At 41.6% G+C, this 144,179-nt stretch overlaps 4 protein-coding genes across 9 annotated transcripts; 1 reads left to right on the top strand and 3 right to left on the bottom strand.

Moving 5' to 3' along the window:
- Nucleotides 1–17,819: 17,819 nt before the first annotated feature.
- LOC127525870 (B-cell differentiation antigen CD72-like) lies at nt 17,820–27,381 on the bottom strand. Its single transcript, XM_051918936.1, has 4 exons — nt 27,202–27,381; nt 22,165–22,269; nt 18,092–18,352; nt 17,820–17,998 (listed from the first exon to the last, which is right to left on the bottom strand). The coding sequence occupies exons 1-4, from the start codon at nt 27,293–27,295 to the stop codon at nt 17,820–17,822; spliced, it is 639 nt and encodes a 212-aa protein (XP_051774896.1). The 5' UTR covers nt 27,296–27,381.
- Nucleotides 27,382–41,154: 13,773 nt separating this feature from the next.
- On the bottom strand, nt 41,155–80,494 carry acox1 (acyl-CoA oxidase 1, palmitoyl). 3 transcript variants are annotated; one of them, XM_028818964.2, is made up of 14 exons: nt 80,287–80,494; nt 63,782–63,941; nt 61,839–61,999; nt 58,478–58,585; nt 58,257–58,376; nt 58,067–58,182; nt 57,705–57,874; nt 51,877–52,039; nt 51,565–51,755; nt 51,234–51,413; nt 51,044–51,149; nt 41,973–42,116; nt 41,660–41,866; nt 41,155–41,529 (listed from the first exon to the last, which is right to left on the bottom strand). In XM_028818964.2, the coding sequence occupies exons 1-14, from the start codon at nt 80,393–80,395 to the stop codon at nt 41,479–41,481; spliced, it is 1,986 nt and encodes a 661-aa protein (XP_028674797.1). In that variant the 5' UTR covers nt 80,396–80,494; the 3' UTR covers nt 41,155–41,478. The 3 variants fall into 3 exon arrangements, with proteins under 3 accessions (XP_028674797.1, XP_028674798.1, XP_028674800.1); XM_028818965.2 differs by lacking the exon at nt 61,839–61,999 and adding an exon at nt 60,642–60,802; XM_028818967.2 differs by lacking the exon at nt 61,839–61,999 and having other exon boundaries at nt 80,287–80,454.
- A 350-nt stretch (nt 80,495–80,844) lies between these two features.
- Nucleotides 80,845–108,631, top strand: ten1 (TEN1 subunit of CST complex). Of its 4 annotated transcripts, none has more exons than XM_028818973.2 (5): nt 80,845–80,990; nt 90,169–90,267; nt 94,290–94,381; nt 95,916–96,073; nt 108,319–108,631. In XM_028818973.2, the coding sequence occupies exons 3-5, from the start codon at nt 94,293–94,295 to the stop codon at nt 108,468–108,470; spliced, it is 399 nt and encodes a 132-aa protein (XP_028674806.1). In that variant the 5' UTR covers nt 80,845–80,990; nt 90,169–90,267; nt 94,290–94,292; the 3' UTR covers nt 108,471–108,631. The 4 variants fall into 4 exon arrangements, with proteins under 4 accessions (XP_028674806.1, XP_028674801.1, XP_028674804.1 ...); XM_028818968.2 differs by having other exon boundaries at nt 108,316–108,631; XM_028818971.2 differs by lacking the exon at nt 80,845–80,990 and adding an exon at nt 87,869–87,884 and having other exon boundaries at nt 108,316–108,631.
- A 432-nt stretch (nt 108,632–109,063) lies between these two features.
- evpla (envoplakin a) lies at nt 109,064–130,726 on the bottom strand. The gene is made up of 22 exons (XM_028818517.2): nt 130,563–130,726; nt 128,313–128,412; nt 128,071–128,225; nt 127,544–127,670; nt 127,298–127,429; nt 127,134–127,175; nt 126,814–126,975; nt 118,158–118,265; nt 117,895–117,990; nt 117,682–117,792; nt 117,450–117,596; nt 117,134–117,288; nt 116,719–116,816; nt 116,416–116,588; nt 116,102–116,280; nt 115,076–115,214; nt 114,532–114,725; nt 114,303–114,453; nt 114,132–114,215; nt 113,942–114,052; nt 113,748–113,840; nt 109,064–112,708 (listed from the first exon to the last, which is right to left on the bottom strand). The coding sequence occupies exons 1-22, from the start codon at nt 130,604–130,606 to the stop codon at nt 109,256–109,258; spliced, it is 6,054 nt and encodes a 2,017-aa protein (XP_028674350.2). The 5' UTR covers nt 130,607–130,726; the 3' UTR covers nt 109,064–109,255.
- Nucleotides 130,727–144,179: the final 13,453 nt, after the last annotated feature.

The raw sequence follows: 144,179 nt of genomic DNA, 5'->3' as shown, positions 1-144,179 counted from the left end.
TGAACTCAAAAAAGCATTTTTTTGGTTTGATTCGAACCCCGGCCTCACCCAGTGTCCGCAATACCACTCATACAGTACCTGCAGTGAGTGTTCCTTCCATGTACTGGAATAGATGGTTACGTCATCTAGGTAGGGAGCACTGTATGAGTTTTGAAGGTGGAGCACTTTATCCACCAGACGCTGGAAAGTCGCTGGAGCCCCATGTACCCATATAACCCATGTGGAATGAGATGATACTGCCAGTGTCCACTAGGTGTGCTAAGCATGGTCTTGACTTTAGCAGAGTCCATTAAAGGAACCTTCCGGTACCCCTTTGTCATGTCAAGTGTGTTCAAATAATTTGCCTGTCCTAGCCTCTTGAGGAGGTTGTCCACTCGAGGCTTTGGATAAGCATTGAACTGGGAGACTTGATTAAGCCAACGGAAGTCATTGCAAAACCTCCATTTTCCATCAGGCTTACTAACCAAGACTATTGGACTGGACCAGGGACTATGACTTTACTCAGTTATTCCTAGCTCTAGCATGCACTTGATTTAATGCTCCACTTCTGCTCTTTTTGCTTTGGGAAGACAATGGGGGCTCTCTCGAACTATAACCCTGGGTTCTGTCATAATATCATTTGTAATCTGAGAGGTCCTTGCTAGTTTTTCACTCACTACCTCCAGGATGGACAGAATAACTGCTTCAAGCTTCCGCCTCTGTCTTGAATTTAATTCTGTACCAAAGTTAAGGATGTTTTTATGAGCAAAGAATGAGCCGGACTGAGTGGAGGAGGGATCGGGATCTCTGTCTTTAAACAGCTTCAGCAAATTCACTTGATATATCCACTCACTTGGCCTAAGATTGGGCTGTTTCACCAAATACTGTAGTTGATGATTCCTTTCCGCTCCTTAATTTTGTAAGGACCTTGCCAATGGGCTAGCAATTTAGAATACGAGGTGGGAACTAGAACCATGACACAGTCTCCCGGCTGGAATTCTCGAAGGGCTGTTACAAAATCATAACAGTGGACCTGTGCTGCTTGTGCCTCTTCCATGTGACTTTTAAGTATGGGCCGAATTTTTCCAAATTTATCACGTATTTGCACAATATATTCCAATATATTTGTCAAGAGAACAGCCTCTCCTTCCCATTCTTCTTTCAAAATATCCAATATGCCCTGGGGTTGTCGTCCATATAATAATTCAAAAGGCGAGAACCCCGTAGAGGTTTGAGGGACTTCCTGACAAACAAAAAGAATGAGGAGGAGGAGCTGATCCCAGTTCCTCCCATCCCTGCTGACCACCTTGCGAAGCATTTGTTTGAGAGTCTGATTGAACCTCTCTACTAGACCTTTGGTTTGAGGATGATACACTGCGGTCTTTAAGTTCTTTATTTTAAGTAACTTGGCCATTTCCCTGAACGTCTCCAAGGTAAAAGGTGTCCCTTGATCCATAAGGCCTTCCTTAGGGATGCCATCTCACACAAAGACCCCTACCAATTCCCGAACAATAGCTTTAGAAGTAGCTCAGTGCAATGGAACAGTTTCGTGATATCGGGTAGCTTAATCCACGAGGACTAATATATATTTATTTCCTTGGGCTGAGGGTTCTAGGGGTCCTACTATATCGACCAAAATTCTTTCAAAGGGAACATCAGTCAGGGGAAGGGGAACAAGTGAAGCTCGGCCCCTCCTAGGAGTTTGCCATAATTGACACTCTGGACAAGATGTGTAAAAAGAATGAACCTCTTCATTAATTCCCGGCCAATAAAATTGGAGCTTAATACGCTCTAAAGCCTTCTCGGTGCTCAAATGTACTCCTAGGAGGTTGGCATGTGCTAATTCACAGACCTGCCGTCGGTAGGTTTGTGGGATTAACAACAGCTTTCTCACCGCCCCCTCATGCTCTGCTACCCAATACAACAGGTCATTTTCTAACACAAAGCGTGGACCCTGTGGCGTAGGCTGATAAGTGCATTGGCCTTTGACTAGTGCTACTGAATTTTTTGTAAATTTCAGGGAGTCATTGTTCCATTGCCCCCTTTTGAAAGAAGCCAGTGTTTCTCTAAATTGAAATTGTAACTTGGAGAGAGGGTTCAGTCTGACCTCAAGGAATGGGGTTTCGCCATGCCCCATCGAGGAACTAGTTGATGATGTTTCTGCCTGCGATGGACCAGGATCTTCCCCGTCCTCTTCATGGTCCTCCATATCTCTCTCCACCATTTATAATCACCACTCCCATATGGGGAATCGTCAGGGGATTTGTAAGTGCACGTAACCCTCCTCTCTCTGTCTCCATCTGCACTCATCCTCATTCCCAAGTAAGTAGCACACCTGCAGATCTGGGGACTTTGGCACAGGCTCCAGATTGTAAGGGAGAGGCAAACATTTTGGGACATAATCCTTCTGGTGTCTGTCAGTCAGTCAGTCAGTTAGTCAGTCTGTCTACCTGCCTGCCTCTATCTATCTATCTATCTATCTATCTATCTATCTATCTATCTATCTATCTATCTATCTATCTATCTATCTATCTATCTATCTATCTATCTAAAGAGCCGTTCTGCCCTCCCAGATTGTGAGGCTGTCCTGGTTGTTTCAAGGAGCTCAATGAGCTTGATTATATTTTTAAATTTTGCCCAGACTGGCTGGTTGAAATTTTCTAGCAAGCTATTTAATAGTAAGAAGCAGGTCACCTGCTCTACGAACTGCAAGGTAATGTTTTGTAACGGCATTGGCCATTGAGTTACCTTTCCCCACAGCAGACAGAGCCATTTTCTTAGTTCCTTCACCTGCTGGTCTGGGGTTACCCCACAATTAACTGAAGCCTTGGCCTTAGTGGGGGGAGCAGCTCTTTTGCTTTCCCCATATGGACCATCCCAATCCTATATGCCCCTCCCATACACTCTCTGTGTTTCTTTGTTTGCCCGGTTATGTGTAGTGGGAACAGAACCTGTACCTGGTCTTTTCGAAATATGAGACAAACTTCCCACCCGGAAACTCAGCCACGGTACTTTCCCACCTGGTTAAAGTTCAAGTCATGTCCCGTTTTTTTCTGGGATTCTTCCATCCTGTCGACTATACCACTTCACAAGAACGAACTGGAGAGATCAAAAAGGTTTGGGGCAGCCACCCGTATAGTATGCCTTGTTTGCAAATGGGTAAATTTGTTGTGAGTTGTTCACCGGTCAGAATCCAAAACAGAACTGATTTAAGGCTGTAAAAATGGCGGCTTAAAAGGCTTGAGACTAGAAGTGACATCATCAGGACTGGAAGTGACGTCATCGGGACTGGAGGTGACATCTTCGTGGGTGCTGGAACCATGTGGGATTTCCCGTGACTGGTCTGCAGAAGATCGAGAGAGAAAGTCAGTGCACCATGCCAACCCTGGGTCTGGAGTGGAACTATCTTTATTCAGGCCCATTAGCTGCCTCCCACACACATGTGTGTGATAGAAGTTACATGATGTTACATGATGTGATGTATAACATAAGATAATAGTTGTTCTAACTGATTGCTCACTCCAAGGACTGAGACATTTGTGCCTACTCTGTGCAAATAAAGATACTGTAGATTCTGAATTCTTATCTGAGCAGAGGAACTTTCTTTTAAACAACATAATTTGGTGACCGCCAACATGATTAGGAAGAGGCTGAGTGCTCTATAAGACAAGATGAGAACCTGGGAAACTGCAAATTCAGTGTCACTCTCACAAATGTAAGTGATTTTTTGCTATTACATTGTTAGAGTCAGCTTCACAGGGATTTCACCCTGCCAAAGGAGACACGTTAAGAAGCTTCTCTAATAGAACTAACTTGAAAGAACAGTGAGAGTACAGAACTGAAAGATCAAATTGAGGGATTATTTTAAATAAGTTTATAAATAACTAAATCCTATAGAGTACTTATAGGCACCTATGACACTGCCCCACTATAGTGAAAGTATATTCTGAGACTAAGTGGGTAGGTGAAGGCCTTGAGTAACACTTCACTGTGAGTTTATTCTTCCAATAAAACCAGTGATGGGCAGGCAGAAGACAAAAAATAATGCTTAATACTCCTTCAGTGGTTACCTGGTTCATCAGTTCATAGTTGTAAGGTGATATTGAGACGATCACTTTGGAATAGATCCGTATCTGGTCGAGGCAGAAGGCTATCTCAGTGAATTATGCTAGGTAACTCCATTGGAGAGCAGTGGGTAGTAGATGAAAATCCTATTGAATACCACTCTGACGCTAAGATCTGGGGTCTTTAAGTCATTTTGGTAAACGGCTATTGTAATAATAGATTATCTATGAAGGACTTTGATTAGCGGATATTGGCCTGGGTTTGAACACTTTACTACAGAAGAGTAGTAGGAGGCTCCAGGAGGAGTTCCGAATGGCTTTATCAGAAAGCCACTTTGATGGAAATGCCAAGGAAGCATTCAATTAGGGACGGGTGACAAAAACATTTGCCTATGGTTACAGTCAACGAATGAAAATTCTTGCACTATGTAAAAAGCAAAATATTAGTGGTTATGTTGGTGTACGTCCATGAGAAGAAAGGACAATGAAACAATTCCCAAGGGATGCAGAGTTCCTGTTGAAAGTTGTGTGAGTCCCAATGCTACCCATGCTGGAAAGTGTGTGTTAATTGAGCAGCCTAGGACATCATCTTTACCTGGAGGAGTTTTTGTAGACAGTTGCCTTGTTAACTTGCCTACTCAGCATCCTTATAAATTAACAGTGTGGGTACGAAATGAAACTGATCCTGATGTAGTCATTTCCAAGACCTGTGTTATTGCTCAATTGACTGTACCACATGCTATACTTTCCAGTTCTTCCTCAGACTGTAACCAGCTTGGCAGAGTAGAGTGTGGCTGCTTATCCCCTCAGTTACAGAATGCAGCTGAAAACTTGTGTTTAGGTTTTGACTTTGGTGAGTCCTCACTGTCAGAAGAATGGAAACTCTGGATCACTAAGAGGCTGTTATCAGTTTTCAGATGTTTTTGCATGTAATGACCAGGATTATGGTCATGCAACTAAGGTCAGGCATCACATCAAACTTAAGGATGAAACACCCTTTAAACAAAAGTCAAGGCCCATACAACCTAACGATTATGAAGCTGTATGACAGCATCTCAAAACTCTCTTGGAAGCTGGAATAATATGTGAATCAGAGTCTCCATACTCCTCCCTCATTGTCGTTGTTTGGAAGAAGAATGGTGATGTCAGACTGAGTGTGAATTACCGCAAACTAAACTCTGTGACCATTAAAGATGCTTATGCACTTCCCAATCTGGAGGATATGTTCTCCGCACTTTCAGGCGCACAGTGGTTTTCAGTCATGGATTTGAAATCTGGATATTATCAAAGTGAAATGGAAGAATCAGACAAGCCCAAGACTGCCTTTGTATGCCCCACGGGCTTCTGGGAATTCAACCGTATGCCACAGGGAATAACTAAAGCCCCAAATACTTTTCAAAGACTAATAGAGAAAAGCATGGGAGACATTAACTTAAAAGAAGTGTTGGTGTTCCTTGATGATTTAATTGTGTTCTCTAGCAGTTTAGAAGAACATGAAGTATGACGTTTACGTGTGCTAAGCCACCTTAAAGAAAATTATCTTAAATTGTCTCCAGACAAATGTAGTGAAAAGTCAAGCAAAATGAAACCTTTTATTGGCTAACTTAAAAGATTACAATATGCAAACTTTCGAGGCAACTCAGGTGAGATGTAACATTTGTAGCAATTGATTCCATCTCACCTGAAGAAGGGGCCTGAGTTGCCTCAAAAGCTTGCATATTGTAATCTTTTTAGTTAGCCAATAAAAGGTGTCATTTTGCTTGACTTTTCACTACATTTATAATGGCTAACATGGTACAACACCCTAGTAATCCAGACAAATGCAAATTCTTCAGTTTGCTATCTGGGACATGTAATATCAAGGGTGGGAGTTCACATTGACCCTGACCAAATTAGTGCTGTAACCACCTGGCTTGTACCTAAGAACCTTAAAGAACTTCAGTCCTGTTTGGGATTTTCTGGTTATTATTGTTGTCTTATTCAGGACTATTCTAAAATTGTTAAACCTCTAAATGACCGTACAGCTGGCTACCTTCCTTCGAAGAATTTGGAGATCGTTGGACATCTTCATGTCAAATTGCTTTTGACTAATCATTAACAAGTTAACAACCACACCAGTCCTGGGCTTTGCCAATCCCAAATTAGCTTCTGTGCTTCACCCTGACGCTAGCACTACAGGACTGGGAGCAGCTCTGTACCAACAGCAAGATGGGCAAACACGTGTCATAGCAAAAGCTAGTAGATGATTGTCGCCTTCATTCCAAGACTACCTGTATGGCAATCATTTCACTGAGATCACAAACAACAATCCTTTAACTTATATGCTTACCTCTGCAAAGTTGGATGTGGCCATCTATTGTAGGTTGGCTGCACTGTCAACATTTAATTTTGACATCAAATAGCATGCAGGGAAGCAAAATCAAGATGCAGATGGTCTCTCGAGATGGCCACAAAGCCCAGTTGCTCATGATCCAGTGTCACAGGAAGAAAGGAATCAAATAAACCATTTTACATTCCATCATTTATCATCTTCTGCAGAGCAGTCACTTCTTCCTATTGATGCAGTTGTGGCCATCTGTGACAAACATCTTCTTAGTGTCTGTAGTGATGACTTGCTTCCAATCTCATTAGTAGAATCACTTGCACTCCATCCTCATGCCATACCTGATGTTCTTGAAGATGACTGTGGAACTGTAACAAAGCCTGTCTTTAGCTAGAATTAACTTATTAGACATCAGAATGTCTGTGAGACTGAAGTGGAAAGAGGTTCTGAGGGATCAGAAAGAGAAAAATTTGTGATTGACAAGAACTTTAGTTCTGCTATGATTGAGGTAAAAGACACTGAACCTGAAAGACAGGAGCCACAGGAAGAGAACTTTATAGGAGAACTGTCATTTAGTCCTAATGATTGTAGTGTCAGCAAAGGAAGAACAGGCGTTACAGATGGGCTTTCATCTGAAGATACTAATGAGGCAATTGGAGATGTAGATAGAAAAGGTAATGGAATAAGTGGAGATGTGAGAAGAGATTATATGGAATATTCTTAGAATGTTAATGGAGATGTTCCTCCAAGAATATTTGAAAGGATACACAGACCCCCAGAACGATTCCAGTATCCCCAGTTAGGGAACCCTCTTATTTCCTTTGCATACACTGTACTAGAAGGATTTAACAGAGTATTAGCCTTCATCAATGAGCCAGAGAGTTATGTACTCATGACAGTGTAAACTTCAACAGATATTGACACACACAAAGGGACTCACAATTATTCAAAGGGGGAGGGCGTAACACACTGTAAAGTTGCTTAATAAAATATATAATACTGTATGTGTTATATATACAGTATATATGTATATATATATATAGAGTGAAATGAATAGCCTTGACACACAAAAAATATTTGGGGCAGCCATCCATATATTTAAATCTAGGCTGCAAAAATGCAAATGTTAAGTACAGATGTGTAGAGAGTTGAGTCCAGAACAGACCTGAGTAAAAGCAGGATGTGGTCAGGTTTTTATGGCTGGTTGGTGGAAGTGACATCAGACAGAATTTCCCATGTTTGGTCTGTAAGGATATCAGAGAAAAGTTTAGCGCACCTTGCCACCCTGTGGCCTGGCGTGGAATTGCCTTCCTTTGATGCAAGTGTAGGGGGTTTCTGTATCTATCATCAAAAGGACGCTTTTCCCTTCAGTTTCATCGTTCATTATTAGTTCTTTATCTGAGGACCCTATTAACATGGGGTGCTGTCCTTCCCAAGTAGGAATCTCTGGGCAGTTCTGAATTTCTTGATTGAAACCAAATCATGGGTTGGTTGCTTGCTGCTAGTACTGATTTTGCTGCTTCCAGTTTTGGGATGAGTGTCTCCTGTTCCTACCTAACTGATTAGAACCATGTGGTGATGGCTTTTTTGAATGTCCTGGCTGTCCACATCCCCAACACACACCAGGTGCATCTCTTAGCATTACTTTGTTTTAACCTTTGGCTGTCTCTTACCCCCTTCTGGTTGCTGGACATATACATTAACAGGAGCCGGTGGCACAGCAGGACTTCTGGCAGGTGCCAGACGTGGAGCATCGACTGGAGAAACCACTGGTGCCCTTTTTTTGTTTTCGTCTTCTAAGTATCTTGTAGTGTAATTGATTAACATGAGTATACACTGAAAGCCACTTTAACACTTGGGAAGTGGGCCAACAATATCTACTCCCACCCTTAGGGGTGCCCTGGCTGGTCTGTGAGTGGAAACTATTTAACAGTCGGGACAGGCCTTACAGAATTGCTTCATATCCCAGCCCATATTCACCCAATAAAAGCTTTTCAAAATGCGTTCTCTCATCTTTTCCGTGTCGAGGTGGCCCCCCAAAACTTGACTGTGAGCAATTTCTAAAACCTTCTCCCTATGCCCACTTGATATGACCAGCTGCTTGATATGCCAATAACCCAAGCAATCAGAAACCACACGGTACAGGAAACCATCCTTAATTAAGAAATGTGGTGTTTTAAAGTTCAGGTCCTCTCACTCCAGATAGTAAGAGTCATTTATGATGTGGGCTTGTTTGAGTGTGAAATCCAAGGTGTTATCGCCTCATGGCAGGCGAGCAAACTCCCTCTGAATGGCAGCTGATGCTTCTTCCATGTTCGATACAGCATTGCACTCATCTCCACTACTACTTCATTTTCGTCCAGGTCCATATTGAGAGTCCGGTCTGGGGAAGCTGTTGGTGCAAGTGATGTTGTGGAAAAGTCTGCCGCCTGTCCTCATTGAGGATTCACCCCCCAACTTGTTAGACAACTCCGGTTCAATTTCAAACCCAGCTTCTTAGTTGACAGTGTCTGCAGCAAGCCCCTCTCTATCCATTCCAGGGGGAGATGTTCCTCAGGTGGCCAAGACCCATGGAAAGAGGGTATTCCTTTTTAGTATTAAGAGTGGCCAGGGTGAGGCACCTGAAATGGCAGCCCAAACCTTAAAGTTCTTCATTTTAAATTTCATCATCCATTGGTATTTCTCCTTTAAATTCCATCCTTCCTTCAGTTGGTGGATACTCATGTGCCTCGTATGCAGGTGCTACAGAGGGTTTCAATAATTTCAACACGTCTATCTCTACGCGCCTTGTATTTTTCTTCTTTTGGCTTATGGTTCTTATTTAACGCTTCCATCTCCTCACACAATGCTGCATCAAATGAACCTTCCTTTGACCAATTTGTGTTACCTTTTTTAGTTCTTTAATGCCATTTTTTAGACACTGCTTGAATCCTTTTCCTACACGCAGGAAACGTATTTCCTAATATTTCTATGGGGATTTCTTTATCTGTTATCGCTTAACATTTTTTTTTCTTGGCGGCACGGTGGCGCAGTGGGTAGCGCTGCTGCCTCGCAGTTAGGACCTGGGTTCGCTTCCCTGCATGTTCTCCAAGTGTCTGCGTGGGTTTCCTCCGGGCGCTTCGGTTTCCTCCCACAGTCCAAAGACATGCTGGTTAGGTGGATTGGCGATTCTAAATTGGCCCTAGTGTGTGCTTGGTATGTGGGTGTGTTTGTGTGTGTCCTGTGGTGGGTTGGCACCCTGCCCAGGATTGGTTCCCTGCCTTGTGCCCTGTGTTGGCTGGGATTGGCTCCAGCAGACCCCCATGACCCTGTGTTCGGATTCAGCAGGTTGGAAAATGGATGGATGGATTTTTTTTCTTTTTTAATGCAGATGCCTACCCAGGTTCAGTTCTATCTAAGGAGAGTGTTGTCTTTTATATCAACTGGTCCTATTTGGCACTGCGCAGAGAAAGTGGAGGCCTGACACAGTGAGACAAAATTGGCTGACATCACCTGAGAAATGCTCAGCTCAGAATGCTCAAGACAGGCTCTGCACAGTCGACCAAACAAGTTCTCGGTTTACAATTAATTTTTACCTCTAGCTTTTTACTTGTATTCTTTACTCCTCTGATATTGTTTTATCTGCTGGTCTCTCTGCACTGTCTATTTCCTTAATGCTCGTTCTATGTCATAAATCTCTTGAGCCTGACTTTCCCACAATTTGTCATCTCCCAGCCACACCTGTACTGGCTGATCTAGTGTATCTATCGTTTATCAAGTTACTATTATTAACTATTTTTAACTTCTTAAATGAGCATCTACAAAATATTAGTGCCCACAAAGTGTATGTTCTCATTCACACTTCTGTGTGCTTGACATTGTTATGTCTCTCAACATCCACTTTTTGGTTCTGGAGCTTAATCTCACACTTGTCTCCTAGTCAATGGCTTATGCTACACTGTCGTAAGACCCCAGAGCTCATATACATTCATCCAGTGTTTCCTCAACACCCGGGTGCTTTTTACGACCTGTTGCTTTGGAACTCATAAAAGACCTCTTTTCTATATGGTGGATACCAACTAAATTCCCATTTAAGAGATGGTTCAGGAAAAGTATGGCGGCGTATGTGTTTTCATACGGATGGTCCAAACCACACTCAGATTCTCAAACCACCATTCATTCATTCATTCATTCATTCAGAGGCAGGACATTAGAAATGTGTATTTACAGTCCTACTCAAGTGCTAGTGATTTACTGATTTTATTGGTTTACTATATACTGTAATATATACAAAATTACACTAATGACACTCCCAAAAATGATGCTAAAACTCCACTCCTCCTTTGAAGAGCCTATTAATTCAGCCGTTCCCTAACTGAATGCTTACTTGAAGTTTCCACCAAAGTGGCTTTCTGATAAGGCCATTCAGCACTCCTCCTGGAGCCTACTAGGGATAACCCACCAAGGTGATCTGGTTCTTCTGTAGGAAAGCATTCAAACCCAGGCTGGTATCCACTAATCCATTTACTACCCACTGTCTCTGATGGAGCTATCTAGTATAATTCACTGAGGTGGCCTTCCGCCTCGGCCAGGTGTGGATCTATTCCAAAGTGATCGTCTCAATATCACCTTACAACTATGAACAGATGAGCCAGGTAACCACTGAAGGAGTATTAAGCATTATTTTTGTGTTCTGTCTGCCCTTCACTGGTTTTATTGGATGAATAAACGCACAGTGAAGCGTTACCCAAGGCCTTAACCTACCCGCTTAGTATCGGAATATACTTTCACTATAGCGGGGCAGTGTCGTAGGTACCTATAAGTACTCTATTGGATTTCCAGTTATTTATAAACTTATTTAAAATAGTCCCTCAATTTGATCTTCAGTTCTGTACTTTACTTTCCATACTCTTAGTTCTATTAGAGAAGCTTCTTACTGCATCTCCTTTCACTTACCTTTGTTAGGGCGCCACTGAATGTGCAGTTTCCCAGGTTCTCATCCTGTCTTCTGGAGAACTCGGCCTCTTCCTAATCACATTGGGGGTCACCAAATTATGTTGTGGAAAAGAACTTTCCTCTGTTTTCAAAGAAGGCAGTTGTGGAGCTCAGATGAGAATACAGAACATATCTTTATTTGCACAGTGTGGGCACAAATGTCTCAGTCCATGGACTGAGCAGTTAGAACAACTATTACCTTATGTGATACATCACACCATCTAACCTTTAATATGCAGAACTTCATCATCTTAACCAATCAACTACAGCCACAAGTAACTTTGTAAACATGTCGATTGTCCCATTATTCTGAACACTGCCTCTTTAATACGAGAGTTCTGCAGATTCTCCTATCGATGTTATCACTACTTCACACGAGACGTGTTCGGCTTCCCAATTTGTTTATCTTCACTTTCTAAGTGGTGTTCATTACTCATTTAGCTCATTTTAACCTACTTTGGTGGCTCCCATAAGATGAGACAAAAACCTCACCTAACCAAGCAATACTTGGTTAACCCTTTAGTTACATTCAATCCTTATCTTTATGTTTAATAATTCATTGTTACAACTTCATATAAGTTTATACTTGTATTAGATTGTAAAGACTATTATATATTGATTAAAAGTTCTATACAAGCTTCGATAGCTAACATTACAGAGACTGCATACACAACACAGAGAAAGACGCATTGGACATCTCCGCTCGAGTTTACCAGAAGGCACATGGGAGACTCTGACATCAACTGGAAGAAGGTTTTATGGCTTGATGAGGCAACAATTGAGCATTTAGGCCATCAGACTAAACCCCAGGTTTGGCATAAGCCAGGCACTGAAGCACACCATTGCCATCATGAAGCATGTAGTGGGCAGCATCAGACTCAGGGGAAATTTCTCTGCAGCAGACTCAAGTGGCCATGTCAGAGTCCAGATCTCAAGTCACTTGACAACTTGTGGCTGGACTTGAAAAAGACTGATCACTCCTAATCTCCATGACTCCTGATAAAGTCTGAGTAGTTTTGTGAAAATGAATGGAGAGAAAATGTTCAAAAATGATAGAGACAGGGAGACATGTGCACACAGACCTAACACTGTCATGGTGGCCAAGGGGGCACCTACTAAATACTGACTTGAAGGGCATGAAAACTGATGCCATCACTGATTCTGTGTTTTAGATTTGTCGTGAATTTAGATCACCTTGCAGAGATCTGTTTTCACTTTGACTTGAAAGAGTATTTGCTGTTGATCAGTGTCCATAAAGCCAATTTTAATTGTATTTTCTTTAAAATGTAAAAAACTTCCAAGGTATTGAAGTCACAGAAAATATACCTGAAACACCACATCACTTCATCCAAGAGTTGGAGGACTGTGGAAAAATAATTTTGGGTAACATAGCTTTCATTTTAAAGAAATAGCATTAAGGGTTAATGAATGTCAGAAACCTTTGCAGGCCTGTCAGGAGGCCAGATAGGGGTCAAGTGAACAACAAAATGTGCTGAAAGATGACTAAGAAATCAGAAGATGTCCCTGAAACAATCAGAATGGACAATTGTTATATGCACAGAAAGTTCAAGGATGGTAGCTCAACTCAAAAGGTACAAGAAGAACCAGAATATTATTATAATATTATAGTCTGAATAGTATAGTAATATTATAGTATTATAATTATTATAGTCTATAATAAACAGACTTTTGTTTGGGTGTAAACCATTCAGAGTAAAATGTATGCATTGATTGACACTGTATGTAAATACGATAGTTTATAAAATGAACTTCTATTCTTTGTTTCCCTGATCATTCTGACCAGGCTGTAACCGACTGCTTTTGAAGAATGTTCCCTCTAAGGCATTTTGCTGAGGAGTAATTAAAAGACACCATGTCTCCTGCCTGATTACTGATTTGTCCTGTTAGAGGATGTTTCTTTCTTTAATATTAAAGACGTTACATTTCTACCACAGGAAAGAATGGAAAATTTGGCAGTGCAGGAGGCAATGTGAAATAAACAGGGAGAGGGGCTTGGATCACCAAACTAACTCTGAGTGGACAGAAAGATCACAAATTTCAAAAATGCAAAGTTAATTTAGCAAATAAAATATGTAAAGCGTGACATATCTCCTAGGATACAGAAGTACATTCTCTCAAAGTCAAAATACAAAAGAAGGGCACAGGTAAAGGAAGTCAAACAGACATTATTAAGCAATTCATATTTATTCGGCACAAACCGTATCATAGAGCACAGCATCTGAAGCTAAGAATACAATGAAAATCAACACAACAAAACAGGGCAATACAAGATCATTTGTGAGATGGGCCCCTAGAACAAATCTACAAAAATATTTGTATATACTGAACGAGAAAATAAAAACTACTGAAGATCAAAATATAACAAGTATTAAAATTACAGAGTTCAGCATGTGAGACATCAATATGAATAGAATTAAAAATATAAAGTGACAGAGTGGAAGGAGAACTGTCACTGCTTAAAAAGTCAAATCATCAGTAGCTGGCTTATGAGAGTCCATAAGTGATAAAACTTGTCTTAAGATTCTGACATTAATAATACAGAATAGACATCATGTCACGTGGTGGTAAATGTTTAAGACTTGGACGTTAATAATACAGAATAGACGTCATGTCACGCGGTGGTAAATGCTCTTCACAATGGCAGCTCTGATTCAGATAAATGCACGGTGATGTTCAAGGGTTTGCTCCCTTCCAGATGTTCTCCATTTTTGTAAATTTGTCACAATGAATGGCTTCAGATCTTAAAATAAAATGTAATATTAGAGAACATGAATCAGAGTAAATGTGTAGCACCGTTTATAAGTTGCTGCCTAAGATATTGAAGTAATAAAGTTACCCAACAGCTGTATTGCTGTGTGCCTGGTGAATTGTCTCTTTAGTGACTCCTGCAATGAGCTGAGCAAAGATGACTGATAACAAGACACAGTCAGCCTTACTGAATCTAAACTTCACCATATGTTGTCACTTATCATGACAGTGACATTGTCACCCTAAGGTTTCTAGAAGATCACTGAGTCTTGATCAAAGGAAATCTCAGAAGACATGTAAAAAACGTAAGTGACTCCACTACACCACAGTGACAGCCATCATCTCCAAAAGTAAAAGCATTCAGAAAAGAGCAACATCTTCATAGGAGAAGCTGGCCTGCCACATGTCCCTGAAGGGCACAGCAATGCCTGAGTCAAGAAGTCACAGAGAATTCCAGAAGAAACATCCAAAGACCCTCAGGCCTGTCTACCCTCCTCTAAGGTCAAAGTTCATGACTCTATGGTATGAGAGATGAAGAGTAAAAGCAGGACTCATGGGAGAGCAGTAAGACAAAACAACTCTGCTATCCAAGAACAGCTTTGGTGCTCATCTCATAACTGCACAGAGTCACCTCGATCATCTTCACGTCTCTTGTAATAAAGACAGACAAGGACTTTGTGGATGGCGCAGGTCCTACTAGGTCTGGTGCAAAACTAACACAGCAATCAATGATAAGAACTTCATACCTACAAATAAACATAGGAGTGGTAGTGTGATGAAGAGGGGGGCTTTGCTGCTCAGTGTGTGACGACTTGCCATTTTGAACATTCATTAGGAGAAAAGCCAGTCCGCTGTCCATGACCTGAAGCCAAGGTGTAGCCGGATGACACAGCAGGTCAATGCTCCACCACCAAAAAGAAAACCTACAGCTGAATGGCTCAGAGGACACAGAGAGTTTCAGAGCCTCGTCAAACTGCTAACTTGTACCTCACAGAAGTGCTGAAATGAAGAGTTTATACTCACAATACTCTTAATGCATCTGAATGAAAGGAAAGACCAGCGGGATATCACTCCTCAACAGTAACGTGAAAGTCTGATCTCAAATTATAAATTATAGTGTGTTTAGTTCTTATTTCTGGTGCTAAACTTGCAGCAAACAAATTGAAACTCTGGGGGTAATGACACCTTCACATCAGTCACAGAGGTGTTGGATAAGAACTTTGATCATTAAATAAAGAAAGCAGTGATTTAAAAACTGCATTATGTGTTTCCTCGGGTTTCCTTTTTCTAATATTGCATTTTTGTGAATGTTGGAGGCCATGCTTTGTGTAAAACACGCAGAAACAGAAAATACTAGAAAGGGGGGTAAATACTTTTTCACATCACTTAAGACAAACACTTGTTGGTAACGTATCTTCATTTGACTAAATGCTAAAATTACTTACATGTGTTGCTTGTTAAACAAATACAAAATCGTTTTATAAAAATCAGGAACTGTGCATTTTCTTCTCATATGTAACTGAAGCTTTATCATTTCATCTGTTATCTATGACCACCGTGTGCAGTTCAGGGTCCGGGGGTCTATTCAGTCAGAACTGGGAAGAAGCCACAGACTAACACTGAGATTACAAGAGGATGACAGCTTTCATTTCCTCCCAGTCCTGTATGTCACGTATGTTGTCACTCACTACCTCTGTCACCTACAGTAGCTGTAACTCTTGATAGCAGTTTAAATATGAAGTGGAAACGCATTAGACTCACAGATCCATCGATCACAAATTTCACACCTTACTCTAGAATCCTGGTTTGACTCCAGCCGTATCACCAAACAGTTTTTTTTGTAGTCGTCACTGGCTCTGAAACACAAGAGGAGCTGTCAGGCTTTCTCCTGAGCTGACTGACCTTGTAGGCTCACATACATCACCTGAGTTCAGACACGTCACTGATGAAAGACCACCAGGCTGTGCAGCAAAGAGGATTGTCAGTCAGTCATGTGGCTCATAAACTGAACTTTCCATACTTACTGGACACGGGCAGTCTGGGGCAGGACTTAGCCATGGTGGATGAGTTAAACAAAATTGTTAAGAACACTCCTAATAGAAACCACACACCTCAGCCGGGTGTTTAAGATCAGAAATGACCTTCTCACTTATTTACTTGTGCTTTGGTTTTCTGCACTGTAAAGCGTTTGTCATTTGTAACATATTTCATTATTGTGTTCAGAGCTCTGTGACACAACATTCATGACTACATGTGTAAGGCCAGCATTACTGGCAGGATTAGGGAAAGGAGTCGGTAAATGTGAAGTCAGCAGTCACCAGTCATATTTATGTGATATTTATACAAAAATGCTTTGTTATTCAATAATGTCAGAAAGGCACAAATTATTTTGACGTCAGTTCATCTGTTTTATGCTATTAAATAAGATTGCAAACAGCTTGTTATTCTCCTCTAATGACAGTAAAGTGCCATCTGTAGGTAAGCCCCCTTCTGCTCCTGCCTAATTCAGTTTCGTAGCTCATTCAGGCAAAGTGAGACGTCTCAGACTGAAAGGAGTCTTCTTACCTTTTGGAGTTTACTGGCTCACCGTTCATCCTGGTGGTTTTCTCTTCTTTACTGATGTCATATCGGCCGATCCAATAATGTCTCTCTCCAGCTCCGATAATAAAAGCTTTTCTTTTTAAAAATTCCTGATAAGAAAATATGAAATTAGGAAGCTGAGTGACACATGTGTCTGTGTTATATTGTATTATCTTCTCTTAGTCACAATCAATCAAAAGGTTCAAATAAAACACATCTTATCTCCTTTTTTGCTTTAACATATACTGACCTGAGTCTCCCCATATAAATGCAACGAACAGACAAAACTCTCATTGTGTCACCTGCTTTGATAATAAACAGAGCTATGGTGTCACCTCTTGTGTCACATGAGCAGATGGCAGTGATGTCCGACACAAAAAATGTGTCAGTGTGCTAACAGAGATACTGGATGCTAAATATGACATCCCCGGGGGAAATCTCACAAAAACCCCAGCCTCCCAAAGGATATCAACCAATGACAGAATCTGCAGACATTTGTACTGATTTGGGTATTAACAGGGGCCTATCACCTCAGAAGTTGAGTTCAGTGTCATTCTGTGTTTGATTTGGAGTGATGTAATGGTCACATGGTGATTTTTCATGGAAAAATGATGAGCAAATCTTAAATTGTGTTATATTCTGATTGTCTAGCACATCACCAATGACTCTTTTGTCCAATATGTATATCCCAGATATCCAAGCAAAAACCAGAAATGCATGTAAATGTAATGTAGAAATGGTAACTCTAAGAGCTCCTGCAGGCAAGAAAGAAGAAACAGCAATCTAGGATTCACAGCACGTCTGATGACGTCAGTTATAATGAATGATGAAAGACGGAAAGAGTCCTCTGACAGAATCTTTACTTTTTCACATACATAGTCGGCACAAAACAAAAGGTCATTGAGACTTTACATTAAACGACAGTCGCCTGGCCTGGGCCTTTGAAATGCATTGACAGACTCTCCAGATCAATTGGAGGAATCTCCTAAAGAAAGACATACCTGCTTTAATGACATACTGACCTGACTCAACTTCAGCTTAGGTTATCTGGGATTGTTCTTCTAATGCACTTTCATAGCTTTTTTCCTGAAAGTTTAACTTACAGTATGTAGTTTTTCAAGACAGTCATCTTAAGTCCACCTGCATAAATGACATACCCACTCCTCTAAGCTTTCTATATTCACTAGTTGTCCACCCTTTGTCAGGCACCAATCACGGCTCTCATTCCAGGTCAGTGTTGTAATGGAGATGAAGTAACACTTGGAACCGAAGGGGATCCAGCCCACTTTACATAGCCGGCAAGTGTTTTCTGTGTAAAATGAAACAAAAAGAGCAAATGACAAATGAGGGATTAGATGACCAAGGAGCCCACCATCTACTCATCCTGTAGCAAAGGACTCACCGTGAGATGTGTTTGTACCATCACAGTAGTATTCCTGCAGTTTACTGAACTCTTTGGCCAGTTCTTCATGTTTCTTATTCAGAGCTGTGTACTGAGACTGCAGGGTATCTCGACTTTCCTGTAGATAACTGTTGTTTCTTTCATATTGGGACTGCAGGATAGCATGAGCCACCGACAGAGCACTGTTGTTACTGGTCAAGTTGTAATTTGCAATTTTTAACTCTTCCAGTTCTTGCTCCTTGCGATTTGATGTTACGCCATCTGAGGAAAACAACTCATTTCATACAATCAGTAATCCAAAATAATATATCTTTTATGCTTGAGTTAAGAAATGCAATCAGTTTTGCAAAGAATTACTTGCCATGTTTTCTGTTCATCTTACTTCATCACTTTGTAACAACGGATCAAAGATTGTGCCTTACTAGTTTTTGCTCAGATATACTTTTTGCTTTTTTTGTTAACTTGTGTCAAGTCTCAACATCCGGGCCTCTCACCTGACTTCAGACAGTCCACATGACCTCCTAGTAGATCGTCACAGCATTTTCAGCGACTAAGCAATGTGCAGCAGCAATTATAAAGACAAATAACTGTTGAAGTGAAGTCAGTGGACAGTAGGCTCAAACTAAATAATTCACTAGTGAGACCACATCTGGAGTGTTGTGTGCAGTTCTGGTCACCGCAGTACAAGAAAGACATAGCAGCACATGAAGCTGTGCAGAGGAGAGCAACCAGGTGCATCATGGGACTTAAGGACATGTCATACTGTGACAGATTCAGAGAGTTAAACCTGTTTAGTCTGAGCAGAGGACATCATGTAGGGACCTCATCTGGGTATGTAAAATCCTCCATGGCATTAATAAAGTAAATCCAACAGAATTCAGAAGAGTGAATCACATACTCGAGGACATCGGGGAAAATTAAGGGGAAGTGCACTTAAAACTGAAGCCAGGAAGTTCTTCTTTACAGAAAGGGTTGTAGGACTCTGAAACAAACTACAGAGACATGAAATTGGAGCAGAAACCTCGACAACCTTTAAGAAAAATATGGATGATATGTTGGAACAGCTTAGAAATTTAATGCCAGACCAAGGCATAGCATCACAGAAATATAAAGTATACACAGACATAAAAGTATCTATCTATCTATCTATCTATCTATCTATCTATCTATCTATCTATCTATCTATCTATCTATCTATCTATCTATCTATCTATCTATCTATCTATCTATCTATCTATCTATCTATCTATCTATCTATCTATCTATCTATCTATCTATCTGTCTACTGTATCAGCATTGTAGCTCTTAGCTAATTCCCCTTAAGATGGAGGGGCTGGATGCCTGACTGACAGTGACCTGACACACAGAGACTTAGGCTCTTCATTCCACAAGTTTCAGGAAGGTCTGCACTTCATCCATCAAGGCTGGGAAGATTCCAGAATACAGAGGACCACATAAACATGAGTCCCAGGCAGAAGATGAGGATGACTTTTGGTGGATTGCAAGAAGAGAGCATGTCAGTATGGAGGTCAGTCAGTGATCCTAGCTGTGCTACACGATGGGGATGGCACAAGAGGAGCGGCTCGTAAGAGTGGGAATTTGCAGTTATAAATGTTAGGCTTCCTGAGATATGGAGGGAGATTTGTCATCATTACATTAACAAACCTGTTTTTGGGCTTAACTGCTGATTATGATGTGTGTTAGCCTGTACATCTTAGTATTTATAATGGCATATTTAACATGAGAGTTGTTTTAAATATTAGCTGGTCACACGCACATGCTGTATAACTAGTTTATGAAGGTTTATCCATCCATCCATTACGCTGAATACGAACACAGGGTCACGGGGGTCTGCTGGAGCCAATCCCAGCCAACAAGGCAGGAACCAATCCTGGGCAGGGTGCCAACCCACCGCAGGACACACACAAACACACCCAGCACACACTAGGGACAATTTAGAATCGCCAATCCACCTAACCTGCATGTCTTTGGGAGGAAATCGGAGCGCCCGGAGGAAACCCATGCAGACACGGGGAGAACATGCAAACTCCACGCAGGGAGGACCTGGGAAGCAAACCCAGGTCCCCAGGTCTCCCAACTGCAAGGCAGCAGCGCTACCCAATGCGCCACCATGCCGCCAGGAAGGTTTATGCTATGGTTAAAATGTAGAAATGGTAAAATATCTTTGCTATTAATGTCATTCCCAGGTTAATTTATGATATTAGGTGTCACATATGCTTGTCAGAGGATCACCTTCCAGGTTTATCAGAGGTAAGCGATACAACTGCAGGGCAAGAGGGGGTGCAGTCGCTAACATTGTTGTCTGTCACCCACTGAAGTAAGAAGACGCCCCCTGAGGGCAATTGATGCTGCCCCCTAATGGCCAGAGGACTATAAAAGAGTGGACACCGCAGAGAATGGCGTCTCATATCGGATCAGAACTGTGAGCAGCACGGAGCTCCTAAAGATGACCCACACTGCTGAGCTGATTTTCCTTATAGATGTCAAAAAGACTTGACTTTCTTTTGTTTGTATTATCTGTATATGTCAATGAATGTTCATGTTGTTTAAGATTATTTACATTTGGATTTAAAGGGGTAACCGAGCTGGCACCTCAACACTTCCATGACATTTTGAGTGCCCTTCCAATCGTTGATATATAGTAAAAAACAGCTGCACTTATTTATTATTTATTATTATTTATTTATATCTGATTTACATGAACACATCATTTTATCCATAACACCGGTGTTTTTGTCCTGTGGACCCATTGAATGGCATATTTTCAAATTAGCTGTATGCCAGCACACCGGGTTTGTACCTCTAGCCTCAGGCCCCTGAATGACATCACAGGGTCCTCTGACGTGAGCAGCCAGAGAGAGACCTGCCACTGGAGGTTCTTGCCAGGTGTTGCTCAATCTTATCCTTAATAACTCTTTCCATTAATTTTCCTGTGATACATGTTAAGCTTACTGGCCTATAGTTGCTTGGATCTGCCCTGTCACCCTTTTCATATGATGGGATAATATTTGCCATTTTCCAGTACTTTGGAATCTTTCCAGTGTGCAGTGACTTCCTAAAATTATATTTGTACTCGCTAGCCTCCTTAAGATCTCAAGAGAAAATATTATCTGGTCCTGGTGATTTGTTTGATTTCAGCTTATTTAATCTGAGCAGCACTTCTCTTTCAACAATTTCCAAATCCCTCAGTACCTCCTTAGTAGTCCCTGTTACCTCTGGGAGGTTATCCACTTGCTCACTTCTAAACACCTCAGAAAAATGTAAGTTTAGGCCATCCGCTATTTCACTGTCTGTATCTTTTAATTCCCCTTTATTATTTCTCCTCATTGACTGTTCTTTCACTAGTAAAGGTTTTGTAGTAAATTTTGACAAAATCTTTTTGGTAAGTGTACTTATAACAAAAAATGGATTCAATAAATCTCACTGTTGTGTTTAAGTGAGCTCGTTCAATTTTCAATTCCCCTTGATCTTTGCATAAGGTCACAATTGCTATTGTCATGCATGTCAGAGGCTCACCCTCCAAGTTCATCCCAGGTATGTGATGCCACCCCGGGTCATGAGGGGCCACTGTGGCTAACTGTCTTGTCCTTTTCTTTCACCAAAGTACAGAGAAAACACCCACTGAGGGCAACTTCCCCTTCTGGTCCCTGACCTCTAAGAACTTGACATCCCTGAAGGAAGTGACATGTCTATCCAGAGCGACCAGAGCTAAGGAGCTCTGTGACCTGCAGACGGCAGACTAGAAAGTCTGATTAATACAAAGCCACTTCATTACTATGGCAATAGTTTTGCTTCCTTTTACACCATCGAGAGTTTGTAGACGTAAACAGCAATGGCTGGGTTAACACCCCAGAAATTCATCTTCCTTTCAGCTTGTTATTCCTTAAGATGACCCCACTATGTACATTGAATTACAGCCACGTGATTAGCTGTTTTGAGGTAATGAGCAAGTCCTCCTAATTAAGGGGCCAATGACTGCATATATAAGAAATACACAAAGCACTCACATTTCTTTCACTTTTCAATGCCTTATCAGTATGGATGATACTTACAGTAAATAGAAAAGAATATGGGGGCGGCCACTAGGAGAACACAGAAGATCAACAGCACCATTTGCAGGATGACTTTCAATTCTGATCTAACTTCAGGCACTGAAGCTGCAAGAAAAGCAAGGTGGTGTAAAATCAGAGAATGAAGAGCACATGAACTACCTGATGTAAGACAAAGTGGGCATTGCCCATTCCTCTAGGCATTAGTGGCACACAAGGCTGGTTAAGGTGGCAGATTTAATAGACATCCAGCTGTGCCATCTCCCCTTGCATCACAAAATAAGTGACTGAACTCCACCAGAATCTGCCTGTAGTTCATCTGATGATGAAAGTGGAAATCAGACATATTTCCAGAGGCCACTCTGCAAACGTCTTGAGTCACAAGGCATGAAATGGACTCAAGCAACAGCAAAGAGCTGTAATTCAAGGAATGAGAGGTCAGACAAACAGAATAACTTGACTATGAGTAGGTCCTGATTTTGTAACTAGAGGTGACTTTAAACCAATCATGAGATGTTAGAATTCCTTTTTAAAAATGAGCTGCACCCACGCATTCTGTCATAGATGCACAAACACTCACTGATCTCCAAGGGTTATTCTGAGGGGACCCAGGACACCCACTCTCCAAAATCTCTACAGTGTCTCACTTAAAGTTAAAATCTGGGAACTGACAGCCACTTTCTCTTTGTGGATCTGAAACCACACCGCCTGGTCCTTCAGAAGAGGTCACCCAGCTGAAACTAAGCATCTTCAGGCCTGGCCAGTACTTGGAATGGGAAACCATCTAGGAAGAGCTTGCTACTGAAAGAGGTGTTGGTGAAGCCAGCAGGGGGCACTGACCCTGTGGTCTGTGTGTGGATCCCAATACACCAGAGCAGCGATGCGGACAATGTTCTGTAAAAATGGTGCCATCCTTCAGATGAGACGTAAAAACCAAGGTCCTAATTCTCTGGGGTCATCAAAGACCCTGAGAATCCTGTGTAAAGAGTGGGGTGTATCCTCATGTCCAGGCTAAATTACCCTCTATGGCCTAGTCATTCAGGCCCCCCAATCATTCCATGTCTCTAATTGGCTCTCTGTCCCTCACCTCTTCACCTCCTAACGGCTAATGTGTGGTAAGTGCAGTGGTTCAAAAATGGCTGCCATTGCATCATCTAAGTGGATGCTGCACATTAGTGGGGGTGTAAGTAGCTCCCCACTCACTATGTAAAGCACTTTGAGTAGTGAGAAAAGTACTATATAAATGTAAAAAAAAATTATTATTATTATTATTATTAATGTCTCAGCCAAGCCAAACTGTTGGCCAGTGGACTAAAAACGTTAGAAAGTCGCCATCACTTCAAGATGGGAATTTCAGTATCTAAACTCTTGTGCCACAAACAGTAACGCTCTTCACTATGAAGCTGCACACGACACACCAAAGGGCCTAACAGCAGAAAGGATGATGAGAAAGCAGCACCACAGAACACCACAAATGAAGGACCCTGAGCAAAAAAGAAAGAGTGGACGGCAATGCAAAAAGAATCCCCCACGTGAACCCGGGGAAACAACAAAACAACAGCTTCACACAACATCAGACATCATCCATGAAGACTTGGCATCATTAAACTATAAGTATAATTCTAATCGCTGACAATGCATACTCGTCACTCATAGTCACAGATGCTGTTTTTTTGCTGCTCTCCACTGTAGGTGCCAACATGGATGGACTGGCATTATCTTAAGGCCTACCTGGACAGGAAGCCATAAAGGAAGGATTTGGATGGACAGGCATCCCGGCCACTTTGGTTGCAGCTACCTTTGCAATGGAAGGATAGTGCAAGACTGTTCCTAGAGACTATCTATTCCACAGGTACGCCAGGTAGCAGCATCCGTTAGGTTGCGCTCTCATCTGTACACCCGCAGGGCACCTTGGGAATTGTAGTCCTGATGGTCAGCCCTGTCATTGCCGCCAGAGAGGGAGCTGAGGGGAGAGGATTCACACTCTGTAAGGAGGATCCACTTGACCCAGAAGTGCTTCCAGGATGTAATTGTGTGGCATCAGAAGAAGACTCCGGGGTCTGGCATTAAAGAAGCCAGTAGACCTCATCCAGGAAAGTTGGACAAGGCTGGGGGAGAGTAGAGGAGAATTATTATTGAAATCGTGGTTGTCAGCACTTGTTTGGGAGAAAGAACTTGAAAAGGTGTAATAAAATTCACTTTATCTGAACCCTGGACTGTGTTATGTGCACCTGTGTCTGGAGTGTGGGGCGCCTCCTGTTGGTCACACCACACACCTCTTTCATTCTCTCACACTGCTTGCTGTTCTTGTGTGGTGTCTATTCAAGGTTAGGTGCCTCCTAAGCTTTGACATTATATATTAGTTTCTCTGTGGACTGCAGGTATGCATTTCAAGATGAGGTAACAAGGTGCTTGCTGATGAAAGGCTATTGATGCTGACTAAGATTATGGAAAAAAACATAGGGTATATAGAAAATATAGCAATTATATAATGATCACTTTCAAAAATATATGCTGGCTTGGACAACGAATAAAGAGAAGGAAGAAAGAAACTGGGAATCTTACAGAAATAGCTCATTGTGAGAAAGCGAAGCAGACGATTCATTCATTAAAATCAGTCCACCGATTCGTCTTCCTTGCACTTCATAAATTTTTAAAACACTGTAACACACCATAATACATAACAGTGCTACTATGCCTGTGTATTTTTTAGTTACTTAGATTAAGTTGATAGAAGTATTTTCTTGTTATGTTAAATTTTACCCTATAAATTAGTGTATATTATATGGGAGGTTTTTATGAATTGAAATGGAATATTCTAATTATTTCTCGTCCCTCTGACTACAGATTAGTGATCTGCCTTGTCGTAGGTCAGGCATGGAGGGCACACAGTTTCAAAGTGATGAATCTAATTGTGAAAACATAAGTACAGCTATTGAAAGAGAATTTGTGGTATTACAGGCACAATATACATATAAATTTAAATTTATATGGCAGAAGAGGCTGAACACCCCAGCGTTCTTCACAAGAATTCACAGGCTGCCTGCCCCCTTTACTTTGTAAAGACATCGATAAAGAAACACATCACTGGACAGACCTGTGAATAAACTGTGCCTGCGCCAAGAAACAGTAATGAATTGAAATGGTTCATCTTAAATTCTGTATGCGTAAATTGAGTTGGTGTTTGTACATTTCTGTTTAAGTTTAGATTGAAGTTTTTATACAAATATCCTTGAATAGTTAAGACTCTTACTAAGTAATGTTGAACTAATTGATTTGGCCCTTAGCATAAGCAATTAGGGGCCAGATGTGCTACTCACTTAGCGTATGTTAAGTCGATAGAAGTACTTTCTTAGTTATTTGAAATGTTTGCCTATATATTAGTGTATAGTACATGGGACATTCTATTATAACTCCTACAAGCGTAATTGAAATAGAATATTCAGTTCTACAAATTAGTCACAGTTAGTGATCTGCCTCGCTGTAAGTAAGGCATGGAGGGCACAGAGTTTCAAACTGCGCCCTGCTGTGTGTAACGTAACGTGTTCTACTGAATGTACAGCGCCGCACGTAGAGAACGCACTAACAGTATTAAGTAAAGCATAGAGAAATAACTCAACTTTAAGTATTGAAATGAAGAATTAAGTTGGTTCAGAATTAAATTACAACCACTACACTCATCTGGTCAGAGATGGATGAAGATGTCCAAATCTATTTATTAATTTCTTCCAAAGTTACACAAATGTGAAGGTATGGTCTAAATAAAATAATAAACATAAATTTGCTATCCCAGTTTCTTTCTCTTGAATGTCTCAATGGTAACTTCCGGTATTAACAGGGCACTTTATTAATCCACTAGATGGCATACTACACTCACGATAACATTGAAATCAGGAATTTGCTAGAACATTAAAACTATAAAGTATTTACTCAGCTTAAATAAGTAAATTATTCTTAACATATATACATATTATACAGGAGGAAACTGTAATACAGTAATTCTATAACAAGCCACATGTGTGAAACTCCAAATAGTTTCTGTTCAACTATGCTTTAGCTTCCTCACAACATCTATATTTTAGAAACTGTACTAAAATATTATATATATTGTAGCAGATAAGGCTTTTGTCCACCTCTTGAACCCTCAGGTACCACTCCAAACACCAGGTAATAGTACAACAACTATTTATTTTGTACTCACGTGCACAAAGCACCCTCCACTCCACACTACTCATATAAACTAATCACAAATACAATTCTCTCTCCTCCTCGCCCAGACACTTTGCCACCATACCTCCCAGCTCAGCTCAATGTCTGGGCTTTCCCACAGTCCTTTTATACACCCTGATCCGGAGGAGTCCCTGCCCAACAGTCCACAGTTTCTTATTCCTTCCGGGTCAGGGTAAACAGTCCTTTTCTTCAACCCGGGAGCTCGTCGTTTCTTCCTGTCATGTGACCATGACGTACTCCCGGGTTATAGGGCACATAAGAGCCCATAAGCCCCCCTACAGCAACTCCCGGTGGCCCCCAAGGTATCCAGCAGGGCTGTGTGTAGAAACTTCAAAGTCCATCAGGCCCTGCTGGAACTCGGGGCACGTTCCTGCTGTCTGGAGAGCTCCTCCTGGTGGCCTGAGAAGCCGGCAATCCACCACAATATATATATATATATATATATATATATATATATATATATATAATATATATATATACAAATTACAAATTTAAACACATTAACAATATATTTTAAGGACAAACAATTACATTCCACTTACTTTATATATAATTACACAAATTTTCACATTTAACAAATGAAGCTCCTACTCAGCTGTTAAGACGCCACCAAACTAATCAATAAGGTTCAAAGTGAAGCCCTGTGACTGGCCAAGTTCTAACTCAACTTCATTAAAGGGAGACAACACATAAATACTATATTCACTTTTCAACAAGTATAAAAAACAACTGACGTTTAACAGGAAAACATAAACAGCTATAGCCTGCCTTTAAGAAACTAATAATTTGAAGTTTATAAATGATGCCTACCTGTCTGGTTTTCTGCTCCATTCGCATGTGATGATTGTCGTATCTCACAAACTTCTTCCTTGCGTAAATAATAAACTCTATAGAGGCAAGCCATGTTGGTACAATGAAGACAGTTCCTGTTTTCCAATCCACTAATAAGATTTTCTGTTACATTGTTTCATAAACATCTGGCTTTGCCAGAAAAGGGGAGCATGTGACTTTTTCGTTAGCAAATCAGTGAAGTGTTACCAAGGTAACCCATTTTTTTAGCAAATAAGGTGTCTTTTGTCTTGACTTTCCCCTATTGTATTATTATTATGTAGCCTTTGTCAAATGCCTCAAATCTCACAGACCACTGTTTATAAGGTATTGTACCATATAACTTCTCCCCACCTTCATGTCTACATTTATAACCTCAGGCAATTAAGTGTAGTAAAAGACAAGCAGGAGTTAAGTTACACTTTAAATAATGGATTATTGATAATATTCATAAATAATAACAATAAGCAAAGTACAAGTGAACACTGGCAACCATACAACCTGATAAATGGTGCTGTGTAGTTTCAGGTGGCACACAGACTTGTTAGTTACTTTAAGTGTCTCGAGTTAAGTCATCATTTTGTGGTCAGCTTTCTTCAGAACAGGCCGCATGCCTGTCTCAATATGGCTGCCGAGCTGTGCTCTTCATTGTGTTGACCTTTTCAGTTCATGGTGTGTGAGATGCTCTTTCATCAGATGTTTGTAAGGGAGATAGAGAGATAAAGCAAGCAAATTTATAGATTTTCTGTCCACACCCTACAGCCAATAGGGTGTCATGGTACTTAAAGACTTCTGATACACACCAATTCCAAACAGCCACACTTCAGACCAATGGGGCACAAAATACCTTCACACCTGCCACCCCCCAAAACCATCTGTTCAGCTGATGTTTGCCAGCTAGGCAGTCTGGCTTTCCTGTGGGGCTGACTGAGAGGGTCCTGCAGAGAATCATTGGCCAAACTGGCTGGAGGAATTTCCCTCAACCCTGTCGTTAAATTCACTATCCTGAATTAGTCCTGGGTGGGTAAACATGAATGCTTTCCACTAATAAAATACTAATATTACATAGCTTTGCCTAAGTTACAAATAAAGATATACAACACAAATTTCACACACCACAACAAGGTGAACCAGGGTACCTCTCAGTCCTAGGCAGGAAAACTGTAAATCTATTTCATCACTTTTTTAATTAGTTTTTCAACTACTGCTAAATTCCAAATGTAACTGCGCCTGACTTGAAATCCTGTCAAATATATTTGCTAATGAATTAAATGAAGTCTAGTAATAATGTAGTGCCTTATCTATTTATCTGCCTATCTTTCTATTATATAGTGCTTTTCACCTTTATCTATTATATAGCGCCTTTCACATCTTTCTTTCTATTATAGAGTGCTTTTCACCTCTTTCTTTTTATTATATAGCGCCTTTCATCTTTCTATTATATAGTTCCTTTCACATCTTTCTTTCTATTATATAGTGTTTTTCACCTCTTTCTTTTTATTATATAGCACCTTTCATCTCTTTCTTTCTATTATATAGTTCCTTTCACCTCTTTCTTTCCTATTATATAGTGCCTTTCACATCTATCTTTCTAATATATAGTGCCTTTCACACCTATCTATCTATCTATCTATCTATCTATCTATCTACAGTGTATGTAGAAAACAACACTTATTTGAAGGATTCCACCATATTGCCTACAGAATCATTAGTTTCCTGCGGGAGAGGCCATAACTGCTGTTTACAAAGGTTGATTCATTTTGCAATATCTCCGACATCTACAGATAATAAATATTATTTTGTATTGATACAACCAACATCTTGAAACAACTGAATATCTAGATTTATGAGTGGCTTGGATTTTTGTTTTCAATAAATACTTAGAACAGACATCCTTGTTTTCTGAACTGTTCTTACCGGGCAGCCTGTGCCCCAAATTCAATAAAGCACCTCAGCTAAAGTTTCATTGAGCTGCTCACAAGTTTGGACAAAGTCATCCCACACAAATCCACCTCTCTATGGCCTTCTGCCCATTATCTTTCTTACTACTCGTAGTCTCTTTAACAGCGCCACCTACTGTCCAACATGAATAAATCAGCACTACACCCTTAAATCCTAAAAGACGTTTTAAGGTGCTGTGCAGTAAATGACATTCGTCCAGTTCAGGGTGACAGGAATTCAGTGACCATCCCAGAAGCATTGAGTGTAAGGCTCGGAGCACAGCGCAAACAAACCGAAACAAAAGAGAGTCTTAGCAAGGGTGCTGCAGGCACTCTGGAAACAGAGATGTGGCATTAAAGTCTTTGCTTTAACCTGCCATTGACTACTGATGATCTGGTGGTGCAGTGGCTAGCGTTTCCACCCTTAATTCCAGGCCTTGTCTCAGTCAGGCTGTCTGTGTGGCTTGATGGCTGTGCGTCAAAGTGTTTACGTTCGCTGAATTACAGGGACACCTTGTCTGGCCGATTTGGTTCTAAGGCCCAATGCTACAGTCATAAGTTCTGCATATTTCCCAAAAGACTTTTGGAAGACAAACTTTCTTGCGTGGGTGAAAGCTACTTGAGGAAACATACAATAATAACTCGAGCACAAATGTAGCAGTAAAGCACAGACCACCCTGCAGGGACAGAAGCTTAAGCTGCTTATGGAATAAATGATGTGACGCCGGCCTGCTTATACAAATGCCCCATCTACAGTAGATAGGATGACATTTAAAATATTTCTGTTATAAACAAAGTTCAGATTCCAAAGTTTGAAAAAAGAAATAAAAGCATTTCCTAAGAAAAAATTAGTTTTGAAAATTAAAGGATAGATGACATAAATCAGCATCACCAAAATAATAAGAATAAATACAAAATATATATATTAAGTGTGTGCTATATGAGCATAAAATTCTTTTTGATATAATTTCTCCCCTGTTCCAGGCTCAGGTTGAAGATGCGCTGTAGAGGACCCCCCAGCTCCAATGCACAGACCTTCAGCAGTCGTGGCGATATTCCATCTGGACCCGCTGCTTTGCTGGCACGAAGTCTCCTCAGCTCTCTGCTCACTTGCGCTGTTGTAATTATGGGTGGGGATGTCTCTCCTATGCTGGTATCAGCAGAAGGATGTGTGGAGGGTGCAGTACTCCGAGGTGAGAGTGAGAGTGGATTAGGGTGGTCAAACCTGTTAAAGAAGTTGTTCATTTGGTTTGCTCTCTTCACGTCTCTCTCGATGGTGGTACCCCGCTTCGAGCTGCAGCCAGTGATGATCTTCATCCCATCCCACACTTCCTTCATGCTGTTATTCTGCAACTTCTGCTCCAGCTTTCTCCTGTACTGCTCCTTCGCCGTCCTGAGCTGGACTCGGAGTTCCTTCTGCACGCGCTTGAGCTCATGCTGATCACCGTCTTTAAAAGCCCTTTTCTTCTGGTTCAAAAGGCCCTTGATGTCACTTGTAATCCATGGCTTGTTGTTAGCATAGCAGTGTACTGTTCTTACTGGAACTACAATGTCCATACAGAAGTTGATGTAGTCGGTAGTGCAGTCAACAACCTCCTCAATGTTCTCACTATAAGATCCCTGCAGGATATCCCAGTCTGTAGTTCCAAAGCAGTCTCTCAGAGCCTTCTCTGCCTCCGGGGACCACTTCCTGAATGAGCGTGTAGTTGTAGGTAGGACCCTCACTCTATAGTAGCAGGCAGACCACTCCAAAGCTTCAGGGTTCCCACCGTTATTTTATTAATCATTAGAATCATAAGCAGGTCGGCATCTTGAGATCTTAAAAGTGTGCTCAGGTTTGTAAGTAATGATGTGTTCAGATAAGTAAGCAGACACCTGCCCCCGATGCCCTTCCATTGTTATAGTTTTGGTGGGAGCTTCATGCATTGCACTCTGAACTTTATTCTTGTCAAAAATGTCCACAGAATTAATTCAATGCAAGATTTCACCTCTTTATTCTTACTTGCTACAGGTTTCCATAGACCAGCCTTGGAGTTCATCAGAAAGAATTTGGACAAACGTTTGTCATGCAGCTTTACCGAGACCTGCCGCTCACTTTTTCAAACAGACGTCTACAGCAGATTCAGGCCGTATTAACAGCCCTTCAGCCTTTTGGCTCTGGCACTCCAGACTACTGTACTACTTATACAAGTTATTTTTGTGTAGCGTTCTTCACTGAGTGTAGGCACAGAGTGCTGTGATTGTGACCGAGTGTTTCCTGTTTGCTTTCATTCTCTTTGAGAAGTGTCCAGAACCTGATTACAGTCCAGCTGTGCCAAATCGACTGGACATTATTTATAAAGGCACATATGTACATACCTGTGTATAAAAGGTCCACAATTCACACTGCATGTCAGGCCAAAACCAAACCAGGAACTCAAGAATCTCTCTGTAGACCTCCATGATCAAATTGTGTTGAGGCACAGATCAGGGCAAGGGGAGAAAACCATTCGGAAAGCTTTGAGTCTCCCCAGGTCTCAGGATTTGTGAAATGGAAGAAGTCTGGAACCACTAGGACTCTTCTGAGAGATGGCCATCTGTCAAACGCAGTAACTAGGAAAGAAGGGCCTTAGGCAGGAATAAACCCAATGCTTACACTGGCAGAGATTCAGAAGTCCTCTGAGGAGATGGGAGAAGCTGTCAGAAGGGCTTCACTCCATCACTCAGGTGTTTATAGTAGTGAGGCTAGATGGAAGCCACTCTTCAATAAAAGAAATATGATAGCTTTAGGGACTTTGAGAGCAGGAGGAAAAAGATAATGATGTGATGAGACTTCAAGCACTATGTCTGGCGACAACCAGGCACTGCTCATCATCTAATACCAACCCTATGGTAAAGTATGGTAGTAGCAGCATCATGCAATGGAGCAGTGCTTGAAGGGGAGCAAGTTATTGACAGGTCTCTTTTTATGATGATACGGTGACATTCAAATGATGGGATACATCGACACTCCATCAAAGGGGTGGCAGGGTCCCCCTTGAAGATTATCATTGGGATTCCAGTGCTCATCAGTACTCTAAAAACAGGCACCAGTATGGTGAAACACTGATTGACCATCATGAGGCAATGAAGACTGATCAAAGGCAGACTCACCAGTAAGTTATGGAAAGGTTCTGCTCCTCAGTATCGAAACTGGAAGAGATGCTGGTACTGACCCACTTCAAGCACGTCTATGGGGACAGGGAGACTGGTCAGAATTGAGGGAATGGAGAATGCAATGAAATACAAGGAGGTCCTGGAAGAAAACCTGCTCCAGAGTGCATGCCACTTCAAACAGTGTGACAACGACCCAAACTACACAGCCAGGACAATGCTGGAGTGGTGTCAGGACAAGTCTCTGAGTGTCCTTGAGTGGCCCCAGCAAAGCGCAGACTTAATCCCCATAAATAATAATAATACTAAATTTAAGGATCTAAATACTTCTAATAATGGGGGCTGTCAGCTTTTAAATTTTAAACTTGTAGATCTTTCTGAAGACATTCTCACTTTGTCATTAGGGGTCATTCAGTTTTGATTAATGGGCAGAAATGGCAAATGTATCAATTTCAAACATAATCTACAACACAAAGTGTGCAGAAAGTGAAGGGGGTCATTGTTGTGATGTGAGATTTTACATATAACTTGATAAATGTTTTGCATGTCTTTATTTCTAATTTAGGCAAAGTAATGTAATTTAGTGTTTACCCCCAGCCCCCAGGAATGGGTCTGTTTGAATTTTACGACAGGATTTGGGGGATATGTGTTTTAAACCAGTTTGGCAAGTGTTTCTTTGCTAAAGTCATTTCTACCCCTGCAAATGGGCTAAGGTGTACTTTAACATATGGTTTGGGGGCAGGTGTTAAGATGTTCTATTTCCCCATTGGTCTGAGGTATGGCTGTTTGGAATTGGCTTGTCTCAGAGGCCTTTAAGTACCATGATGTCCTATTGGCTCTCGGGGTTGGACAGAACATCTATAAATGTATGTGTTTAACCTCAGTATCTCTCTCTTACCAACCAACATATGATGAAGAAGCATCTCTCTTGCTAACCTGTGATGATGAAGAGAACACAATGAACAGCACAGCTCAGCAGCCATTTTGAACAGACATGTGGCTGAAAGCTGAGCACCAATGATGCCTTAACTAGAGACATTTAAGTAACCAGAAGACTGTGTGCCACCTGAACTACATATCATCATTTAATCAGGTTGTATGGTTGCCAATATTCAAATGTACTTTGCATTTTGTTATTATTTATGAATATTATCAATAATACATTGTTTAAACTGTAACTTAACTTCTGCTTGCCTTTTTACTACATCTAATTGCCTGAGGTTATAGATATAGAAGGGAAGGTGGAGATAAGTTATATACAATAATACCTTATAAACAGTGGTAAGTCTGTGAGATTAGGCGTTCTAAGGCTACATATTAATAATACAATAGGGGAAAGTAGAGCAATATATATATTACTCTATGAAGACAAAACAGTCATAAAACATTCCAGATCCAGTCTAAGTTCACCTGGTGGCTTTGTGTCCTTGTTGGGCCCAATTTTGGATAATGCGGACGATGCACAGAAATGCACTTGTCCTATGAAGATTTACGGCCTTGATCCTCCTTCTTTAACAAAGTGTCTCATTATGTAACCTTCCTCCTTGGCTTCTGGTAAGTTCTGAGCCATTACAGAATGCACAGATAAGTGGATGAATAAAGTCTTTGTCTTGCTGTGATCTAAGCAGTGACCTGGCTTGACTTTGTTCCTCCAGCACCTCATTTGATGAACCAAGCTGCTGCATGTTTGCCGTGTTGCAGTACCTCACTGCACATAAGGACTGAATATTTTTTTAGACACTACATATACACTATATGGCCACAAGAAAGAAGACCCCCCATCCCCTCCAAATGATTGAGTTCAGGTGTTTCATTGTTCACAAGTGCATCAAATCAAGAACCCAGCCATGCAATCTCCATTGACAGTAGGAGGAGTTGTACAGAGGAGCTCAGTGACTTTAAACATGGCACTGTCATAGGATGCCACCTTTCCCATAAATCAGTGTATGACTGTAGTGTTATTACGGTGATGTGGAAACACTGAGGATCAACAACAGCTCATCCACAAAGCGGTGGACCACATAAACTCACAGAGAAGGAAGCACTGAGAGCTGAAGCACAAAAAATGGCCAATCCATTGGCTTCTGGATGGACTATGCATCCAGAACTTAAAAAACAGATTTCTGTAGCCGAGCCTAAGATCATTATGGGCAATGCCAAGCATTGGTTGAAGTGATGTGAAGCCAATGGACTCTGGAGCAGTGGAGCCATGGAGTGATGAATCACACTTCACTATCTTGCAGTCTGATGGACCAGCCTTGGTTTGGTGGATGCCAGGAGAACGCTACCTTCTGGATGGCATGTTACGGTGAAGGAGAAATAATAGCAGGGCTTTGGCTTGGCTCCTTGGTTTCCATGAAATGTCCTGTTAATGCTACAGTTTTTAGTTTGTGGAAGACACTTTTTTGTGACAGTATGGTAGTGCTTCTGTGCACAAAGTCAGTTTTATGAGGACATCGAGGAACTTAAGTGGCCCACACAGATTCTTGTCCTTAGCCCTACTGAACACTTTTGGCATTAATTGGAATGCTAATGGCCAGCCAAGTCTTCTCATTCTACATCAGTATCTGACCTCACAAACGTACACAAATTCTTACAGACTCCAAAATCTTGTGGAAAGAAGATTGGAGGCTGTTATGGAGTGGCCAACTCCATTTTCATGCTCATGGGTTAGGTTAGGTTAGGTTAAGGGAATTAAAACCTTTCAGCTGAGCACTGGCACTCTAATCCCATATTTTAAAAGACAAATTTAAATTAGTTTAAAAATTATTCTAAATATGTAGAAGAATCAATTAAAAAGAAAGGACTGAATATTCTTAAACAGCAGTCATTAAATAAACAAATACCCTACTAAAATCATCCTCTGTCATTTCAGTTGTTCACAGCAAACGTATCCAATGTTTAGACCAATGACTCGAGTCGCTCTTTCTTTGTCCAAAATTGCTGTGACTGCAGACCCAACACGACTGGTTTGGGATTGTGTTGTTTATTTCTCTTATTTGTCCTGTATCCTTGTTTTTATGTTTCTGCTGGTGCATGCATGTGAATTTTCTTATGGGATTATCTAATCCAGGGCGGCATGGTGGCGCAGTGGGTAGCACTGCTGCCTCGCAGTTGGGAGACCTGGGGACCTGGGTTCGCTTCCCGGGTCCTCCCTGCGTGGAGTTTGCATGTTCTCCCCGTGTCTGCGTGGGTTTCCTCCGGGCGCGCCGGTTTCCTCCCACAGTCCAAAGACATGCAGGTTAGGTGGATTGGCGATTCTAAATTGGCCCTAATGTGTGCTTGGTGTGTTTGCATGTGTCCTGCGGTAGGTTAGCACCCTGCCCAGGATTGGTTCCTGCCTTGTGCCCTGGGATTGGCTCCAGCAGACCCCCGTGACCCTGTGTTCGGATTCAGCGGGTTGGAAAATGGATGGATGGCTGGATTATCTAATCCAATGTGTGGAGTACAAGTCCATGGCAGTTATGCCCATCTTTTTATATAATACGCTACCATGGCTGTCGGTCTGTTCAGGATTTTAAATCACCTGTAGCTTGCAAATCGTTTGACCTATTGCCCTGAAATTTGGTACACATCTACTATGTGACGTCTACTATCCGCTTTCAGGGTGATGATTGACCTCCAAGATTATTCCTTTTTATATTTTACTGTAGAATCAACTCTCAGCAGTGGCCAGCGGGGCGGTCGTGTGGCACCTGCATACGGGCGCTGTTCTCATCCCTAACACCTTTGCCGTCACTTCCCCTACCTTTTCATATCTTAAATCATTCTTGAGGAAATTTGAAGACTTCAAGTGGCAGCTTAAGTGAAAAATTAAGAAAAACACACTAAGTAATTGCAACACAAACACTGACAATCGGTTTTAACGTGAAAAGATGTCGACGAAAGAAGAGAAGCAGCAGACCACTAGGGCAGAGAAAAGAAGAAGAGCTGCTCAGGAAGCAGCAAGCACATCAACCGCTGAGAAACGAATGCTAAACGTACAGAGAGAGGATGAAAATTATGAATGCTCCAGTCAAGTGTATTCACTGCACGTTATGCAGTGGGACAGTACTGGTATTGTATAATGCACTAGCGAGGCCTCACTCAGACTACTGTATTCAGTTTCAGTCCCTGTAATACAAAAAAAAAAATAAAATAAAAGACACAGCAGCAGAAGATACATTTCAGGGAAGAGCGACTCGGCTGATGCAGGACAAAGAGTTACAAGTGATCAGTAGAGACTGAAGGAGCTGAACCTTTCAGTTTTGAGCTAAGAGTTTAAGATGTAACATGATTGACATTTTTCAAATTATTGAAGGGAATTGTGAAGTGGATCCCAGTGACCAGTTTTAAAGGAGTACAACAAGAAAAAAGGGACACAGGTGGAGACTTGTCAAGGGTCAATTTCATTGTTATGTTGTTCTTCACACAGAGAAGCATCAACATGTCGAATAAACTAACCAAGCAGTGTGGTAGAGAGTAGGACTTCAGAGACAATCTAAGTGAATGGGACTCATCAAAAAAATTTCAGAAGTTCCAATAAATCAACTTTTAGGAATCTAAACTTCTTAAATTACACTTATTCTGCCATGCCTGAGCAAACTTGAACACAAATGCTATTTCTTAAATATCTCCATTTCTATTCTTGAAGTTGGTTAGACAGATCCTCAAGAGCTTTAACATCCATCCATCCATTATCTAACCCACTATATCCTAACTACAGGGTCACAGGGGTCTGCTGGAGCCAATCCCAGCTAACACAGGGCGTAAGGCAGGAAACAAACCCTGGGCAGGGTGCCAGCCCACCACAGGGCACACACACACCAAGCACACACTAGGGACAGTTTAGGATCACCAATGTACCTAACCTGCATGTCTTTGGACTGTGGGAGGAAACCCACGCAGACATGGGGAGAACATGCAAACACCACTGAGTCACTGTGCCACCGAGCTTTAACATGCTGCTGTGAATTAAACAGAGTTTCGGTATTCTGCTGACATGGCCAGATTTCTTGGAATGATTTCAGAATGCAAGTGAAAGGTGAGACAAATTCACCAGAAGAACTCTCCGATTGTCATTGGCAATGGTAATACACACAATTAAAATGACCAAATACATGCAGTGGCATGCAAAAGTGATCAGTTCATCTTCTGCTCACTTACCCATTCACAGTAACAGACATTTTAAACATGGGTGCCCACACTTGGGCATGCTACTGTATGTGTGCATAATGCAGGAGGTATTACTGTCACATGTAGAGGTCAATTCTTACTTGCATGTGGAACCATCTTGTAATACTTGGTGATCAAGGTGATGCCTTGCAATTTAAACACCAACCGAGTAATGCTCACCATACAGGGTGAAAGGAGAATCAAACTAAACACCTTCTGAAAAGTGCCACCAGAAACACTGCCAGCCATGAGAGAGAGAGGAGCCTGTGCAAACTCCACATTCACACAACTCTCTCACTGGTGGGTCGTCCAGCTTTTGAATATACTTGAAGCGTGTAGTCATGTCTTCTGTCACCCTGGCTGGCTAATAGCTTTTATGTGCAGTAGGGCTTACATCTTTATTTTCCACTAGAGATACTTCATACGTTTGGCCAAACTATGCCTGGTATAAGATCAGCCTTTAGCTTTGTCACACATGCGCATCAGAGGACTTCCTCACAGGCTCACATAAGGTACATGTTAGTTGGCCGCAGGGGGAGGGGGCAATGTCACTGACCTTCTCTCCCTGCAGCTCCGAGAAACCACCCATTGTGGGCACTTCACTCCGCCCCTTCCAAGGTCCATCAAGATGATAAGACCATCTGCCCAAAGAGGAGTCGGCATTTGTCCTGAGATGCCTTATATGGCACCAGGCCAGCGAATCTTTATGTTAATGATTACAAACATTTTTTTATTGTTTGTATGTTTAAGCTGTTACTAAATGAGAAGAGCCAGGTGCCATCTCAACTCTTTGTTCCCTGTCTGTCCTGCCTTTCCCGGCCACAGCTCTTCTCCTTCCCAGCTGTGACCATTTCCAACAGGGCACTGAATGCTGTGGTTGTGGTAGCTCAACTGTGTTTGCTTCCACAATCTAAGCCCAATTGAGAAAACCAAATCAGTTTAAAAACAGAACAACAAACAACAACAGGGTGCCTCAAGACGAGCTGTGGTATTGTATGAGGAAGTCGGGAGTGGCACAGAAGTACACAAGAATTGTACAGGATATGTACGAGGGAAGTGTGACAGTGGTGAGGTCTGCGGTAGGAGTGACAGACGCATTCAATGTGGAGGTGGGATTACATCAGGGATCGGCTCTGAGCCCTTTCTTATTTGCAATGGTAATGGACAGGTTGACAGACGAGATTAGACAGGAGTCCCTGTGGACTATTATGTTTGCTGATGACATTGTGATCTGTAACGATAGTAGGGAGCAGGTTGAGGAGACACTGGAGAGGTGGAGATATGCTCTAGAGAGGAGAGGAATGAAGGGCAGTAGGAACAAGACAGAATACATGTGTGTGAATGAGAGGGAGGTCATTGGAATGGTGAGGATGCAGGGAGTAGAGTTGATGAAGATGGATTAGTTTAAATACTTGGGATCAACAGTACAGAGTAATGGGGATTGTGGAAGAGAAGTGAAAAAGAGAGTGCAGGCAGGGTGGAGTGAGTGAAGAAGAGTGTCAGGAGTAATTTGTGACAGACGGGTATCAGCAAGAATGAAAGGGAAGGTCTACAGGATGGTAGTGAGACCAGCTATGTTATATGGGTTGGACACGGTGCCACTGACCAGAAAACAGGAGACAGAGCTGGAGTGGCAGAGTTAACACTAGAATTACCAGAGCCTACGAAAAAACTCGTATATCCGGCCCACCTTAAATCGCTTCTTAAATCCGTTCACACCTCTCCGCCAGCATCCTTTGTCCTCTAAATGTGCTGATAAAAGACAAGCTGCCAGCAGCCGGCTATTCCATCCCCCCACTGACTTAGAACGTGAGCGAAGTTTTCCCAGCTCACGCCTTGATTGATTATGTGGGAGTGAAGTGGAGTTTTACAGTGGAAATAAGAGATCATTATTCTAAAGTAATCTGTGTAAACACATTGTTAAAACAGAAACTTTGTCATATTTTAGTAATAAATGTTACAAAATGTAGTAGGCATAAACTATAGAATGTGTAAAGCCCGAGTTCCAAAGATCAAATAAACACTTTCACAAAAGCTTATGTCCGTTTGAGGTTAAAAAGAAAAAAAAAAAAAAGCAACATTTTATCCCTAGCGGGGAATCGAACTCAGGTCTGAGAGGTGGCAGAGCTGTTGTGCTCTAAGAGGCAAATCTTAACGCGCTACGCCATGGAGGCTGTTGTATTGTTCTTGAAGCTTTTGTGAAAGTGTTTATTTGATCTTTGGAACTCGGGCTTTACACATTCTATAGTTTATGCCTACTACATTTTGTAACATTTATTACTAAAATATGACAAAGTTTCTGTTTTAACAATGTGTTTACACAGATTACTTTAGAATAATGATCTCTTATTTCCACTGTAAAACTCCACTTCACTCCCACATAATCAATCAAGGCGTGAGCTGGGAAAACTTCGCTCACGTTCTAAGTCGGTGGGGGGATGGAATAGCCGGCTGCTGGCAGCTTGTCTTTTATCAGCACATTTAGAGGACAAAGGATGCTGGTGGAGAGGTGTGAACGGATTTAAGAAGCGATTTAAGGTGGGCCGGATATACGAGTTTTTTCGTAGGCTCTGGTAATTCTAGTGTTAAAGATGCTAAGATTTGCATTGGGTGTGATGAGGATGGATAGGATTAGAAATGAGTACATTAGAGGGTCAGCTCAAGTTGGACGGTTGAAAGACAAAGTCAGAGAGGCGAGATTGTGTTGGTTTGGACATGTGCAGAGGAGAGATGCTGGGTATATTGGGAGAAGGATGCTAAGGATAGAGCTGCCAGGCAAGAGGAAAAGAGGAAGGCCTAAGAGAAGATTTATGGATGTGGTGAGAGAGGACATGCAGGTAATGGGTTTAACAGAGCAAGATGCAGAGGACAGAAAGATATGGAAGAAGATGATCCGCTGTGGCAACCCCTAACGGGAGCAGCCGAAAGAAGAAAAAGAAACAACACATCACTCTTTGTGCCACTGAGTGTTTCATGCCAGGCTGGAATATAACATTCTGAGCATTAGAAGAGGCCCATTTGTGCAGTGTGCTGTAGGTGACCATTTTGGGACTCCATTCTATGATCAGGACATTGACTGGAGATTGGTGAGCTCCACATGACACTGTGGTGGTAGATTTTTATATGGCGACTTTTCTGGAAAACTATTGAGGATTTTTTTTTAACATTAATAATCCTGCTCAAGCACACCCACTAAACTTCTGCTCATTTTGCAATACACCTTTAAGCAGTCTGGGTGACCACATGCTTAATGCTACAGTGATCACTTTGAGAATGAAACTCTTGAGGAGGCCAAAGGAACACAACTGTTCTCTGCAGAACTTTTAACAACATCTTCACACAAGTGTTCAAACCAGAACAGTTTGGCCATCCAGTCACTAGCACTTTCTACTGCAGCAGACCAAGTGTTAGAAGTATCTTCAACCAGTGTAAACCAAAAGGACCAATATCATTAAATAAATTCCACAATTCTGAATCTACTGCACTTTGTTTTAGGTAGTGTTCACCCCCATGGACTGTAAGCAGATTCTCCTCTCAAAACAAAAGAATTCAGGGCACAGAGTGTAGTTGTTGCTCTAATTTCTGGCAGTCTAATTAAGAGCACAACATTCTGGGTTTACCGAACAATATGGGATGATGCCGTTAAAAGTAAGCTCCTTATGAGGTCCACCCCCAATTCTAGCTCAGATTAATAGATGACATTAGACACAAGTTCTAGAATAGTTGCTCATTTGACAGATAAGAAAACTTAAAAGCCATGAAAAATTCCATCCAACTGGAAGGATAGAAACTAAAGATGAAGGGCAGAGAATATCACAGGCATCAGATAAACCAATACTATATGATTATTCTGCCAATAAGAACAAAGGAAAGAAGAAATCACATCAATCAATGGAATTCCAATCTCTTAAAGGTTAGTCTGATCAGTGTTCATCTTTAGTTGTCACTGCCTATAAGTAGTTGTTTAAACTGATGGCTTCTAGGATGAAGAGACATTAAGCATCAGAGTCTGGTCACTGGTTCTGCTGACCATTCACAGTTTCGACTGCAATGGCTTCAAGTATTTGTAAAAGGAATTATGGACCTGTGAAGAACAAGAAAAAGTGATGACTAAGCAGACACATTAACACTAGATTTGACCACTTGTGCCACTGTTCAACTTATTTAAACCTAACACAGAGCCAACCACAACCACGTCTAGCTGAATATCTTACCTCAGTCTGGTTCAGCGGCGATTTCCGTGCCCACTCAAACATGTTGTCATAGACATTGCCATCATAACGGCCAAGAACAGAGTTGAGCATTTCATCACGGTAGTCAAAGGCATCGACCAGTGCTACAGAATTGGGGCGTATCTGAGAGAGAAGCTCTTTCAGCTGTTGGGTTACTTGTGTCAGCTGTGGGACAGTAAGAAGTCCTGCCTGCAAGGAGCATCAGCGGAAAACAGATTATACATGGAAGAAGACAATGCTTTTTCATTATACGAAAAAAAGATGAGTGAATTATGGCAAACTTTATCTGTATTACCTGCAGAAAGTCACCAGTGTTTTGGTAGACCCCATGAAGAGCATAAAGATGTGCCAGGGAATAGAGGGCAGAGTGGACAGCTGTGTCCTCCACCTCTGCAAGTTTGGAGCAGAAAAGCTTCACTATGACAAAGTGGCAGTGAGCCTGAAAAAAAGAAAGGTCAAAAACGTTATTTAGAAGATACAATATGGGTCAGCGTTTGTCAACGAGTGGACATTCATCATTTTTGAGCCTGCAGGCACTGCATTTAAAAGCAAGCAGCAATCCACTTCATTACGTTTTTTGCTCAGATAAACTTTGATAACTTGCAAGTGAACGTTCTGGAACTGTCTTACACAGAGAAGTGCTGCAATATCCTGTGAACAACAACAAAGTGAGACAAAGTTTTGTTTCTGTTCTATATATTTTGTTTATTTAAGGCCCACAGCTTACATTTTAGATTGGAGTAAAGGGAACTGGAGAGGTAACAGACAACGCACCCTAAACAAGACTAAGTGTTTTACGCATACTTTTATGATCAAAGTTTTTAGGTAGCTGTTCATCACCAGAGTAGCATGCTCTTTATCTGTATGTAACAAACCCGTATGAACGTTTGACACAGAGAACAAACCAGCCATGACAAAGCAGAGACATCAGAGAGAGACTCCACTCCATAAGACTCTGGACACTGAAGACCCCATATCCATGTGTGACTGCTAACTCTAAAAGCTGCCCACCAGAACAGCAACTCTTCTGACCCACATTTGATAAGGTGCCTCATGAAATGTTGGGCATTAAATTAAAAGAAGTGGGAGTTCAGGGTGATGTTTGTGGATGGCATGGACACAGGAAGCAGAGGGTTATGACATGCAGGTTAGGTGCATTGGCGATCCTAAATTGTCCCTAGTGTGTGCGTGTGTGTGTGTGCGTGCCCTGCCCGGGATTTGTTCCTGCCTTGTGCCCTGTGCTGGCTGAGATTGGCTCCAGCAGACCCCTGTGACCCTGTGTTAGGGTACAGAGGGTTGGACAATGACTGACTGACTGTTCCACAGGGGCCCCTGCTATTTTTAACATATACAGGTGCTGGTCATAAAATTAGAATATCATGACAAAATTGATTTATTTCAGTAACTCCATTCAAAAAGTGAAACTTGTATATTAGATTCATTCATTACACACAGACTGATGTATTTCAAATGTTTATTTCTTTTAATTTTGATGATTATAACTGACAACTAATGAAAGTCCCAAATTCAGTATCTCGGAAAATTAGAATATTGTGAAAAGGTTCAATATTGAAGACACCTGGTGCCACACTCTAATCAGCTAATTAACTCAAAACACCTGCAAAAGCCTTTAAATGGTCTCTCAGTCTAGTTCTGTAGGCTACACAATCATGGGGAAGACTGCTGACTTGACAGTTGTCCAAAAGACAACGATTGACACCTTGCACAAGGAGGGCAAGACACAAAAGGTCATTGCTAAAGAGGCTGGCTGTTCACACAGCTCTGTGTCCAAGCACATTAATAGAGAGGCGAAGGGAAGGACAAGATGTGGTAGAAAAAAGTGTACAAGCAATAGGGATAACCGCACCCTGGAGAGGATTGTGAAACAAAACCCATTCAAAAATGTGGGGGAGATTCACAAAGATTGGACTGCAGCTGGAGTCAGTGCTTCAAGAAGCACCACACACAGACGTATGCAAGACATGGATTTCAGCTGTCGCATTCCTTGTGTCAAGCCACTCTTGAACAAGAGACCGCGTCAGAAGCGTCTCGCCTTTGGACTGCTGCTGAGTGGTCCAAAGTTATGTTCTCTGATGAAAGTAAATTTTGCATTTCCTTTGGAAATCAAGGTCCCAGAGTCTGGAGGAATACAGGAGAGGCACAGAATCCACGTTGCGTAAGGTCCAGTGTAAAGTTTCCACAGTCAGTGATGGTTTGGGGTGCCATGTCATCTGCTGGTGTTGGTCCATTGTGTTTTCTGAGGTCCAAGGTCAACGCAGCCGTCTACCAGGAAGTTTTAGAGCACTTCATGCTGCTGACGAACTTTATGGAGATGCAGATTTCATTTTCCAACAGGACCTGCCACCTGCACACACTGCCAAAGCTACCAGTACCTGGTTTAAGGACCATGGTATCCCTATTCTTGATTGGCCAGCAAACCCGCCTGACCTTAATCCCATAGAATATCTATGGGGTATTGTGAAGAGGAAGATGCAATACGCCAGACCCAACAATTCAGAAGAGCTGAAAGCCACTATCAGAGCAACATGGGCTCTCATAACACCTGAGCAGTGCCACAGACTGATCGACTCCATGCCACGCCGCATTGCTGCAGTAATCCAGGCCAAAGGAGCCCCAACTAAATATTGAGTGCTGTACATGCACATTTTTTTAATGTTCATACCTTTCAGTTGGCCAACATTTCTAAAAATCCTTTTTTTGCATTGGTCTTAATTGATATTCTAATTTTCTGAGATACTGAATTTGGGACTTTCATTAGTTGTCAGATATAATCATCAACATTAAAAGAAATAAACATTTGAAATTATAATAATAATAATAATAATACATTTTATTTATATAGCACCTTTCCCATGCTCAAGGCACTTACAGAATATAATAAAGAACGGCAGAATATACAGTATATAGCATTGTACAAACCAGATAAATAAATAAAGAAGATTAAGACAGTAAATTCTGAAAAAAAACAGACAACATAATTGATGGTCTCGCACACACATACAGGTTACATTGGCATCTTGACAGAGATGTAAACTGAGAGAAAGGTAATAAAGTCAAGTAGAGCTAAAAGCCTTCCTGAAACAGATGAGTTTTGAGTTGTTTTTTAAAGGAATTCATGGAGTCAGCTGACCTGATTAATTTTTGGTAGGTCATTCCAGAGTCTGGGCGCTATACAGCTGAAGGCCCCTGTCACCCATGGAGTGTAGATTAGTGAGGGGCACAACAAGATTACCAGAATCAGAGGACCTTAGTGGGCGGGCAGGCACATAGTGATGGAGGAGGTCACTGATGTAGTTTGGTGCGAGGTTATTTAAAGCTTTGTAGGTTATTAGTAGGATTTTTATATTCGATTCTGTAGGACACAGGGAGCCAGTGAAGACGGAGCAGGATGGGTGTGATGTGCTCGCTGCTGCTGGTACGAGTAAGGACTCTTGCAGCCGAGTTTTGAATAAGCTGGAGCTGTGATATAAGATTAGAAGGGGCACCTGCCAGTAGGGAATTACAATAATCGATGCGGGATGTGATAAAAGCATGGACAAGTTCTCAGCATTAGAGAAGGAGAGGGAAGGAGCGAACACGGGATATGTTACGGAGGTGAAAGTAAGAAAAGTTTCTTAATGTGATTTATGTGGGCGGAATAAGTGAGGGAGGAATCAAAATGACACCAAGATTTTTTACAGTAGAGGCAGGTCTGATGAGATCACTGCCAAGATGGACTGGGAAGGAGCTCATTTTATTAAGTTGCATCAGTCTGTGTGTAATGAATGCATCTAATATACAAGTTTCACTTTTTGAATGGAATTACTGAAATAATATCAACTTTGTCATGATATTCTAATTTTATGACCAGCACCTGTATAAATGATTAGGATAGAAATATAAGTAACAAGCTGGCTAACTCTGCAGATGATGCCAAGATAGGTGGATTGGCAGATTATCTTGAATCCACTGAATCATAACAGAGGGACTTGGACAGCATATATGCTTGGGCAGATTTGTGGCAGATGAAGTTTAACTTAATGTAGGAAGTAAAAATGTTAGCTCTGAATACAAAATGGAGGTCTGAAAATGGGAAGGACTTAGGAGTCATAGTAGACTAAACGCTATCAAAACTGCAAGACAGTGTTGAAAAGCCATTAAGAAGGCTAACAGAATGTGAGGTTACATAGCACCTTGATGTTTAGAGTACAAAGTCTAAGGAGGTTCTGCTCAAGCTTTATAACACACTGGTGAGGCCCCATTTGGAGTACTGTGTGCAGTTTTGGCCTCCAGGCTCTGAAGCTAGGGATCTGCACTGGCAATCGGAAGGTTGCCGGTTTGAATCCCATAAATGCCAATAGGGATTCTGCTCTGTTGGGCCCTTGAGTAAGGCCCTTAACCTGCAATTGCTGAGCGCTTTGAGTAGTGAGAAAAGCACTATATACATGCAAAGAAATATTATTAATTATTATTATTAAAAAGGACATAGAAGCCTTAGAAAACGACCACAGAAGAGCAACTACGCTGATTGCAGGACTATAGGGGATGAATTATGTGGAAAGATTAAAAGAGTTGAGCCTTTTCATTCAGTGTAAGCAAAAGTAGATTAGAAGGAGAAATGATTGAAGTGTTTAAAATTATGAGAGAATTAGTCCAATGAATACAGACCTATTTTAAAATGAGTGCATCAAGAATGTGGGGAGACTGTTGAAAACTTCTTCAGGGTAAATTTTGCACAAATATTAGGAAGTTTTTGTTTACACAGAGAAGCATAGACACATGAAATAAGTGAAGTGTAATAGACAGAAGGACTTTAGGGACTTTCAAAACTCCACCTGATGTTATTTTGAAAGAATTAAGTGGATAGGACTAGTAAGCTTTGTTAGGCTGAATGGCCTGTTCTCATCTAGATAGTTCTAATGTTCTAGATGCTGCCTTTACTTTAACAGAAAGAACTGTTTAAACTTTTTGATTTTTGAAGCAAGCACGCATTTTTATTAAGAGCTTTAGATTCAGATTTTACTATGCATTTATATTTTCTATTATTTACATTTTTCTGTTGCTATTATTCTATTGTTAATTAACACTGATATGCTTTTAAATTTATACTAGCTGACACCCACCGTAACATACGGCGGTGTAAGAATAGGAACGGAAAACAGTGAGAAAAGAATTCAGAAATCAAGAAGAAATAAATACTTCTTGAAAGACGCAGTGTGCATGTAGAATTTCTGGCCAAGCAGGATTACATGTGAAAGTGATAAATAAATCAGGCTTTCTGAATTTACGTACTATGGCCATGGCATCCTGATAGTTTTGTTGCATGTATCTTGGACTTCCTGGAAATGTGGACGGTAATATGATCATTTTGCCAACACGTACGTTGCTATTTTCAGCGTTTGCTTGCAGTGCGTCTGAAAGTCCTTTGTATTGTTCCACGCGCAGATCTTGTTGATGTAATCTGAGATAGTGGAGACGCGCGTCCTCTGTTTTAACATACGCATCTACGATGTACTGTTGGAATAGTTTGCAGCTGGAGTGCAAAATACTATATGTATTTCTCATTGCTAATCTGTACACGTAAAATTGGCATTGAGTAAGCCTTATTCGCTTTGCGGTTCTTTTATCTGGAACATGTAAATCTTTGTGCCAGACAATGTCTCTGTAAGGGAATAAAAGCGGGTAAACCATAGGATTGCAATTCATATTGAGTGTGGAAATCTGTTTACAGGAGTTGCCTATGGGATGGATGCAAAATGTCCCTTTCAGAAGGCTGTTCGCCATCTTCTCCAACAAAAATCTCTGCAACATCGGTGTGACATGTCGGGGCATTGTATCGTTGTAAATCCTGCTTAGGGTTTTCCTTGAAAACCATTCGTACAGATGCTGTTGGATTAGACTGAGCGATTTCATGCATGTGTTTGTATGATTTAGCGAAGGGGTTGATGGTTCTGAGCATGGAATCTAGCTGGAGAAGTACATTTTTGCTGCATACAGAGTTTGCTTTATTTTGTGAGCGTACTTCAGTAGCTTGTGCTGTGTCAAAAACATACAACTGTCCATATCATGGAGAGGTAGAAGTGTTAGCGTATAGTGGAGAGATTTAGTGATAAATTGGCCGTGTATTTTAAAACAGTATGGTCCGTGGCCAGGAGGTTGAGTTATCTGTGCACCCATGGAAGCAAACACTAGAGAAGAGTTGTATTCTCGAATGTGTTCATGATCATTTTTAGCTTCTGATGTTTGCTGTGTAAGAAGCTGTTGTAAAGACACAGGTGGCTCCCGCAAAGGTGGTAAAGCTACTTTACTGTCGTGGCAGCACCTCGAGTACTTGTTGGATGTATTACGCACAGCAGGCCAGTATAGTGCATGACATGGAAGAGGACGAATAGGAATCGAGAAATACCGTGTTGGCTGCGTGTGGGCGGGACTGGTTTTGAAGTGGAAGCAAGACGAACCAGAAGAGAAATATATATAAGAGATACTCTGTCTATATATCCTCAGTCCAACTTTATACGAGCCAGACAGTCGACAGTTGCTAAGTGTTGAAAACGTGCAACTTAGTAACTGTTGACTGTCTGGCCCGTAGAAAGTTGGTCAGTACTGAAAACGCGCGACTTGGCAACAGCGGCCCACCTGGCCAGTATAAATGAAGGTATGGAAGACTACAGGAAAAGAAAGATGAAACCAAAAGAAAACAAGCACACATTATGACAGGAAAAGTTCTCAAAGAAGATAGGGCAGAGTTCCAGACAGTATGACATGGAGTTAAAACAAAACAAGATAGATGCAGTGGATTCAAAAAATATTTAGACCGCTTCACTTTCCGCACACTTTATAATGTTGTAGATTTAATTTGAAATTGCACTAGCTCTGCTTGTTTGTATCACTATTAATTAAACTGCAAAACCTTACTAATAAATAAGTCACTTGTTTCTGATCCCAATGCGGCAGCAATACATGAAATAGACTTAATCTCCTTAGCGTTATAGTCACTTGGGCTGTAAAAACAGCGCTAAAAGCGTTAGTCCCAAGCATCGCTTGGGCAACTATATAGACACATCTCATGTAAGTGTTAGACCCAAGGATTACTCAGTGTATAAAACTGCCAACAGCGTTAGTGCCGAGCGTTGTTTGAGAAATGATATAGGCATGTCTTATGTAAGCAACAGGCCCCAGTGTTACCCAGGTACAGACAGACACGTCTTCTCCTAGCCTCATAATGGTGTCTCATAAGAAACGTTTTTAAGCAATCCAGGTGTTGCAAGCTCTTCACAGAGATACAAACAGTGATGACAAGTTGAATCTGTCTTCAGGTAGTGAAATCAAAAGTGATTCTGATGAATCCGAAAGTGACACTCATGTCAATCACACAAGTGCAGTGTGCTGTCCGAAAGCTGATCAGTCTGGAAAGAAAATCCACAAGAAATCACCCTACCATTGTCCTGACTGTGACACTGGATTTCGTATTTCACCGTGCTTCAAGACATACCACACAAATTGCACATTTTAATAGCATATACAGTATTAGCATTGTTTTTGTTATTTTTATTATTATTTGTATCATTATTATACTTTCTACACTTCTCACTTTGTACTTTTAGTGTTTTGCATGTTTTACAGTATATTAGTATATATATCTTTCTATTATATAAAAAAAATCCTGCGATGAGACAAGACTTTTTGGAAGATTTTGTCAAGTCCCGTGAGATGAGACTTTGGCCATGAGATTTTTTCAAGTCATGCCCTCCTCTCCACCATATTGAACCACACACACGGTAATCTCACCACTCATTCGTGTGAATACTTTTGTCAGACACAGTTCCTGCGCTCTCAGCTCTTATAAATTTTAATGTTTTCCTCACTTTAGGTTCCCAATTAAAGAAGATGTATTATGTCCAAATCTTATTGAAGAATTTCATCACGAAGGGTTATCAACAGAAAAAAATGAGTAAACAGGCAATCCTAGCACCGAGAAACAATTAAGTCAAATGAATTAAAGCCAAAAATGTTGATCGGTTACACGGCAAATTGGTTAAATGCATATCAACAGACTATGCTGAAACAGTTGTTGGTGATGGTGTGAAAGATGAAGAAATCAACTTACAATATCCCAAAGAATATCTACAACCGTTAACACCATCAGGTCTTCCACCACACAAATTACTGTAGAAAGAAGGATGTATCCAAGAAAGGTAATGTAGTATATCTTCCGCAGATAATAGCTTTTGCTATGACAATTAACAAATCTCAGAGCCAAACATTCAAAAAAGTTGTTTTATTTAATAGAGTGAAAGAAACGAAATTCAATCACAGGCAGTTGTACGTCGCGTTAATGCAAATGTAACACTTCAAATGAAAATTAAAATGTTTAAATTGTACATCCGCATCTCCATAAATATCGACAGAAATTTAATTAAAAAATTTTTTACTTAAGTTTTACAGTAAAAGTGTAAGTTTAAAAAGTATTTACGTATTAATTTCAAAGCCAAACAGAACAAAATCGTATTATGCAACAAATAACTCAATGCAATATGAAGCATAATTTACTTTCAAACTCTTTTTTAGTATGGTTAATTACTTATGTAATGTAAAATAGTTCTATTATGCATATGTAACAATCCCCATGAAAATAAAAATCTGTTTAAATTGTACATCCGTATCCCTATACACGAGCGACAGAACTGCAAAGAGGCTAGCGTGTAGCGCAGGCCCGGGGTTTGGCGAGCGAAGCGAGCAGGGGGGCAAAGCCCCCTAGTACGTATGTATGTGTATTTATCTATATATCTATCTATATCTATATCTATGAGAGATTTAATAAATATGTAATTTTTCAAAGCAAAAAAAAAGGAACTTTTTTTCAGGAAAAAATGTAACGCTAAAGAGGCTACAATTTACAGACCCCTCTGGATCACTACGCCACAAGGCAGTTTCAGCTGTTGCCGTTCAGCGGGACTGCTGGAGAAAGAAGATGAGGAGCTGGATTTAAAAAGAAGCCGTTTGGGATTTGTAAATGTCTTTTGTGTTATTTTATCATTCTCACTGCTGCAGCAAACCATTTCGAATTACAATTACCCACTTTTCTTAAATATGTGTACTGTGTAACCCAATGCTAGGTGTATGGTAGAACTGGAGGAAAAAATACCAGGTAATTAAACAATAAGATTAAGCTGAAGTAAAATTACCATCTGACTGTGAAACTGGTTGGAACTAAAATCTGCATCCCATACCAGTACAACTTGACAGTGGAAATGGTCATTCAAAACTGCTACAAGTCAAGTGACCTAGACCCATGATGTGATGGTGTTATCATGTAATGACATTTTGAGATGAATACTAACTGATGCTTCACAGACCACTACTTACATCAGAGGCTCTAACCAGATCAATCGAGCAGTGGTTCCATGCATCCTCCTTCGTCTTCATGAGCTGAAGTTCTGTCTGAAGGCTCTTAGCTGCCAGTTCAACCAACCTGAATAAAGAGCAGACCTCTATTCACTAGGGTGGGGTCCAAAGGTTTAGCCTGATTTTATCAGTGAAAAAAAGCTTCACTCACTTGGAAGCCCTGATCTTGTAAGCTTCAACTAGACTTGACAGATCTTTGAGGTTCACTGAAGTGCTTCGGGCAGACACCTGTTGAGGCTGTAGCCGCTGTTGGGACATCTCATTCAAGTATGATACCATGCCACTGACCTTTTGGCCAGCACTGGCTTGCGTATAGCTCTTCAGTAAATACCTATTAACAGCAGAACATAGACAGACTGGTGTGGGATGTCTAAGGTCAGAGAGAACATAATAAACAAGCATCTGATGCAAGACCAAAACTGAAAAAAAAACAAAAACAAAATGTACGAACGACCATCTTGAAAGCAATCTCTGTATGTTACCTAGCAGTCTGCAGCATCATAACCGTATTTTCACCCTCGTAGGTGCAAGTTGGAGTAAAATTCACGTAAATACCAGGAAGGCTGCTGCAATGTGAGTAACCATGGCCACCACAGGACATGCGGCAAACCTCAATGCCAGCACTAGCCACCCAAGTGGTGAAAGCTTTAAGCCCAGCAGACAGTGCATGCAGCTGTGGAAGAAGAATGAGAAACACATTCAGGCAGAGGGTAACATTCCTTTAATCAGAGTAGTGGCTTGTCTAGAAATCTTCCTGAACCAACATGGTTAAAAGTGAACCGTAACACTCTTACCTCTGGAAGCTCACTGAAATCTCCCAAATTGATATCCCCAGTAATGCGAAGGTAGGTCTGTCTCATGTACTGACCCACAAAGTGGAAAGCATACGCAGTAGCCAAAAGAGGTAACAGTTTGAACTGCTGGGTCTGGTAGTCAAGGATCTGTGGCTCAGGCTCCCTGCAAAACACAAGGACTGTTCAAATTTTGAAGCCAATTTACACCATAAAACCCAGTCTACAGAGCAGGCCTCAAACTCCCCAGGAGGAATGAGTCTCCTACATACAGGAAAACATATACTGTACTGAAACCTATTTTGACCCTTAAACGTGTATCACGAACACGTGTGGTTAACCTACAGGGGCCAAACACTGATTTATAAGAGCTTTTCACAAAGAGGTCAGACTGATAGCAATTCAACCCTGACTACTGGCACACTGACCACTGCAATAGCATTATACATACAGTAGAACCTCTTGTCAGGAACGTTTCTGAACACGTACAAATCGGGTTACGATCAAAAAGTTTGCCAAAATTTTGCATCTGTTCACGACCACATGCTCTGGTGGCGAACAAAAACACTGGCGGCCAGTTTCCCTACGCGCGTTTGTACGCGCCAATGATTTCCCATTCTCCTTTTCCCATTTTCTTTTGTTTGCGTATACAGGGTCTAACAAAGCTAGCTGATGTTGCAAAAGGAGTTATGTTAACCACGCAGAGGCCTCAAGTGCTGGAAAAGGTGGACAAACTGTTGCTAGTATGGTTGAACGAAAAGCAACTTGCAGGGGATAGCGTAAGTGAGCCGATCATATGTGCGAAAGCCAGGAAGATTCATGGCAATTTGTTGAAAAAAAATCCTTCTTCGAGTGGTGCAGGTGAGGAATTTAAAGCCAGTAGAGGATGGTGTGAAAAGTTTCACAAAAGAAGTGGCATTTAATTTTTTTCCCTGTGCTTAAAACTCGTTTGCAGCAAGTGGTTCGTAAGGGTCTAGCGCGAACTCTTACAATGTTGGTTTTCTCGGTGTTATTCAATGTTTTTACATTTAGTTTACTATTACACTGTGCATTCTATGGTATAATTAACTAGTTTTGTGCTTAAAAAATATATATATTTACATACAGTTCATACGGCCTGGAATGGATTAATTGTATTTACATACAATCTTATGGGGAAATTACAATCGGGTCGCGACCAAATCGGGTCGCGTCCAGAGTTTTGGAACGAATTACAGTTGTGACCAGAGGTACCACTGTAGAGGACGATTTTACATTGTTTTTAATATTTAATTTTTTTAAAGAAGATGCTTTCCATTTATGTTCAGTGTATGGGGACTAGAATTTTGATCAGGAGGGAAGTGAATTGAGGACTGCACAAAATGTATATTAAAACCTACCACTAATGATAACTGCCTTTAAACAGTGAGTTTTACTGTTTGTTTAAAAGAAGAACAAAAATCAAATATACTGGTACAGACAATAACCACAGATGTCACAGGGATAAAAATGCCAGTTCATAAGAGAAAAAAAAAACAATAAGTTAATAAATGCACTAAAATTACATCCTCACAAACCCATCTCTAAATATGCCCTGTATAAGAGGTGAGAGCACCTCAGGGATGGGCAATTAGCTGAATAAGACCAAGCCAATCGTACTGCGCCAAAAGCTGCCATGGATAAGGATGAAGACACTTTCCGTAAGTTTTATAAGGTCAGTCGATGACCCAATCAGGGTCTTGATTACACTCTCAATGTAGAAGCAACGCAAGACCACAGTCGCCTGGAAGAATGAACATCTAAAATACCAGGATGTATGGTATGCACTGCCACAACTTGATTTGCTTTCACTTTTTCATATATGATTATAACCACACTACATTCATGTAATGTGTAAATATTGTCTATATGACGCTCTTTATTTGTATGTGTATGCCAGGGCAGTCTCTTTGAACAGTACTGCCACTCAACATGGAGTAGTAATGAGAGATTTCTGTGTAGACAGGAAATTGTTCCATACTGGCCAAGTTTAAAGAATACATGGAGAATAACAAAGAATAGTGAAAAACAAACACACAGGGTAGCCAGTGAAAGCTAGTGTGTGAATGAAAGAAATGCATGTTTAAAGAATTAAAACTATAGTTTCATTTGGAGAATTTCATACTAAAGTAGCCTTTGATGATGACAAGGATGCCCAATGCCAACTAAAGGGTAGAAGAGCACTTCTGATAGGCAGAGAAGTCTATTCTAATATGCGCCTCCTCGGCAAGGGACTGGGTAATCTATTTTAAAGGCCATTTATCTTGATCCTGCAAAGTACTGGAAAGTACAATAAAAGTGTTACTGGGGACTGATGTCATACGTACACATACTTAACGCATCATGCAAACCCATTGATGGATTGTTGTTTATCAAATGCTTGTAGTATTTTGGAATGTGTATTTATAATATGACATCAGGTTAAACTTTCTAGCATTAAACTCGTTTGTCATTGCTATTTTTACTGAGCTAGTGTGTGTGGTCTAGACACTTGAGGGATATATATTTAGTCTTGGGCCTTAAAAAATTTTAGGAACAAAATTACAACTTGGCTTCTTGGACAGTGCCGTCTTAAATTGTGTCTCTGGTTGAGCTGCACAATTCTCTGGATAACGTTCATTGCTGTAGCTGGTACTAAAGGGGTGATTCACCTTCACACTGGATGGGACTGATTGATTACATAGCAAGTTTGATTAGTTAACTCATTACATACTAAAATTTTCTACAGGTGTTGAAGCTACAAAGAGCCTCTTTTGTGCATGTATACTGTGATGTGTGGGTCACAAACTTGCACAAGAGACATGGCGTCCAGGTTTCCAAGAAAATCGGCTTTATTGTTGTGAAGATAGGAACAGTTTAAAGCATTTTTATTCAAATGGGAGCTGTCACTTCAGCACTCAAAACACACAGCAAGCAAGCAGTGATGCAGGCAATCTTTTCTGTTTTAGCTCCCTTCTTTAGATTAAAAGAACAAATAGCCTCCACTACCGAACAGGTTCAGTGGCTACAAGTCAGCATTCGGGAGGAGAGATGACAGAAAGTGAGCACACAGCCAGGTCAGCGGCTGGTTTTAAGCGTTTCCCACCTCAAGCATTTTGTGACAGACACATTAAGTGGTGAGCCTGCGGGCTTGCAATTGAACTGGCGCGCATATACAGTTAGGTCCATAAATATTTGAACAGAGACAACTTTTTTCTAATTTTGGTTCAGTACATTACTACAATGAATTTTAAATGAAACAACTCAGATGCAGTTGAAGTGCAGACTTTCAGCTTTAATTCAGTGGGGTGAACAAAACGATTGCATAAAAATGTGAGGCAACTAAAGCATTTTTTTTAACACAATCCCTTCATTTCAGGGGCTCAAAAGTAATTGGACAATTGACTCAAAGGCTATTTCATGGGCAGGTGTGGGCAAGTCTGTCGTTATGTCATTATCAATTAAGCAGATAAAAAGCCTGGAGTTGATTTGAGGTGTGGTGCTTGCATGTGGAAGATTTTGCTGTGAACAGACAACATGCGGTCAAAGGAGCTCTCCATGCAGGTGAAAGAAGCCATCCCTAAGCTGTGAAAACAGAAAAAACCCATCCGAGAAATTGCTACAATATTACGAGTGGCAAAATCTACAGTTTGGTACATCCTGAGAAAAAAGGAAGCACTGGTGAACTCAGCAATGCAAAAAAAGACCTGGATGTCCACGGAAGACAACAGTGGTGGATGATCGCAGAATCATTTCCATGGTGAAGAGAAACCCCTTCACAACAGCCAACCAAGTGAACAACACTCTCCAGGAGGTAGGCATGTCGATATCCAAGTCTACCATAAAGAGAAGACTGCATGAAAGTAAATACAGAGGGTGGACTGCAAGGTGCTAGCCACTCATAAGCCTCAAGAATAGAAAGGCTAGATTGGACTTTGCTAAAGAACATCTAAAAAAGTCAGCACAGTTCTGGAAAAACATTCTTTGGAACAGATGAAACCAAGATCAACCTCTACCAGAATGATGGCAAGAAAAAAGTATGGAGAAGGCATTGAACAGCTCATTATCCAAAGCATACCACATCATCTGTAAAACACGGTGGAGGCAGTGTGATGGCTTGGGCGTGCATGGCTGCCAGTGGCACTGGGACACTAGTGGTTATTGATGATGTGACACAGGACAGAAGCAGCCGAATGAATTCTGAGGTGTTCAGAGACATACAGTCTGCTCAAATCCAGCTAAATGCAGTCAAATTGATTGGGCGGCGTTTCATGATACAGATGGACAATGACCCAAAACATATAGCCAAAGCAACCCAGGAGGTTATTAAAGTAAAGAAGTGGAAAATTCTTGAATGGCCAAGTCAGTCACCTGATCTTAACCCAATTGAGCAGGCATTTCACTTGTTGAAGACTAAACTTCAGACAGAAAGGCCCACAAACAAACAGCAACTGAAAGCCGCTGCAGTAAAGGCCTGGCAGAGCATTAAAAAGGAAGAAACCCAGCATCTGGTGATGTCCATGAGTTCAAGACTTCAGGCTGTCATTGCCAGCAAAGGGTTTTCAACCAAGTATTAGAAATGAATATTTTATTTCCAGTTATTTAATTTGTCCAATCACTTTTGAGCCCCTGAAATGAAGGGATTGTGTTAAAAAAATGCTTTAGTTGCCTCACATTTTTATGCAATTGTTTTGTTCACCCCACTGAATTAAAGCTGAAAGTCTGCACTTCAATTGCATCGGAGTTGTTTCATTTAAAATTCATTGTGGTAATGTACAGAACCAAAATTAGAAAAAAGTTGTCTCTGTCCAAATATTTACGGACCTTACTATATTATATTAATACCAGTAACGGTGCACTGCAATACACTTGACTTGAGCATTCATACTTTTCAGACTCTTTCTCTGTACGTTTAGCATTCGTTTGCTCAGAGGTTGATGCGCTTGCTCCTTTCTGAGCAGCTCTTCTTTTCTCCACCCTAGCAGCCCACTTCTCTTCTTTTGTTGGCATCTTTTCGCATTAAAACTGATTAAGTCAGTGTTTGTCTTGCAATTACTTAGTGCATTTTCCTTAATTTTTCACTTAAGCTGCCACTTAAGTCTTCAATCTGCCTCAAGAATGATTTAAGATATGAAGAGGTAGGGGAAGTGACGGCAAAGATGGTATGGAATGAGAACGGTGCCCGTACACATGTGCCACACGTGGCTGCACTGCTGGCCACTGCAGAGAGTTGATTCTACAATAAAATAAAATAAAAATAAAAAGAGGATAACCTTGGAGGTCAATCATCACCTCGAAAGCAGACAGTAGATGTCACGTAGTATATGTGTACCAAATTTCAGGTCAAACGGTTTATGAGCTACAAGTGATTTAAAATCCTGGACAAATGGACAGCAATGGTAGCGTATTATATCTATATCTATATCTATCATATAAAAAAATTTTGGGTCGAGACTTGACCATCTCGGGGAGACACTTTGAAGTCCCGCGAGACTACTTGCATGTCATGCCCTACTTACAAACAATTTCTCAGAGACACTTTAACGTCCCGGGAGTCAAGGAAGTGAGACAAAAGGACAGCTGCTGTACAGGCTTTTAAATGATCATTGTGCAGCAGCTGATTCGTCCGCATCTCCTCAGTGTGCGTTCAGCCCCATCTCACAACAAGAGAGGCAGAGATGCGAAGTGGCGAGCGTAAAGTGTGCCCCCGGAGAGAGGGGTTGGGGGGATGGGCGAGCAAAGCAAGTAGGGTGCAAAGCCCCCTAGTGTATGTATATATATATATATATATATATATATATATATATATATAACATTATATGACATTAGCTTACCCAGGGCGTAACTCAGATTGACGACGGACAGTACTGTAACGGATGGCAATGGTGCATGCTTTCGATATCGCCTTTGCAGACTCCCCAACAACCATAGAACGGATGAACACCATGGTACCATATGTCAGCTTATCACTTGGAGGCTTTATGTATCTTCCATCTGGCTCCACCTAGATAGCAAGAAAAGAATCACAATATTAAGACACTAGGAACTTTGCATCCAAAGCAAGCCTGGACGATTTCAAAGGTCTCCTCAAATCTCACTGTTACCACTTAGCTGTTTGCCAACTGGATCCTGGTTTGGACTTGACTGGAATTCATTTGCCAACAGAAGTGCCTTCCCACTTGTCCCACCCATTTACCTTGGCATACTTCATCAGCATATTTTCTCTTGGGATGCGGACATTCTCCAGCTTCAGAAACCCATTGTCAATCTCGTCAAAACCAAACTTAGGTCCAATGTCTCCAACCACGACACCTAAGAAAGGCAGATTAAATGCCTTGACAATTAAATATCAGGTTAAAAGGCCAAGGATCAACAGTGACACTCACCTGGCAAAGGCTCATGGGTTCCCATTGCCCGGATGGGCACAATAAAAGCATGGAGGCCATGGCACTGGCCTTGTGTGTATAGTTGTGCCAGGACAATTGCATGGTTTGATGTCTTCCCCACTGGTGTGGAAGAAAGCAGGATGGCATAAATAAGCAGGAGCTCTACCTGTACATCATCCTGGCTACCAAAAAGGCCTGGCCTTACATGAAGGAACACTCACATCCTCCTGGCCACCACTTGATGGAGCTGACAGTTGGACTGTTGAGTACAAACTCCTGAGTTGCTGGGTCAAATGTTGCTGTAGTCTCAAGTGCCCGGATGTGTGTACCTAAAAAAAAAAAAAGACAAGTTTCATTTGTGCAGAACACAGATTTCCTAGACACAGTGTGATCAGGAAATTTAGAATTCATACCTGATGATAATCACCAAATGTGAGAAAAGAAGGAAATGGCAGTGGGCAAGGCAGAAGCTTACCTGTTCATTTTTCAATCCAAATTCAGAATTCAGTTGCCAAAACAGAACTTGAGCGATAGCTCCGGGCCAGCGCAATAGTACATCTTATAAGGTGGGATCCCCACAGCATGCATACAGTTGTGCTTGAAAGTTTATGAACCCTTTAGAATTTTCTATATTTCTGCATAAATATGACCTAAAACATCATCAGATTTTCACTCAAGAAAAGTAGATAAAGAGAAACCAGTTAAACAAATGAGACAAAACTATTATACTTGGTCATTTATTTATTGAGGAAAATGATCGAATATTACATATTTGTGAGTGGCAAAAGTATGTGAACCTCTAGGATTAGCAGTTAGTTTGAAGGTGAAATTAGAGTCAGGTGTTTTCAATTAATGGGATGACAATCAGGTGTGAGTGGGCACCCTGTGTTATTTAAAGAAAAGGGATCTATCAAAGTCTGCTCTTCACAACACAAGTTTGTGGAAGTGTATCATGGCACAAACAAAGGAGATTTCTGAGGACCTCAGAAAAAGAGTTGTTGATGCTCATCAGGCTGGAAAAGGTTACAAAACCATCTCTAAAGAGTTTGGACTCCACCATTCCACAGTCAGACACATTGTGTACAAATGGAGGAAATTCAAGACCATTGTTACCCTCCCCAGGAGTGGTCGACCAACAAAGATCACTCCAAGAGCAACGCGTGTAACAGTCGGCGAGGTCACAAAGGACCCAAGGGTAACTTCTGAGCAACTGAAGGCCTCTCTCACATTGGCTAATGTTCATGTTCATGAGTCCACCATCAGGAGAACACTGAACAACAATGGTGTGCATGGCAGGGTTGCAAGGAGAAAGCCACTGCTCTCCAAAAAAAACATTGCTGCTCGTCTGCAGTTTGCTAAAGATCATGTGGACAAACCAGAAGGATATTGGAAGAATGTTTTGTGGACAGTTGAGACCAAAATAGAACTTTTTGGTTTAAATGAAAAGTGTTATGTTTGGAGAAAGGAAAACACTGCATTCCAGCATAAGAACCTCATCTCGTCTGTGAAACATGGTGTTGGTGGTATCATGGTTTGGGCCTGTTTTGCTGCAACTGGGCCAGGACGGCTTGCCTTCATTGATGGAACAATGAATTCTGAATTATATTGGAGAATTCTAAAGGAAAATGTCAGGACATCTGTCCATGAACTGAATCACAAGAGAAGGTGGGTAATGCAGCAAGACAACGACCCTAAGCACACAAGTCGTTCTACCAAAGAATGGTTAAAGAAGAATAAAGTTAATGTTTTGGAATGGCCATGTCAAAGTCCTGACCTTAATCCAATCAAAATGTTGTGGATGGACCTGAAGCGAGCAGTTAATGTGAGGAAACCCACCAACATCCCAGAGTTGAAGCTGTTCTATACGGAGGAATGGGCTAAAATTCCTCCAAGCCGGTGTGCAGGACTGATCAACAGTTACCGGAAACGTTTAGTTGCAGTTATTGCTGCAAAGGGGGGTCACACCAGATACTAAAAGCAAAGGTTCACATACTTTTGCCACTCACAAATATGTAATATTCGATCATTTTCCTCAATAAATAAATGACCAAGTACAATATTTTTGTCTCATTTGTTTAACTGGTTTCTCTTTATCTACTTTTAGGACTTGAGTGAAAATCTGATGATGTTTTAGGTAATATTTATGCAGAACTATAGAAAATTCTAAAGGGTTCACAAACTTTCAAGCACAACTGTAGCAGCTGGGAGTACACTCTAAGAATATATCAATATGAATACTGTCCATGTGTGGAAAACATGAAATAAATGCCACATGAAAAGACAGCAGTCAAAGATGTGCCTGTATTAATTTCTCCATTAAATGCAGAATGCGTGACGCAGGCTTCCCAACACCTTTTACAAGCAGCCTGCCAATTGGTACGTTACCATGGCCAATTTCAGTCTGAGCGTAGGTGCCAATGATCTCCAGGTTCCAGGCTCGCATGAAGAAGGTATCCTGCTGCTCAGGCGAGGCCTGGTTCAGCAGTGTGGGTAGAAACATTGCCAGGTGGAGGTCCAGGGGCTCTGGGCGCCCTCGGTGTACACAGCTGCAGAGGGGTTAAAACAGGCGGCAAGGAGGTAGAGATCAACAAGTTAGTATGAGCCCCTCATGCAAATTATTACAAATCAAGAGGCAGTGCAGCACGGGAAGAATGTGATTGCTGACAGGTTGGTTTTGACATGCTCACTACTGTAGAGAACCTGCTTCCCTCTCCAGCCACGCGGCATAGTCATCTTATTATTCGTTTCCCACAGGCGTGCTCGCCTTGGGGGTCATTCAGATGTTATTCCATACAGGATCCGCCAATTACCTCACTCTTCCTACTAGGTTGCCATCCACTCTGGTCAGATTATGGATATCAATTACTGGGGCGTGTTGTTTAGTCAGACAGAGGGTGATCATCAGAAAGCAGAAGTAGAAAGCCAAAAATGCAATGTGTTCATAATTTGTTCTAGAATTTTTGAAAGCAGCTGAATTGGTCAGACATTTCTAAACATTTCTTTCCCTGATCTTTGTACCATGATTAGGAGGCATTCAAAGAGGTAAATTATGTCAAAAAATTACTGGAGACCAACCCAAATGTGGAGACAAATCCACATATACAGAAACTTGTGCAAGTAGATATTCAAATAGATATACACACAACTCAAATAGGCACACTAATGAGTGCCATCATTGGCCAACTACAGTATATCCATCCATCATCAAAACCACTTAATTCAGTTCAGGGTCCTGGGGTTAAATCCTATACCAACAGTATCAGATACAACAGAGGAAGCATCCAGTTCATCGCAGGACACACTCATGTACACTACCACATTCATTCAATTAGGGCCAATGTACATGCCATCAAATTATCTGACATAGTGCTCAAAATTACAAGCCATAGCAATATGGCGTGAATGTGTAGACACCATGCCAGCAACCACCAGACCAGGATTCAAACCCAGGACTCTTGAGCTGTGAATGTTTAACACTGTGGCACCATGGATGGTTGCTCATGTAGCCAACTAACCCACACCCTTCTCCACAACAATACTGCCCAAATATCAGCATGCCAGGCCAGGCAGTGGCACACTGACCATGCCCCATCTCTGTCTGCGCATATGTGCCAATGACTTGGAAAGACAGTGCCAGGGGAAGCCACTTGTCCATCTGAGCAGGTGTGCAGAGGCTCTTCAAGGTTGGAAGGAACATGACGAAATGGAGACCAATAGCTTCTGGGTGGCTTCCATTTGCAATGCTGGAGAGGGCAGACAGACAAACATGGCTATCAGGGACAGCCGCTTAAAAAGGACACAGATTTGAGCATATATTCTCAAAGATAAAAAACACAGCCTTACAAATTTAAGATAAATCCATTTCCTTACTCTCTTTAACTTAAAGTCAGCAATTTCAGAAGAAGCAGGAGAGAGTAGTTTTAAAAGATGGCCGTTTCTGAAGAGAACGATCACCGCACCAGAACTTAACCTGCTAGCTTTATGACTACTGGTATCAAGCTGCATTAGTCGTTCTCCTCATTCTGCTTCTTACATAATTTGTCCACTGTAATGCAGTAAATCAAGGGGCATAAACACAAGTGTCTCTAACCTTTTAACCACTTAGAAGAAAATAAATGACTGTTTGTTAAACAGACAAAAGGGCATTGTGGCAAAGAGCAGGAGGCAGGTCCCTGGGAGTGTATTTTTGATAGCCTCACGTGACTATGATAAGCCTGAAGCTCTGTGTCACCATGACATCCGCTGAATTACATGAGACTCTGCACCTCAGCTTGGCCTTGAAATTCAACTACTGATAATATGGGCACATAATGTTTGCCACTCCCACAGTCACCAAAACAGCTCAGCAGATTTATCCATAGAACACAGAAAGTCAAATATAAATAAGAACAACACACATGGAGGGACTGAAATGGAGCCAAAATAACTCCACGTTCTGTGGTAGTATCTGTATGTGAATACACAGCAGTACAGATCCTGATCGATTTGATGCCGGACATCCCCAAATCCAAAAAACCTGAGACGGTATGATGTGAAACAGGTGAGGCAATCAGGTCCTAGACTCCAGAAAAGGCCTAGTCCTTCAAGAGCAAGAATGGATCAAGGCTCACCAATTTGCCAACAGATGCTTTAGCGAATAATACAGCATTTTGAGAACAACGATCCCGAAAGACAATATGCTAGCATTTTGGGCATTTCAGCTTCTATAGTGCAGAAAATAACTAAAAGATTCATAGGAATCTGGTCACGTACAAATGAATAAAGGGCAAGAACGAAAATCATTTCTGAATGTTTGTGATATCCGATCCCTGGCATGTTACCGTCTTAAAACTATCCTTCGTCTGTAATGGATATTACGACTTGCATTTGGGAATATTTCAGTAAATCACACCATTCACCATTGCATCCACAGATGCAAGTTCAGATTTTACTATGCAAAGTTGAAGCCACACATTAACACTGTTGAGAAGTGCCACGGACGCAATGGATTTGTGTTTTGTGGATAACATTTCAAAAAAGATTTGCCAAAAACAGCCATCATGTTCTTAAGGCCAAAGCAAATAAGGACAATCTAAGATGTTATCAGCATCGGGTCCAAAAGCCAGCATCTGTCATGGTATGGGGCTGTGTCAGTGCCTATGGCATGGGCAACTTGCACATTTGTTAATGCAGAAAGATATACGTACAAAGTTTTATAGTCCAAACAGTGTTGTCCTGAAGGGTAATGCAGACAAGTAAAAGAGCAAGAAGGTGCATACTAAGCCATCAGACTTGCTCAGGGAAGATGTGGATTAGCTTTTTCTGAATTGACACTCTTTGAACCAGATCCAAAATATGCCCACAATATGTCCCAGTGTTGAAAACCAAACATTTCTGCCATTACAAACAGAGTCACACTGAATTTCCATCCACCCCAATGTTTTACATGTCTATTTCAATGGTTCCCAAATTCTAACCAGTCTATCAGCCAACCAGCCATCACACACCTTCTCCTACCACATACCCTCTTCTCCCTTTGTACGCACCACTTGTAATAGTAGATCTCGTCTGGGTCTGAGATGCCATACTCCCTCATCTTCATGATCATCAGGGCACTTTTCTTTACTGCTGCTTCATAGCGTTCACTGCGGGAGAGGAAGTTTGCGTCTTCATGGCAAAAGTCGGGGTCACCAATCACCAACGATTCTAAAAGAGCAAAGGAAAGACAGGCAGTGAAGGGATATTACAAGAACTGCTCACACAAAAACACAGAGAAAAGAATTTGGTCCTCAAGGATCTTCTTTAAAATTTCCACAACTGTGACCTAGACAAGATATTTATAAATTTATCACCTGTCAATGTGAACCATTTGTTCTAGTCACATCGCTCCAGTTGTCAGTATGAATACAGAAGCTCCTCAAGGCTGTGCTCATTTCCCCTTACTACGTACGCACGTGAACTGAAGCACAACAATGATCATTGTTCCCTTATCAAATATGCTAATGACTCCATACATATCTGTGGGGCATGAAAGCCATGACTTAAATCAAGTGGACCGTATAGGAAATTGGTGCGATAAGCACTCTCCTAATCTGAATGTCAGGAAGACTAAGGGCTCATTTATACTTCACGCTCTGAACACATATGTGCACTCATCATGGCTGCCACGCGTTCCCAGTGTTCATTTGATGTGTCCTCTGACCAGGTCCTCAGAAATTAACGTGACACGAACACGAGTTGCAGTACCAGCAAAAAGTCGGGGGCACAGTGTGATAAAAGTTGAAATGTGACGTCAGAGTCTCTGTATATGTTCTACATGTGACAGAAAGCCACTTAGAGAATCCTACAGGATCAATGTGCGCGCTTCGATGTTTGATGAATGGTTCGATGTGGGAAAGCAAAATGCTGACATACAGATGCATTTGTGGTGCTTTTATATTCAAGCGTCACATATTCCCAATCGTAATGACATGATACATTTGAAAAGTCTCACATACCATCTTTTGTGGCGTCTTTTTTTTCTTCTGTGGCTTCCTCCTGACCTGACAGCAGTGACCACCACACAGAACACATTAAATGTATGATATTCCAACTCTCTGCACATTTAGAATCCTTAGATTTATACTTGATATCACTTTCATGATGAAATGCAGTAAAGTATGTATGTTACATTTTACAGATAAATCGTTAATTTTGTTTAAATATGAATATTGTTAATAATTACACACATGGGGGTGACACGGTGGAGGAGCGGTAGCACTCACAGGGAGTCACATCGCTGGTATTCCCTGCCTGGAGTTTCCATGTTTTCCTGCTGGGTTTCCACATTGTGCTCTGGTTTCCTTCCAAAGATATGCAGATTTGGTGACACTAGAATGACGCTAGTGTGTGTATGTGTGTGCTTGTATTTACCTTGGGATGAGCTGATGCCGTCTAAGGATTGTTTCTGCCTCGTGCCCAATGCTTGCTGGAATGGACACATCCCTGGACTGATGGATTTAAGCATTAAACATCCTTTTGCGGTAAGGTGTCATCGGAGTTTAATGGGTGCTCCAGGCAATTCACAACACAGCAAAGCCAAACCTGTTCTCACCGTGATAATATCTCGTACTGCCACCTGGTGGAATATTCCAGATTTACGTAAAGTACGTAAGCAAGTATAAACAGTAAAACGCTTGTGTAGCAGGAGCGTCCGCTGGAGCATGCGTTGCGTCGCATGAAGTATAAACCTGGCTTAAGAAATCATATCTGACTTTAAAAGCTATGTCACATTAAGCGACTTTTCTAGCAATCGTATACATCATGTACATAATCTTAGTGAGTCGGAGAGAGTCGCTGGCACACCAGTGTGATTTCAGTCTCCTAATGTGACATAACCTAATGACTTGCTGTGATAAAACAAAAAAGGTTTGACTGTTTCTTTAGTTGTAGGGGCAGCTTTGTGCGCATGACAGCTGACAAACAATGAATGTTCATCTAGAAGAACAATGCTTATAATGCAAAGATGAGGAGTAGGGAACACTGGTGTTTTGAACCTCATAAACAGAAGAGAAGCTGGTCTGTCTGATGTCTGGAGTTTTATGTACTTTAAACAGAATGGAAAAAAGAAAAACAGACTGAATGGATAAAGACTGCAGTTGAACTCACCACACCTGTTAACATGTTACCTTTTCGTACAGCACAGGCTCTGAATGGCAGCACATTATTGGCTGTCACAAAAAGAGGAGAGTATGGCTGCGCTGTAAAGTTGGGACTCAGTAAAGTAGACATGGGCAGTGATTTTTAGTCATTTAAACGAACATGGGCTGACAATGAGATCAATGACTGCGGTCAGCAAATCTCATATACACCATGACTAGAGGATACAGTAATGTTACATCAGTTTAAGAGGTGGAAATCTTAATACACATCTAACATTTTTTGGGGGAATGAGGCAGAAATAGTGATTAGAAACTGCCCCAGATAATAAACTTAATTGGAATATTAATATTAAACACAAATACTCTAAACGCAATCATCATTTATTCCTCTTCCATAAACTCAGACTGTTTAAAAGGGACAAGGACCTCATGCTATCCTGCCAGTCATCACTTTCAGCTTTATTGCATGCTTTAGTGGTAAAACAAACCAACATTTTAAAAAGCTCCAGCAGATTACCAAACATGCAGCTAAAGTTATTGGGGCTGACGCAGATCAGTTTGGTAAGAGTGTGTCAGAGGGCAATGTTGAAAAAAAATTTAGAGTAACAAACAGCCACTATACAAACAATTTTACTTCAGTAAACCAGGGATAACAGTCACATTAAAGACCCACATAAACAACCCCAAAAATTTGTTTTGTTCCATCACTATACGTCTTTTTAATAAGGAATATCAGAGATAATTTGTCATCATCTAGCGCCAACCTCCAATATGCTAGGCAAAAAGAAGGGCATGTCTCCATTTCTGTCTGGCTTCCGTTGTTCTTGCCGCTATGCTGATATTTATAACTGTCTAAACTCTGATCTTATCTGTCCACCACCTTCTCGGTCTTCCACTACGTGCATCCCTGAACAATGCCTTTCTATAAACGCACTCTCTTCTTTGTCACATAACTAGAATGCTCTACTTTCAAGTTCTGTTTCTTAAGCAGCAGCATTCCTCTCTGTTGTACTTACTGTAAAACCAGGGGTCCTCAATCACGGTCCTGGAGGGCCGCAGTGACTGCAGGTTTTTGTTCCAACCCAACTGTTTAATTAGACACCAATCCTTGCCAATCTCAGACATTATTTCATTTTACGGCCTCTTGGTCTGCGATGTTAGGTTCTTAACCCTTTGCAGTCGTATTTAATTTTCAACGTCACGCTACATTAGTCGTAATTAATTATTGAAAAAACACCAATAATTACAGCAGTTATTTTTTTCAAGCACGTAGGAATAACACAGGCCACTTTTCTCGACCAGGCGACTGTGCAAATCGGTCAGAAACTTGCAGGGTCACCAGCGGTGGCCTGACGACCTATAGCACACTTTTTACTAAGGCCAGTTTTCTGGCCTAACGACCGCAAAGGGTTAAAATGCAGATCTGTATCTTTCTAACGATATCATCCAAATGTTTTGAAGCTTAAAACTGATAATTTTCAGTCTGTCACATTTTTTGCTTAAGTGTTTCATTAAGCTAAATAGTGAATGAGGAATCTATACAGGTGTAAATGGAAACAAGTTAGATGGAGAACTGCTGGCTGCTTTGTCATTTGCATCTTATTACTAACCGAGAATAAACCGGATATGGACGCAGGTACACGGCGATGGGACCATGAGACGTACTGCGCAGGCGCACGTCTCATAAACCGCAAGCGAAGTCTTATCCACCGCGAACGAAGGAGTCACGGCCCAAGAACGAAAGAGCTCAACTAACGTGAATGAGAAATGAAGCAACAACACGCCCATAGCTAACGACTAACGACACAACCACACAGAAAAGAGGATTCTGAACTGCACCCCAGAGTCAAACGTGAGAGGCTACGGAGGCCCCACAGGTCCACAAAGATAGTACGAAAGGCGAAGGCGTCACCACCATATTGTGAGTGGCACTACTGCGGAGTGAAGGCGCAGGCGTCACCACCATATTGTGAGTGGCACTACTGCGGAGTCAAGTTAGGAATAATGTGCTGCTTGGGATTGTACAAACCGCTGAACGCTTTACACCAAATTCAAACACAATACAGCTCAACGATACAAACACGAGCCCACCTGGATAAGATCAATGAACACAGGCGCCTACAACGCGCGTCTGAAACTGCAGAAGCAAAGCAGGCATGGGTTCAAAACGAAAGACCACAACTGACGGAGATACAAACACGAGACCGCCTGGATATAATCAATGAACGCAGGCGCCTACAGCGCGCGTCTGAAATGCCGCAAGCAATGCAGGCACATATCGCATACATTCATCAATGTATTTCGGGTTACGCCGACAATAATCTCTTTCAAATCTATTTCGGGTTACCCAAGACCAGGGGTTGGCAAGTGAAGCGAGCAGGGGGCAGAGCCCCCTAGTTGGTAATTAGAAGCCATTAAAAACAGGATAAGCAAATAATGGGCAGGTGGGACCTTAACAAGCCAAACCACTAAAATAAAGCCTCAAAATGCAACTTGCGCAATAAGTGCTTCATCGGAAATAATTAATCCTCATTAAGAAACTGGATTGGAACAAAAACCTGCAGCCACTGCGGCCCTCCAGGACTGTGATTGAGGACCCCTGTGTAAAACCCATCAATTTATTTTGTGTTCCATCCAAGAAACCCTCAACCACCTCGGACAGCACCAGGTCTTCATCCATCAGGTCAAGTATCCATCTATCCATCCATTATCCAACCTGCTATATCCTAACTGCAGTATTGCGGGGGTCTGCTGGAGCCAATCTCAGCCAACACAGGGCGCAAGGCAGGAAGCAGACCCCGGGCAGGGAGCCAGCCCACCGCAGATGATTATAAGTACAGTATTTAACTCACAAAATACCAATGACTAAATTTTGTATTAATCATGCTGCAGAGAACTATATGATCTTATACTTCTATATGATTTTATCTGCATTTAGGTAGGAAAGGAATTCTGTTTATGCACAGAATATGAGACTGATTTAATTCTTCTATGTGAAAGTGCTAACCTCTTGATATTAACAGAAGACCTTGTGATATTATAAATCAATGTGATTTTTCTTTAATCTTGTTTAATATTATAAGAAAACAAGTCATTTATGAATTAATAAATAAGGATTATTAATCTAATCAAACAAATATAATCTAGTGAAGATATTAAAATTATAAGAATGTAATCTCTTTATAAATAATGCAATGAACTTTAAGAAAACTGCTTAAAATGGGTTTGTGTGGGTACTGAGAAGGTTACAATCTCACAATCTCTTACCAAGAATAAAGAAATTGTTTTTATTAAAATTGGTTTTAGACTCCCGTTGTTGATTTCGACTTCAGTGCTCAGTTTCTATGATCACCATTTGTGCACAAAGATTAAAAAGGTAAAGAGAGGTAATAGAAGGCTGGCGTCCTTCAACATCTGTAATAAGATGCTGCAGATGTTCTATCAGACGGTTGTGGCGAGCGCCCTCTTCTACGTGGTGGTGAGCTGGGGAGGCAGCATTAAGAAGAAAGACACCTCACGCCTGGACAAACTGGTGAGGAAGGCAGGCTCTATTGCTGGCATGGAGCTGGACAGTTTGACATCTGTGGCAGAGCGACGGGCGCTGAGCAGGCTCCTATCAATTATGGAGAATCCACTGCATCCACTAAACAGGATCATCTCCAGACAGAGGAGCAGCTTCAGCGACAGACTGCTGTCACTGTCCTGCTCCACTGACAGACTGAGGAGATCGTTCCTCCACCACACTATGCGACTCTTCATTTCCACCCGGGGGGGTAAATGTTAACATTATACATAGTTATTGTCTGTTTTTACCTACATTATTATCAATCTTTAATTTAATATTTTTTTTTATCAGTATGCTGCTGCTGGAGAATGTGAATTTCCCCTTGGGATTAATAAAGTATATCTATCTATCTATCTATCTATACCCCAGCCTAATATCACACCTAATTCTGTTTCTCTCGCTAACAAACTGATCGCTGCATGCTGCCTTCAATATAGCTGAAAAAATGTTTTTCCTGCACATATTATTAAACTCAATCTGTAACATTACAACCCAGAGTGGATTACATGACACTGCATCTGTAGAAAACAGAAGTATAATGGAGTACTGAGTTTTCTTGCTTTCTCTGCAATTATTCTTATGTTTATTATTGTTCTTTGTCTGAATTGAAAACCTGCTAGCTCCACAGAAACTTCAACCTCCATTTATATCTTTAGGCTGCTCATAAATCACTGATAGGAGTATCTTGCTAGCATAAAAAAGTGAAATCAATCTATAACTGAAGCAGTCGGACAAATCACCTTTTTTCATAAGTGGTATAAATACCAATTGTGTCCAATCAATTGGATACTGCCCTGCTTCCCATACATTTAAGTCTGATGAAGAATGTGAATCATATGGTCTCCTCCATATTTCATATAACTCCACTGGTATGTTGTCATGCCCTGGTGCCTTCCCGCTATTTTAATTTTTTGGTCACTCATCTCATTGGTGGAGTTTCTGTTTCCACTTCCCCATCTGCATAATTTCAATCATCATCCATTTCGGCAGCACTGATGTTCCCCTGAGAGCTTGTATACATCTCCTCACTATCGGTTTTCTATCACTTCATCACTGCATCCTGCTCAGTCAGCAAAGTGCCATCTATATCTTTGATATTGGTAGTCACTTTCACCCTAGATTGTGTAAGTTTCTTCACCATTTTAAAAAATCCATTCATATTACCTTGTTGATCTTGCTTCTCAAGCTCATTGCATTGCATACTTATAAAATGTTTCTTGTCATCACAAACTGCTATTTGAACTTCTTAGTGCAGACTCTTATTTTTGTTTGTTGTTGACAAACTATTTTTTCTGCTTTACATTTGTTCAATGATGCTACTGTTGAATATATCCATACATTTTCATATTAGATTAGATATACTTTACTGATCCCTAAGGGGAAATGCAAAACTACTTACCACAGCAAAAGAAAAAATACAAAAATGTAAAATACATTCTACTTTGTGTCGACATCTGTGTAAGACAATAGAATTAAAGTATATAATAAACACATATTATGCAAAAATAACTACAGTGAATTGCAGCTTGCACTCTTCTAGCAGAAGTGAAGGACTGAACATTAGGAGAAAGCCTTGAAGTGCCTAATGGCCACAATGAGAAAATGGCCATCCTCCCGGAGGGCATAGGCAGAATCGTTCATGATGGCATCCAATTTTGACACTTTTCAACACCAGCTTCCACAGTGTCCAGAGTCTGTTATGTGATGGAGCTGACCTTACTGATAAGTTTGTTGAAGCATTTTGCATCACCTGAACTCAAGTTGCTTCCTCAGGAGACCACTAAATGGAATAGTACACCGACTGCAATGGACTAGCAAAACTTTTCCAGCAGCTTGCTGCACACATCCAAAGACCAGGGTCTCTGGGGGAAGTACAGTCTACTCTGGTCCTTCTTGCATACAGAGATGTTGTGTTCTCAGTTTAGTCTATACTGCTGTTCATATGGACCCTCAAGTGCTTGTAGCTCTGCGCCACCTCCACTTCCTCCCCCTGGATGGTGACTGGTCTCTGAGACTCCTTGACACACTAGAAATCCATAACTCTTTAGTCTTAAGGTTAATGTTGACATATAAATGTAAAATGCTCACAATTGAAAGAGGTGTTCCCCTTGTTAAGTGCTCGCGTGATTATGGTGCATGGTGGTGCACAAAAAAAAAAAAAAAATCTTTTTTGTTTTTGTAATAAAAGGAGACTGCGTGACCGGTGTACTTTGACCCTGGTCAAGAAGCTTAATAGAGTGTTGTTATTCTTCCAACCGTCTGTATATTACCCAAGCGTACGCTGTTAATAATTTTCTTGCCATCACATGGACATTTAGTCTACATGTCAACAGGTTATGGGCCCAGGACACACGTGAGTTAATTGGCAAGAAATTTCGAGTAAGACAGCATGGCGGGTACTGCAGACGCACAGGCTACTGGAATTAAAAAGAAAGAACAGGGTAACCGATGGAGTAGGTTAGTGTTCGATGGAGAAGAGAAGAACTATGAACTGTGGGAAACAAAATTTTTGGGCCATCTGCTGTTACAAGGGTTAAAAGAAACGATACTGCACGAGCCAAGTGAAGATGGAGAGAGAGAGGAAGACGCCGAAAGAAACGGTGAGGCATATGCTGAATTAATAGTTTTTAGACAATAAGAGCCAATCCCTTATTATGCGAGACGCTGTAGATGATGGTAGAAAAGCACTAAAAATCTTAAGCGACTATTACGCTAGTAAGGGCAAGCCATTAATAATTAGTTTGTACACCGAGTTGACATCATTACAGAAGGCACATGGAGAAAGCGTAACCGATTACAGTGGAACCTCAGTTCACAACAATAATTCGTTCCAAAACTCTGGTCGTTAACCGATTTGGTCGTGAACTGAAGCAATTTCCCCCATAGGATTGTATGTAAATACAATTAATCCGTTCCAGACCGTACGAACTGTATGTAAATATATATATATTTTTTTTTAAGTTTTTAAGCACAAATATAGTTAAATAAAACATAGAATGCACAGTGTAATAGTAAACTAAATGTAAAAACATTGAATAACACTGAGAAAACCTTGAACAACAGAGAAAACTAACACTGCAATAGTTTGCGCTACAGCGTTACCAACCACTCGCTAAAAACACTTAATGAGTTTTAAGCACAGGGAAAAAAATGAACATTTGAAAAAATCCGTAATTTAATAAACCACCAAGAAAAGTAACATTGCAACAATGCACGCTACGAACTGATCGCTGTAAACAGAAGTGAAAACAAAATCAAGCCCAGTGCATTCTTTAACTGCCTTCTCTACCTTATGAGTCCAGCTCTCTCTCTCCAGCTGCCTGTGTGTGTGTGTGTGTGTGTGTGTGTCGCGCACTCTTGCTCTCTCGCTCTCTCTCTCTTGCTCGCTGCACAGGAAATGCACAGGGAGAAACTGGACATGTACAAACCGAAAGGGAAACTGGCTTGTTCGTATACCGAGTGTGTGGTCGTGAACAGAGGCAAAAGTTTGGCGAACTTTTTGGTCGTAAACTGATTTGTACGTGTACCGAGACGTTCGTGAACCAAGGTTCCACTGTATATATTACGTGCAGAGAACGGCATTACAGCGCTAAGAAGTACGGGGGAAACATTAAGTGACAGTCTCCTGATAGCAATGATTTTGAAGGGCCTTCCAGAAACATTTAAGCTGTTTATTGTGTATGTGACGCATAGCGATGAGACTATGACCTTTGCAGACTTTAAAGTAAAATTGAGAAGTTACGAAGACACAGAGAAATAGTGTTTGTGCATTAGATTATCACGTGGTGAGAGTACAGATAAAAGAAAGGCCCAGCAGCACATCAGCGCAAAACTGGGCGGATATTATATGCTATAGTTGTGGTCAGAAAGGACATATAGCCAAAGCATGTCTGAAAAAGCGTTCTGGACAGACCCAGTGTTGCAGCTATTGCAAAAGTAAGACGCACAGAAATGCAACATGCCGAAGGAAACGGCAGGACAATGACAATGCAAAGCAGATGGCTGAGGAGGACACCAAATACACTTATGCTTTCAAGACAAGTGAAAACCTGAGCCAGCCTAGGCTGAAGCTAAAAGGCTTGATGGTCAACACAAGAGCAACATCCCATATCATTACAGACATCAAAAGGTTTAAGACATTTGATGACAAGTTCCAGCCAGGAAGGCACACCATGGAGCTGGCTGATGGAACCAAAACCAAAGGAATCGCACAACGGAGAGGAGATGCGGAAGTGGAGCTGATTGACAGCAGAGGATGACAGTGCACAGCGACACTCAGAGAAGCGCTGTACATTCCCTCGTACGCAGAGGACATCTTCTCAGTGAAAGCAGCGCCAGCCAGCAAAGCCAGAGTGATCTTCCAGCAAGACAGAGATTTAATTCAGCTCAAAGACAGTAATTCATTTGACATCAAAGAGTATAACAGACTGTACTTCTTAAACACGGTATGTGATATAAACAATGACAGTTGTAAAAGTTGTCAGGATGTGCAGACATGGCATGAAATTCTTGGCCATTATAATTATGATGACATATTGAAGTTACAACATGTTGTTGACGGGTTATAAATCAAGGGTAAAGGTGGTAAGACCAGTCTTACCTGTGAAGTTTGCATTCAGGGAAAATTTACCCAGAGTAGAAACAGATGTCCTGACAAAAGAGCCAAAGAAGTACAGTACTTGAATTAGTTCATACAGATTTAGCAGGTCCAATTGACCCAGTATCAAAGAGGGGATATAAATATGTGATGGTATTCACAGATGACTTTTCCAATGTAATCTATACTAATAAAAGGCAAAGCCCTCACTGACTGACTGACTGACTGACTGACTGACTCACTCACTCACTAATTCTCCAACTTCCCGTGTAGGTGGAAGGCTGAAATTTGGCAGGCTCATTCCTTACAGCTTACTTACAAAAGTTAGGCAGGTTTCATTTCGAAATTCAAAGCGTAACGGTCATAACTGGAACCTCTTTTTTGTCCATATACAGTAATGGACTGCAGCTCCCTGGCCGTGGGAGGCGGGGTTGCGGGGGTTGCATATCGCGTCATCACGCCTACCACGTAATCACGTGAACGGACTGTGAAGGAGAAAGGACGGCCTTATATGGCGTTAGTTTATAAAACAGCAGACAGGCTGTGTAAAGGAAGCCTCACAAAAAAAACAGATCCTTAACAAATTGTTATTGCTATATTTTCCCTCAATTTAAAAAGGTTTTCTTTTCTTCTTAATTAAAATTTAAAAGCAATACTTCACCGCTGCGAAGCCCCTCTAGCGCTGACGTCCGAGGTTCGATTACCATAAGCGAGTGCAGTGAGTGTATACGCCTGATGAGCCAAGAATAAGGGGGAAACACGTGTCACGTACTCTTTGCATTATTTGACAGTAAACTATTTTCAACCATTCTATGATCTGCTTCTTACAACTGAAGGCACCGTGGCTGATGTTAGCTGACTTGCTGGCCAACCATAAGCGTTACCTGGTAGGTAACCACCCACTCACTTCACTCCCTTACGGAAATCGAACCTCGGACGTCAGCGCTAGAGGCGAAGCCCCTAAAATTGCGCCACAGCGTGTGGTTCGTTTATTTGACAGCATGTAGATCGGGGTAATTACATTCACGGCATTCGTAGTCTGTGTCACAATCTGATTGTATGGGTGGTTACCTACCAGGTAGCGCTTATGGTTAGCGATCAAGTCAGCTCGAAGTGATGGCAGCTTCACAAAAAAACAGATCCTTAACAAATTGTTATTGGTATATTTTCCCTCAATTTAAAAAGGTTTTCTTTTCTTCTTAATAAAAATTTAAAAGCAGTACTTCACCGGTGCGAAGCGCGGGGATTTGAGCGACTGACGCATACAGACATATTCATGAGTGCAGGTACTTCGGAAAGAAAGCACCGTGTAAATCTAAAGTTTAAATTAAGTTCATAGACCTACAAAAGGTTGCCATTGATTTGAGGCAAGATTGCTTTTCTCCTGTACAACTATATGTTGCATTCTTAACAGTAAGCTTGAACGGCTTGGTCATATTACAACCGGAGTGCTGAACTGACAACGCGGTATACAAACAGAACTATAACAATCTTTAAAAAAAAAAAAAAAAAAAGCGAAGAACCCTTGGATTTAATAAAAAGGCTCCTTCCTTGGCGAAGCAAGGAAAAAGGAAGATCTTATATGGCGTTCGTTTATAAAACAGCAGAAAAGCTGTGTTAAGGCTGCTTCACAAAAAAACAGATCCTTAACAAATTGTTATTGGTATATTTTCCCTCAGTTTAAAAAGGTTTTCTTCTTAATAAAAATTGTCTCTGTATGTGTGTATATATATATATATATATATATATATATATATATATATATATACACTAGCAAAATACCTGCGCTTCGCAGCAGCGAAGTACTGCTTTAAAATTTTAAATAATAAACTCTGGGAAATTATACCAATAATTATTTGTTAAGGATCTCTTTGTATACCATGTTGTCAGTTCGCCCCTCCGGTTGTAATATGACCAAGTTGTGCGCGGAGCTTACTCTTGAGCATGCAATGTATAGATGGCCATGTGAAAAGCAAATCAAGAACAGCAAGATGCACCAGCTGCGGAGCTCAGCTCGGAGCGAAATGAAGTGAATGAAATGAGGTGAATGGGAGGGGAGATGATCACGTGACTCCAACGCCCACCTTAACTCTCCATCCCTCCACAAACACAGTCTCTCGGATCCCAACTCTCCTTTATATATATAGATAAATGTGTGTATGTATGTATGTATGTGTGTGTATATATATATATATATATATATATATATATATATATATATGTATGTGTATGAATGTATGTGTATATGTATTTATGTATGTGTGTGTGTATGTATGTGTGTATATGTATGTGTATATATATGTTGATATATGTATATATATGTGGATGTGTATATGTATATATATAAGTATATATGTATATATATATGTATATGTAGATATGTGTATATGTAGATATATATGTATATGTAGATATGTATATATATGTATATATATATATGTATATATATATATATATATATATATATATGTATATATATATATGTATATATATATATATATATATATATGTTTACATAACCTCTTTAACACACTACTTCTCCGCTGCGAAGTGCGGGTATTTTGCTAGTATTTATCTATTTTTTAAAGGATAAAAGTGGTACCGTGGTAGCTTTGGAGAAGTTTATTGCCGACAGTGCCCCTTATGGGAAAATCAAATGTGTGCGGTCAGATAATGGTACAGAATTTATGTCTGAAAGCTTTAAATCACTGCTGACCAAAAATGTATCAGGCATGAAACCTCTGCACCTTACCAGAATGGTACTTCTGAACGACAGTGGAGAACACTATGTGACATGGCCAGGTGCGTGCTCATTGAGAGTAACCTCCCCAAAGAGCTATGGACATATGCAGCACAAACAGCAGCAATAATCAGGAACAGGTGCTACTGCAATCGCACCAAACAGACACCATAGTTTCTGTTGACTGGGAAAAGGCCTAATGTTTCTGGGATGCATAAGTTTGGGTCAATATGTTATGCATACAAACAAGACAAAAAGAAGTTAGACAGTAGGTGTGAGAAAGGTATTTTCGTTGGCTATGACAAATATAGCCCAGCCTACATAGTCTACTATCCAGATACTGGCAGGGTCCTAAAGCACAGACCAGTGAAATTTATTGAGAAGGGTATGATAGAGCAGAGCACACAAACTGACCGGGAACAGATTGATGACAGTGATGATTATGACCTGAGAAGGGGTAATGCTAGGCAGATTAGCAGAATTATTGGTAGTTCTGACATTACTGATGAAGAGCCAGTACAGGTTCATGGAAATCAAACTGGAGCAGATAACCAAGACAATTCACAAACCAATTCAGGTACACGCTATCCCAGCAGAGAACACAGGAAGCCAGCGTACTTGGAGGATTATGTATTTGATATAGATAACAATGACCAAACAACAGTTAATATTGATTATTGTTACAATATTATAAGTAAGGTGCCACAAACATTTACAGAAGCCGTAAATTCCAAATCAATCCAGTGAGTGGAAGAATGCAATGAAGGAAGAAATGAACTCATTGAAAGAAAATAAGACTTTCACGTTAACCACCTTACCAGAGGGTAACAATGCAGTGGGGGGGTCGATGGGTGTATGCCATTAAGAACAATCCTGATGGTTCTGAGACATACAAAGCAAGGTATGTAGCTAAAGGGTACAATCAGGTGGCAGGAGTAGATTATAAAGAGACTTTTTCTCCAACTGCAAATATGACAAGCATAAGAGTTTTGATCTAAATAGTTGCACAGAATGGTATGTTGCTACATCAGATGGATGTAGACTGTGAAGTGTATATGGAACAGCCAGAAGGATTTGAGGTTGATTCTGAGAAAGGACAAAAATTTGTATGCAAATTAGAGAAATCATTGTATGGGTTAAAACAGTCAGGCAGGAATTGGTATAAAATGTTACACGATCACTTGTGTAAAAATGGATTCATACAAAATCCGGCTGACCATTGTGTGTATACCAAAGTTGACGATTTGATACTAGCTGCAATACTAGGGTGTTGTACCGTGTTAGCCATTATGAATGTAGAGAAAAGCCAAGCAAAATGACACCTTTTATTGGCTAACTAAAAAGATTACAATATGCAAGCTTTCGAGGCAACTCAGGCCCCTTCTTCAGGCAAGATGTAATCAGACTTGTAATTGATTACATCTTGCCTGAAGAAGGGGCCTGAGTTGCCTCGAAAGCTTGCATATTGTAATCTTTTTAGTTAGCCAATAAAAGGTGTCATTTTGCTTGGCTTTTCTCTACATACTAGCTGCAAGTAATGAAGAGGTAATGAAAAATGTAAAAGAAATGCTAACAGAGAAGTTTAGAATGAAAGACCTGGAAAAACTGAAACATTTCTTAGGAATAAACTTTGAGCAAGGAGGTGATTTTGTAAAAATTGACCAAGAGGGGTATATTAAGAAAATTTTGGAAAGGTTTGACTTGACAGAATGTAAAACAAGATCAACACCATGTGAGCAGAAGCTGGATTATAAGAAGTCAGTTGATCCCAAAAGGTTTAGAGAACTAGTTGGCAGTTTGATCTATTTAATGACATGTACTAGACCAGACTTAAGTTTTGTCATCAGTAGGCTATCACAGTACTTGTCCAAACCAAGTACCTAAAAGTGGGTGACAGCAAAACATGTGTTACGATATTTGAAAGGAATTGCTGACTGTGCTATATGTTATAAAAAATGTGAAGATCACTTAAAATTACAAGCCTATAGTGATGCAGATTGGGCAACTGATGCAGATGATAGACGCAGCATGACTGGATACTGTTTCAGTCTAAATAAAATGGGGGCTTTAATTTCATGGAAAACAAAGGAGCAGTCCACAGTGGCATTATCTACATGTGAAGCTGAGTATATGGCACTTACTGCCACAGTACAGGAGGGTATGTATCTCATGCAGCTCTTAAAGGGTATAGATGGTGAAATTCAGCATGAACCAGTAGAAATTTATAAGGATAACCAGGGTGCAAATGCCCTAGCAAAGAACCCAGTAAGCAGACAGAGGTGTAAACATGTGGACATTAGGTACCACTTTGTCAGAGCAATGTTAAAGGATGGAAAAATGACTCTGAAGTACTGTCCAACAGAAGAAATGGTTGCTGATATTATGACAAAACCTGTAACAAGGATGAAATTGGAAATGTTCAAAGGATTTGTATTCGGTATGTAAATTAAGAAATCTACTTTGTTTTTATGGAAGGCTGTTGTCAAAAATGCATAGCAATGTGAGAGCACGTGGGGGTGTCGACATATAAATGTAAAATGCTCTCAGTTGAAAGAGGTGTTCCCCTTGTTATGGTGTACATGTGCATGCAAAAAAAAAAAAAAAAAGATTTTAGCATGCAAAAAAAAAAAAAAAAAGATTTTATTTTGGTTTTGTAATAAAAGGAGACTGCGTGACCGGTGTACTTTGACCCTGGTCAAGAACCTTAAGAGAGTGTTGATAGTCTTCCGACGTCTGTATATTATCCAAGCGTACGCTGTTAATAATTTTCTTGCCATCGCAAAGACATTTAGTCTACATGTCAACAGTTAACCTGCAGGCTGTCCACCTTGCACCACAAAACAAAGTACTCCAACTCGTCTCCATTATTAATACAACCTATGATGGAAGAGCTGTCTGAAAACTTCTGTAGATGGCACGAACTGGTATTATACTGTAAATCCGTTGCATCTTGTATATGTATCTATCATACAACCATTTTAGGTAAAAACGTACTAGAAGAAGTTAGCAAAGAAACAATGTAAATATTTTAGAATTTGCAAAGGTTTTAACCTGTCTCCTCTCTATTATTTGTATTAAACCGTTATTCAATCCTAATGATAAGGCAAAATTCATGCTTTCTTGTGAAAATATGACTAAACAGAAACATTGAACCTTGAAGCCAGTTCCTCACACTGATGTTTCAGTCCCCCATTTGCTTGTTCCTTTACACACTAATGCCACCTGCCCGCAGTGGTCGATGCTGCTATAATTGACAGATCCACCTGACAAGGATTCTCGTACCTGCCGTAGTACAGATAGGTGCTCCAAAACAATCCTACATACGGCAACACGAGCGTGAATCTGACCAACACTATTCATACTACATTATTTAGGCAGCTCACTCAACCCCTAATCGAACAAAACCCGGGATTTGCTTTACTTTCCCGTCAGCCATTGAAAAACCTTCACTTCACTGCACTGCACTGCCCAGGCCGAAGTGGGCACAAACCCCCTACGTCAAACCTTACCGATCTCTCTCCGCCGCCGAGTCCGCTCGGAGCCTCCGTCCAAGATGTGGGTCAGGAGTTCGGTGTTGAAGGTTGCAGCCTCACGCTCTTTCCGTAGGTCCGGATTCATTGTCGCTTTTTGAAGAAGGTAAGACAGTGCACCCCGTCCGGACTCGGCGGTTCTCAGCAATACCAGGAAAGGCGGCGCTTCACATTGACACGAAATAATAAACCTTCAGAGGGGCGGGCAGTAAGAACGAGCATTCGTTTTGTGGGTGGTGTTTCACGTTGATGGACAAGCCGCGGACTATTCGCGCTCGAGCACATCTTATGATTGGCAGGTGAGGTCATGCCAGTCATGGCGATACAAGATAACTGGAGTGATTCGAGAGAAGTGCACTTTGCTCAAAGATGATGGGTGTTTATAGTGAGGACAAATTCCGCCACGACTGTTTTATCAGTTACATCCCCGTTTCTGAATCGTTCAAAAAATGTACAACATTTGCGACGTGATACTCATCGTGTTGTGCATCCCACTGGAGTTCCTGAGAATCTACACGTAGCAAATAGCGCCTTACTCAGTGCTACTCTTCACGTGATCGGGTATCACGTGACACTGTCCGATGGTGGGCCGTTTGGGCCAAAAGTGTTGTATAGAATTCTTTTAAAATAGCGGCGCTTCGGACGTGGTTTATCTCCACGCTTCATTTGGAACAGTCAGTACAGTAAGTATCGTTAAACATCTTTGATGCGTCTTCTGTCAGTAATAAAATGATAGACAAACGTGTGTGTCATGAATGCCCAAAACTTCCTTCGGTTGGCCCGGGACACTTAAGTTTTGAGGTGTCGACCTGTTTGTTGCCTTCGTGGTTTTACTAACAGGCAGGAATACAAACTCACAGTTGGGCCGCTTCACAAATCCAGTAGAAGTTCGCTGCCGGTGCACTCAGGGTACAACGCAGGAAGCGATCCGTTGATTCACTCATTAGCACACAACCACATTGTACTGGTTAGGCTGATTGACCATTTCGTCTTAAGGGATGTGGGCAAAAAGGTGACACAGACAAAGGGAGAACGTGCAAATTACAGACAGACAACAACCACATTGCGTGATGCAAACCCAGTACCACGCACCACTATGCCCCCTGCGAGTCAGGTCTGTCATATTTAAATAAATTTTCATGAATTTTGAGTATAGCTCCCAGTCCCACTTAATTTGGATTGGTGGCACCATATTTGGCTATGTAAATGCACAGTAATTTTATATTTGGGTATGTAAGTGCACAGTAATGTTACAGTTTTTAACTCTTTTTGTAAAATGTATATTACTAGGTGGTGGCTGCTTGCATTTTGCAGGCCTTAAGGTTTCTTTATCTGTTATTAAACACATCAGCATTCCTACACAGCCTCTTTTTTCACTCATCCTTTCTTGTGAATGATACCGACCCATTAACACTTGCACCAGTAGATTCCAACACAGTTTTTCCCACAGGTTGCAAGGTTGCTAAACTGTAAATAATTTACAGTATAAATAGTATTTGAAAATATGTATTATATATGTTACCGGTAACGGCGCACAGCACGATAACGTGCAGTCAATACACTTGACATGATCATTCCTAGTTTTCATCCTCTTTCTCTGTACGTTTACCATTCATTTGCTCAGAGGTTGATGTGCTTGCTGCTTCCTGAGCAGCTCTTCCTTTCTCCACCCAAGCAGCCTGCTTCTTTTCTTCATTTGTCAGGCACCTCCATCTATCCATTCATCCATTATCCAACCCGTTATATCCTAACTACAGGGTCACGGGGGTCTGCTGGAGCCAGTCCCAGCCAACACAGGGCACAAGGCAGGAAACAAACCCTGGGCAGGGCGCCAGCCCACCACAGGGCACACACACCAAGCACACAGTAGGGGCAATTTAGAATCGCCAAAGCACCTAACCTGCATGTCTTTGGACTGTGGGAGGAAACCGGAGCACCCGGAGGAAACTCACGCAGACACGGGGAGAACATGCAAACTCGTCAGGCACCGTTTCACATTAAAATTAATTAAGTCAGTGTTTGTGTTGCAATCACTTAGTATGTTTTCTTTAATTTTTCACTTAAACTGGCACTTAAGTCTTTAATCTGCCTCAAGAATGATGTAAGATATGAAGAGGTAGGGGAAGTGACGGTGAAGGTGGTAGGGAATGAGAATGGGGCCTGTACTCGTGTGCTGCACGGTCTCCCTGCTGGCCGCTGCAAAGAGAGTTGATTCTACAATAAAATAAAATAAGAATAAAAAGAGGAATAACATTGGAGGTCAATCATCACCCCGAAAGCGGGTGGATAGTAGACATCACATAGTAGATGTGTACCAAATTTTAGGTCAATATGTCAAACAGTTTGCAAGCTACAGGTGATTTAAAATCCTGGACAGACAAACAGACAGCCACAGTAGCGTATCTCTCTATTATAAAAAAAAAAATCTTGGAAGGAGATGCTACGTGACGTCCTGTGAGACAAAAGGACAGCTGCTGTACAGGCTTTTAAAATGATCGACGCGAAGTGCGACAAGCAGAACACGCAGCTCGGCAGCAGAAAGACAGCAGCTGATCCGACCAGAACTCCTTAGCGTGCATTCATACCCACACCCCCCTTGACAATGTGAGTAGCAGAGCACCCTGATGGTGGGCGAGTGAAGCGAGTAGTTATAGTTATATATAAAGATATATAATAATAATTCTTTGCATTTCTATTGCGCTTTTCTCTCTACTCAAAGCGCTCAGCAATTGCAGGCTAAGGGCCTTGCTCAAGGGCCCAACAGAGTAGAGTCCCTATTGGCATTTACGGGATTCGAACCAGCAACCTTCTGATTGCCAGTGCAGATCCCAAGCCTCAGAGCCACCACTCTGCCCAAAATCTGACTCTGTGATTGATATTAAAATAAGGTATACTGGATGGCATGTATACTTATTATTTATGTGTTTATTTTATTTGTATTGTATTTCTGCCAACTGCTTTGAGGAGACATGCAAGTAGAAGACTTAATAGTGGTTTCATTTCAATTTTTCCCCTGGGGGGGTATATTGTTAATTTTCTAGAACTGAATTCATATCGCTTGCACCTGATACTGATCAATTATGCAGCGACATGACATGTATGCTACCAGTCAAAAGTTTGTACGCACCCAGACATTTTCATGTTTCTGATAGAAATGAATACCCATTTTTAATCAGGATACTCTTAAAGTGATTAAGATTTGTGATTCCAAGATTTTTTTTAAGGAAGCGATTCCTTAAGTCCACACTAAATAGATTCAATTACAGATGTTTATTGTCGCATACGCTGCAAGAGCATATTGAAATTCTTGTGCCACTGTTGCAGTGATGTGTAAATAAATACGGTAAATAAATAAGAGGAAGAGAAGATGAGGATAAAAATAAATACAGAGGATAAATGAATCTTTTTACCTTGTATTTACTGTACTTATTTAATATACAGTACAATTTCAAATACCAGTGTTGTCTGCAGCAGACCATCGATGACTTCCACTGACAGACTGAGGAGATCGTTCCTCCCCCAATCTATGCGACTGTTCAATTCCACCTGGGGGGGGGGGGGGGGGTATAAAACGTTAACATTATACAAAGTTATTGTCTGTTTTTTGATAACCTGCATTGTTATCAGTCTTTAATTTAATATTGTTTTTTGTGTCAGAATTCTGCTGCTGGAGTATGTGAATTTCCCCTTGGGATTAATAAAATCAATCTATCTATCTATCTATCTATCTATCTATCTATCTATCTATCTATCTATCTATCTATCTATAGTGCCTTTCACATCTATCTATCTATCTATCTATCTATCTATCTATCTATGTATCTATCTATAGTACCTTTCACATCTATCTATCTATCTATCTATCTATCTATCTATCTATCTATCTATCTATCTATCGTGCCTTTCACATCTATCTATTTATCTATCTATCTATAGTGCCTTTCACATCTATCTATCTATCTATCTATCTATCTATCTATCTATCTATCTATCTATAGTACCTTTCACATCTATCTATCTATCTATCTATCTATCTATCTATCTATAGTGCCTTTCACATCTATCTATCTATCTATCTATCTATCTATCTATCTATCTATCTATCTATCTATCTATGTATCTATCTATAGTACCTTTCACATCTATCTATCTATCTATCTATCTATCTATCTATCTATCTATCTATCTATCTATAGTGCCTTTCACATCTATCTATCTATCTATCTATCTATCTATTGTGCCTTTCACATCTATCTATTTATCTATCTATCTATAGTGCCTTTCACATCTATCTATCTATCTATCTATCTATCTATCTATCTATCTATAGTACCTTTCACATCTATCTATCTATCTATCTATCTATCTATCTATCTATCTATCTATCTATCTATCTATCTATCTATCTATCTATCTATCTATCTATCTATTGTGCCTTTCACATCTATCTATTTATCTATCTATCTATAGTGCCTTTCACATCTATCTATCTATCTATCTATCTATCTATCTATAGTACCTTTCACATCTATCTATCTATCTATCTATCTATCTATAGTACCTTTCACATCTATCTATCTATCTATCTATCTATCTATCTATCTATCTATCTATCTATAGTGCCTTTCACATCTATCTATCTATCTATCTATCTATCTATCTATCTATCTATCTATCTATCTATCTATCGTGCCTTTCACATCTATCTATTTATCTATCTATCTATAGTGCCTTTCACATCTATCTATCTATCTATCTATCTATCTATCTATCTATCTATCTATCTATCTATCTATCTATCTATCTATAGTACCTTTCACATCTATCTATCTATCTATCTATCTATCTATCTATCTATCTATCTATAGTGCCTTTCACATCTATCTATCTATCTATCTATCTATCTATCTATCTATCTATCTATCTATCTATCTATCTATCTATAGTGCCTTTCACATCTATCTATCTATCTATCTATCTATCTATCTATCTATCTATCTATCTATCTATAGTACCTTTCACATCTATCTATCTATCTATCTATCTATCTATCTATCTATCTATCTATAGTGCCTTTCACATCTATCTATCTATCTATCTATCTATCTATCTATCTATCTATCTATCTATCTATGTATCTATCTATAGTACCTTTCACATCTATCTATCTATCTATCTATCTATCTATCTATCTATCTATCTATAGTGCCTTTCACATCTATCTATCTATCTATCTATCTATCTATCTATTGTGCCTTTCACATCTATCTATTTATCTATCTATCTATAGTGCCTTTCACATCTATCTATCTATCTATCTATCTATCTATCTATCTATCTATCTATCTATAGTACCTTTCACATCTATCTATCTATCTATCTATCTATCTATCTATCTATCTATCTATCTATCTATCTATCTATCTATCTATCTATCTATCTATTGTGCCTTTCACATCTATCTATTTATCTATCTATCTATAGTGCCTTTCACATCTATCTATCTATCTATCTATCTATCTATCTATAGTACCTTTCACATCTATCTATCTATCTATCTATCTATCTATAGTACCTTTCACATCTATCTATCTATCTATCTATCTATCTATCTATCTATCTATCTATCTATCTATCTATCTATCTATAGTGCCTTTCACATCTATCTATCTATCTATCTATCTATCTATCTATCTATCTATCTATCTATCTATCTATCGTGCCTTTCACATCTATCTATTTATCTATCTATCTATAGTGCCTTTCACATCTATCTATCTATCTATCTATCTATCTATCTATCTATCTATCTATCTATCTATCTATAGTACCTTTCACATCTATCTATCTATCTATCTATCTATCTATCTATCTATCTATCTATAGTGCCTTTCACATCTATCTATCTATCTATCTATCTATCTATCTATCTATCTATCTATCTATCTATAGTGCCTTTCATATCTATCTATCTATCTATCTATCTATCTATCTATCTATCTATCTATCTATCTATCTATCTATAGTACCTTTCACATCTATCTATCTATCTATCTAACTATCTATCTATCCTTTCTTTCTTTCTTTCTTTCTTTCTTTCTTTCTTTCTTTCTTTCTTTCGGATGCTGGCCTTAGAGGTTTCACAGAAAAAACGGCATATTTCAAACTGGCAAATAAAAAGAAAATATTAAACAAAACAACACAGACAATGAATGAAAGATGACTGGAAGAACGTATTATGGCCAACATCTCCACTGTTGCAGATCACACTGGTGTCTGGCGTGTAGAAGCCAACTGAAGACCTGTAAGGTGTTTGTTTCACACACTACACGTTTTCATGTCCTTATCCTCTTATGCAGTTGCACATCTGGGCCGTCCCCTCCTTTTTGTACCCTGGTTAGATCCAGTTTGCCCTCTTCTGTCAAGACAGCAGTGGGAACCTGTGTATGACATCTTCAGGTGTGTGCCTGTCCTAATCAGTCCAATCCATTGAATTGACCACAGGTTTACTCCAAACAAGGTGTAGAAACATCCAAATGATGATCAATAGAATGGGATGCACCTCAGCCAAATTTCAAGTGTCATAGTAAAGGGGACTGAATATTTGTGTCAATGTGATATTTGAGGTTTTTTTTTTTTTTAATTTGCCATATTTTTTTTAAATTCTATGTTTCTCTTTTTCATTCTGGGGTATTGATTATTGCTTCGTGTGGGGAAAAATACATTTAAGCGACTTTAACACAAGGCTGTGACATAGCAAAATGTGAAAAAGTGAAGGGGTCTGAATTCTTTCTGAATCCATTGTACTGTATATCTTTAGTATCAGCCAAAAATCTATAATTAATATCAAAAAGTCTGTGAAGTAGCGGCTCATTCCTTACCTTGGCTGACTTCCGTATAAAGCTTGTATAGTCTCCCTACATACTGTAAAGGGTACCCATTTTAAGAATCTTCTGTTACAGTATGTCGACTGAAGACCACTCGTTGAGGAGGACCACTGCCAAGAGATGTGGTTTGTGTAGAGAGAGATACATCCAGTGGAGTTCGTAGACAGAAACTTGAGGTATTACAGCGATATTCCTGCTCATTGTAGCAAAAAGCAGAATACATACTACACAGAAACATAGCAGGTTTTAGTTTTAAAAATCACATTTTTATTATCAAGAACTGTTTCTTGGATGTCTGTTACTGAGTCCCAGCTACATTGTGCACCAAGCAGACAGGCTGTGTGTTCACCTCTTTTTCCTTTTCTTGCTTTATTTAAATAGCTGCTGGTACATTACACAGCTAGCCCATACATATAAATAGTAATAACAAATAAATAATTTTAAAAAATCTTGTGTGGCTGCCTCGCTGCATTCAGACTCCTCTTCAGTTCCCAACAGCAGTGCCTGCTTTATCAATGTTCTCATTTTAACATGGACTTTGTGCAGTCCAAACAAATGCCGGTAGGGCTTTTGGTGGCTCTGAATTGGCCTGCAGTGAGTGTCCTGAAGTGAACTGCCTTCTTGCCTAAGACTTGCAGGAGTAGGTGCCAAATCTGAATCTGCTTGAAAGAGGCAAGCCCAGAAAAAAAGGTTTGTTATACTGTAAAATCTACAAAACTAGTAAGCCCGCGATTCGCTAGCGAATCGGAAATCCAAGAATGGCAATCAGTTTCTGTTCTGTCCGATATCTGGATGGATGACATATCATGGAGGGTGGGTGCGTCTGGGGAAATGTCATTTAACTACATAAGCATATCTGTAGTAAAGTAGTCTCGTTTTGTGGAGACGTGATTCCGTTGCCTGTGCTGACACCGACTGCTGGCAGTGTTTTGCACAGCAAGTTCAGTTTACAGGTTGTGGTGTTCGTGTGCCAGCCACTGAGTGTGGGAAGCTGCTGGGTTAGAGTCTGTGACCGTTTTGTGATCTATACTACTGGCACAGTGGATTAGAGCAAGTGCAGCTCACAGGTTGTGTTGTTTGGGCGCCACCTACTGACTCTGGGAAGCCGCTGCATTTGACTCTGGGGCGGGCACGACGGCGCATTACGTTGTGTTATTTGGGCGCCACCTGCTGACTCCGGGAAGCCGCCGCGGTTTGGGAAGTCGCTGCGTTTGACTCTGGGGCGGGCGGCACAGCGTTGTGGGATGCCACTGCATATGACTCTGGACTCTGGGGCGGGCGCCAAAGTGAATGACTGTTATGTGATCTACATTACTGGCACAGTGGATTAGAGCAAGTCTAGTTTACAGGCGGCGGGTTTGTTGCAGTGCGCATGAGTCTGTTGCCTTCGCTGACACCGACTGCTTGAACAGGTTGTGTTGTTTGGGGGCCACCTACTGACTCTGGGAAGCCGCTGCGTCTGACTGTGGGGCGAGCGCCACAGTGCAATATGCGCCTCGGTGGGAAGCCGCTGCGTGAAGACATATCATGGAAGGTATATGCGGTGGTGTGGGCGGTTGCGTCCGGGCGGCTGTACAACCCAGCGTGCATGTCATACCCCAGGTGTAGTTCACAGGTCATAGTCTCGTTTCTGTGTTTTGTTTGGTTTGAGCCGTGACTCCTTTCGCAAGCGCGTTGTAGGTGCGCACGTTCTCACAGCATGGACCTGTGGGGAATCCGTCCGTACTGTAATACAACCTTCAAATCCTCTCGTTTCTTTTTTTGCTCTGTGGCGGGCGGCAGTGCGCGTGCGCCTCGATGTGCCCAGCGCCCTGCATCCATATCTGGTTTACAACCTTCGGTTAGTAAGATGGATAAGGGTATCAAAACATTTCAGATTTTTTTTTATAACCTGAACACTTTTCACTCAGGTCAGGTCTGGCTGGGGAGCATGCACTGGTACAGCATGTTGCTGCACCCACCACACAACAAAACAGCTCAGGATCCCGGTTGTCGACCCCCCAGGCAGACACGCGGTCCAGTCCCACCCTCCGGAAATGACCCTCTATCTGCTGCAGCCAGCTGTTACGTGGACATCCTCTTAGCCTGGTCCAGACACTCTGGTCCTCAACAATGAGGATCTTGCAAGCCCGATCACCCTCAGGGAGTCACGCCACATAACTGTAGTGCCATAACTGACGCCCCCCTCACAATTCAGGTAATGTGCCTCATTCGGGATGCTGTGAGCAACACAAAGTCAAACCATCGGTACCCAAGGATTTCCGAAGAGACACAGTACCAACCTTTCACTAGTTTTCTAAATTTACATCCATCAATAATCAAGAAACCATAGCATGTTGATTAACAAAATAAAGTAAGAATTTCACTGTACACTGCACACGTGACATTAATGATCTGGTACACTAAAATCATCCATGGCAAACACTGTGATGTACAAGCCATTTTTCAATTTTGCATTTAGAATTCAAAGTGGAAGCCAATGATCAGTTATTGATTTAATGACGGCTTGAACCAAACCCTACTTAATGAAAGAGTGAATGGGTGTTTAGATGGCTTTCATGTGCCTGGCACAAGTTCTAATACTCAAAACCCACAACTGTGCAGAAAATGACTGTCAATGGACCAATCTATGGGGAGGCCAGCTGGATTGTGTTTCAGACTTTACCATGCAGAACAATTTTCAGTTTTTCTGGAGTGCCCCCTGGCTTCTTAAAATTGATTTTGTTTTGTATATCTTTGTGGCTCTATTGCCACATGATGGCAGAGGTGTTAGTTGTTTGATGGACCACCACTTTGGTATTATGCACTTGAAAAGCTTTTCATGCATTCACGAAAAGACCTTTGGTTTCATTAGAGCCTGTCAAAGATGCTACATTGGGATGGTGCCCCAAGCTGATACTAATGTCTTTCATACCCATATACAGTGGCAAATCTTTAATCCAAATAGCTCATTCCTCCTCCTCTCTCTCCACAGATGCTTGACTGGATCGAGGCCTGGTGACTCCTGAGGCTACTGTGTTCAATAAATTCACTGAATACACTGGAATCTGCTCTAGGACTCTTCCCCATTCCAGTAAGTAGCTCTGCTCACCGAAGTTCAAGCCAACTTACAATATCACAAGCATACTGTACATATGAGCATTACCCAGACAGTTTTTCAATCCATTTTTTTCTTCCTCTTTGTTGGTAATTTATTTTTGAATTACTTGAAAATTCTAATCGGGTGAGTAGGTCTATCTGCTTCACTCTTCTTTCTCTATGAACGCCAACAGCCTTGCCCTAGAGTAGAACACGAGTGGCATGAGCTCCCCCTATAATCCTTGCGACGGCATTGCACACGTTATACTTCCAGATGAGTGCTCATTGGTTGTCAAGGTTACACATACACAGAGCCCACCCCAAGACTTGAGACAGAATTGAACTCCCTCCGAATCACTAAGATGATGTAAATGAAGTCTGCAATTGAAAACCGCTGGAAAAATCGTGTAGTGTGACAGGGCCTTTTCACAAGAAGACAAAGCTAACAGTCAATACCAGATTAGATAGATAGATAGATACTTTATTAATCCCAAGGGGAAATTCACATACTAAAATATCTATATATATATAATTCTCTAAGCCGCCACCAGAGCAGGCAAGACACCTATGAAAGCATGCAGGAAGGAGCCACGCCCACCAACTCTAAGACCATTGGATATGACGAAAACTTGCACAGCCACGCCCACCAACTCGAACGCGACGCCTCGGAAAACATGCCGTCATTTCTGTTTGTCTGTGCTACAGTCCACATGCAGCTCTGAGCCACGTTGACTTTTCGGTTACGACGCACGACTGCGTGCAACATCGCAAACTGTTTTACACGCTACATACAGCAATTTGCATCCGCGACAAACATGCGTCTTCTTAGATGGTCCTGCAGGAACACGGGAAACGTTTCCCCGCCCACCAACACTCCTTATTCCCCAGCCTGCATTCACCCTCGCCCTCTAGGCATTCCCACTGCCTGCTCATGTGCCCGCACGCAACAACTCACCGACCACCCGGTAAGTCACTTTCGTCTGTGCTAGCAGTCCACATGCACCTCTGAGCCACGTTGACTTTTCATTATTCTTTTCGGTTATGACGCACGCACCACCATCGCAAACTGTTTTACACGCCATGGTCTTAGAGTTGGTGGGCAGGTCTCCGTGAGTTGCTCTTGCAAGCGGGCACATGACCAAGTGGTGTGTATGCTTTGAGAACGAGGGTGGACGTGGCAAGACCATGTAAGAAGAGGCATGTTTGTTGCGGATGTGAATTGCTGAATGCAGCGTCTAAAACAGTTTGCGAGGGGTATCCCATGGGATCCTTAAAACAATCCTTTAAAACTGAGGTTAAAACACAATGAAGGAAGCAGTCTTTAAAAACCAATAAGCCCTGTGCCTCCGTTTCATTAGCGTCTCACCTGCTTCACCGATGCAGGCCCTGCAACAGTCAAGACGCTCTCTCAGCAGCTGACCATCTCTGTGCCTGACTCCACTATAGGCGGCAAAAAAATTATGAAAGTACGGGCGCATTTGTTTCACACAAGCTGTGTGGGGGGGTGTTAGTTAGTTAATTAGTTACTTGAAGGATTTCAAGATTTAATATGCACAAGCGGTAACACTGCAATAGCAGCCCAAACCAGAAAAGACGGCTGGCAAAAAGTGGCCGACAAATTAAACGCGTGTGCATTGTACTTACTGAAAGCAGCGTTACGGATTTTGCAAATGTTTTTGCAAATTTTTCCCTCTGCTTAAAAAACATTTAAAAAGCGGCGTGATTATGTGGCGTATACTACGCCGTGGGTTGGTATGCAGCGTCTAAAACAGTTTGTTTGTCGCGGATAATTTGCCTTTTACTATTACACGAAGACAATTTCCTGTTAATACTTTGTTACATTGATATAGCGGTGTTCTCAGTATTCAAAGCGCTATCCACACAGGGAGGAACCGAGACGCGAAACCACAAACTTCCACAGTCTCCTTACTGCAAAGCAGCAGCACTACTACAGTGCTACAAGGCAGTTAAAGAATACACCGGGCTCGATTTTCTTATCACTTCTGTTTACAGAGATTGGGTCGTAGATAGCATTGTTGCAGTGTTACTTTTCTTGGTGGCTTATTACATTACAGTAATCCCTCACCTATCGCGGGGGTTACGTTCCAGAGCCCCCCGCGATAGGTGAAAATCCGCGAAGTAGCGACCTATATTTATTTTATTATTTATACATATTTTAAGGCTTTATAAACCCTTCCCACACTCTTGTAAACCTTTCTCACTCTGTTGTTAACCTTTCCCACGCTCTTATAAACATTTCCTATGCTCTTAAACACTTTCTACATTCTTAAACACCTCAGACCAACACTGCACACTGCACGCAGCAATCAGACGTCAATGTGTCTGCACTTGCTTTGTGAAGGGGGGCAGCTGAACTCACGCTGAGCAGAAATGGACTTTGTGCTGCTTCTGCCAAAATGCCTGCTTGTCGCTCTGCGTGTTCGGAAGGAGTGTGTGTGTGTGGGTATGTGAGAGCTGAACGCACCTTCGCTCAAACCCCCCCTCCCCGGAAGCGCAGTACGCTCCTGCCACTTCGCATTGTCAAGGGGGTGGGGAGCTGAATGAACGCTAAGGAGAAGTGGACTTTGTGCTGGCTTTGTGCTGCTTGTCGCTCTGCGTGTCAATAATTTTAAGCCTGTACATCACCAATTTTCCTGTCTCACTGTCTTGTCTTGCGTGAAGTTAAAATGTTTTATAATAGTGAGATGTTACTCATATCCTTAGCCCGACATCCACATATCATATGTGTTAACAAAGTGTGTTTTATAAGTTTACATGTGTTTAAAGCATGTGGGATGGGTATTTTAAGGCATAAACTATAAAAATGTTTATTTATATGGTCTTTCTATATCGCGGATTTTCTCCTGTTGCTGATGGGTCTGGAACATAACTTCCGCGATAGGCGGGCAATCACTTGTATTTAAAAACCCGCGAAGTCGTGAATCCGCGAAAAGTGAACCGCGAAGTAGCGAGGGATTACTGTATACGGATGTTTCACATGTTCATTTTTTCCCCTGTGCTTAAAAGACATTAAAAAAGTGTTTCTCAACTGTGACTCCGGAACATCTCAGTACGCAAGCTATATTAAGCGTCAGCAACGAAGACTCGCTACACCTTAATCTACAAGTACTGACACTTATCCCTACCGACGAAGTAACTTTCACCAGCGTGGCCTTCTTCATCACAGACAATCCCGCTTTCAGTCACGGACAATTATATGTTACTCTCTCCAGAGGTCTATCTTTTCATTCACTCACAGTGGTGTCCACAAACCCACTCCATTTGGACAACTGTGTCGTTCAGCAAGTGTTCACCCATCAATACATAATTAGGCGGCGTATGCTACGCCGCGGGTTCGCTAGTATATATAAAATATATAATAAAATATATCTATTAAAGATTAGTCTTTAAGGAAAACACACTTTTTATTAGGCTGTTTGGCAGCACTCCTATTGTTCCATGTAAGATTGTGCACAGTGCCTACTGCTGGGAAGATGCACTTTGGAGGAGACAATAAATTGATCTGTATGATTTTTTTTATTACTACTCCACATTTGTTTCTTGAAAATTTCTTAGTCTGTAATACAATTAATGTTTAAAGTCGTCTTATTTTTTTTTCTCAATGTATAACTCTTAATACGTTTGATCATATTGTTGAAGGTGCTTTCCTACTGTGGTTAGAAACCAGAAAATCTTCCGTCTGGTAAGCTTCTTTATTACTCAAGCAGACCTGTAGTTTCATTCTCTGCTTTACAATTGTAGCCCCCACTAAAGAATGTCATCCTAAACTGCCAACTACAGGACTAAATAGTCCCACATTACATCTCATATTTCTCGTTATTCCCTAACACAACTCTGAGTACAGTGCTGATGGGTGTTTTTGTCTCAGTTTTGGAAACTGAAGTGTACTTAGGTTCTTACCATCTTCCACTTGACCACACGATCACTGGATGCTGATGGCATGGCTGAAGCTTGCGAAGTGCACACACAGCTGTCTTCTTACTTTCTTCCCCACAGAAGATGCTGCCGATGCCCGGAGTATTCCGCTTTCCATGGGAGTTCAGTTCTGGAGCTGTGCAGCCAGGGGAAACACTCAGGACGTATGGCAGGTAGTTTTTCATAGGATCTTGGGAAGTGTCTTATGTGATGTGGAGCTCTGCTGGAAGGAGATGTGTTTCTGGCTCATTAAAATGTTGATGTTTAATTTTCTCTACTAATTTGGAATTACCTTAGCGCTTTAAGCAATAGTGATTAGATAATGGGTATTGTTGACTAGTGATAGTATGACTATGACCCTGAACAAAGTGTTGGGTGTTATTGCATGATTCAGCTTGTTGCCCACAAGAGGACGGTGTTCATCTAATTCAGGGGTGGCAAACTCCAGTCCTGGAGTGCTGCAGTGGCTGCAGGTTTTCATTCTAACCATCTTCTTCATTAGTTTTTGCTGCTAATTAACTTCTTTTGCCTTCATTTTAATTAACTTGATTCAGGCCCCTTAGTTGTTTCTTTTTCTTTAATTAGCTGCCAATCAATAATGAAACACAAAACAAGGTGCCACATGACCAGCTCACCCGTGCCCATCACACAATATCTTAATACATAATTCGCCTGCCTCCTCACTCACTCACTCACTCACGTCCGTCTGAAGCCGAATGCGCAGTCGAATTCTGCGCAGCTGCCCGAAACACCTTATGAGACCGACATCCAACCCCAACATCGCGACAGGCGGCGGATTTACAGCCGCGAAAATTCAAAGAGGCCACTTCGATTAAAGCTCTAGAGGCCTGAAAGGCGATTTCGACTACAGCTCGAGGCCTAATTACGCATTCTGATTCAATTACGCATTCATTCAATACACCTATATCAGGTTTGTGGTGCTTATACTTATTACTATTCCATATTGTACTGGAACATTCATCATTCAATATTATACTATAGGCCTGGAAAATTCATCAACTAACAGTACAAGCCTGTACAGTAATGAGTAAACCGGACTACAATCATTACAAAACAACTTCTTCGTTACTTATCATTTGTTCTTCATACACTGCTGACACAAACTCGTGCCTGTTTCATCTTACGTTGTCGAAACGGGCTCTTTGTCTAGTCTGAACATAAAGAAAGGTGAAGGTCTCAGTAAAGTTGATCTCTTGGGTCCTCAGAACATCTTGACGGTGTTCTTAGAAAAAACAGAAAATCAACAGCTATGGAAATGTCTGCTGTGTGAGAATGAGAGCAGCAGCACGTCGTGGAATTAAATAACGAGTTTAATTAATGTCAAGAATTGGCTTCTCATTAAGAAACTGGTTGGAGTGAAATTAGTTGGAGTTCGAAGCCCCAATTTAGCTGGTCAACTGTTGACTTGTTTCACATTTGATTTGTTTGGCTGTCATTTAATGAAGAACATAATTAATTCAGAGCACTGAATCCTTAAAAACAGGGCTATTAAAATGAAGGGAAAGGAAGTTATTTAGCAGTGAATCCTGGTCACTGATTAGGAAATGGGTTAGAATGAAAACCTGCAGCCATTGTGGCACTCCAGGCCTGGAGTTTGCCACCCCTGATCTAATTTGTGTGGGTCTTCAAGGTGGATATCCAAGTATCAACTTATTTCAGACTTCTTTTTGTCTCTCTCTTTGTCAGACTTGCATGTTACAAAGCAGAAGAGTCAGAAGCCACCTTGACAGCTCATGACGGAACTTCTGATTGTCAAGTGTGTGTGTGTACACAGTTAGTGGAACCTTTCCAGGCCATCACAGGTGCCCCTTATGTCACACTTGGAGAAGCAGTAAGGCGAGAAGGTGAGGCTCCTGAGATCTTTAATGAACAGGATTGGTTGACTGATTACCATCTTAACATGTGGCATGATGAGTTTTAGTAGTATCATTTCACTTATTACTTAACAACTGGGTTACAAGCACTCATCCTGGAGTTCCTTAGTGGCTGCTGCTTTTCATCCCAACCAATTTCTGAAGCAGAATCCATTTTTGCTGTTAATGGAGCCTGTTATTAAATAGGATGGCATAATTTTGTTCTGCAACATCAGAAATTCCCAGCAGTGTCTGTTGTAATGTTCAGTGGACTGGAGTGAAGTCATACTTGTCAATCCTCCACTTTTTTTACTCTAATTTCTTCCTAAATACTTTATTAAACATGTTTCCTAATGAGAAACGTAGTTTAAGATGGCAATGAGTTATTAGCCACCTTTTAGTTTGCACCTCCTTATTGTTAATGAGTTGGTTATGGAAATAGTCAGCAAAGTCAAAATGGGCTGTGAAAAAAATATCTTTGTTTATCCTCTTGATCTTTCATTTAACATATTAACAAAAATCTAATCTTTTAATTGACGTTAAATAACTGAAAGGAAAAAGATATTCTTATCATAAAACAAATATTTTGTCTTTTTTTTTTTTTGGTCACCTCTTCATTTAATACTTTGCACAGCCTCCCCTTTACCTTCTGTTGTAATGCTTAATCAGGTGGAAAACACATGTCAAGGGATCTGAGGCCATTGCACCTTACACAATCTCTCTAGATTGAATCCCTCTCCCACTTGGACAGAGGCAGTGGTGCTGTAAGAATTATGTTTCTGGACTTCTCTAGAGCCTTCAACACAATCCAACCTCTGCTCCATAGGGACAAGCTGACAGAGATGGGAGTAGAGTCATACCTGGTGGCATGGATCGTGGACTATCTTACAAACAGACCTCAGTATGTGCGTCTCGGGAACTGCAGGTCTGACATTGTGGTCAGCAACACAGGAGTGCCGCAGGGGACTGTACTTTCTCTGGTCCTTTTCAGCCTATATACATCGGACTTCCAATACAACTCAGAGTCCTGCCACGTGCAAAAGTTCACTGACGACACTGCTATCGTGGGCTGCATCAGGAGTGGGCAGGAGGAGGAGTATAGGAACCTAATCAAGAACTTTGTTAAATGGTGCGACTCAAACCACCTACACCTGAACACCAGCAAAACCAAGGAGCTGGTGGTGGATTTTAGGAGGACCAGGCCCCTCATGGATCCCACAATCATCAGAGGTGACTTTGTGCAGAGGGTGCAGACCTATAAATATCTGGAAGTGCAGCTGGATGATAAATTGTACTGGACTGCTAATACTGATGCTCTGTGCAAGCGAGGACGGAGCTGACTATACTTCCTTAGAAGGCTGGCGTCCTTCAACATCTGCAATAAGATGCTGCAGATGTTTTATCAGATGGTTGTGGCGAGTGCCCTCATCTACGCGGTGGTGTGCTGGCGAGGCAGCACAAAGAAGAGGGACACCTCACGCCTGGACAAACTGGTGAGGAAGGCAGGCTCTATTGTTGGCACAGAGCTGGACAGTTTGACATCTATGGCAGAGCGACGGGCGCTGAGCAGACTCCTGTCAATCATGGAGAATCCACTGCATCCACTGAACAGGATCATCTCCAGACAGAGGAGCAGTTTCAGCGACAGACTGCTGTCACTGTCCTGCTCCACTGACAGACTGAGGAGATCGTTCCTCCCCACACTATGCGACTCTTTAATTCCACCCGGGGGGTAAACGTTAACATTATACAAAGTTACTGTCTGTATACCTGCATTGTTATCACTCTTTAATTTAATATTGTTTTTTATCAGTATGCTGCTGCTGGAGTATGTGAATTTCCCCTTGGGGATTAATAAAGTATCTATCTATCTACACTGTTCAGATTTTGAGGTCTACGCTTGTAACTCACCTTTTCAGCACATCACACAGTTTTTAGGTCAGGAATGGCCAAGAAAAAGCCTTGATTTTGTGGTCACTGAACCATTTTTATGTTAATTTGTTGAGTTGTGCTTTGGATCATTGTCTTGCTGGAAGATCCAGCCACGGCCTGGTTTGCGCTTGCTGGCAGAGGCAATCAGGTTTTGATTTAATTTGAGCTGATACTTGGAGTCCATAATACCATGTATCCCAAAAAAGTTGTCCAGGGCCTTTGGCAGACAATCAGCCCCACAACATCAAAGATCCATTGCCATCCTTCAGACTGAACTTCTACACCATGGCTGTCAAACTCGCAGTGGCTGCAGGTTTTCATTCTAACCATCTTCTTCATTAGTGAGCTGTTTTTGCTGCTAATTCACTTCTTTTGCCTTAGTTGTAATTAATGTGACTCAGACCCCTTAGTTATTTCTTATTCCTTAATTAGCAGCCAAACAATAATGAGAAGCAAAACGAGTCGCCACATGACCGGCTCACCTGTGCCCATCACACAAAATCTGAAAGAAAGGTGATGGTCATGTTGGTCTACTCAGGTCACCAAAACATTATGATGGTGTTCTTAGAAAAAACAGAAAAATCAACAGTTTTGGAAATGTCTGCTGTGGCAGAATGAGAGCAGCAACAAGCCGTGGAATTAAATAACGAGTTTAATTAACAGCAAGAATCTGCTTCTCATTAAGAGATTGGTTGGAGTTTGAAATCCCAGTTTAGCTGGTCATCTGTTGGCTTGTTTCACATTTGATTTCTGTTTGGCTGTCGTTTAGTGAAGAAAGGAATCAATTCAGAGGACTGAATCCTTAAAAATGGGCCTATTAAAATGAAGAGAAAAGGAGTTAATTAGCAGTGAAAACTGGTCACTGATTAGGAAAAGGGTTAGAATGAAAACCTGCAGCCACTGCGGTCCTCCAGGCCCGGAGTTCAACACCTCTGCTCTACACCAAACCCACCTCTGGTGTGTTGTTCATAAAAAGCTCTGTTTTGATCTCATCTGACCAAAGACCACAGTCCTATTGAAAGTCCCAGTAATGTTTGGCAAACTGCAGATGCTCGAGTGTGTTATTTGACGACAACAGAGGCTTTTTTTTTTCTGGCAACCCTACCAAAAAATTTGTGGCTATGTTGGGTTGCAGTTTGTAGTTTCAAAGACTTTCTGACCCCAGACCCAGCAAACATCTACAATTCTCCAGCTGTGATCTTTTAGCAACTCAAATCATCCTCCTCCTCACAGCGCGTGGTATCAATATAGGCGCAAGTTCTCTTCCAAGCTTTATCTTAACATCGTCAGGTGCATTAAACTTATTATTGTCCTGATAGTGAAAATGGACATTTTCAGCCATTTAGCTTTTTCCTTATAGCTGTTTCCTCGTTTGTTCAGCTCAACTACCTTTTGTCACATATCGTTACTTTGTTCTAAGTCTTTTCAATTGTGATGGATGACTAAGGGAATTTGGCTTGTGTGTCAACGCTTATTTATACCCCAGTGAAACAGGAAGTCATGGCTGACCACTGTTCATACTCACTCACATGAACTTAAAAACATAACATATGGATGGTAATATATTTCAGTCAAATTATATCCTATGACTTTCCAGGACTGGCACACATACAGTGCATCCGGAAAGTATTCACAGCGCATCACTTTTCCCACATTTTGTTATGTTACAGCCTTATCCAAAATTGATTAAATTCATTTTTTTCCTCAGAATTCTACACACAACACCCCATAATGACAACGTGAAAAAAGTTTACTTGAGGTTTTTGCAAATTTATTAAAAATAAAAAAACTGAGAAAGCACAAGTACATAAGTATTCACAGCCTTTGCCATGAAGCTCAAAATTGAGCTCAGGTGCATCCTGTTTCCCCTGATCATCCTTGAGATGTTTCTGCAGCTTCATTGGAGTCCACCTGTGGTAAATTCAGTTGACTGGACATGATTTGGAAAGGCACACACCTGTCTATAGAAGGTCCCACAATTGACAGTTCATGTCAGAGCACAAACCAAGCATGAAGTCGAAGGAATTGTCTGTAGACCTCCGAGACAGGATTGTCTCGAGGCACAAATCTGGGGAAGGTTACAGAAAAATTTCTGCTGCTTTGAAGGTCCCAATGAGCACAGTGGCCTCCATCATCCGTAAGTGGAAGAAGTTTGAAACCACCAGGACTCTTCCTAGAGCTGGCCGGCCATCTAAACTGAGTGATTGAGGGAGAAAGACCTTAGTCAGGGAGGTGACCAAGAACCCGATGGTCACTCTGTCAGAGCTCCAGAGGTACTCTGTGGAGAGACGAGAACCTTCCAGAAGGACAACCATCTTTGCAGCAATCCACCAATCAGGCCTGTATGGTAGAGTAGCCAGACGGAAGCCACTCCTTAGTAAAAGGCACATGGCAGCCCGCCTGGAGTTTGCCAAAAGGCACCTGAAGGACTCTCAGACCATGAGAAAGAAAATTCTCTGGTCTGACGAGACAGAGATTGAACTCTTTGGTGTGAATGCCAGGTGTCACGTTTGGAGGAAACCAGGCACCGCTCATCACCAGGCCAATACCATCCCTACAGTGAAGCATGGTGGTGGCAGCATCATGCTGTGGGGATATTTTTCAGCGGCAGGAACTGGGAGACTAGTCAGGATAAAGGGAAAGATGACTGCAGCAATGTACAGAGACATCCTGGATGAAAACCTGCTCCAGAGCACTCTTGACCTCAGACTGGGGCGACGGTTCATCTTTCAGCAGGACAACGACCCTAAGCACACAGCCAAGATATCAAAGAAGTGGCTTCAGGACAATTCTGTGAATGTCCTTGAGTGGCCCAGCCAGAGCCCAGACTTGAATCCGATTGAACATCTCTGGAGAGATCTTAAAATGGCTGTGCACCGACGCTTCCCATCCAACCTGATGGAGCTTGAGAGGTGCTGCAAAGAGGAATGGGCGAAACTGGCCAAGGATAGGTGTGCCAAGCTTGTGGCATCATATTCAAAAAGACTTGAGGCTGTAATTGCTGCCAAAGGTGCATCAACAAAGTATTGAGCAAAGGCTGTGAATACTTATGTACATGTGATTTCTCAGTTTTTTTATATTTAATAAATTTGCAAAAACCTCAAGTAAACTTTTTTTCACGTTGTCATTATGGGGTGTTGAGTGTAGAATTCTGAGGAAAAAAATGAATTTAATCCATTTTGGAATAAGGCTGTAACATAACAAAATGTGGAAAAAGTGATACACTGTATATTAGAGAGAGGTAAGGAGCAGGCGCTGACACAAACCACCTCAGGATCCCAGATTAGGACCCGAGTGCAGCCATGCGACGGGTGACACCTCAGCACTGCACTTGTTCAGATGGAGTGGAGGTTTTTATTCTGCCACCAACCCCTAAGTTTTTCCCTGCAGGTTGGAGGGCCTCCATGCAGGGCTGGATGCAGATTAACGTCATACCCAGGACGGAGCAATTGCAGATTAAGGGGCGTTCAAGAGAAATATTTGCTTTATGTTTTTTTTTTATCTTTCAAGTATTTTACTTCTAAAGGTTTTGTTTTATTTTTAAATATTTTGAATGAAAGATCAATAGGAAAAACAATAAAAGATATTTTTGCAGTCCATTCTTCTTGTATTTACCAAGGGAGGACACTGTAAGCACTCAGAGAATCTTAATGAGAGTCAGAACATAATGTGCATGGAGGTGTGGTAGCGTGTTGCTTCACAGACTGCATAGTCTTCCACGTATATTTTGGTTTAGCCTACACCACAACGACATCGAGACTCTAAAATGAACCAGTCTGTGTGGATGTGTGCCTTGCATTAAACTGGTATCCATTTTAGGGTGAGCTTCTGCATTATGCTGGATGTTACTGGAATAGTCTCCATCACCCGAAAACCTGAAATAAAGACAACTGGTTCTGTGAAAGGTATGAAAGTTAGCATCATTTTGAAAAGGATAGAGAAGTAAAACTCGTGAGGGTCTGGCATTGCAATTAATGAGTCACATTAAAAATACCACAAGAGCTGCAACTGATATGCCGATGGACCACAGTGGACAATTTTCAGGAATCCTTCCAGAGTGGAAGGACTGACATGAAATAGTTTTTACAGTAAAATTCTAGTTACTATCAGTCAAGACTGACGTCAGATAAAGACTGCAAGGTGTGCAGCGGTGCTAACCGGGATCCAGCATCTGGTGTTTGAATCCCACACCTGGTCATAGTCCATGTGGATTTTACACATTCTTCCACTGCGTGCTTTCCACTACACACATTTTTTTTTCGCTAATCCCAAATGATGTCCTGTTTAGGTCAATTGTCGAATCTAAGTTGAACGTCCAAGTGTGTATTTGCGTGTGTAGGGCCTGCAGTGGACTGGTAACCCGTTAAGATTTTGTTGCTGCTTTGCCCCCTTGGAGGACGAGGTAGGGCGCTGGTTCAACAACACTAAATTGGATCAGCCTAGTCTTGTAGGGCCAGACATGAGACTCGAATGAGGCAACACATATATGGGGACAATTTGCTAAAAAGTTTGTAGTGGATGGTTGCAATATTCACCACTGGAAAGGCTCCGTCCACAGACTTTCTTCATAAAAAACTGCCCCAATTTCCTCCAATCTGTGCACTTTTGAATGCCTGGGGAGCAGTGTCCCATTTCTCCTCATGTATTGGATGGATACATAAAATAATTATGCAAGGACAAGGAGAGAGGAAAAGAAACTGAACAAAAGACTTGACACTGAGAGGAAATGGAAGGGTAAAATTGCTCTTATCAATTCGAAGAGCTCAATACGTGAAGCTTAGTAATGAATTTAGATTATGTTACAGAAGCATTGTGGTGTGTGTGTGTGTGTGTGTGTGTGTGTGTGTGTGTGTGTGTGTGTGTGTGTGTGTGTGTGTGTGTGTGTGTGTGTGTGTGTGTGTGTGTGTGTGTGTGTGTGTGTGTGTGTGTGTGTGTGTGCAAGGGCGGAGTGGTGGCTCTGAGGCTAAGGATCTGCGCTGGTATCCCGAAGGTTGCCGGTTCGAATCCCCGTCACTGCCAAAAGAGATCCTACTCTGCTGGGCCCTTGAGCAAGGCCCTTAACCTGTAATTGCTCCAGGGGCGCTGTACATTGGCTGACCCTGCGCTCTGACCCCAAGGGGTATGCGAAAAACTAACAAATACTGTTGTAAGTCGCTCTGGATAAGAGCGTCTGCTAAATGATGTAAATGTATATTGTGGCCACCGGGGGTGCACCAACCACCCAAACCCAACACAAAACACAAGTCCGGCAACACACAAGTTTTATTTTTCTGCAGGGGGGGACCCTTTTCTTCGTTCCCCAGCTGCACAGCACAGTACACAAGCACCAAGCACAGTGAAGCACAACAATAGCACTTTCTTTTCTTCTTCTCTGTCATTGTCGCTGTCACTCCTTCTGCCTCCACTCTTCCTCCGACAAGCTTCGTCTTCCTCCCAACTCCATGAATGCTGCACTCGGGAGTACTCCAGGTGGCTCATTAGTGAGGTCCAGAAGCACTCCCAGGTGTGGCAGAAACCTGACAAATTAGGGGCTCTGCATCTCCCCCTGTCGCCTCTAACGTAACCCAACAGGGATGTGCCAAACTACAATCCCATGGAGCCCTGTGGGAATCCGAGGCACTGCTGAAACCCAGGCGCTGCCATCTAGCTCACTGGGAGAGGCAGTGCCCTGTGCATATCTGCTTATATGATATACGTATAGAAATACACACGTACATTAACATATGTTAAAATGTTGCGACCAATACAGCTATAGCATGTTTGGCGTTTTCAATTAGACAGTAATTTTAACGTACTTTAGCTAATTTGTTTAGATGTGTAGTGAGACACTGGGTGATATCCAGCCTTGACTGTGGTTCTGCTGCAGTTATCTCAGTGTGGTTAAGCATATTTACTGTTTCACATCTCTCATTTAACAACTCACTTAACAACAGTTTCACCTCCTTTTAACTTAATGTGACAGCACACTTTTTAGTCCATCCATCCATCTGTTATCCTAACCTGAATATCTAGGACAGGGTTTTGCAGCAGTTATAGGGAGGAAAGCAGGAGCAATCCCTGGACGGGGCAACTACCCAATTAGTTTGACTGCATATTTCACGTTTCATTTTTTTCGCGGACGTATCTGCCATTTCTTTCATGCTCTATAACGTAGAGTAACGGACCCCCTGCACCATGTTGCTGGGGATCTGCTTTCTCCAGCTGGAAGCTTAGCCGTGGTGCAGATTGATGGGCTCCTTCTTCGGAGTGAGTTTGCCTGGATTGTCCTGTTTTTCGTGTTTCATTCAGTGATATCGATTTTCAAGTGTGCTGTAGCTGAGCTTCTTCGGTGTCATCCATCTTAACTACCTTTAGCACTGTGTCATCACCAGGATCTTCTCTGTTCTCCGTCTTTCTCGTCAGAAATACATTCACCGCGTGTCTCGACAGAACTTCAACTATTATGACCAAAAGCCAATACAATCTTTGTGGTCAACTCTTCCTCGACATTCACGGAGATCTGGATGGACTGTTGACTATAGTGTGCTAGCTAACCCAGCAAGGTCAGCTATGGCAACACCTGGGAAAATCAAACTTGCGTTTGGGCTGTTCAAAACCCGTTCACTCACCAGTAAGGGCCCTCTACTCTACGATCTGTTAGCTCTCCATAAGTTTGATTTTCTTTGTTTAACTGAGACGTGGCAGCCACCCAGGGATTCTTCTCAGCTGAATCAAGTTGTTCTCCCAGGGTTTGTTTATATTTGCCAACCCCGTACCTCTGGTCGTGGTGGTAGTTTTGCGATGTTCTACAGCATGAAGTTGAAAATATCATCTAAAACTGTGCCTCAATATGCCTCATTTGAATCCATTATTTTGCAAACTGATGGACCTGCTCCCACTATACTTGCCACTGGTTACCCACTGCCTAAGCTGAATAAGGACTTTTTAAAACAAGGAATTGTCTGAGTTTGTTAATTCTTTCTGTTCTGTGTCTTCAAATGTTATTTTGCTGGGTGATTTTAATATACATATGGACACTGTTACTAATAATCTTATGAGGGTTTTTATATCATGCCTCGATAGTATTGGTCTGCAGCAATTTCTCGACTTTCCTACTCACTCTAAAGGCCAAATTCATGATCTAATTTGTTGCTCTGGTGTTACTCCTTATTATTGTACAGCATCTGACCACAAACTGGTATCTTTTAATGTCTACATATCCATCCATCCATCCATTTTCCAACCCGCTGAATCCGAACACAGGGTCACGGGGGTCTGCTGGAGCCAATCCCAGCCAACACAGGGCACAAGGCAGGAACCAATCCCAGGCAGGGTGCCAACCCACCGCCGAATGTCTACATAATATTATTTAAATCAATTCCATCTCATTTCGCAGCATTAAGAATATTGATTTGCCGTCTCCAATGGAGTTGACAGTATGCCCAGTAGTGACATGTTATTTACCCCAGATGAATTAGTTCCCCACTATAACGATGGATTATGCCACGTTTTTAGATCGTTTTGCTCCTCTGAAAACCTGGACTGTCTCTTTCACCCACTCTGCTCCATGGAGCTACACCAACTTAATTCTAAAGGCTGATGTTTGGAGTGCCTTACTATAAAAAGACAGGCTTTGCTGTTCATAAGAATATGTATGATGAACACATCCTCTACTATAAGGATGCTTTGCCTGCAGCAAAAACTACATATTATGCGATACTAATTGGGTCTGCTAAAGGGAATGCTAGGGCTTTATTTTCAACTGTAAACAGCATTTTATGGCCTCCTGAAAATCTTCCACCTGAATTTTATTGCACTGATCAATGTTAATATGAAGATTGGAAATATCCACCAGCAGTTGACGTCTTCAGGAAATTCTGTACATGGAAAATTTTATTATCCCCCTTCTTCTTTTCTTACTAGTTTTAAACTCCCAACTGTGGAGGAAATATCTGGTATTATTAGAAAGTCCAAGCCTAACCCTAACCTGTCAGCTGTATCAAGTTCCTACTTATTTGGTTAAATCCTGTTTATCTTCTCTTTCCTCTGTAATAACTAACATCATACGTTCTTTATCTCTTTAAACAACTGTGATAACTCCAATTCTCGAGAAATCTGGTCCCTACAACCTAAATAATTATTGTCTGATCTCAAATTTTCCATTCCTTTCAAAAACACTTGAAAAAGGCTGTTGCTGTGCAGGTTCACTCTTACCTTACTGATTCGTTTTGAACAATTTCAGCCTGGCTTTCGTCCATTTCACAGTACAGAGGCAGCCCTGGTCAAAATCACTACTGACCTGCTTAAGGCAGCTGACTCTGGTCTCTTAACCATACTTGTGTTTCTTGATCTGAGCGCTGCCTTCGATACAAGCTCTCCTGAGATTAAAATCAATTGGAATTATTGGCACTCCACGTGCCTGGTTTAAATCTCATCTCTTGGATCGTACTCAGTACTAGAAATTTTCAGTTCACAAGTTTGCCCAGTGGTTAGTGGTGTTTGTGCCCCCGGGCTCTGCCTTGGGCACCCCTTCTATTTATTATTTATCTCCTGTCTCTTGGTCATATCTTCACAATATTTGATATTTTTGTTTTCACTGTTATGCTGATGATACCCAGCTCTATCTGTCTACTTAGCCTAATTTCAGTCTTCCACCTTCTCTGACTCCCTGCAGAAAGTTAAATTATGGTTGTCTCTTAATTTTCTTAGATTAAATAGTGATAAAACAGAGGTTCTTCTGGTATCGTTTAAATCTGTTTTGGCCAAATGTGATAATATTTATTTGAGTACTGTACTGATAATTCCCCCCAGGTTAACAGCTTAGGTGTCATTGTTTATAGCACCTTAAAATTTGAGGCACATATTAATTATATTACTCGGTTTGCATATTTCCATCTACGTTACATCTCGTATTGATTATTGTAGTTCCATCCTCTCTGGTCTTCCTCACAAACTCCTTCACCTCAATTGGTGCAGAATGCTACTGCTCGTATTATTACTAGAACCTACTCCACAGAATACATTACTCCTGTCATTCCAGCAGCTTCACTGGCTCCCTGTTAAATCTGGCACCTTCTTATCTCTCCGATCTTCTTCATATTTCCATTCCTTCCCATATCCTGAGATCCATCCATCCATCCATTTTCCAACCCGCTGAATCCGAACACAGGGTCACGGGGGGTCTGCTGGAGCCAATCCCAGCCAACACAGGGCACAAGGCAGGAACCAATCCCGGGCAGGGTGCCAACCTACCGCAGGACACACACACACACACACACACACACATTAGGGCCAATTTAGAATCGCCAATCCACCTAACCTGCATGTCTTTGGACTGTGGGAAGAAACCGGAGCGCCCGGAGGAAACCCACGCAGACACGGGGAGAACATGCAAACTCCATGAAGGGAGGACCCGGGAAGCGAACCCAGGTCTCCTAACTGCGAGGCAGCAGCGCTACCACTGCGCCACCGTGCTGCCCTATCCTGAGATCTTCCTCCTCTATTATTCTTATTATACCTCCTGCACGCTTGACCACCATGGGTTTAGAACTGTCAGTTCAGCGGCCCCTCGGCTCAGGAACTCTCTCCCATAAGATATTTGTAATATTGACCTTCTTCCTACCTTTAAATCTCACCTTAAAACACATCTTTTTAAGCTGGCTTACTTTGTTTGACATACATTTTAGATATATTTAAATTTAATTTTATTATTTTATTTATACTCGTTTTATTGTACTGTAGTATTTTATTAATTTTATAATGTGACTGTTGTTATCAATGTGTTCTGTAAGGTGACTGTCAGTGCCTAAGTAAAATATAATACATTTTAATAAGTAAATATATAATAAAAAATATATAAAGATCTGATCACAAAAAATAGATATGACCTACACTTTGGCTAATTTTTGAGATTGCAGGCTGTCTAATTAAATGAGAACTCTAAATAGACAGTATACAGTACTGTTATTTGTCCACAAAGAGAAATTAAGACTTAAAAAAAATGGAAATATTATAATAAACAGCAACCCAAAAACGCACAGGAACTTGCTTAACAAAAAGATAGCGTCTGCCGTTTAATAACAGGTTAGTAGACAGGAGTAAAAATAGATCAGATTGTGGTCGGATCTGCCTGTATTGACTTTTGAATATTTGAAATTTAAGGTTAATCTAGGACCCTGCTCAAGAAGTCTGGTTTCTGGGGGGTGTGGGAAGAGTTGTTGGAACACAGTACAGAATTATAGAAACTCTCATGAGTTAAACAGCCCTACAATATACAGGTACAGTATATGGAAACTGACAGCTCGCTTTTACCTCTTCACCAGCAGATGGTGCTCTTGTCCTTCATGCCCGGGTACTCACGTGTGTGGAAGGAGTTGACTTACAGTTGCTGCAACAAGCTGTGAATGAGCAGAGAGCCTACTTTCTGGAGAGGAGCTCACCTGAGGCAGCTCTCCCAGAAGCCTCCACTGGCACTTGACAGCTTTGCCATCACACTGGATATATTCAGTACCTTTTCTGTCCTGCTGAAGATGACTGGGATGGCAGTTTCAAAAATCTGTTGTGGGTGCCTGGAGTACAGGACTAAAGAGTTCTGCTTGCTGCCAGTACAACATGCAATAAAGATTAAGAGACACCTTACTTTTTGTTTTGTTTCTTCCAGTTAAGTGTTTTTGTCTTTCGATCAAGCATAGACATTCTGGCTCAGACGCTTAGTGGTCTGTCGAGTATGTAGAAGTAGCTGATGCAGCCAGCCTCCATGGAAAGGCTTCTGGAATTGAAGGAAAGTCTTGCCATTTACACCACAGGCATCACATCTATGTCAGTTATAAGGCCAGGATAGCAAGAGTATCTATGGGTTGTAAACCTGCAGGCAGATAAAGAGCAGACCCTGGTGCTGAATAACTGGGGGTACAAGGGAAAAGCAGTTTTGGGAAGTGAGATGAAATCTGAGAATTAAAAAATCAATTGCTCCCTAAAGTTGAATTAAGTGGGTTCAATAAATGGATTGGATTAAACTGAATGTACAAGCTGATGTCCAGTGCGAAGAAAGGAAGGAGGGAGACACTCTGGTAAGATTGCATGTTTTAATGTGATATATTAAATGAGTACAGAGAGAGCCCACATGCAGGGGAATGGGGAAATCAGACCAGTCTTCAAAAGGAGATAATAATAAGAATGTTGCCAACTAAGCTATGCATGTCACTGGGTAGAGCCCATCCAAGGAGTGGCATGGCATATCAGACTTTAGGCCCTGAAGGTACTTTAGTAACCAAACCCAGAAGAAAGCAGGGATCGGTTTACAGGGCGGTATGAAGGATACGATATGCTGTTGGTGGATACAGCTGGCAGTAAGAGGAGCCCAGTGGACGGATCTCGCTGACATCGGCCCATGGCTTCTTTGTAATTGATCTTCTCCTTACTTACTGGATCAACTATATCTTTGGGATAGGTAGAATCATCTTGCAGCATTTTGGCGGTGGCACTGTCCACCATGTTACTCCGAATAGCATCCGTTATGTTGATGCGACCAGTCCGTTTGGGGTCCACCAGCCCTCCTGTTAGCACTTGGGCTTCCATATAGGCAAGGGCACTATCCCGAGGCATCCAGCCTTTCTGAGCAGCTTCTCCTACAGACAGCCTCTCCTTAGTGACAGGATCTTCTACCCCAGTATAGGCCTTCTGGGCATTGAGTAGCCTTTGAAGGTGAGTGCTCTCAATCAGACCTCGTTCAACTGCTTTATGGACAGAGTACCGATCCTTGCTTATGACATCCACAATGCCACCTGTGGCAGCCTGAGCCTCAAGTAGCTTGTTGCCAGTGATGGGATCAATCATCTTCCTATTCATGGCAGTGCGGATTGATATCCTGCTGTCTGCATTGGTGTCATAAATTCCAGCAATTGGGTAGTTATCCTCTTGAAATGAGGTAGGGGGACTGCTGGACTGAAAGAATGTCCTCTGAGCCTGGGTTGTTGGGGAGAGGAGTGGAGATTTTGACATAAAAGTGCTAATGTCTTTGGGTTTGGACTCACCTGCCACCAAAAGGGCAAACTCTGAAATTGGGATCTTTCCATCCTTGTAAAGTCTGACCTCCTCTGCAGTCACTCTCCTCTCCCTGATGGCATCCTTTATAGAATACTGCTTACCACTCTTGCGGTCCTGCAAAACCGAGACCTCTCCATCAGGACCTAGGGTGGTGATTTCCTCCCAATCACATTCCAGTTCCTCCAGTTGCAGGTACTGGTTGCGATCAATCAAGCCTTGCTTGTAGGCCTCGTAGGGGGACATGTCCTTGCCAGTTTCTGGGTTCAGAATACTTATTCTGGTGGAGAGGTTGGTCTCTCGAGTCTGCTTTTCGCTATGCTTGGCCTCCTCTTTCCTAAAGGTGTTCTGCAGGTCTTTAATGGTCAATTCCCTCTGGTTCAGTGTATCTTTCTCTTGGAGGATATCCTGCTCTAGTTTCTGAATCATGGATTCTAGCTGAATGCTCTTCTGTCTGCTCAGTTGGCTTTTCTCATTCATCAGCTTAGACTGCTGTTTGTAAGAAATACTGATCTGTTGCTTCTCTGTTTGCAAGTTATTCATATTTTTGGCCAGATTATTCTTCTCTTGGAGCAGACTGTCTCTAGTCTGGGTAAGCGCTTTCTCTTCCCGAGACATGTCTCTCCTAGCATCATCTAAGCGTGTGATTCGCTCAGTGAGGCGCCGGATTTCATCCTCCGCATCTCGCCGGGCATTTCTCTCTTGGTTTAGTTGGTCCCTGATCCTCAATCTTTCGTTCTGCACGACTTTGTCTTTTTCCACTCGGATCACTTCTTTGTATACTGTCTTCTCCACTGTCTTCTCTCTCTGGAGGATTTCAATTTTGATTTGGAGGGTCCTCAACTCTCTCTCCAACCTCAAGATCTCATTCCTCTCCCTTTCAATATCTGTTCTCATGCTAGAGGAGGCCTTATCCAGATGGGGGTCTCTCTCAACCTTCAGGACCTCCTCCATTATGATCTTCTCTTCCATAGGTGCTGGTGCCATCTCAATCTCCTTAATGCGCATTTTGATTTGGCGTAGCTCGGTCTCTAAGGTGATCTTTTTGCTGCGCTCTTCCTCAAGATTGAGGCTTCTCTCTTTCTCCAGGATCAGAGTTCGGAGCTGCTCTAATTCCAGCTCCAGTCTTCTTCTGTTCTTTATTTCCTCATCTAGGTCTCTACTCAGCTTATCGTGTTCCATGAATTGCTTGGGATCTTTTTGTAACCGGAGAATTTCCTGGACCACCACCTTTTCGGGAGGCTTCTGTCGCTCCATCAGGATGTGCTTATTCTGCAAGTCAAAGACAAGTTCCTCGATTGCCCGCCGCTTCTGGGCCTCCTCACGCATTTCTCTTCGGAGCCTTTCTGCTTCTTTCTCTAAGAGAGGATCATTCTCGTATTTAATGAACTCTTTATTGACAAGTTTGGTCTCTACCTTTGATTTTTCAGCTTTACATTCGTCTCTTTCCTTGCGTAGCCTTAACAATAAATTCTCAGACTGGTTGTGACTATCATTAAGTCTACTGAGCTGTTGCTTTAGCTTCTCAATCTCCCGCTGGATTTCAGGACTCATCTCCATCTTCAATACTTCCTGAGTTACCTCTTTCAATTCCACCTTTGGTTTCTGGGAACGGAGGGCTTGCAGATCAATCGTGACTTGGTTAATGTCCCTCTCCAACTCTGCACGGTGTTTGCTACTGTCTTGGAGCTCTCTCTTCAGACGGGCCACCTCTGTTTCTGTTTCTGGATCAACCCGGAAGATCTCACTGACCACCTCCTTGACCTGCACCTTAGGCTTCAGCTGTTCCACCTCACGGTAGCGAATCTGAAGACTACTGATTTCATTCACCAGAGAGCTGATCTTGTTCCTTTCATCCTGCAGCTGATTGCGCAGTCTACTGGACTCATTGATGAGCTCTGGATCCTGTTCGACTTTCTTCAGTTCCTTGGTAACGACTTTGGGCTCGAGTGTTGGGATAATCCTCTCCAGAGTGTTAATCTGGCTCCTGGTTTGGAATATGAGGTCATTTATCTTTTTACTTTTTTCACTTTCATCACTGATCATTGTCTGAAATTCCCGAACAGCCTTTAACATCTCGGGATCCTTTTCAAACTTAACCACTTCCTTGGTCACAACCTTCTCCTTGACACTGGGCTTCTTCTGTGAAAGGACGTTGACCTCTGTTTTCACCCGTACAGTGTCACTGTCTGATCTCTGTACCTCTTCCCGGAGCCTCTGAATCTCCTTCCTCAGCTCTGCGGCTGCTTGTTCGAGCTGTGGGTCTTTCTCAATTCTGGTCACTTCTTTTGTGAGAAGTTGCGGTGTGACAGATTTCAATTCTTTCTCCAAAACAACAATCTTCTGAGTTATAAGTTCAATCTCTGACTGGGTGGTAGAGCGGCGTGTATTTTCATCTTGTATTTTGTTTCTCAGTATAGAGAGATCACTTTCCAGTTTTGGATCCCGATAGTATTGCACCACTTCTTTCTCCTCCAGTCTTTCTACCCCTCTTCTGCTCTTTAGAAACAGAAGTTTCTTTCTGAGATCCTCCAGTTCAGTATTCACTTTTGAGCGCTTGGACACCTCATCGTCTAGGTCCTTCTTCAGGTTCTCCGCCTCGTTTAGAGATTTCTGCAAATTTTCTTGATGTACCTGCTGCTTTACCACAACTTCATTCACTTGTTCTTCTTTCTGCAAACAACCATCAAAGAAAGAAAATTATCTTGTGAGTTTATACGGCCAGCTGTGGCCTACTTAACTCTGGCTAACATCTAAATGGAAGGTTACCAAGTCCAGATCACCTTAAATCTATTATAACAAAGGTGTCATTAGCACAAAATGGGCTAAAACAATGGATGCTGAAAAGGGCAGACATACGTCATATCAAAGAATTGCAGCAAACAAAACCAAAGCGTGAGGCAGAACTCAAGGCCAACGGACAAGGAATAGCCATAGCAAACCTAAGCAACATGGTGAGAGAAACCACAAAATGTTGGAAGACGTGAAATATTCCAAAAGAATATGAAAACATGATACATTTTTGTAACATTATTAGAAAAATATTTACAAATCTGCAAAAGGAATGATAATACAATTAAGTTATTTCATCTTCTGTTCATCCACCAGTTCCTCAGTGCACAAGTTTTTCTCGTCCACTGTTATCTATGGGCTGTAGCAAGGAGTAACAAGGCTAAAAAGGACAGGGAGAGCCTGCAGCTGCTTAATGAGACAGTTTTGCCGTTGCAGTTCTCAAAGTCCTTGTTTCACTTGAGCAAGCAGAATTTCCTGCTTTGATCTGTCAAATTTGACTTGACTGTTTGGAATGTTATTCGCTTCTAATTAAAATCAATACAAATATTTAAAAAAAAATCCTTTTTAGTTCAGCCTTCTGACTCAAAATGCCCCAGGTTCACACCCACCCTTTCCTTGTAAGGACATAAATCGGTCGGGGTCGGGGCTCTGAATGAATTCTCGCCAGTGACAGAGTAGACTTGCCTCCCCTTCTAACTCAGTAAGTTCCTTCCAATGTAGTGTGCCACTGCCAGCTACGGTATCCCTGCTTAACACGCTGACCCTCTACTGTCTCCTGTCAGCTCAGCCCCTGACCTCAGGAGTGTCCCTGAGTTACAGCTCACTGTCTATTTCAGAGTACCTTTTGATTTATCACACATTACAAAGTAAAATCCTGGAATTCTAGTGTGCCACACCCACAAGCCCCTGGTTAACATACCTGTGCCTTGACATTTTTGGCAAATTGCAACTGGCTGAGAAGTTGCTCATTCTCTGCAGACACCTTTGTGTACTGGTTAACAAGGCCCTTCTCCTGAAAGAACAAGAAGCAGTGTTTCCAGAAATGTATTATCCTCTCAGAAGGTCTTTCTGCGACTCAACATCCCAAGTTGATTCCCTTCAGTTCCCCATTACCTGTTTCTGAACGCTGTCCTTCAGAGGGGTGCTAAGCATCTTATTGGAGTCCTGAGCAGCTATGTTGGGTTCAAGAGACATGCGGTACTTCTCTGAATGTGCATCATACTCCTGAAAAAGGAAAACCATCAGCAAACTGCTATTGAAAGGTCACAGTTATCCAGACATGTTAGAGCACAGCAGTCCCTACCTGAGAGAGGGCCTGCAGGTCTTGTGAGACTTTCACAGCCCGATCCACGTCATCGTTTTTCCTTTTTAGTTCATCCACAACCCTCTGTAAAATTAGTATAACAGTTAACAGTTGCAGGCATGAATTGCCAGTCAGAGACATAACTTTCAACTGATTCCATGCCTACTGTACCTTCTGGGAATTGAGCTTGTTGTTGACCTCAGTCAAGCTATCATAAGGCATTGGCTTGTTGTTCGGAATGTTGGACATATAGCTGTTAAGGGTTTTGTTTGCATTTTGGAAATCCATATTCTTCAGCTCTGCTTCCTTAATAAGTTTATCTCTGAAGAAGGAGGAAGAGTATGAGTATGGGAAATAGAAGGCAATCAAGTCAAGCTGCCCAAGATAAAGCAGCCCCCACCTGTGCTCCAGCTGGTTGGCCACATTGGCGTAACGGCTGTTGAGTTTCTGTACATCTAACTGCTGTCGCTTAATGTCAGGGCAGTATTCCTGATAGCCCTTCTGCAGGGCACTGCTCTGCTGCTCTGCCTTGGCATAGTCTCTCTGTAACTTCTGAAGTTCATCTTGACTGTTGGACAAGTCTCTCTTCATCCTCTGGGAAAGGAAAGGCATTGACAGTTATAAGCAACTGGTAAAAAGGAGCAATTCCCCCATCCTCAGAGACATCAGCCATAGACTGTCACACACATCTGCACCTGGTCCAGTAGATTGCAAAGCATCTTGGGATATCATGCACTTTGAATGGAAGGCACATTACACCCTGCTCAAAGTAGAAGGTCCACTTACATAACCAGCTGTAGTCACCAATTACACATGTCTTCCCTGCCCCACTCAGCCCCCAGACACTCAACTTTCACCTTAGCAGTGATCAGTATTCCGGTTGTCTACCCACAACGCAGCTCTGCACCACCAAATAGAAGGGCCATATCCCAAAATGTACTCACCTGCAGTTCCTGGCTGCGAATCTGAATTCCATCACTGGTGGAAGGGATACCAGTATCCTTGGCTAGGTTGCTCTCCATCCCCGAAATGATGTTGTCCACCTTCTTCATCTGGTTTTCAAGGTTGAGGGAGGCATTGGCTCTGGCAGATAAATGAAAAGGTTAAGGTGTTGCCCCATCTATATCTCCACTCATTTTCTAAGCACTCGTAATGTACCTGAAATGGAATTCGTTACAGAACGGTGTTATTAATAAAGTATCTATCTATCTATCTATCTATCTATCTATCTATCTATCTATCTATCTATCTATCTATCTATCTATCTATTAAAAATCAAAATGTTTTACCAGATGGCACACAGAACACTCTTTTCTGCTTGGTTTTGTGATATTGCGCCCTGCAAAGGACTGGCATACCTTCCATCATGGTGGCTCTTGCCTTACACTCTGCACTGCTGGGATAATCACTGGTTCCCTTTGATCCTGAACTGGGTAGATTACATTTATCCCCCAGCAGATTAAATGTACATCTATAACATCTGTTGAGTTCTTGTTGCTATGCACGTGCCTAATCTCTCCCTCACTAGCTGTCACTTGACAAATGAAACATTTGAGAAATAACACAATTATTATTATGAAATGACATAATTATTTCATGGTGTAATGCAATACATTTGCTAAATATTGCAGTTGCTTTTTTTTTTTTTTGAGTGTCAGAATAAGCGTCCATAGAATTTACCTTTTAGGCCTTGAGTTAAAGAGTTTCAGTAAACCATGCAGTTTGAGGTGCACACGTTTTTAGCATTTTTTCTGTGTATGTTTTAAAGCCTGATTGCCTCATTGAACTTCTTTCTCCAGTGCTGGATTAACATGTACGTTTCACTCCTTTCCCCTAATTCTATAATTTATCAGGTAGCAGAAACCCACACAACATCTCAGGAGACTGACCGTGAACCGTTCCTTCTCCTGTGCCGACATGCCTATATATCCCCTCAAAAAAAATCAGATGTGAAAAGAACCCCCACTTACTTCTGCGTGTACAGTGAAGACAAAGCTGTGACTTCATCACACTTGTTCTGGACCTTGTCCAGTTGGGCAGGTAGGGCAGAAGCAGTAGGGCCTGTAGGTCTTCTGGAGAGGAAGTCATCAATGTCTCTCTTGACAGCATCCTTCTCCATGTTAAGACCTTGCAAGGTCTTACTTGTGTTCTGTTAAAATTGCAGATACTGTGGATGAGCAGCAGGCTCGATATACAGTATAGTACAAGAACAGTTCCTGGGATTTAGCTACATGACTGCAGAATTTGAGTTTGAGCTCACAATCCTCAAGTCTTCTCCTCTCACCTCTTGCTCTTGGAGCCGCTTGCTGATGTCTTGGGGTGCTGCACTGCGGCTCACAGGGGCCCTTAAACGGGTCACCATGTCTTTCTCACACTGCTCCAGATTGTTGTTTATATCCTCCAGACGGCTACCCAGCTTTCTGGCCTGTGGCTCATCACCACTGCTCATCAAAGGTGCTAAGGGGAAACATCATTTGATCATTCTTGTGGCTACACAGGAAAACCCCCAAGGTCAGGAACACTGAAACCGGTCTATCTGTACAGAGCGCCAAAGGTCAGACAACCCTGAAGGGGATATTGTACTCACCTGTATTCAGACTGCGGCTGACCTCCAGGTTCTGGCTCTTTAGGTTGTTCTGTAGGTTTGTCCTCTTGTTCTTCAGATCATTTAGGTCTTTGCTCAGCCTAATCAAGAATAAACATGGAGTCAGCCTTAGTCTCAATTACTTTACGTTGCTACAACTTTGTTGACAACTGGAACACACCAGAAATCAAAGGTTGCTGAATGACCGCTTGGATCCTCCCTCCAGGTTATTTTATCCAACCGCCTATGCCCCTGTACAGTAACCCTTGTCACTTCTCTGTATCTAGCCTGAGGTACCCTACAGTCCAGCTCCCTGTATCTTAACCAAGCCTCCCGATCCTATCCAACATGTCTATTTTATTGTGCATGGTTACCTAACATCCCAAAATATCCTTCCTTAAACTTCAAAAGTGACTACCTGTCCAGACGGCTGGTGGCCTCAGGGTCAGGTGGTAGCACTTGGAAACACACACCCGGAAGGGTCTTGTTCACTCCATCAACATCCTGGACAACCCAGTTATCAGTGTCCCGGTTATCCTTTAGGTTGTACCTGTCACCTCTTGTTATGAAATCCTGCAGAAGAAATAGTTAAAACTAAAATGTATATACCAGTTAGCTCAGTGGCATCCAGGACCAAAACACACACACCCAAAAGGGCATTTCAGAGGCCAGAAAAATTCAGAAAGGTTAAATACAGAAGCAGCAATTTTAGGTACTCATCTCCCCTAAAGTACCTTGTCATTGTTCCAATCGCAAAGACTTTCCACGGGTACAGACTTGGATGGCATTGTGTGGCGAAGTTTCAGTGGAGAGATTTCCGGGGCACGTTTTCTCAAGTCTGCCAAGAGTCGTTCATTCTGCTGGACAGATCTCTCTTCACGCTGTGATGCAGACAGACAGGGGTGTCACTTAGCTTTGGAGCAATCAGATTTTGCACAGTCTTCCTCCTCTAGCCTCTAAACTCACCTCTATATAGCGCTGGATCTCAGAGGTACTGTTGGAGTTGGCCACCTTGGAGTCCAGGTCAGCATTTTGCTTTTTCACAGCTTGACTTGCACTGTCCACATCGTCATAGAACTGCAGATGGAGACAGTGTGGAGTGGGGATTATTGAGTTCACACACTCACGTTAGAAGGGCTACTCTCCTTATTGGACATGTGGTCAGCACAGCACTCCTACCTTCTTGTAGTCTTCCACGTTGTGCAGGTGGGTCTCCTTGCAGACACAGAGGTTGAGGAAGTCCTGCCATTCTGTCTGTAGTGCATCTCGATGAGCCTTCAAGAGTTTAGAGTTCCAAGTTACTTAAGGACTTGGTGCTGACTACCCAGCTCTTGCAAAATCATATTGATACTTCTCCGAATTGCAGGAACTGAGAACTACAATACATCACAGCCAAGTGCAACATATTTAAGTTCAGCTAAATCTGTAGCAGTCAGGCTCACCTGAATGGTGGAGCTGGCTGGGTGCTTCTCCATAAGCAAATTGTCTCCTTTATCCAGCAGCTTATTCACCTCACCCTCATGATCAAGTAGGCTGTTAGCCTTGAAGTTCTAAGGATAAAAAAGCAGACCTCTTATTGGTTTCAGAGTTGTCAGGATTACTTTTCCTATTCTTTCTTTACTCCTTCTTACTGAGGTTCTGATTTTACACTTTCTTATACAGGGAGATTCACTCGAAAGAGGCCCTTATTATTCTGTAATAACTCTCGCTAGGAATAAGCAATCTGAACGAAACAACGTCCAACGTTCTCATCAGTATATGGAGCTTTGAACATGCTGGGATGCCCCTGCGTCAGAGACATAAGGTACTTCTCATCAGGATGGTGGTGTACAGTATTGAGCAGCGCGTCTTCATGGTGCAAACCTATTGGGTACCCAATTCATTTAAACAATGTCAGAATCAATAGGATGATAGTAAGTTAACAGAAGGGTACTTCCAGCAAGATGGAGCAACATGTCACACATCGGCAAGGAGCCTGGCAGAAATTGTGTCCTTCTTCGGCAACTGGGTGATTTCACAGGGGCTTTGGCCACCGCGGTCGCCAGATCTGACACCACCAGACTTCTTCCTTTGGGGTATGCTCAAAGGAAAAGTCTATTGGAACAAGCCTCACACTTTGGAAACTTGAAGGAAAACATCCAACGTGAAATTGCTACTATTCCCCTCGAGACACTTGCCGACATTCAGGAACATGGAGTGCTACGTCGAAATGGAAACCACTTCTAGCATCGCATGTTATGCAATCGATTACACATACGTCAAGGTATATTGCATATTTTTTTGGTTCAGATTGCTTCATCTTAACAGGAGTTACAACAGAATATTCGGGTGAATCTCCTTGTACTATCATTACATAATTAGCTCTTTCCTGTCACTTATTTGTCAAAGTAAACATACTGTATTTGTGTGGCTTGATGCATGGTATTAACAAAATCCACACGTCCTGAACTTGTTTATTGGTTAACAAGATGGTGAGTGTTTATCCACGCTGTGCCTGTCACAAGATTGAACGAATACTCTGGGCCTATTTAGACTTCATCACTTGGCCTTCCCTGCATGTCTTTGGGATGAGGAGGAAAAACCAGAAGCCTCCTCAGAAAACAGACAATCCTGGAGAACATGCACTCTCCACATGGATTCACAGTTGCGATTTGAGCCCAGGTCCCTGGAGCTGTGAGGTAGTGTTATCACTGCATTACCCTGCCACCCATGGCATTCTATTTATTTGATATTGTAATGTTTTTATTTTATTTTAAGTTTAATTTTGGCATTAACTACATGAGTATTTCATTGTATGTAGAGGTAGCCTTATACAGGGTGGAATACAGTGCACATGTGTCACTAAACAAATTCCTGAGGGAGGAACGTTTTGGCCCCCCAAATTAAAATTTCATTGACTAAACCCCCCACGGACAGCATACCTGTGTCTAGTTCCAAAACTGCCTCCTACAGGAGCCCTGTGTGTTCAATAAATAAAAGTCCCACCAAAGGGAAAAATTTCAAAATAAAACTTGGGCTACAGTGCCCCCTAGCAGAAATGGGAGATCTATGCAAAATGTGGTGGGGTTCTGCATACCGGAGAAACGCACACATTCAGCTTTATGTATTAAATTCAAGTCTATGAAAATTTTTACATTTAATTTCGTGTTGGCATAATTCAAAATATTTAGCATCCTACTGTGTTTATTACGTGCTGCCTTTTTGGGAGTCTTTGTTTATGGTTGCTATTGAGTGACATCCAGAGGTGTTTTGCTTCTTCTTGTAGTCTTCCTGGTTTTGCATTCTCACACTTTTTCTAACTACAGTTTCATCTTCTGGTCCTTCTCCTTGGTCCTCACAGCCTCCCTTTCCTTTTACATCTTTGGCAGAACATTGTGCTGTTGGGCTATTCTGGTCCCCATTCAAGGCTGGTTCCTGCACTTGGTGCTGAGCCTACATTGCTTGATGAGAATCTTCTCATTTTTTTTGCTGCTGTTCTACAACTGTCACCTCTTTCATTCACATAGCATTTGACTAGTCCTGTCTGAAGATCAGAACATGCTGTCTGCATCAACCGCTTGATTAGTTCTGTCTTCTCATTTTCATAACAGCTTGACTTGGTCTGTCTCCTTACTAACCCCTGCTCAGCTAGTCCTCCCTGTAGATCAGGAAAACATGTCTGTATTCTCCACTCAACCAGTTCTGCCTCCTTAATTCCCTGCGGCTCCATCCTGTCAATGTGCCAACACTCCTCTAATTCTGTCAACATACCAGGGCAGAGTGGTTGACTAGTCATGTCTGCTCATTCTCTGACTGCCCCTATCACCCTGGCACTGAACCACAGGGGTGTCATAATATTTTCAAATCTACAAGGAAATGGGAATCCCCAATCTATGCTTAGTTCCTATTACATTTCCCCAAAATTTTTTTCCAAAATTTTCCAGAACCAATCAAGAAATCATCCAGCTCATTCCATACTTGCTTTGTATGTGAAGAATATGTAGACTTGAGAACTTCTAAACAAGATCTTAGTAGTTTAGCACCATGTACTGTACACGACCAGCCTGTACCCAATGTCTTACATTGCTGCATTCTATTTCTTTTTTAAAAAAACTTGTTTCAAGTGTTTGAATACCATTTATTTTGTGAAATACTGTCTGTTTATGTAGAATCAAGTAATAAAAGTACTAGACTGCAGACGAAGTGGAAACTATCCCTGGTAGCGTTCAATGTGACCTGCCAATTTGGGTCTGTAACAAAGTGCTGTGAACAGGCAATTATTAAAGACATACATGGAAGCATGCAGAGAGTAAAAAGTCTGTAAAATGTAGCGAAATGAGAATTTATTCCTGTAGAAATAAAAACTAAAAAATTACACATTTGATGTAATCGCCGTACAAGTACTAAAAAAACACTAAATGCCAAACAGTCTTGTTTTGTTTTTAGTTTTAATTGAAACCGGCATAATTACCTGCAAGAACCCACCCATGAAATGAGCCTATCACTTCAAAAACCCAACCAGAGCCCGGCTTCTACAGCTGCATAGTGATTTGAATCATTTGGATCAGTCCAGTGGAAAGATCTGGATATTTATCATACAAATCAAATGATTTTTATCATTATGTGCAATCACCAAGCACTAAAAAAACACCCCAGGATGGCCAGTGCTCTCCCCAAGAAACCCACCAACCTAATATAAGAAAAAAAAACTCATCAATACGCTATTGTACTCTCCACATGTACTTGTATTAACTGTAAGGTTTGCATAATTGTCACCAAAAGCAACGCTTCACTGCACAGGTTCACTTGGTGAGGGAGAGACTCAGTTCACTTTATCATTTGGTTTGTGGTTTTTATTTCCATTCAATTCAGAATGTGGCTGTTTTTGCCAATATTAAGCCGTAAAGCATTTTAGCATATAAATAATTATCACACCGTAGTTCTTTTTTATTATATTTTGAACACCCCAACTGAAAAACTAATGTAATGTTTTCGATCTGTTTTAGAGTCCTAGTGGCTATCTGGGCAGCACTGGACATTAGGAATTAAGCAGCCCTAGACGAGAGGCCAGTCCATTCAACATGGGGACAATTTGGATTCACTAATCAATCGTCCTAAAGGCGGCAGCATGTTACACAACTTTATGTTGGAGGGGATCTCAGACTTCATGACTGCAGTTGCTGATCTCATTCTTTTGAGGATGGCTGAACACACAACTAGGAGTCACAAGCGATAAAAACCTATACGACTCCATACAGACTTTTCCACACATTTCCAGAATATAGCAAGCTTGCTGCATTCTAAAAGCAAATATCATGCTGCCTGACAGCGCCGGTGCCTTCATTAAGGCTTTCCAGGTATGGTGAGTTCAGGTGCATCCCAATTTTGATCATTTTATTTCCCTATTTTCAATTCTGTCATGATATGACAAACATGACACATCATGTAGATGAGCCTCTGTTCTGTTTGCAGGGTCCAAAACACCCACATTCCTTCTTTCTACATTTACAAGCATTGTGCTTCTGGCTTTAGCAAACACACAAGCCCACCCCTACAACTTAAGACGAAAATCAAACCTGCTTGATTTGTCAGGGTGAACTACAAAATGGTTGGACAGAGTCATTGAGGACTATAGACTGCTAATCACTAATAGTGTAGACTGATAATCATGGGACACAACTCGTTAAGATTATGCAAATGAAATCAGCGACTGAAAATCGATGGAAAATTTGTTTAGTGTCTTGGGGGCTTTGGGATGTGTGGAGGTAAACCAAAGTTCTTAGAGAAAAGCCCACACAGACATAGTGACAAGAAGCAAATGACAATGATGAAGAATGTGATTCAAAGCCAGGAGGCTCGAAAAGGCATAAGATAGATGATAGCAATACTGAAAATTACCCATGTTATTAGGAATATTAAAAATCAGAGTATTTAGGAGATGGGGTTCTTCCTGTGCAGAGATTTCATGTTTCCCCTTGTCTCTGTGTGGTTTTCCTCCAGGTGCTTTGGTTTCCTTTCACGGTCCAAAGACATGCAGGTTTAGGTGGACTGGCGATGGTAAACGGGCCCCTGTTGTGTGTGTGTGTGTGTATGTATATGTGGTCACCCTATGATGGGTTGACATCGTGCCCAGGGATTGATCCTGCCTTGTGTCTGATGCTGGCTGGGTTAGGCTCCAGCTTCCCAACACCCCTACTCTAGATAAGTGTGTTTTTGATAGGATTTGTTACCTCTTTTATCAAGATACCTTTACATTGATTTAGAAATACAGCCTAGACATTACAAGTGTTGCTTGAAATGATTGATTTTTCATTTATTAATTCACATGCGATTGCAAAGCTCCATTTTCAGCAGCCATTCCTCCAGTGTCCTAATGGTAAACTCCCTTAGCTTATCCCTAATTAGGCATGTTTAAATGCTTATTGGTTATCAGAGAAACCTCTGCAATTGCTTTAGCACTGCTGAAACCTGTTATTATGTTCACTTGGGCTGCAAAGTACTGATATTCCTAAAGCTCGATTCTGAGTTCAAAAATGGCCAAAATGGCCAAATGAACAAAACGAAGGTTATTCCATGTGACAGACTGCTAAGATATTGAAGATTTCCTACCAAGGTGCCTATTAGTGTCTGGACTGAAGAGAGCAAACTGATCTAACCACAACAGATAAAGAAGAGGAATGCCCAGATGGACAACAACATAAGAAGATAAGGACGTCAGAGTGTGTAATTTGAAAAACAAATGGCTTACAAGTCCTCAGTTGGCTTCTTCATTTAATACACGGCAAATACCAGCGTCATCTGCAACAGAGAAGACCACTCCAGAATGACGGCCATAATTCACTTTTCCAGTCATCTTCCGCCTAATGTCTGTGTTCTTTAGCCCATTTTACTCTTTTCTGTTTTATTTGCCAGTTTCAGATATGGCTTTTCCTTTGAAGCTCTAGCTCTAAGGCCAGCATCCAGAAATTGTCTTTTCTCTGTTGCAGATGACACTGCGATTTGGCACGTATTACATGAAGAAGCCAACAGAGGATCTCTAAGGTGTTTGTTTGTCAAGCTACACACTCTGATGTCCTTATCTTCTTATGTAGTTTCACATCTGGGCCTTCCCCTTCTTTTTCTGTCCTGATTAGATCCAGTTTGCCCTCTTCACTCAAGACAGCAATAGACACCTTAGTAGGAAATCTTCAGGTTGTTGGCAGTCTGTCACATGGAGTACCCTTTATTCTGCAACAAAACAATAGACTGACATGTTTCTTGAGACACCTGTTTTATGTTTGCCATTTTTGAACCCAATTTTAGGAATACCAGTACCTTACAACTTAAATGTACATAATAACAGGTTTCAGTGGTGCTGATGCAAGTGCAAAGGTTTCTCTAATAACCAATAATCATTTAAAAAATAGTCAATTAAGGATAAGCTATGGGTATTTACCATTAGGACAGTGACGGAACGACTGCTGGAAACGGAGCTTCACAGTCATATGTGCATAATAAATTAAAAAAATCATTCATTTCAAGCAGTAATAGCCATTAGGTATTGGCTGTATTTTAAAATCAGTGTAATGGTATGTTTATTAAAAAAGGTATCAATTTCTATCAAAAACAAACTTCATGGGTGTGACTGGTAGTGTATACTGTATACATTTCTTATATGAGGCTTTAAATTAGGATTTACTGTGATGTTGACAAGTACACTTTTTTTATTTTTCACATTTGTGGTCCCCCCGGGAAAAATGTCCTCAGTCACTGTTCAGTACGTTGCTTTTTAATGGCCATTTCCCAAAGCGAATCAGTATGATCAATTCACTAAAACCATTTGTTCACTTATGAAATATGCATCACTAATAGCTTGATAGCTATTTATAGCGTTTATATATATATTTATAGCTATTTATATTTATATTTTTATATTTATATTTTTTATATTTATTTTTATATTTATATATTTTTATTTTTAGTTTATTTATAGCTATTAAATAGCATTTGTTTTCAGTCTGCTAGATTACTGTAACGCAATCCTCTCAGGAATACCTAAAAAAGACATAAATCATTTGCAACTAGTGCAGAATGCAACTGCTAGAATCCTAACCAGGAAAAGAAAATCCGAGCACATCTCTCGAGTTTTGATGTCACTACACTGGTTACCTGTGTCATTCAGGATTGACTTTAAAATTCTGCTTATGGTTTATAAAGCCTTAAATAATCTCGCCCCATCTTATATATTGGAATGTCTGACATCTTATATTCCAAATTGTAACCTCAGATCTTCAAATGAGTGTCTCCTTAGAATTCCAAGAGCAAAACTTAAAAGAAGTGGTGAGGCGGCCTTCTGCTGTTATGCACCTAAAATCTGGAATAGCCTGCCAGTAGGAATTTGCCAGGCTAATACAGTGGAGCACTTTAAAAAACTACTGAAAACACATTATTTTAACTTGGCCTTCTCATAACTTCACTGTAATTTAATCCTGATACTCTGTATATCCAATTCATTATAATAACTTTTCATGGCGGCTCTAAAATCTGTACTAACCCCTACTCTCTCTTCTGTTTCCTTTTCCGGTGTCCTTTTGGTGGTGGCTTGCGCCACCACCATCTACTCAAAGCACCATGATGTTCCAACAGTGATGTATTAAAAGCCAGAAGTCTGCATGACCATCACCATCAAGTCCTTCCGTGAGAACCTTAAATACAAAGAGGACTATTTCATTTATGTTAGGTAGAATGCCCAGAGGGGACTGGGCGGTCTCGTGGCCTGGAACCCCTGCAGGTTTTATTTTTTTCTCCAGCCGTCTGGAGTTTTTTTTTGTTTTTTCTGTCCCCCCTGGCCATCGAACCTTACTCTTTTTCTATGTTAACTAATGTTGTCTTATTTTAATTTCTTATTTTGTCTTTTATTTTTCATTTCTTCATTATGTAAAGCACTTTGAGCTACTTTTTGTACGAAAATATGCTATATAAATAAATGTTGTTGTTGTAATAGCTTCATGGCTAGTTGCTAGTCAACAAGTCAACATTTCAATAACTTGCCTATTTTTTTGAGCCTGCAATCAGCACATTGTGGAGGTGGAACGTTTGGAACGCCTCTACTTATTGCTAGACCAGGACAGTCTGCACATGCTGCTTGACAGACCAGACTAACTGCCTGCTTACTCCCCTGTTTATCTTAAAATGGTCCTGTATGCTCACTCTCCCACAGCCTGTCTACGCCTGGCACGTCATTCCCTCAATTTTTAAGTGTTAAAACTCATGAAGGAGTGCTGTTTGGCAAGTCCTGCCTGCTGAACGTCTTGCTATTGCTAGCCCTATCTGGTCTGCTCATTAATGCTCAACTAGTCCCATCTCGCATGTCAGATAATTGTGTGCTGTTCACAAATACTCAGCAAGGACTATCTGCACTCGTACTCCACATAAACTCACAGCTCACTCTCCCATGTATCAGCTAATCACATCTACTCGACTGTCCTTTTCTGTTCAGCCCTTGTCTATTCAGCTGGTTCTGTCTGCACAGCTTGTTGTGTTAGTTCAACTTCATCACACCTAGGCTGCTCTTTTTCTCACCCAGTTGGGCTACTTTTGATTGTAATCCGCGTGACAAAATGGATTTTCACAGGTTGTGTTTTTTGGGCTACTTTTTAAAAAACAGAATTGCATTTTGGGCTATTTTTCGAATTCTTCTCCAATTATTTTTTACCATGTTTTTCATTCATCTGGCACCTTATTCCCCTGCTACTTGTACTAAAATCCCCCCTCCCAATTATGTGATGGTATACACCCATTCTATCACTCTGAAATACCTCAAAGCCCAAAAACTTGGGTTTGATGGTATGTGGTATGTGCTCTGACACTGCCCCTGCTTCCTGGTGTGTCATTTTATCTACCTCAGGCACTGGGCTATTTTTTTGGGCAAATACGCTATTTTTAAGCAGTCATTGAGCTATACATTTTTTAGGAACCTGACAACCCTGCATCCCCTGCACACCTCAGCTAGTCATATGTGCTCACATACAGTATCTGCTGTTCGACTAGCCCTCTCCACTCAACACCACAGTACAGTACTCAGGTATCCCTGTCTGCTCTTTCTATTTCAACACAGCTTCCCAGTTTGATCCATTTTACCTCATATTCCCTGCGTATTTCAATATGGTCATTCATGTGGTCACTCCAGTCTTCCTTGAGGATTTTATCCTGATTCTCACTAAGAAACAGCAGCTCCTTTGTGCAGCCCTGCAAGTAGCCATACAGGCTTGCTAGATGGTTCTTGCGTTGCTTGGAGCTTTCCTGGAGAAAAAAAAAAAAAAGAAACAGTGAAGGTCATGGTAATGGTCAGCTGCCAAACACGCCTCCTGATCCTTCTCCCATGCAGCATATGTAGACCAATGGCCTTCATCCAACTAGACCAAAGTACTTAGGCATTGTGCACTATGGCAACAGCTTACCAGCAGTGCAGCATGCTGCTTCAGAATGGTGGCTTTATCCTCCTGAAATTGAGAATGAGAAATAATGAGTTGCTGTGACAGAGTTGTGAGAGACATTAGACTGACCTGTGACTTGCTTCAGTCAACTCAAGTCTAGACATCACAGCGACCATATATTCACTCACCGGCTTGCCAGTAAAGGTCTGGTCAATTTGAGGGCCATATGCCTCAATCTGCTTGTGCAGGATGTTGTGCTCGGCAATCTGCTTCTCCATCTCCGGAAGTCCAACTGGATAACTACCCTGATTCACTTGGAGCTGTGGGACAAAAGAGGTCAGCTAGCTCAATGTGATGCTCCACAATGGATTTGACCAAATAAAGTCAAGAGAAAGTATTCACTTGACCAAATAAAGTCAACAGAAAGTATTCACCTGTTTTTGGCCAAGAATAGTCATCCAGTCTATGGAGGGCGTCGAATCTGGCACATCTGGCTTGTTGTCATACACGTCACGGTACTTGGTGCAGTTCTTGGACCAGCGTTCATGGAGGTTTTTTATGCTGAGACAGGGGAAGCAGAAGTCAGATACAGGAGCTGGAATGTCCTCCTGTCCAGCACAAACTACTTCTCCCTACCCCTGTGCCCTGTGCAAAGTCTGCTTCAACCCCCAGTCCAAAACTGGACCTACTTTCCTTCATGCTAGTGCCTTCACCTAGATCTGCCTCACCCTCCTGACCGCCTATGTCCCCATTTCATTTCTGTACAGCCTCAGCTCTGCTCTGCTGCAGTCTACCTCAATAATCTCCACCAACCTGCTTTGCCTTACTCTATTGGCCTGTGACAAGTCTGCTTCACACTCCTAGCCAACTCAGCCCTCATGTTGTTGTCCAGGCCTGGGCCTCCCCTCCTTCACTTTAGTGCCCACCTAGTACATTCCTAGTCTTGGATATGTTAACTTACTCCTGCTCTATCTCAGTAGCCTGTGGGTGCTTCATCTTCTTCGCTTTGTCTGCATCTAGGAAGAGGTCCTTGAGTAGCATCTCAGACTCGGCCAGTGCTTCAGAGTTATCGTTTTCGTACTGAAACCTCTGACCACTTTTCAGGTACTTCTCATCCTTGAATGTCATAAAGAAGCACATATCCCGTCATCCTATTGTTTTAAAATACACACCTACTATTTGCTCCTGTGTGAAGTCACTTACCAGTGCAAGCTTCTCCTCATTGAAGTAGATATGCTTCTCGACCTGGTCAGCATTCTTCTGCATGCGGGCGATGAGCAAAGCCAGTTCATTGTTCAGTGCCCTAAGGGTGAGTGGACAGAAAATGGGTCACTCAGGCCACAAGATTCTAGGAGTGTCACTCTTACAGGAGAGGGAGGAGCTCATCTTTGTTGTAAATATTGGAACCAGACATGCAAGTGGGGCAGCCACATTCCGCCCGACGCCCTTGTCCCCCTAGGCCTGTCCTGCCGACGCCTTCACATTCCTTCCTCATTAGTTTCCACAGTAAGAATGCTGCTGTGCTGAAAGATGAAGCTAACCAGTTAGCCTACAAGGGGTTACCTGGTCATTCTGATAGGAGATCCTCTCACACTGATCTCCAAGCCACTTGACAACTAAGGTTGTATCTTGTTACTGGACAAGCAAAGGTCTTCCCACTCCAATCACCTTTTATGTCCAAAGTGGGCTCCTTCATGTGATATTCTGACCACTTCAAATAGATCCTCCTCTTACTGTATATTGGCAGAATTCTCCTTACTTTGACCTGTTGTTCATGGTCAGCAGAGCTCCTCATAATAATGAACTTGCTTACATTGACCGCCTCATCATTCTTATTAGAGATCCTTGTAATAACATCTTCCTAGGTGTTCCCAGCAACAGCAAAAGTCCTCATAATAATGAGTTCATGAGCACTCTCAGGACAACTCCTCCTGGCCATTCTCATCGAAGGCATTCTTGTAATGACCAGATAGAAATGCTCAGTACCAGCTCTCCAGACAGTGACCTCTTGATCACTTTCAGCAAAGGTTTTTTAGTATCTACCTCCAGGAAACTCTAAGCAAAACTGCTGTTACAGATTTCCTTGTCCATTCCTCAATGAGCAACTTTAATTCTGTCCAGATCAACACTGTAATCTGTTGTTAACACTGCAAATGTGTCACTCAAGTAGATCTGTGTCTATACTGACCACCTGGACATTTGTGGTAAAGCTTCTTGTGCTGTATACTAAATAGCTGGAAACTCTGAGTAGAGCTGTTATCTCCTAATTGCTCAGCAGACAGCTCCCAGGAAACTGCCCACTTGGACAATCCCATTCCCAATCTTGTGCCGACCTCTTAAGACGCGCCCAACAAGATGCTGCTTTTACTTTTATAACGCTTGTTATACAATCCAAGCAGAACACCACTTACACTGATCTCCAAAACACTCCTGCCAGAGTACATCTTACACTGGCCTCCAGGACGCTCAACAGCACTCAATGTACACCGACTACATCAGCTCTCATATTAGAGCCGCAGTTATGCTGACCTCTAAGCACAGCCCTTCACACACTACTCTGATCAACCATCAAGCCTGTGCCCCATCTGATTCCTCCAAGTCATCGCAGTGACCACACAGTCTTTGGGAAGCTAAGCTCACGATTTCATACTCCAAATTATTATTTTTTTACTTATAATTTGGCTAATGCCTTAATACAAGGCAGCTTACAACATTTGAGATCCAAAAGGTTTTATTTCTTTTGTTTTACCTATTAGCGCACAGGCAGGTGAAGTGACTTGCTGATGGTCACATAGTGTCAGTTTGAGGTTACAACACAAAACCTCAAAGTTTGAAGTTCAAAGCATTAACTACTACACCACAAATGGAATTCATTCCATGTTAACCCTTTTAGTGACCACTCAGAGATTCTTAATATTTGTGAAGTTATTAGAGCTTGAGAAAAGTGCTATATAAGTAAAATGTACTTATATATTATTAGTAAATCAAACGTCTCTTAAACTTTCTTTCAACATATTTCCAGCCAAACTCAGATTGATACTCACTTTTCTATCCTTCCTTATAGCCTCAGGTGGAGACTGACAGTTTCTGGGCTTCACCCCACCTGTCACGGTCCCAGATAAGCGATACCCAACACAGTCACAATCCCGAGCGCTCCTCAATCAAGACCTGACCACTAAGAGAAGTCCCAAGTCTTGAGTTAAACCAGCCATTCTTCTAGAAGTGTTGTCCTGAAGGTTTCAGGGCCCTGCAGCACTCCAGAGTTCCTAAAGCTGTGGTCACCCAACGCCTAGCTGTCTCTGCCCAGATTCCTGATAATTCCATATTCTTTGGGCTCAGATTCCAGATTCTGAGTGCACCCACTAAAATGAGTTCACTTCCCAGGACGACTGCTAAGAACCCCCAAATTCCCTCTGAGACCAATTCAATAAACACGGACATTAGAATACTCACTTGCTTGTTTTGCTGGCCGACCTCGTAGTGCTCTTCTTGAACATTTTTGAGCTGCCCTGGTGTCCCCCAGGATACGTGAAGGTTGCAGTCTTCTCTCCTGCGGCACTCAAGACTGCTAATGGGAGGCTTTCGAGCCCAATAAAAACTACACCCTTGTGAATCTCCACCCTGTGAACAGGTGCACTGTAGTGGAGGGCGTCTCCAGTTTCAGGTAACTGGACCAACCTGTTCTCAGATTATTTAGCCTTTTTTTTTTTTTGGAAGGTTTCTCAACAGCAGCCGCCCAACTGGAGTTGAAAGGAGAGGCAAGTGGATAAAGAGACATTTCTGTCTGTCGGTGCCAGTGCAGAAAAATGAGTAAGACACATCTGACAGAACATCAAGTTTCACAACTCACCTATGGGCTGTGTCACCTTAGGTGTAGAAGGCCATGCCGCCCAACTGCCGTCTTTGGGTTTTATAGTGCCTTTCAATATTAGCACTTGCAAATTCACGGTAAAGTGTGCCCTGCTTTGGGGCAGCATGGATATCTAAGTCACTTAAGGATGTACTGGCACTTCATCAGTGCCCTTTAGAAAGTATAAGCAGTGTGCTATAATATTAATGTGGCATCTTGTTCATGTCTTGTAATTTAGTGTTCCTTCAATTTGCATTCCCAGACAAAAAAAGCTTTTCTTCATGAATTAAATATTGCAAAATTTATTGAATATGAGAAATTTAAGACAGCAGTTACAGTGACACTCTGACGGTGTGAATTTCATTGAATGTTTAGTTTACCGGTTATTATGTCAAGCCATTTTCTAATCTGTTTATCCAGTTTTGAGTCACTGGGCTGAGCCAGTCAATCCATTAGGCGACATAGGCGGCCACCTAAGGCGCCATCATCTGAGTTGGAGAACCACCCTGCTTCTGGAACTCTAATGATATTGAAAGGGTGCAGGTACCTGCTGGGCGCAAAAACTTAAAAGTGCACACACTCCGTTCACCAAGAGGTGAGTGTCATGTACTAAGAAGGTGTATGTTACTTTAAGTAATGTTGCAGTTTGATTATTATGGGATGTTAGTGGAAATAAATAAAGATGTTGGAATGGTTTGAGAAGCCACGTGTAGGAGACAATAATGTACCCAATTCATGCATTAAGGTAATATCAAACACTCCTTTAAGTCCACGGTATATGTACAAAAGGGTGCCCTTTGTGCTATTGAAGGGATCAGCACCCTGGACACCTAGGAGAGGCACCCACACAGGTCTAATAATAGCTGCTACCTGCTATGGACAATGGGGACTGACATCCATCAGCACCACCTAGGGCTCCAAATGGGCTTTGAGCGGCCCTGTCGCTGGGAGTCACAAAACAGGAGACCACTCCTGGTGGATGAGCCAGCGGCAATAAAACATTTTCATTCTTGGAAGTTTTCACATTGTCATTAAGCAATCTTGAACCACTGTGGATTTATTTTGTCTTTTTTGACATTGATTATGTAGCTGCGTTTACCCAAAATTACCAAAGTTCTGCAGTTTCAGTACGCTTCATGGGATTCTGGCAAAAGCTTGACGTCAGCATTGAAATGATTCCACAGACAAAACATCTTTGTTTTAAAAGACTTCAGTAAAACTTCAAAGTAAAACAGTTCACATAAAAATAGAGAAAAAATGGTATTGCAAAGTAAAGAAGAGCTCTGTTTAAGGGTTATATGTCTTGTTTGTTTCTTTAAGTTCTCTCATACAGTTGAACCATTTCTAATCGGTCAGAAAACTGTATACTTATCCCATTTTCATACTGTAAATGAGTCTTTCAGTCCCTGCTAGCAATGGGACCTATTCTAAACAACAACTACAACTGACTTAATTAGCACACCGTATCTCAGATATACTGTAGCAAGAAAGTTCAATCTCATATTAACTTACAGGGGGCAAAAGACTATACCATATTCTAATTCTAGCTATTCTTCTATAGGTGTCAAGCAAACACTATCTCTCTATTATATAAAAAAATCTTGGGATGAGACAAGACTTTTTCAGAGAGATAATTTCATGTCCTGCGAGATGAGACTTTGTGCCAAGAGATGAAGGGAAAACCTAACAGGTCCAAGCGTGGACGGAAATAAAAGACAAACAGTAGAAGAAGAAAAGACAAAGAGTAGAAGACAAAGTAGAATGTCATTAATGAAAGTACTAAAATTTGAAAGTCTCAAAAAACGATAGTAAAGATCACAGCGTTAACAAATGGAAATTATTACTCGGTGAAATAACGGAACAGCAGAAAGAGTTTGAATATATGGACATAGGTGATATGACAGAAGTATGTAGATATTGTTTGGCTTTAAACTTTAAGTCGGAGACTTGTAGATCATCTAATTCATGTTGCCATCAGGCAAAAGTAGTGTTTCTTCCCAATGATGAGGTTTATCCACGAGAATTAAAAGATTTGTTGATTTGTGGCACTTGGAGTGACTTGACCAGTCCAAGGGGTAGCCCACGTAACACCTGGCTGCGGAAGATAGAGGGTCATTTCCGGAGGGTGGGACTGGACCGTGTCTACTGGTCTGTCAACCGGGATCCCAAGTTGTTTCGTCGTGTAGTGGGTGCGGCAATGCACTGTACCAGTGCATGCTCCCCAACTTGACTTGACTTGACTTGTTGATTGATGAAAGTGAAATCCACATACGCGAGCGGGAGAGATGAGAACTGGCTGGTGCGCCCACGGTCCACTCACTTCTCATTCGAGTGAATGCTACTGTCAGACACAGTAGTTCCTGCACTCTCAGCTCCAAGACAGGGTCAGAAATAAAAGACAAAGAGTAGAAGACAAAGTAGAATGTCGTAAAGAAGTTCAAAAACGTTGGCACGATACACATGCAGAGCAGGTTAAAGATTATGAAAGTACTAAAATTAGAAAGTGTCAAAAAACTGATAGTAAAGATTGTGAAAGTGAAATCCACATACCCGACCGGCAAAGACACAGAGTGGCTGACATGTAGCGTGGACCGGGGAGTTGGTGAGCGAAGCCCCCTAGTATAAATATAACTTTAAGCATTAACCCTTTCGGCCCTGACATCCTATTACTAGTACATATATATGTAGCTGTTTTTGTAAAGCACGGGTATGTTTGTAGCCATTGGAACCGGGCGTGCTACTATTAGTGCAGACTAGAGAGACTGTGAGCAGCACATAGTAAGTAGGTCCACTTTCAATTTTATTTCCTTAAGAAGTATTTGGCAGCTATTGTATAATAATAGTGATAATTTTTTTGTTTTTTTCATTTTTGAGCTTCCTAGACACCCCAAAGGTAAAATATCTCACAAAAGAATTTTTCCCATAAAAACAGAAAATCCAGGACCAAAAGGGTTAACTTTCTAAGGTTGGCTCTTACAGATTAATAGAAAAAAATGACTCGGTAACGTCAGAATGAAAACAGATCTTTGTAATGTGACCTCAATTAATAACAAATATAAAACACAAAATAATTGATCATGTAAGTATGTATTCACCCTCTTTAATATCCATCCATTATCCAACCCACTGAATCCGAACACAGGGGTCTACTGGAGCCAATCCCAGCCAACACAGGGCACAAGGCAGGAACCAATCCTGGGCAGGGTGCCAACCCACCGCAGGACACACACACTAGGGCCAATTTAGAATCGCCAATCCACCTAACCTGCATGTCTTTGGACTGTGGGAGGAAACCGGAGCGCCCGGAGGAAACCCACGCAGACACGGGGAGAACATGCAAACTCCACGCAGGGAGGACCCGGGAAGCGAACCCAGGTCCCCAGGTCTCCCAACTGTGAGGCAGCAGCGCTACCCACTGCGCCACTGTGCCGCCCCCTCTTTAATATGACACCCCTAAATCATCAGTTAGTTTTAGAAGTCACAGAATTAGTTCAGTGGACATCATCTGTCTGGTGTTATTTACTTAATAGTCTAAATGTGGATGGTCCAGTTTGTGATCAGTCAGTATGGTGGCCTAACCTACACTCTGAAGACAAAGGAACACTCCACAAAAAGGGCACTGAAAAGCACAAGTCTGGGGATTGAGACAAGATGACATCCAAGTCACCAAACACCTTTTTTTGCGTCCAGTTAAATCAATCAAGAAGAAATGGAATAAGTATGTCAGAGCTGTAAATCCACAGAAACTGAGTGATCGTGCAAGAAGAACACAAGTGAGGGAGGCCACTATGAGGCCTATGAGAACTCTGAAGGAGGCACAAACCACAGGGGCTCAGACTAGAGATGCTGTGCAGAAAACAACTGCTGCCCGGGTGCTTCACCAGTCATAGGTTTATGGGAGAGTGGTAAAGAGGAAAAACACACACGACATCTCAGCAGAAGTCACTGAAGTCAGCTGGAAGAATGTTCGGTGGACTCCTGATTTTTTGGCCATCAGATTAAACAGCATGTTCGAACACAGCATAGTATCAAAAAGTCGTCATCCCCACTGAGAAGCATGGTGGTGGCAGTGGCATGCTGTGGGGACTTTTCTCTGCAGCAGGCTCTTAGAAGGCTTGTAAGGATAAAATGAATGCAGCAAAATATGGAGAAATCCTGGAGGAAAACCTGATGCTATCTGCAGGAACCCTGCATCTTGGGGGAAGATTTGTTTTCAGGCAAGATAATAACCTCAAGAATAAAGCCAAAGCTACACAGGAATGGCTTCAAAACAACAGTGTTAATTAATGTCTTGGAGTGGAGATCTCAGTCCAGCCTGACTTGACAAAGGCTGTTCACTTGATGATTGCCTTGTAGACTGATGGAGGCTGAGTAGCTCTGCAAAGAGGAGTGGGGGAAAATGGCAAAGCTGACTGAGACCTGGGCACACAGACTCGAGGCTGTCATGGCTGCCAAAGGGGCACCTTCTCAATACTAACTTGAATGGGGTGAATTCTTACATGATCAAATTATTTTGTGCTTTATATTTGTAATTGATTAAGACCACTTTGCAGAGATCTGCTTTCACACTGACATTAAAGAGTCTTCTTCTGTTGCTCCGGGTCCAAAAAGCCAAATGAAATCAATGGGTGATTCAAAGTTGTATTACAAGAAAAATGTGAAAACGTCCATGGGGGGTACTGCTTTTCATAGGCACTTCACAGCACACTTGACCCTGCCTCATACTTGGCCAGTTTAGAGTTGCCAATTAACTGAACACACACACAAACCTTTGGGATGTAGGAGGAAAAAAAGAAAATAATCAAGGCACAAAGATCCAGGGAGAACAAGCAAACACCACGCCAAGCTGGGAATCAAATCCTGGACTTTGTATTTCTGCTATAATCCAAAACCAGAAGGCTCCTGAACTGTGATGTGGCAAGTGCCTTGAGCACGGATAAAGGTGCTATATAAATAAAATATATTCTTCTTATTATTATTATTAGTGGTTACCATAGCAGCATTATGCCAGTTTAGAGTATAACCCATTTAAAAGTATCGCTAAATTATATACTGTGTTGACATCTGAAGTTAAACTTCAACCGCAAACAAACTAAAAACAATGGCATTGTTATGAAAATGTTAATGCACAGTTACAATTCATTTGATGAAGTGGAAAAAATGTAAAAGCATAAGAATAAATATGACATTTGCAAAAGTTTGGGCTCCGTGCTAAGTCAACACTTAATAACACTCCCTTTGGCAAAAAGTAAAAAGTGTTTTCTAAGCTTTTAATTTCTGTTTTTGGACATTTTTCTCATTCTTCCTTGCAGGTCGCTTCCAGCTATGAGAGGTACTTGGGCAGTCTTGCATGCGCGGCACATTTTAAGCATGTCTACCCAACAGATTTTCAATAACGTCCAAGACTGGAGCCACGGCAAAACCCTCACCTTGTGTTTCTTGAGGTACCCTGCTATAGATTTTGAAATGTGTTTTAGATCGTTGACTTGTTATAGCAGACAACGTTTCCTCAGCTTCAGTCACCTGAGTGAATGTCTGACATACTCCTTGAGAATATGTTGATGTTTAAAGGAAGCCATTCTTCTCTGTACTTTGCAAAATCTTTCCGGTGCCCCTGGTTGCCACACAACCCCAAAATATAACCTATACACCTCTGCACTTAACCATTGGCAAGGTGATCTTTCTTCAAATTTTGCTCCTAACTAACGTTTTGTGTTTGTGGCCAAAAGGTTTCATTGCAAGCAAGCCTTTGGTTCCGAAATGCCTCTCTGTCTTATGTGCCGAGATTGCAGGTGAGGTTTCCTTCTGGTGGCTCTTCCTGTGTTTGTCATGCTACACAGAAGATCAGTGCACCAGCACAACTTTCCAGCTAACCCTGCCTGTTGTTACCTAGCAGTCATATAGAGGGCACAGGGAGGTCTGCTTTGCCTTCCTGCACAGTATGCGCTGTTCTATCTGTTGGCTTTCTTGGTCTTCCAGATCTCCATGGTTCTCCTTAACTGTCATTTCTCAATGACATTTCACACTGTGGAAACTGCTAGCTGGAAGCACTTTGATATCTTTTTTATAGCCTTCCACTGCTTTGTAGGGATCGTTTAGTCTAATCCTCAGACCCCCAAGTCAGTTTTCTTAGAAGAGCCCATTATTGTTGAGAGTTGCACAACATCTGAGTGACAGTTTTTGACCAGACTAACACCTACAATATCGATCAAACGTTTTAGAACACCTCAGTGTTTCCAGTTTTTCTTCAGATTTAATCAGTTGAAATTCTATGAATTACCTAAAATGGTGAAAAGGTAAGCAGTAAACTGCCAGAGGTTTAAAGTTAAAAGTTTAGCTTAGCAAACACTGAAAGGACAGGAAATTTCAGAATATTATAAATGGGCCTTCTTCAGGGAACAACTAATAGGTTACAACTTACAGATGCAATTAAAGGAAATGAAGCCTTGCAAGTTGAAGCAAACAATTTACGCAGGTGTCCCAACTTATGTGGATTACTTAAAATTCCTCAGTCTGTCTGTCTTAAAGCAGAGTTGGAACACGCTGTGTTACTACACCCTCTGCAGTACTACTTGGATAATTTTCCTGTGATAATGGCAAGAAAATGGCAATTAACAAATGAAAAGAGACAGAGCTTTTCATTTAGAGAAACTGTAAAAAAAAAAATCAAAGTGTCAGTGAGTCCAGTGGTGTCAAACACAAGCCAAAGGCAATTAGAAACTGGAAGAAACTCCGATAGGAAGTCACAAGCCAATCAGAAGACAAGTTTCTGAGGGTCACCAGCTTGCATGATCACAGGCGCCTCACAGCACAGCAGCTTCAAGCACAGCTTAACAGTGCAGGTCAACATAATCAAGTCTCACTTTCTACTGTGAAGAGGAGACTTTGTGCTGCAGCTTTGACAGGGCGAGTGGCAGGAAGAAAGCCATTCCTTGAAGGACAAAATAGGGTTGGAGATACTGTGGACAACTGCAGACTGGAAGAAAAGTCTTATGGACTGATGAATCAAAATTTGAAATCTTTGGTTCGTCACCCATCGCGTTTGTATGCAGTTGAGTTGGTGACAGGATGGTTCCTCGGGGTGTGGCACCAACTGTCAAACATGGAGGAGAAAGTGTAATGCCTGGGTTCTTTTGTTGGTGACTTGCACAAAGTGACTGGCATTCGGAATCACAAGGGTTACCACAGCAATTTGCAGCACCATGCAGTACCTACCGGTGTGCGTCTAGTAGGTCAGGGGTTCAATGACCCAAAACAGACTTCCAGGCTGTGTCAGATGTACACATTAAATTGTCTATATTTCCATAAAACCAAGGGGTTTTGACCAGTAGTGTATCAAGCTAAGCCGGATCAGACTAACAACCTAACAAATTCTGAGAATTCACAGCCTAAAGGGCAGTCAGACTTTTGCAAATGCCACATTTACATTTTTTTATTTTTTACATACTGTAGTTTCAGTTTTTCAATTGTAAATACACATTTTCATTAAAATGGCTTTGTTTCGGCTTGTTTGGTGTCGACATTTACAGCTGTAAATTTCAAAATTTAACAAAATGTTGTGAAAGATAGAGGCTTTGTCCACCTCTTGAACCCTCAGGTACCACTCTGATGACCGGGTGAAAGTATAAATATTCTTTATTTTATAAGAATACCGTGCACAAAGCACTCTCCACACCCCACTCATAAACACTACAATTCTCTCACTACAAACCAATCCTCCTTGCCCAGACACTTTGCCACACTACCTCCCAGCTCAGCTCAGTGTACTGGGCTTCCCACAGTCCTTTTATATCCCCTGACCCGGAAATGGTTCCTGGCAAAACCCACAAGTCCATTTCCTTCCGGGTCAGGGTAAACAGTCCTCTTCTTCACCCCGGGAGTACGTCGTTTCTTCCGGTCACGTGACTGTGACGCACTCCCGGGTTATAGGGCACGCAAGAGCTCACTAGCCCCCCTACAGTGACTCCCGGTGGCCCCCAAGGTATCCAGCAGGGCTGTGTATATAAACTACAAAGTCCATGAGGCCCTGCTGGCATTCGGGGCACCATCATGCTGTCCGGAGGGCTCCTCCTAGCGGCCTGGGGGTGGCGACCGGAGTCCATAGCCAGTCGTCCATCACAATGTATAACTTGGCCAGGCGTGTTCAAACCTTTACATGGAACTGTAAGTATCATTACTTTAATAAACTTTTAGGATTTTAAAAGCAGTATATTTCATCAGCTTTCTCAAGATGTAAAGTAACTTCTTAGTGAGTATAATAAAACTATGGCAGGCCCCTCTTTACCTGACTTCCACCATTTGTTGTTTTCGATGTCACTATGTGTCTTGAGTACTGAGTGCTCTTGGAAACGTCATTGTGGAGGGCCAGCTCCAATGGCACAGCATCTCAGAGCTTTATGAATGCAAAGTCTAATTAAATTATCACAGGGGACTTTAATCACGTGGATTTAAAAGCAGTGCTCCCCAAACTCCACCAGCACGTAAAGTGTGCTACTAGAGGAGCCAACACACTGGACAAGGTCTACTGAAACATCAAGCTGGGCTACAGAGCTAAACAGCTTCCACACCTGGCCCAGTCTGACCACATGTCACTGCTGATGATTCCTGCATACACCCCTCTCCTTACCTCCACAAGATCCATCACAACCTGGCCTGATGACACCTCTCCTCAGCTGCAGGACTGCTTCAACAAGACTAACTGGGAAATTTTTGAAAGTCCAGACCTGGAACTCTACACCGACAGTGTATTGTGCTACATCCAAACCAGAAGCCCTGGATGACAAGAGAGGTTCAGCAGCTGCTAAAGGAAAGGAACACTGCCTTTAGGTGTGGTGACATGGCTCTCTACAGCATGACACGGTCCAACCTGAAGAGAGGCATCAGAAAGGCTAAGAGGGACTACAGGAGAAGGATTGAGGAGCACCTGGACAGCAATAACAGCAGGCAGGTTTGGCAGGGAGTCCAGCACTTCACCAACTACAGGACCAGCCATGGGGCTGCTGAAGGTGACACCTCAATGGCAGAGGAGCTGAACCACTTCTTTGTTTGCTTTGAGATGGAACTACCAGAGGCTGCTGTTACACACGCAGCAGCAACTCACAACAACATCACCCCCTCCCTTAGGGTGGAGGAACACGAGGTGAGACGCTCGTTCCAGGCTGTCAATCCTACGAAGGCAGCAGGTCCCGACGGTTCCCTGGACGTGTGTTGAGGAGCTGTGCAGAGTAGCTGGCTGGGGTCTTTACAAAGATCTTTAACCTGTCACTGTCCCAGGCCTCAGTTCCTCCCTGTAAGAAATCCTCCATCTTACTCCCTTTACCAAAAAAATCGCCCATAACCTGCCTGAATGACTATCGGCCAGTAGCGCTCACCCCGGTGTTGATGAAGTGTTTTGAGAGACTGGTCTGGAGTCATATCATGTCCTTCATCCCTCCCACCTTTGATGTACACCAGTTTGCTTACAGTGCTAACAGGTCTACTGAGGATGCTGTTGCTGCTGCTCTCCATGCTACACTGTCCCATCTGGAGCACGTCTCCTCTTTATTGATTTTAGCTCTGCTTTTAACACCATCCTCCCTCACAGATTGGTGGGCAAGGTGCTAGTCCTGGGACTCCTGTATTCCACCTGTATATGGATTAAAGACTTCCTGACAGACCGCACACAAAGGGTTAGGGTGGGCCCTCACATCTCCTCGGCCATCAGCATCAGCACCGGCTCTCCTTAGGGGTGTGTGCTGAGCCCCTTGCTCTGCATGCTGTACACACATGACTTCGCCCCCACTCACCACAGCAACACCATCGTCAAATTTGCAGACAACACCACTGTGGTGGGGCTCATCTCTGGGGAGGATGTACTGACAACAACCTGCTCCTGAACACAATTAAGACCAAGGAGCTCGTTGTGGACTTCAGGAAAAAGAAAACGGACATCAAACCACTCTACATCAGAGGGGAATGTGTGGAGAGGGTGTCAGACTTCCGCTTCCTGGGAGTCCATATCATGGAAGACCTGTCCTGGGGTGTGAACACAGCTGAGGTGGGGAAGAAGGCTCAGCAGAGACTTCTATTTCCTTAGAGTCCTCAGGAAAAATAACATCCCCAAAATACTGCTGCTGTCCTTCTATCGCTGCTCTATCGAGAGTATCCTATGCTACTACCTCTGTGTGTGGTTTTCCAGCTCCACAACAGCGCAGAGGAAAACACTTCAGCGGATTGTAAAGACTGCCCAGCAGATCATCGGCTGCTCTTTACCCTCTCTGGATGAACTGCACAGCTCTTGCTGCCTCAGGAAAGCAGAAAACATCTTAAAAGACACCTCACACCCCGCTCATGACATGTTCCAATTGTTGCCATCAGGAAAAAGGTATAGGAGCATCAAAACAAAGACTAATAGACTGAATAACAGTTTCTACCCTGTTACTATTAGTGCACTGAATGCCACCTAATCACCTCCAATAGTGTTCATGTGCAATTAAGGTCTTACGTTGAATGTTTGTCCATCCATCCATTTTCCAATCCGCTGAATCCGAACACAGGGTCACGGGGGTCTGCTGGAGCCAATCCCAGCCAACACAGGGCACAAGGCAGGAACCAATTCTGGGCAGGGTGCCAACCCACCGCAGTTGAATGTTTGTGTTCTACCTTATTTCTTCATATCCTTTCTTATTCTTTTTTTTAATTATATTTTATTTATATTTTGACACAGAAGGGACTGCACCTAATTTCATTGTACTTGTTACAATGACAATAAAGATATTCTGATTCTGAAATGTGGCAAGACAAAAATGAAACTCTGCCCTTAAGTCTAACATTTAAAGAAAGAATATACAGTAGGAATATAAGGACTAAAAAGAAATACGAGTGAAGCAGAACAAAAAGCGAAAACAATGCAGTCCCATTAAAATATTCAGACTTCTTACTTCTGGGCGGGTTAAGTAAGTTAAGAGAGAGGTAAACCATTGTTCCATTATGATCTCATGACAATCCTAAAATGCTTTTCTCAAGCACGCAGTGCTTAATGAATTTTATTTGTAACAACTGCTAACTGTGGTGGGTGATCCTCACAATGTCAGCATGAAGAGTTTGAATCATACTGCATCAAACAGGTGGCCGTACGAGACTGTGACATACATACATACATACATACACACATACATAAAGAAAAAAAAAAAAAAAGAAAGAAAAAAAGAAAGAAAGAAAAAAAGAAAGAAAGAAAGAAAGAAAGAAAGAAAGAAAAAGACCATGAAATGTGAGTATAAATAAATAAATGTGTCACAGAAAATGTTTTTTGTGGCTTATTTATTTATTTATTTATTGAATTTTGTCAGTAATATTCCTCCAAACACAACACGAAGTTGGCTTGAGTTTAAAGCTGTCACTTTCACTCGTCAAAGCTGGGAGGGCGGGCTCTAGCGAGTGCTCTGTTTTAATTGGTGAATCGTCTGCTGAGTGGCATTGACACGCTTTAATTGACTTGGCAAAAATCCTCAAAGCTGTGGCTGTGCTCATCAACGACATGTGCAAGAAAAAATGTATTCCTTTGTGGAGCAGCTACTTTAATTCTATAAACTCCAAATTCACCAGTAGGAGTCTGCATCTGAAGTGTCTGCTGTAAATGTGGCATTTGATGACTGGAGGCTGATGTCCAGTGGCCTGTCGATTCACCAATCAAAATGCAGCACTCGCTAGAGCCCGCCTTCTCAGCTCTAATGAATGAAAGCAATAGTTTTAAATTCAGGGCATTTTTCATGTTATGTTTGGAGGTATGTTTCATAAATGCATAAGCAACAAAAAACATGTTACACATTTATTTATTTACGCTCACGATTCATGCACTTTTTCTTTATTTCTTGTCACATTTTGCCATCCTTTTATTTATTTGCGCATTTACTTATTTATTTAATTTAGTCCAAAATATTCCCCCATATGAGACAACACAATGCACAAAGGAAACAGAACTCAAAGGCAGAGTGTCCAAAGCTAACACATAGTTGATTCAGAAACAACACATCAAACAATTCCCAAAACCAAGTGCCCTACCTGAGTCACAGATCCAATCCCACAAGACAGACTTCGTCACTTGTCAGGTAAACTTATTATCATTTTAACTCTTCTGTCAACTGGCAGCTTTCCACCTGGGATTGCACAACCTCACCATAACAGGTTGTGTAGGCCCACGCTGAACCTTGCATTTCTAGAAAACAAAAAAAGACAAAAAAGGTGTCTTCTGATTAATGTGCAGTGCTGTGCAAAAGTCTTAGGTAGGCACTGTAGATAGTTCACCAAAATACCTGACTTGGATTGTTACTTTGTCTTCTGGATTAGGGTGCCAACAGAAAAGGGCATATTTTACAGTTGTAACATTCTTCTTGAAAAAAGCGAACCAATATAATAAGATACTTGAATGTCATTAAAGAAAGAAACATAGAAATAGAGCACTTCATAGTTAAAACAACATGAGATCTTGGTGGGCCTCAATTAAAGTGCTCACGATTGATAACATCATGTGGAGTTAGAAATAAAGTGGTGGGCTGTGTAGAGGGAATAAAACTGGGCAAGGGACCACCATGGTAAAAGGGTGAAGACAGACAGACAGATAGATAAGAAAGGAACTGTATAATAGATAGATAGATAGATAGATAGATAGATAGATAGATAGATAGATAGATAGATAGATAGATAGATAGATATGGAAGGCACGGTATAATATAGATTGATACAATAACGTGCCAAAGTATTCAATCCCCATGAAAGTCATCATGTTTTTCTGCATGACAAAAGATTTGTATACATATTTATCCATTCAGCATCTTTAATGTGAACTCTTATGCTGTAATAATAAAGAAAAACTCCAGAGTTAGGGTCTGCACAAGCATTCAAGACCTACACTTTTATTCTGTCGAGGAGCCTTTTGCTGCAGTGACAGCCTTCATTCTTTAATTTTCTTTTAAATGTTGTTCACAAGGAATTCTTCCCCATTCTTTCGAGAGACCCTGTAGGTTGGTGGGATGGCTCCTCTGGACAGCAGTTTTCAAACAGTGCCACAGAGGTTAAGATCAGGGCTTTGGCTTGGCCATTCCAAAACATTCACCTTTCTGTTTCTGAGCCATTCTTGTGTCACTTTGGCCCTATGCTGAGGGTCATTGTCTTGTTGAAAGATGAATCTTCTCCTAAGCTGTAGGTTCAGAGCAGGCTGGAACAAGTTCTCCTGCGATATTGCA

This window comes from Erpetoichthys calabaricus, chromosome 14 (genome assembly GCF_900747795.2).
Source record: "Erpetoichthys calabaricus chromosome 14, fErpCal1.3, whole genome shotgun sequence".
Classification (NCBI taxonomy): Eukaryota; Metazoa; Chordata; class Cladistia; order Polypteriformes; family Polypteridae; genus Erpetoichthys; species Erpetoichthys calabaricus.
The sequence above is the reverse complement of the archived record's forward strand: the minus strand, read 5'-3'. Positions and strand labels throughout refer to the sequence as shown.

Coding starts and splice junctions, on each gene's coding strand:
- LOC127525870 (XM_051918936.1), bottom strand. CDS start 27,295: ATGGCTTGCCTCTATAGAGTTTATTATTTACGCAAGGAAGAAGTTTGT. Junction 18,353..22,164: donor CATATTCTTTTCTATTTACT/GTAAGTATCATC, acceptor TGTTTTCCTCAG/ATGGCGTAACATCAAATCGC. Junction 17,999..18,091: donor TGGTACAAACACATCTCACG/GTGAGTCCTTTG, acceptor CATTTTACACAG/AAAACACTTGCCGGCTATGT.
- acox1 (XM_028818964.2), bottom strand. CDS start 80,395: ATGAATCCGGACCTACGGAAAGAGCGTGAGGCTGCAACCTTCAACACC. Junction 58,377..58,477: donor CAAGTGGTGGCCAGGAGGAT/GTGAGTGTTCCT, acceptor CTTCCACACCAG/TGGGGAAGACATCAAACCAT. Junction 51,414..51,564: donor ATGATGCTGCAGACTGCTAG/GTAACATACAGA, acceptor TGCTGTTAATAG/GTATTTACTGAAGAGCTATA.
- ten1 (XM_028818968.2), top strand. CDS start 94,293: ATGCTGCCGATGCCCGGAGTATTCCGCTTTCCATGGGAGTTCAGTTCT. Junction 94,382..95,915: donor ACACTCAGGACGTATGGCAG/GTAGTTTTTCAT, acceptor TCTCTTTGTCAG/ACTTGCATGTTACAAAGCAG. Junction 96,074..108,315: donor AGAAGCAGTAAGGCGAGAAG/GTGAGGCTCCTG, acceptor CCTCTTCACCAG/CAGATGGTGCTCTTGTCCTT.
- evpla (XM_028818517.2), bottom strand. CDS start 130,606: ATGTTCAAGAAGAGCACTACGAGGTCGGCCAGCAAAACAAGCAA. Junction 118,266..126,813: donor AAATACGCAGGGAATATGAG/GTAAAATGGATC, acceptor TTTTATCCTTAG/AACTTCAAGGCTAACAGCCT. Junction 117,793..117,894: donor ACGTGGAAGACTACAAGAAG/GTAGGAGTGCTG, acceptor CTCCATCTGCAG/TTCTATGACGATGTGGACAG.